This window comes from Eublepharis macularius, chromosome 5, assembly GCF_028583425.1.
Source record: "Eublepharis macularius isolate TG4126 chromosome 5, MPM_Emac_v1.0, whole genome shotgun sequence".
NCBI classification, from domain to species: Eukaryota; Metazoa; Chordata; class Lepidosauria; order Squamata; family Eublepharidae; genus Eublepharis; species Eublepharis macularius.
The window spans coordinates 104,336,283-104,458,979 of NC_072794.1; the positions used below are offsets into that span (position 1 = coordinate 104,336,283).

A 122,697-nucleotide genomic window follows, 5' to 3' on the forward strand; every position below is an offset into this window, starting at 1 on the left:
CTAAATAAAAGTGCTATGTCTTTCTGCAGCAGCAAAGTATCTCGTGACACACTGTACGAAGCAGTGAAAGAAGTCCTTCAAGGGAGTCAGGCAAAGCCACGCAAGTAAGAAGTTTGACTTTCTCTACACCAGGAAAGCTGTAGACAGAATTTAGCCTGATGCTGTTCAGAGTGTTGAGCAAAACTGCATTATGGAGAATTGCATACTGGGGGATTATTAGAAATGGGTAAGAAGGGGAAGCCTAGTACACAGCTTCTTTGGCCATGAAGGGGGATAAGAAGGAAACTGGTGGCTGCCTAAACATCCTCCCATGTTTCTAGCAGAGGGTCACTTGAGTGTCAGTGTCATTTTTACAGAAACATACAGGCCACCAATTGTTTGATCATCTTGCTGTGCTCTCTTTTGTCATTCTTGTGTGCTCTGTTCAGAGGTATTAGAAAGTATAAGTAGCGTGTGATCAGCTTCTAGCTTCTCTCTCTTGATACATTCATGTAGAGGCATGCCGTCTCTGTCAGGGAGGGCCCCTGCTCAATCTCTGTAGCCAGCAAAGTATTTCAGCTGTCTTCTGCAGGTGACAGGGAAAGGACAGCTGTGGCTCATACAGTAGGACACATGGGCAGCTGCTAGCCTGAGAATGCAAAGTTTAGAACTCAGTGAAGTGGCGGGGCATAACCTAGGAGAGAGGAGTATAAGTGATGCAGCATCACCTACAGCTTTATTTGTATTGCTGAATTAATAACAACTAGAAACTTTTTGTGGGCAATGTGAGTATTCACATTTCTTCTCTAGGAGTAATTACATTTTGGCTTCAAATAGCAGTAGAGGCTCCCTTTTCTTTAGTATGCATTACACACTGTCCCTTTTAAATGTTTTGATTTATTCCTGGCTTTTCTCAAGTATGCATCATTCGAAAGGAGTGGGAGTAGCCAGTGCCTGATAATCAAATCTTAACATTAAATAGAAAACAAAAGATTCTTGGTAATCTAATGTGGTCATCAAGTTGCAGGAGTGAGGAAAGAATTAGCATCTTGTTCATTTCCCCTTTCCCCCACAATGGGTTGTGCTGCTGATTTGTCTCAAGTTTATTGCCATGTCTGTTTTTTAGGTTCTTGGAGTCTGTGGAATTGCAGATCAGTCTGAAAAACTATGACCCGCAAAAGGACAAGCGATTTTCCGGAACTGTCAGGTTTGGCACTGTTCCTGTCTCACCCAGCCTTCAGTTTGCACCCGTCTCCCTGTTGAAAGACTTTTAAATGTAGTCTGTCCATTATGGATTATATTGACTGCTAAAGAACCAGGCAGCTGGGTGTAATGCTGGATTGCTTGGGTAGTTCAGCTCCTCCCACTGCAGTGAGTGTGGCTGAACGGACCCCTACCCTGGGTCTTAAAACATGAGGGGAGGTGTGGGGAAGCTCTTCTGCTGATCCCACCGACCAATTTTAAGAAGCCAGACTAAACGCTGGGGGATGAAGACTTGTTACGTGGCTGTGGTAAGGTCCTTCAGCTGTGGCTTTGTGTATTCTTCTCACAGTTTGCATTGCTCAGAGAGATTGTGTGCTGACCTATCCATACTATCACCTTTCCTCCCTACAGGCTCAAGTCTGCTCCACGGCCCAAGTTCTCAATCTGTGTACTAGGGGACCAGCAGCACTGTGATGAGGCCAAAGCAGTGGACATCCCTCACATGGACATAGAGGCTCTGAAGAAACTCAATAAGAACAAGAAACTGGTGAAAAAGCTGGGTAAGCAAAATTAGAGCGAGATTTTTTGAAGTATGTTCCCTGTATAGTTCATGCCTCTTTTGGGTCTAGGGAAAAATATGGCACTTTTTGCTTGGAGCTTCAGCAGAAAAAAAATGCAAAGGTTCCAGAATGTAGCATATTGTGAACTGAGTGCTGTTTTTGCCTCTGGAGGCATATTTTAGCACGCACGTGGTCTTCTGAGCAGAGCCATTTTGGTCACGGGGGACACTGTGTTAAATAAATGGTATTACAAGGGGATCAGACAGTTTGTTGGAGGTTTTAAATCGGTGGTGTTAGCCATAGTAACTAAAGGGATCTCCACACACACACACACACACACACACACAGAGGCCTCTGCATACCAGTGCTGGGAGGTAAGACAAGAGGAAGGCCTTGGCCCCCTCTGACCTGTTTGCTGGCCCTCTGGGTCGACTGACCGACTGCTGTGCAAAGCAGGATATTGGGCTGGAGAGATTATGGGTCTGATCCATCAGGCCTGTGTTTATATTTTTATGTTCATGGTCTACTTTTGAGTTTAGCTTACATTCGGATAGAAGCCATCTGAATTTGCTAGAATGCAAACTACTAATCCAAGACAGGATTCTATTGGATATGAACACCTTCATTTTGGTAGCTTTTGAAGGCATTTGCAATCTTTTTCACAAAGTTCAAGGTAAGCCTCAATCTAAGAACTGTATATTAATCTCTTTTTAAACAGCCAAGAAATATGATGCTTTCCTGGCCTCGGAATCCCTGATTAAGCAGATTCCTCGAATCCTAGGCCCAGGGCTGAACAAAGCTGGCAAGTTCCCTTCTCTTCTCACTCACAATGAAAACATGGTGGCCAAGGCTGATGAGGTCAAGTCCACTATCAAGTTTCAAATGAAAAAGGTAAAAAACCTCAAAAACACCCAACTTCTGATGGTGGGTCCCTGCACGAAAAAGGAAGAACTCGTGAGATTTCTACTGACAGGAGAGAAAGGGCAAAGTGATTTCTCCTGGTTTCCAATTCTCATTGCATCCAAGAGGGCTGCATAGCTTTTTGTTCACCCAAATCTCAAAGCTTACTGTATTCTGGAGGTCTCGGGATGCTGCTGGAAAGCAAGTGGATAGGAAAGGACTGCATCCTTACTCCATAGGATTCAAGTTAAGGAACCTATAAACAAGTCCGTTGTCTGTGAGGAACAGAGAGAGATTTGATTCCGCCTAATCCTGCCCTCAAAAGGTGGCACTGAGAAGTGTAAAGCATAGTGAGCTAGCCTATGAATTTAGCTGCCCAGATAGACTATGTCTCAGGGGCATCTCTTTCTGCCAAACAGGTAAATTTGCTTTTTTCCTAGGATTAGGGAATTGTAGGGAACTATCTGTCCAGTAGTCACATGTTAGATAGAACTGTGAACGGATATCCAAGGAGAAGTTTCAGTAGGTGTTCCTGTAACACAGCCTTAACTGGCGAGCTTCATCTTGGAAAACAGGCTGATTGATTCCTTGGAGTTCAGTTTGCCATAGCCGTTAGCTTCTGGTTATTCTGTCCTTTCAGTTAAGCTACAAATGGTGTTACTCTTAGTTCACTTACATCAGTAAAACTGATTTTTATTCTAGTAAAACTCCCCTAGTAAATGACATTCCAGCTCATCTCTGAGCAGCGTAGTCAGTTTTTTATTGATTATGCTACTCTGGATATGATGAGATAACAGATGGAATGGCTTGTCCTTTTCGGTTCCATATTTTCTCTTGCCCTTCCCTTTTCCTAGCCCCTCCTTCCCGGTCTGCTACTGTGGACATTTGCTGGGTGACCTTGGGCCAGTCATTCTCAACCTAACCTATATCACAGGTTTGCTGTTTAAGCCTCTGGGCCCCACTGGAGTGAAAAGCACGGTTTAAATGCATCTTTGTTTATACGACTTAACCAGCGGGTATTTTGCTCTGACCTTCCAGGTGCTGTGTCTGGCTGTGGCAGTTGGCCACGTGAAGCTGACTGAGGATGAATTAGTGTACAACATTCACCTGGCCATCAACTTCCTGGTATCACTGTTGAAGAAAAACTGGCAAAACGTGCGGGCCTTGTACATCAAGAGCACCATGGGGAAACCTCAGCGTCTATACTGATGAGAATATAATTGTTTTTCACTAGTTTACTCTGTGTGTGGTTTCTGGTTTAATAAATTCCTGGCCCCTGGTATTTTTGAACAGTTGTCTGTTTCTATTATGCTGAGGTCTGTCTGCATATCATTACCATTAGGTTAAAGGAGCCATATGCATGACAGTTGAAAAAACAAGTTTGGTTATCAGTCCAGAGACAAGGACTTTACAGTATAAAGATCCTTGCCAAATAAGAGTTCTTTGATTGTCAGCAGTAAAGCTAGGAGCTGAGGTTAGAAGAACTTGCAGCCAAACCATACTGAGATGCACGTAGGCTGCCCCATCAAAAAACATGGGAGAATGGGATAAATATAGAGCAGAACCACAAGTGACAAAAGGCACAGATTGGACACTTGTCAGCTTCCCTCAAGTTTTGATGGGAAATGTAGGCAGTTTGGCGGAATGTTGGACAAGTGACAGTTGAAAAGTCCATTGGACAGCAGTCAGAGAGCGAAGCTGCGAGACCAGGATGCCTACATTTCCCATCAAAACTTGAGGGAAGCAGACAAGTGTCCAATCTGTGCCTTTTGTCACTTGTGGTTCTGCTCATAGTTGCCACCCAAGAAGTGCACTGGAATTGGGAAGTGCACTGGAATTGTGGAAGGTGCACACGTTCCTCCCTGCCCATCTTTCTAGCCTTTGGAAGGATCATTCCTGGGGTTGTGCTACCTGTGTCAGATACACCATTCAGGTCCTCTCTCTCATGTCAGAGGCACTGCACTGAGGCAAGAGGGAGGGAGAGCAATGTTTTGTCTTTCCTTCTCTGCTGATACACTCTCGGCCTGCTCAAGGCTCCTGTGACCCCAGAAATAATCGTTCCGTGTGCTGGAAAGGGCTGCAGGAGCCGAGAAGCTCTCTAAAATAAATTTCACGAACTCATCAGTAGATACAAAACATCTAATGGCTGTGTGTTACAGAACAGAAAGAGGTACAGCACTAGGATTTTAATAATGGTATCCATTAAAGATCCATCTGTGAACAGGAACAAAATAAATTGAGTGAAGGGGGAACATTCTGCCCTTTTTAATCAGATTTCTACTTTTCTTTTTAAACTGGGTATCTGTTGTACCAGGTTACCAACATACTGAGAAATTGGTATCTCTGTGTGTGTGAGAGAAATGCAGAGGAGTTAGCTGTGTTAGTCTGTGGTAGCAAAATCAAAAAGAGTCCAGTAGCACCTTTAAGACTAACCAATTTTATTGTAGCATAAGCTTTCGAGAATCAAGTTCTCTTCGTCAGATGCATGGTACAGAAACTGGTGCTCTGGTGGATCTGATGCTTACCTCTTGTAGTTCATCCATTTGAATAAATCCTGTGAGGGAGCAAAAACTTCAGATCTACCACTAGAGGGAGTGTTAATTCTACTCTGGTATTTTCCTGCCAGCAGCCACAATGAACACTCTGAGGTATGTACAAGGATAATCCTTCATTTAGTCACAATTCAGGATATGATGGTGATTTTTCTGAACAAAAATTGGTAGTTGGAAGATTTATTTCATTGGAATAAATTTACTAAATTTATCTATCTGAGAGGAGTGTTCTCTGCAAGAAACATTTTTCTGATTCCATGTGTCAAGTGGAAGCGGCTTGTCAGCAGGCACTCTGAAGCATATATTTCCATCCCATGAAGTATCCATATATAACAGCTCCGATGGTTGGTTGTATTAGCATTTAGAAATAGTGTTTTGTGGGAACATGGGGCATTTCTTTGCTGTTCCTTAGATCTATTTTAAAATAGAATTTTGCTGCAACGAAAGTGCTATTAGGAAAAATACACAAACTATACACTTGAACAATCACATGTATACCATCTGGTTCACCTTTGGACCAGTTAACAATGGATACTGACAGGATGCTGGCATCCATGAAGGCCATCTGCGCATTGGCTCCTTTTCCATCCTGGCTGCTAAAATCTTGTAAGGACCACATACATAAGCCCTTGAGGACAATCATAAATCTGTCGCTAATTCAGGGCACCTTCCCTCAGCTGCCCAAAATTGACAGTTATCCACTCTACTTATCCCTAGACAAAAATGACATGACCAATCCCCCCCCCCCCCCGCCCCTTCTTGACCTTTCTGAGCAAAGTGACAGAGCAGGAGCAGACTAACTCCTGCTCTGCTTGGATCACTCTCGTCCTTTGGACTCGGATTTGGTCTGGACTCAGGCCAGGATATGGGATGGAGACTTCTGGTGGCTTTAGTTGATGTTCTCCCCCTGGATATAGACGAGGCCATGCTTCTTTGTTGTTCCTTCTGGATCTATCTGCATCCTTCAATACAGTAGACCACGCCATCTGAAGTTTTGGGAGGCAGAAGTGGATTATCAAGGGATGTGCCTTGTACTGGTTTAAATTGTTTCTCATGAAATGGACTGGTATCCAATGGCTATTGGATACCAGCTATTTCCAGAATGAGAACTATCTTGCAAGGTTCTGCAGGGCACAATCTTATCCCCCATGTTATTCAAAAGGCCTTTAGGAGAATTCATTTGTAGATACTGAATTGGATGCTATCAATATGCAGATGACACTCAGCTCACTCTTCAAATCACCGCAGGAGGCAGCAGAGATCTTGGGTTGCTGCCTGACAGCTGTTGACAAATAGATGAAACAAATTGAAACTGAACCCAGGCAAGAGAAGTAATGCTCATTGGGAAGGCAGAGATTTTGCAGGTCGTACTCCCTACTTCATCTGACCCTAGGGGTTATACTGGACTCGGTTAAGAGCGTAGGGGTTATACCAGATCCAATACTACTGCTAGGAAAGCAAGTTAAGGCAGATGCAAAAAAAGTTTTCTGCAAACTTGGTCTAGCCTGGAAGATGTCTTCCTACTTCAACACAGCCAGTCTGGCTACCTAACTCCATGCCATGGTAATATCAAGACTTGAATACTGTAATGCACTGCACATAGGGCTCCTCTCTAAGTTAACTCAGAGACTCCAGTTGGTGCAGAATGCTGCAGCTCAGTTATTATCGGGAGCTAGGAGGACCATGAATATCCCATTCTGCAGTCACTCTCAATTACTGGGCTCAATCTAAGGTATTGACTCACATACAAAGCTTTTCACGGCCTTGGTCCTTCGTATCTATGGAACTGCCGCTCCCTATGTTTCACCATGCCAGTTTTGCTCGTAGGAACAGGGCTTCTGCAGGTGCCACCCTGCACATGGGCGAAATCAATACCTGCCCATACACGTGCATTCTGTTTGGTAGTCCCTACCATAAGGAATGGCCTACTTGAAGAGGTCAGGAACGCTCCCACTCTCCTCACTTTCTGCAAACTACAAAACTGAATTGTTTCAGCATTACTTCAACTATGTATTGGCTTCCTGCTGGTTTTAAGTCTTTGCAAACTTGCATGTGTATACCCTATTACATTGTTTACTGAAATGTCTTTGAAATGTACTAACTCACACTGTGTAGTCCACCTTGAGTCTCAGTGAGAAAGGCAGACTATAAATAACATAAATAAATTTTAAAAAATACCATTATCAGTGTTGGAGAGTTGCAACCAACTTGGTGCATAATACAGTGGCTGCATCCTAATGTCTCCCCTTAAGAATTCCCCTCTTCCCTTTATACATAGCTTTACTTTGGAAATAGTTTGTATCTTGTTAAATTATTACACACAGGATTATAAATAGGCTGTTCTAAAATTAATGTGTGTAGATAAGAGAGAAAAGTATTTTTTTCGAGTAGGAGATTTACTGCCAGATAGTTCAGAATCTGTTGACAAGTTATGTTACTGGACTTGAAGCATTTGGATAGAATTCTAAAGCCATCCACAACAGGTTTATGGTCACGGCACCCTTGAGAATTGGAAATTGTCGGATAAGATGGCACACTAATAAGATCAACAGCAGAAGTGCCAGGAATTGATACAACGATGAAATCATAGCTCCTATCTGTGGGCTCCTTGTACACATGAAGCTGCACTATACTGAGACCATTGATCTATCAAGGTCGGTATTGGCTAGATTGGTGGCTGCTCTTCAGTCTCATAGAGTTCGTTCACTATTTGATCATTTTTAACTGAACATGCCAGCAATTAACATTATTATTAATATATTGAAATTGGCAGTTTCTGTATGCAAAGCAGATGCTGTACCCCTGAGCCGCTACCCTTTACCATTTAAAGTTTCATATTTCATCTTACACAAAGTTTTTCACCCTTGGGATACTGGTAGAATGAACATGACCATCTTTAGAGCTGGACGGGTGGAAGAAGAGATCTCTCTCTTTACCATTTAAAGTTTTGTATTTCATTTTATACAAGGTTTTTCACCCTTGAGATACTGGCGAATGATCATGACCTTTAGAGCTGGGTCGAGTGGAAGAAGAGATCTCTCTTACCCAGGGAAGAGGCTTTTGCTGCATTACAGTTACTGATCTAAGCACTGAAGTCTCCAGCCCAATAGTATATGAATATCTAAATTATTATTATATTATTTATTTAATATATGTCCCTGCCTTTCTGCCTTCATCAGGGCTACCAGTGTGTCTAACAAAAACATCATAAAAACAAGTCTTAAAATCAGACAAAAGCATATTACAACAAAAGAAAGCTCAAATATACATACAAAAACAAAAGCCAAAGTCTTTCCCCACTGGCAGAAGACAGCAACAGAAGGAGATAAGTGAGCTTCTCTGCGGAAAAAGTTCCACAGTTTTGGTGCCTGGACTGAGAAGGCCCTCTCCTGGGTTGCCACCTGCCTATCAAAGCAGGGCCTCAGAAGATGACCATTATCCAGTTGGATAGGTTCATAAGGGAATAGGCGGCCCTTCAGGTATGCTGTTCCCAAACCATATAGGGCTTTAAAGATCAACACCAGCACCCTAAATTGTGACAGAAACAAATTGGGCCCCTATGCAGATGGCTGAAGACTAAAGTGACTTCACTTAATATTCTGTCTATTGCATTCTGCAGCAATGGAAGTTTTCAAACACTTTTCAAGGGCAGCCCCTCGTACAGTGCATTACAGTAATCTAATCTAAATGTAACCAGGGCATGCACTAGTGGCCAGATCTTAATTGCCCAGGAAATTCTAATATGATGATAAGAAAGGGCATAGTGTTTGTGGTTTATATTGACCTAATGACTCTTGTTATACTATCAAAAAGGACATACTTTGAACCAAGCTTTCTACTGCTAACATAGTTTAAAAACTTCTTCAGTCTCTGTTATAAAAGTAAGTTCGTAGTTCTTGGTTGAAGTCCTTAAATATAGTTGGCATCTCTAGCTACCATGTTGTCAAACAGGTTAAAGTCATAAGACCATGGCTGGATCAGACTAGTTCAACATCTTTCTCCTGGCAAGTGTCTAAATGGCCCGAATGCAAGCCCACAGCCTTTTCCTACTGTTGTCATCAGCAACCAGGTACGCTATCTCTGAACATCCTAGTTCCATTTGGTTATCAAGTTAACAGCCATGAAAGGCATGTTTTCCATGAATCTGGCCTGTCCCCTTACGAAGTAGTTATCTAAACTAGTTCCCATCGCAGCATATTGTGGCAGTTAATCTGTGCATTTGTTATGCACTGTCAAAAGAAAAGCTTTTATTCATCTGTCTTGAATCCACAGTCCGTCACTTTCATTGGGGTTTTATTGAATTAAATCTCTCAGAAGATTTCTGTCTGCACTGCAATTCTTGTATAAGCAGAAATGCAAAAAACCCTCCTCACTGGCTGCTTGCCTCTTCCCACTGCAGTCCCAAATGCCCCCTGTAATGTCGCTCTTGGTGGCAGAAGCAGCGTTTCAGGGGGCATTTTAGGCAGTGGGGTGAGAAGGGAGGTCGGAAAGACATACCCCACAAGCAGATTTCTGCCTGCAGAAATGTTTCATTGGCTCCAAGCGATATTCATAGCTTCTTTGTAACAGAAATTTGGGGACATTTTAACATATGCATACTCTTAATTATTGGATAAAATATTGCACAAAAAAAAGTTTCGGTGCCCATTAGACTTTACCATCAAGGTTCTTTAAAAAATAATTGAAACTAACATTTTACTAATAGAAAGGACAGTCCAGTTGCATCTCTGAAGTTTCTGGCTTGAACGTATTTGTCAGAATGGAAATTATCCACTTCGTTGTGTGTTTGCACAAATTCAATTTGATATAGTCAAAACTGCTTGCTACTTAGCATCAAATAGTGGATCAACTGATGTGTTCCTATGTGTTTTTAATAGATTGCTTTAGGCTTCTGAAACAGAATGAAGCAAGTGTTCAGCCTGGGTTCTTTACTGTCTGTGGCTTCAGTTAAGATTGCTTCCTCGTACAAGTTGATTAAGTATCAGCATGACCTGGAACATTATTTAATCACCTTAGACTAGTTCCCTTTAAAGAAAGCTTATGCCCTTAGTATTTCTGTTAGTGCCATCTGTCATTTTACGCAGAAGGTTTCATATGATGAGGAGACTATGGAATGATCAAGGGTTGTGTTTCCCAATCTCATAACTAAGGCCGGACTAGACAAGTTGGTATTTAAAAGAGTTGACTCCAGGCTCCCAAGACCCAACTTGCATTCTCTGCAGCCACACAGCAGCTGCAGGGAATGGCTGTTTTTTAAAAAAATGAGAACTCATTTGGGCTCAGAGTGCTGTGCATGGGGAGGAAGGGCTGCGGCCCTGCCGTTGTTTTCTTCTACCAAAACCGTGCTGGAGCAGGGAGTGATTTCCCCATTTTTTGGTGCTTCACATGCTTGGAGCAGCAGAACCCAGGAAACAGCTCCCTACCAGCAATGTTTCAGGGGAAGAAAGTAGCTCTTCCCGGATTTTTGTAGCAACCCAAACAGACTGTCCTCTTTTTAAAGCAGCCATTCCCCACAGCTGCTGGGTGGCTGCAGGGAACCCAAGTTAGGACTGGGAAACCTGGATCCAACTCTTTAAAAACCCGAGTGTGTTGTTTGATTCCTCCCTGAACTGTCAAAAAAGCAGGAGTTTTCCAAGAAAAAAATGCGACTGAGGTTTCCCAAAGAAGGGCTGCTTTTGCAATGTTCCGATCATGCAATTAAACAAAATGAGTGTTCATGTCCTTGATTGTATTTTAGACCTCCTACACTTCATGTGCCTCTTGGCTTTTTGATTCCACTGTCTTTTTCTTTGTCAATACATGTGTGCTAACAGAGAGTACCCTTCGTACCTCTGATGATGTGGAATCTAGTAGTCCAGGAAAACTAATGCCATAGTAAATCTTTAAAGTACCACAAAGCCAATTTTCATCTTGTGTTTTATTATTCATATATTTATTTACTTCATTTACAGCCTACCTTTCTACTCAGTGGGGACCCAAAGGGACTTACATATTATTCTCATTTTCTCCATTTTCTTGTAACAAGCCCATGAAGTCAGTTAGGCTCTGTGTGTGTGACTGGTCCAAGGTCACTCAGTGAACTTCCGCGGCAGGGTGAGGGTTTGAACTGGAGTCTCCCAGATCCTAGTACAATATTAATCACTACATTACGTTGGTTTAATGTCAATTTTATTAAGGCTTATGCCGAACAATTAAACTTTTATGTTCCTAACTGTCAGATTGTGTCTTGAAAAAAATTGGGGGAAGCAATCAAATTATGACTCTGAAGATGAATTTTACAAACATTCTGTATATTCTTACTGGATCAAAACCAAATTTTCTGCATTTCAGTGGTGTCGGCATAAAGAGGGATGAAATGAATATGTTTGGGGATACAAAAGAGTTCCTTGGCAGTCCCATTCATTAAGGAAGACATTTCTTGCAGCTGGCCCTATATACTCTCTATGCTGGAGCAGAAGAGGAGTTTTGAAGAGCTCTGTCTTTGTGTCTGATCTGAGATGGCTGAGTATGACACTCCAAGGAGCCTGTTAAGTTCCTTTCCAATCAGTCACAATTGCTTATCTTGATGCTCAGGGCAGACATCATTGCAGCTTATGTCTGATCAAAAGCAACCAAGCTGCTTTGAGGATGGATTGCATGGTGGGGGAAGGGTATGAGTTGTGTAAGAACGGTAGTGCGTCTGGGAAAAGTGCAGGGATGAGAAATATAGATTAGAAAGCAGGACTGGCTCTAACTTTTGTTATCATCCAAAGCAAAAATGCTAAGTAGTTTCTCCCTTTTCACATTGGGTTCCTCCTCCACTATGCCCAGATAAAGTAATCCGCTCCCCTGAATGGTACCCAATCGACAAAAGTTGAACCCTCATCCTCACAGTTTTTATGAGTTTTTATGTTTCTGGGTTTTCAGTAGCGGTTTTCAGTGTTAATTATTTTAATTATTATCTGTTTTATTTTGTGATCTGCCTTGTACTGGTCTTTGAAGTGGCAACATAAAAATGTTTCAGATATATGAATATGTTTAGGATCCTGCTATAAGAAAGAGATCTACTCTGGGACTTGGCATTGCATGGGACTCAGTACACTGCAGCATGAATGCCTTGTCTTTTGAGAGTGGTGTTGTACTATAGGGTAACAGTGTGATCCTAAGCAGAGTTATTCCAGTCTAAGTTGATTTCAGTGGGCTTAGACTGGAGTAACTCTTCTTAAGATTGCTCTGTAAGTGTAGTTAGAGAGTTGCCAGGAAGCAAACAACTGGAAGCCTACATCATTTTGATATATATTCCCCGTTCACCTCATCCCTAGTGTGCAGGAGCTGGCCATGGTTCTTCAGTGGTAACACTCAGTGTTACGACTGTAACCCAATTTAAAAAACAGTGATTGACATGAGTTTTAGGTGACTGAATAAATTGGCATTAACATGCATGTAAATTAAAAAAAAAACACTTTTAAAGATGAAAGCATTCCTTGTTTTTGGAATGCAAGCACAAGTTGCACCAGGCATCTTAACAGAATAGGACTGGGAAAACATGGGTTCAAGTTTCCACATAGCCATAAAGTTTTGTGGATGACTTGGGGTCATTCACACACTCTCACCCTACTCTAAAATATGAAGGAGATAAAATTATGAAGGGGAGAACTACGTACACTTTTATTTCAGGAAAGATGGAATAAAAAGGTTATAGAGTCCCTCGTGTGTATATGTGAATGAGAGAGATGAGGGAATAAAATGCCTTTTCTAAAAACGCACCTATCATCCAGTTTTTATTAAGTTCTTGTATTTAAAAATAATTTACTTCTTAAAAACCTGCTACCAAATTAATCTTTTTAGTTGATCAAAAGTAATCTACTTGATAATCTGATGGTGAAACAGCATAGCCTACTAAGGACAAGTTTAGACGAATGTTAATGACATCATATATATATAACTTTCCTGACAATCAGACCTCTGCTATAGTGGCTTCCTTTTTAGCCACGGTGATAAAGAAACAAAATCTTCATGAGCTTAGATAGTTTAAAGTGTTAATGACGAGTTATGTCTGTGTGAATTGGGTATGTTCAAGTATATATATATATATATATATATATATATATATAGCTATGAATTTGCTGTGTGTGTGTCTGTGTGTATGTATACATGCTGGTATGGCTTCCCCATCGCTCAGATTAGTCCTGATCACTGTTACTGTGGAGGCAGCTGTAATTTAGCCATCTTGATGGTTTTTGGAAACAATTTGTTTTCCGGTGGCAACAGGACACTTCCGTCTGGGCTGCCCTGTTGGGCTGGTTTCTCGGCCTTTGCAAAATGCCTCCTTCCCCTCCTGGTTGCAGAATGGCATTCTCTTTCCGAGTTGAGATGACAGTACTCAGAAAGTCTTGTCAGGTTTTAAGCTTTGCTAACATATGGCTAAAAAGAGCTGAAGGCACGACAAGCTCGCGGTGTTTACAAGGCGGCAGGCATCCGGCTTATAAACAAGGGGTTTCTCCAGCCGCAGCAGCAAAAGTGCGTTCCACAGACTGCAAGCTTGCCAGAAGAGAGCTTGCTTTGAAGGTGGGCAGCAGGAACAGCACTGCTGATTGGTCTTTATGAACTGGCAATGTAGGGGTGGTATACAAACCTGTGCCTGTCTTTGTCCTTTTTGGACTCTCTGGCTGCCTTCATCATCATGGAAAAGTAGAGCCTTCTGCAAGGGATTTTCCTCTGTGCTCATGCTTAGACCTTTGCACACCAGCCCTGGACAAAGCTCACACACCTTTATCAAGGTAAGCCAGTCTCTTTCTATTTGATATACAAATGGAGAAAGTTAAGCACAAAGAAGAAGAAAATTAGAGCAAGCAGTGTTTTGCTATTTGAGGGCAGGTTGCTTGTATCTCTGTGTACTAATCAGCTACTACCTCCCTGTAAATCCTATTTAATGCTAATTTTTGTGTTTACATGAGTTTTCGGGAGAAAGGAATCAAATACATTTCTGTAAGAATCATAATGCAAGCAAACCTTAATTTAATTCATAGGACAACCAAGCAAGCATATGGCAAGACATGTGGAAGAATGGGTTTCTAAACAAGAAAAATAATTTTGAGTAGAGATTTGGCATGAGACAAGAAAAAAATGCTGAAGTATAAGTTTTGTCTAGAACAAAGATGATGATGACAGATAGCTCCCTTCCTAGCTTTTCTGAAGAGTGGATCCATATGGCCAGATCTAACCACTTACCCACAAAATGCCTTTTAAAGTCTACAAATGGAAGATACCACGAATGCACTCCATGCCCAGCAGCTGTAAGAGGGGGAAATTAATATAGAGCAGAACCACAAGTGACAAAAGGCACAGATTGGACACTTGTCTGCTTCCCTCAAGTTTTGATGGGAAATGTAGGCATCCTGGTCTCGCAGCTTCGCTCTCTGACTGCTGTCCAATGGACTTTTCAACTGTCATTTGTCCAACATTCCGCCAAGCTGCCTACATTTCCCATCAGAACTTGAGGGAAGCTGACAAGTGTCCAATCTGTGCCTTTTGTCACTTGTGGTTCTACTCATAGATTGACTTGATAAGCACACACTGAACACTTTTACTTGGGTACAAAATACCTGCTATGAAAGTGACTACAAGAAGCACTGGTCTTACACTTAAAGTAGAAAGAGCTTGTAGAATAGCATGGACGGTACAGCTTAAAGCCACAGGTAGCAGGTGCTGCTTTTGAATGCTCCCGCACGGGAAAAACTCCCAGAAAGCAAAGCTCATCTGAGGAGAAAGGCACCATACCAGCCTGCTCCTTGCATTGCAAGTGTTCTGTTTTACAGGGAGATTTCTACAAAGTGGTATGATCCAATCTATCACCTCAGGACTGTTCCATTTCATTTTCACCTCCTTCTGGCTACATGTCTATAGACCAGGCCAAATAATTTGGCAGTGACCATAACAACTATCAGAATTCATCCTTGTCATCGCCTTAACTGTCATTTTGTGGTTTGGGAAACTTAACATCTGAGCACCTGATATGGCTCAGAGCCCTTGGATGGAAGAGACTAAAAGAGTGACCCGATCAACCAATCCCTTCCTGCTTTCTTCCTCCAGCAAAGCTTCATGCCCTTGGCCTGGATTAGTCACTCTTTGTGGGAGGGGCTTAAGCAAGGGAGCTCCCAGTCATGTCTGTCTATTGCAGTGTTAATAAACGGGCTGTGGGAAAACATCAGTCATAAGCAGGTGCTCTCAGAAGGAAAGAATGCCTCACCAGGCATGCGCACAGGAACTGGTGCGCTTGCTGCCAAATCTGCTTCGTAGCCTCTCTCCCCTTCACCTATTTGTCAGTTAAAAGCCATATTGGGAACTTCAAAAGGAAGAATTGCCTGAAGAAGAGATGAGGCAGTAACCACTCGTGATGGTTTACGCTCCCATCTCTGGTAGGACAGCATTTAACTATAGCATGAGAGAGTCTTATAAAGATTAAAAAGTGTTTGCAGTTACCCTGGAGAATGATTCACCCAAACATGTGAAGTTGTTTCATGAAATCCTGTGGTATGTATTTTTCTGGTTTTATACAGCATAGTATCTGCAGTGTGTAATTGCTCTTATATGGCCACTCAGTGACTGCATGGCTGGTGGGGAGGGATTTTATTGAACCCCACTCTGGGTCTAGATACTAGAACTCACTGATTGGCATTTTAAGACATAAACATGAGTTTTAATGCACAAGTCACAAGCACATACACTGACAGTGTAATCCTAAACAGAGTTAATCCAATCTAAGCCCTTTGAAATCAATGATCTTAGACTGCAGTAACTCTGCTGAGGATTTCACTGTAAATCTATATGCCTAGTCACTTCATTATCACCATAATTTAGGGATGGCATGAAAATTAAGATTTTTTTTTTGTTTCTATTATGCTTTATATTTGATGAACTGTTTACTCATGCTGCAAATGGAAAATACAGAATGTTAATCATTTATTGTGAAAACAAGATAAACTTGTCTCACATACCAACCTTCCTTTCTTTCAACTTTGATATCTTATTGACTATTTTGTGTCTTTCCATTCTCTGTTTTATGTCTTTCTATTGCTATCAAGTCATTCTTCCACTTGCAGTCATCTGTTGCCATAAGAGCCCAAAGATCCTTGTCATTTTCTCCCTAGAGTTGCAGCATGTCCTCTCCTCAAGGGTTATGTGCCATGGATGGCCAGATCTTCATGACAAGCTGTTACATGCCAATAATGTAGGCAGCTGCCATAGACTCTGGTCATAGTTGTGTGTGCACAGGCTGTAATCACTTGTCTTGGATCAATCAATCAGTGCTGAATTGAATTTGTTATTTTTTAGCACTTTCACTGAAGACCACCCAGTGTAGGTGCCACTGGCAATGCTAATCAGAGGGGGGCCAGGGGGGCCATTCATCATGGGGCCCTCAAATTTAGGTACTTGTTAGTATTTTAGCAGTTATCTCATTTTTAAATTCCTTATTTTGTCATTTTTAATTTTTATTATGGCTAGGGCCCACAAAGCTGGAAGTGGCCCAGACATCTCTGGACCTCTGAGAGGGTCTGGCCACTGGAAGTTATATTTGATTGATTCAATTGGCACTTGTTAGGAAAGTTGCAAGTGGGCCAATGATATGATATGGTAAACCACATGTACCTATAATATCCCTGCACGCTCTCTTATTTTTTCTTTCAGTTCTTTTGTCAATTCCTTGCTTTACTTCACAACATAGCTGTGTACCCCAACTGAACTTTTTCCTCTGTCTTGCAATGTAGGTAGTTGGTTGGGAATTGCACAATAACACAAATTTTCTGCATGGCTTTTTGACCACAAGATCAGAAAATTAACAACAAAATTAAGAACAGTTTCTGAGTTAGGAGACAAGGAAAACCGCTGCTTAGAAAGTCATGGGGAGGAAAATCTTACTAACAATGAATGGTGCCACATTTTGGGCTCTGGGATATACTCCCCATGCACAAGTACAAGAGATAGGACAGCTATAACAGAGGAGCTGGGATAAGGGACTTTTCACAAGGCCACTTTACAGATGACATATTCTCTATTCTGATATTATTGCTTAGGAAATAGCACGTATCCTGGGCATGAAGACAAGTGTTTATTTTGCTACATGATGGTCTACATGAGGATATTTTCTACAAAGCAGTAAGATTTCTGCAGGAAATTGTTATTGATGAAGTGACCCAAATTGCAAGGCCACATGCTGCATTCACTTGCATAATGAAAAAAAACAAGATGTAAACATAATGTAAGGGTTTGGGATATTAGCTGAAAAGACTCAGGTTTAAGTTATCTCAGTTGGCAGGTGTCCTTCATTACTTTGGGCCAGTATCTGAATTATATTCAGTTTTCTACCCATACACTGAGGCTCATGGTATTAAAAATGTAAATGGTCAGGTTCTCCCATGTTGATATGAGATGTAGGGGAAGGTTGCCAATTCCAGTTTGGGAAATTCCTGGAGATTTGGGAACAGTGCCTAGAGAGGGCAGAGTTTGGAATGATAAGAAAACTCAATGGGGATTTGATCTCATAGAATCTGCCCTCTGAAGCTGCCATTTCCTCTAGGCCAGAGAAACTCATCTCTGTAGTCTGGATATCAGTTGTAATCCTAGGAGAACTCCAGGCTCTGCATAGGAGTTGATAACTGTAGACCGATGTCTAAAAGTGAAAATAACATCTATATAGAAATATATCTCTTCTCCTTGCTCTCAAACTTTACAGTTACATTTTTCTTCATTTTTGTAAAAATAGAAAAATATCAGCATATCAGTATTTTGATGAGGTTTCCAGTTCAGGCTGAACACACAGTTAAGAGTCCAGGACATGGTTTGAAAGTACAAGAAACTACAATCTTGCTGAAACTAAACAGGTCTGGAGCTGGTTGGTAACTGAAAGGTAAAGATATCCCTTGAATCCTATATATGTGACCAAGATTTCTGTAATGAAAGAAAGTCAGGAGCTCAGCTCCCCAATACTGTCATGACTTGTACAAGGACTAGATCCAAGAGCTTCTGCTTCCAGACTGGTACCAGGTAGATATATTTCCAGACCAGGTGAAGATAGATTTAACAGGCTGGAGTGGGTGGAGGGAGAGAGACTTGCTGGGAGAAATAACCCTCAATTACACCAATTTCTGTCAATCTAGAACTTTTTAACTTCTGGGAAACCACCAGGCCTGCTGTCAGTTCCTGCCAGGTAGATCCCTCTGTCCCTCTCCAGTGAACACACATTGGTTACAATAGAAAAGGCTTTATTCAGGATTTTACAGTTCAGGTCTGAACTCCATCACAGATCTTGGTAGAAGTGACAATTCAAAACAACAGGTCAATATTATACTTAAGTTTTCCTGTGTTCCAGCAATGGTTACGTTTTGGCGCGCAGGGTTACACTGGTTCTGTGAGAACCCATTATAGTTATGGCTAAGCAGTGAGTACACAATACTGAATTCCCAGCATTTGGGCAAAGTAACAAAGGCAAGCACCTGGAGTCTCCAAAGTCGTTTCTAGCTCGGAGATGCATAGTTCTGAGAAATAACATGAGGCCCATCCTGGCTGGAGGAATAACAGTGATAATATGAAAAGAACATGGCTACTGAGAGAATACAGCAGGTTAGACATTAGGCATGCAATACACTGTGGCATCAGTGACAGAATAAACAAACAAATATGGCATGGATATACACAGACATGACACCTGCTTTCCATGAGCCTTTCCAATAGATGGCCCCCTTTCTTCTTCTTTAACTCACTCTCATGCTTCCTAGATTAGAAGATAACAGTAGCAGTCAAGAGACTGCAAGGCCCACTTGTCAATGTAGTTGAAATGTGATGAATGCCATGAGTCTGTGACTCAGTTTTTTTGGAAATGCATTTGCACCCTTTCAGTTCAGCTTACCAGGGAGAGAAAGGTCACTGCAAGGACTCTGCAGCATTGGCTGCTGACTGCCTAGTCCGGCATGGAGAACAGAGTAATGCTGCTGAGGTAATGTTGCTGAGTCCATGCCAGCCAGTTTCTGTGGAGCAGGGAATGCTTAGGGGAGGATTATGAAGCACCCCACAGAGCCAGATCATGCTGCGGAAGGATGTCCTGTGGAAGCAACTTCTCCCCATCCCCTGGGAACACCTGCCAATTTTTACTGTCTCCTGTGGAGTGCAAATTCCAGGGGATATATCACATATGACAGTGGCCGGAGAGAGAAGTATTTGCTTGCTTCAGCAGAGTCGTCTTCTTCTAATGGGACTCTGTGGTTGTTAACTTATCCTGTTTGTCTTTCAGCAAACGACCATTGATAAAGCATCAGGGAGACTTGCATGGATTTACATTCTCCTTGGATTCAGGTAAAACGAGTGGAAGGATGATCCTACAGTGTGCTGGAGGAAGGAGTGGGAGAGGGGAGGGAATTGTCCTATACTTTCCAGAGCATTATCCTAATATGTTTTGCTATTGTTGCTGAACACCTGGTGATGTTAGTGACTGACAACCACTGGCCATCTGTCCAGTGTCCTGGTGTGTGTGTTCTCCTCCACACAGCAACTCTTGCTGATGGAAGAGGAAGAACTGGCTTATTTACCCCCTTCCCTCTCCTCTCAGCAACCAGCAGGGTTATTTCTCCAGTGGATCCCGAGACTGCAGGAAGTGGCTGTGAAATAGCCAAGAGGATGGAATAAAGTTTAAAACAACAGTACCCTAGGAATTTTCAATAGGGACTTGTCTGTGCATGATGTTTAGGGTGGCTCCTAGACAGCATTTTTCTTTAAAACAATACTACAAATAATATCTCTAAAAAGAGAAAAATTATGGAAAACACTGCAATATAACAGGTTAACAACAACATGATCTGGATTGTCTGTAAAGTCAAAGAGAATTCCAGATTAAATGGCAATTCATGCCATTTTTTTCTGCCTGGTGTGGGGACTTTCTGTGCCATAAGGGTTCATTTTTTCTGCTGGTTGAAGCTGTCCTGGAAACTCTCCATGAAAGGTAGAAATGGTGGTACGGGATACATGATAAACGTAATATGTGGGTTTGGCTTACCTTTCCTTCAGTTGCCTAGTCTTTCCCATGTGACCAACAGTCAGTGGGTGCCATGCACCTTTCTCAGAGGTTTGCAAATTCAGGATTATTACAGACTAGAATGAAATCCTTGATTACCAGTGAAGTCCTCACCTATTCCTAGATACCCAAGCCCTTCTAGTTGCTCTGTTTTATTAACTTTTTTTTCATATATATTTTATTAGGTTTAAAGAGGATCGTAACAGGAAGGATAGGAAAGAAGGGGGGGTAAAGGGGGGATTCAACAGAAATGCTGCTTAATCTGCCTGCAACCTTACTCCACATATCATTTGATATTACATATAGGTAATCTGTGATGATTTAAAAGGATTATAACAAAGCCTTTACATTAATAACATATTCATGTCTTTATGCTTATTTCTTAGCCAGTCATAAAATAAAGTCCAAGGCCCAGCAAAACCCTCTTCCATTTGCCCTTTCAGTATTGAGGTCAATTTGTCCATTTCTGCATTCTCCATAATCTTCCCTACTAGTTCTTCTTGGACAGGAATTATTTGACACTTCCAAAAATAAGCTAGTTAAATTCTAGCTGCCGTAACTATGTGTATTATAAAATATTTCTGATCTTTGCTAAGTTCATCCAGAATACAGTTCAGCAGAAACAACTCAGGTTTAAAAGGTATTGACACCTGTAAGACTGTCTGGACCAATGTATGTACCATTATCCAAAATTTGTGTATAGTTTGACAGTTCCACCACATGTGGTAAAATGTCCCTGTATGCGTTTCGCATTTCCAACAACTATCAGACATGTTCTTATACATTTTGGCTAATCTGTCTGATGTTAAATACCATCTATAAAACATCTTGCACAGGTTCTCTTTAAAAGTGACTGATTTAGTTATTCTAATATTCACTCTCCACAATTTACTCCATTGTGCTAAGTCGATGTTATAACCTACGTTTTGTGACTGTTTTATTAACTTTTTTGTATATAGTCAATGCGCCAGCTTTCAAGTAGTAGAAGCTCTTTTGTAAGTTCTCTTGCCAAAAGTCTTTCTTACCTTATAGGCCACTATAATTTAGCTTTGCTCTTCCTTATTCTGTTGCCTTCACGGTTAATCAATTATTGGAAAGGGCCACTCAGCATAAAGAAAAGTCAGGAACTGCGAGTCATCAAATTCTACCCTTATTAGTAGGGGCCACGGGAATACTGTGCTGATAGAAATATTCTACATTGACTTTCCAGATCACATCAGAAACTGAGATTAACAAATTTCTGGTTCCCATAGGACTTTCTACTGCCTGCACATGATTCTCCAGGAACAATGGCCGGTTCAGGAGGAAACTGTGAAGGGATGGTGAGTGGGAGAAAGCACAGCTCAGATCATACCACCAAAGTGAGTGGGGCTATGGCCATCTTACCTTTATTGATTTAATCTTAAAGGGAAGCTTCAAGTGATTTCCAGTTTAGGTCCTGATCAGGCTCAGATCAGTGTAGTTTAGGCATGGAACAACATGAGGTGCTTTCAGAATATTCTCTAGGCTGTCCCTTCCTTTTAACCCCCACCCCCACATGCTGCCTACCATGCTCTTCCCTACCAAGGTTTGTTCCTTAAATAGATATTCTGATACAATTTCCATATAAAGATATACCTATTCCCTATTATGTATATACCATCCACTAAAGCTGTCCTCCCAATGTGAGAGTGAGGGATGTCTCTGTGGTTTCTACTATCATTCCCTTTCACACCCTCACCTGAGGGGTGGGGGTTCTGTTCTCCTTTTTCAGCCCTGTGCTGTGAGACTCCAAGAGCAAACAAAGAGGGAGAGCACAGGGAGCAGAGAACTTGCCATGCACTTAGAAGACAGTGGTAACAGCAATGAAGGTTGGTGAGTGAGCTTTTGCCATTGCTTCAATATTAGCCTGCTTCACTCTCTCTTTTTCTCTGACTTTATTCATCTTACATGTTCTTTCCATCTTTCAGTCTCTTTCCATCTTTCCCCCCATTTAAACGTCGTTCTTTTTCTCCACGTGTTCAGCATGCATCTTTCCCATTCAAGTGTAACTTGTCACTTCTAGCTTGGCCCTCAGCCTCAACAAGCTCCGCTAGGTGCTGGTTTCCTCTAAGCGTGCTTTGTACATTTCTCCTTGCCCTACCTTTCTCATCACCCAGCTGTCATGGCAAACTGTTCGTCCCAGCATCTTCACTGCTTTTTATTCTCCTTTGAGTTGCCTGCTCTATCTTGCTTGGCATTTCTGAAATGAAAGTTATCTATGCTCTGAGCTTTATCCAATGTTCTGAAGTGATATTTGTTATGAACAAAAATCTCACATTTTCATGACTTTCCATTTCATGACTTTCTCCCCTTTCCTCCTAACATTTTCTTGATTGCTTTTTTAAAATTAGCAATGGGGATTTGCAATTGCAGCTTTTTTTAAAGTCACATAATGATAACTGTAGTTGTGCCTTCCAAGACAAATCATGCCACTCTTCAGGCAACCACAATATAGAGAAATTTCATACCTCAAGGACAGCAGGTTCTCCATGTTGTAGTACAGATGATATTGGGCCCATGGCCAATAGAATGCACACTGAAAATTGTAGAGTACACATAGTAACTTTGATGCTTATTAAAATTGCTACAGATCTGTTATAACCATGAGGAGCAGATGTGGCTCTATGTCATTTAACTAGACTAGTAGATCTAGGAAAATGCACCCAAGTAAGCTTTCATATAGGATAGCTTCAAGTGGGTTAGTCTGTAGTAGCAGAGCAAAATTTGATATAGTAGCATCTTAGAGACCAACACATTTCCAGGCGTTAAGGTTTTGTGAGCCAAAGATTACTTTGTCAGGATAGCCTGCTGTCATCATTTCCAGAGAAGAAATTATCCAGGACTGTGTTATTTGTAGCAGTTCTGTGGGAATGTAAAAATCCTGCAGAATTATACTGAGAATCCCCCTCCCTAAAATCCTGGTTCTTATGGCTTGATAGTGAATAGGCAGTATCTGTTCTAACAACCACCACCACCACCACCACCCTTCAGGACAACTTAATGCCCACTCAGAGTGGTTTACAAAGTATGCCATTATTATCCCCATAACAAAACACCCTGTGAGGTGGGTGGGGCTGAGAGAGCTCCTAGAAGCTGTGACTGACCCAAGGTCACCCAGCTGGCATTGAGTGGAGGAGTGGGGAATCAAACCCAGTTCTCCAGATTAGAGTCCTGCACTCTTAACCACTACACCAAACTGGCTATCAGAAGTCAACAGTGTGGCTAAATATGTTTTAACTCATGCCCATGATCAGCTGACGCAGTGTTGTAAATTATGCAAAATAGTTTTTAAAAATGCAGAATAAATTATGCAAACTAACAGAAATGAGCTGCCTTGAGTCAAGATGAAAAATGAAATATAAATATTTTAATAAATAAATTCCATGGTGTATTCTGAGTGTAGAACTAAGGTTTTCTTAGAACAGAATTTGGATTGCCTTAAACTGGAAACACTTTCATTTTTGTAGAACAAAATAGCCTTTGTTATATCCAGGAGGGATGAGGGGAAAGGCAGGTTTGGGAGATTTGTAAAAGGAGATCCTATTTACCTTCCTCTTCCTTAAACTTTGCATAGTCCCCTTCCCCCCCCTTGCCCCCCAGTCTTCTTCCACTTCCCCCATGGACTTTCTGTCTTCTAGTCTTTCAGTGTGCAAAAACTTCAGTGGGACTCACTGTAAGAATGCTAAGATGCAGACAGGAGAATTTATTTTGGCTCCCTGATTGTGTCTGCCAGTTCGATGGCTCTAGCACATTGCATAGATGCTTTACCTGAAACCTTCCACGGCTTTTTTCTGGGAAAAGAGGTGGTGGAACTCAGTGGGTTGCCCTCCGAAAAAATGGTCACATGCCTGGTGGCCCCGCTGAGCGGTGCGGAGGGCAATCTAAACTCCCCTCTGTCTGGAGATCAGGGGGCGGGGCCACCAGCCATGTGACCATTTTCAAGAGGTTCCGGAACTCCATTCCACTGCGTTCCTGCTGAAAAAAAGCCCTGCCTGGAACTTTATTATGAGTGGCAAAAAGCAAGGTGAGAGCTAGTCATTTCTTCATCCATCTGATTCTGGTTTTTGGCTATAAAGCCTTCCTGAGAGCAGTGAGAAGCAGAAGACTGTGAAAGACCAGTTTAAACTGAGTCTTTGTTGTTGTTTTTCCAGCTGGCCATGCTTTTTCAAGCCAGAAATGGATAAATCTTACAAGACTAACAAAAGTCCTTTATCACTTCCAGTATAGTTCCAGTTTGCACTCTGTTTCTGGATCAAATCTCTCTCTCTCTCTCTATTTAGATATAGAGCCCTGTGAAGATCCACCGACTATCTCAGCGATGGAGCTCTCTGTTCTGGAAAGGCTAGGCCTGCACAGGTAGGAACCTTCCAAAATATCATAATTTCCAGACCTGTTGTTTTCCTTCCCCTGATTCATCTCACTGTTCATTTCTGTTGAGTAACAATAGCTCTATAAAAAGATGGCACAGCTTCAAGACAGTAGTAAGTTAAAATGATCTTAAACTATTCTCAGCAATAGAAAAGAGCAAGAGTCCAGTAGACTAACAAAATTTGTGGTAGGGTATGAGCTTTTGTGAGTCACGATATCTTCAGGTATCTGAAGAAGTGAGCTGTGACTCATGAAAACTTGTACCCAACTACAAATTTTGTTAGTCTTATAAGTGCTACTGGACTCTTGCTCTTTTCTACAGCTACAACAGACGAACACAGCTACCCATCTTGATCTATCCTCAGCAAATCACTGTATTTATTAACACTAGCAAATGAAGCTCAAGGAATATTGTAAAATCAGAGTGAATCTTGCCATATTATTGTCAGAGGTGTTCTTTTGTATAATTAATACTGATAGTGAGATCTTGTTATCTTCCCATGTGATCAGAACTGCTCCCATATCTTTGTTTGAGGGTTCTGCAAATGGGATGCAACAGTGGTTGCCCCTGTCGTTTCTATACGGCTTCAGCCTTTGGGGTGAGCTTACCCAGGTTAGAAGCCACCGGTCCTTCACTTTGCTCTGCTGCCTGTGCCTTGTTATGTCCTACTCATCCTTGATAACTCTGTGTTCTTTTCCTTTGCAGGGTGGCTTTGACAGAGCAGGACGTGGAGGTGAGTGTTGCCGTCCTTAGGAGGCTGGGCGTGGAGTCTCTCTTTTGTACTTAGATTTGAGCTACTCCATCAAATATTCTGAGGCTTATGGAGAGCATTCTTAGGTCAACAGCTGATAATAATGGATTTCAATCTTACTGCAGACTTGGTGGCCTCGCTTTCTATCTGAGAGTTACTTATTCAGGCCTCTGAATCTTGGTGCTTACTGACGGGGAACGTCTGTCCTCAGTCAGGGGTACTGATACCAGCGGGGCAGTGAGAAGCTGACCAGAAGCTTTTGTGGCTTTCTTGTCAAAATTATGAATTCCTATAATTCTACAGAGTGTAACTAATTATTGTTCCATCACACTTTTCCCAAGTAGTTTAATATGGAAAAATACACAGCTGTTGCTTAGCTGCAACAGCTAAGCTAGCAAGGTAACTCTTTTCTTTCAGGGATATTACATTTTCCCTATAATTAAATTGCAACATATTTTGGGAAAACTCAATTCTGTCCCCAGCTAGCAAGGGCACTGGAACAGATCCAGTGACCTCCTTCTGCTAAGCCTTTCTCTTATGAACAAATGCTGCTTGTGAAAGGAATACTCAGTCGAATGACATCAACGGATCCGACTGGATGGAAGGGAGTCATTGTGATAGATCCTATCTTACTACTCCACTGAGAAAAGTTTGTTTACTAAAATAGGTATAGCCCGCCTTTCCTTTTAGCTAAAGTTTGAAGCCTTCCTCCAACCTAGGGAGATTTCTTTCAAATTAAGTGGTTCTTCCATTGGAGGAGTGCCTCTTTAGTGGGAGGACAGCTCCTTAGGTTGGAGGAAGGCCACTTGGAGGATGGTTGGATCCACCTCACTGAATCCAATCCGTTGTAACTTTCAGAGTTGTCTAGAATGTAGTTGCACAAGTGTCACAACCACATACTGGGAAGAGGTCATGACATCGCTGCTGATTAATGACAGAAGTCCTCCCTGTCCCTCCCGTGGCTATGCCTTTTTCTGACCCTAACAACAATGCTTGGTTTGCAAAATGAGACTCACACAAGAGTGGGGAATGACTAGCCCTCTAGCAGAGTCCAGGGTAGCTCCTTGTCACTTTGGTGGACAACTCCCACCCACACTCCTGGCAACCTGACTTTTTGATGACATGGTAGCTAGGCCAGCTGATGGGGTGGCAGCAACAGGTCCAGAAAGATTCAAGGACAAAATACATTGCTTTCTATCATACCTACTGTTAAAATAATTTTTAGACTTCATCAGCACACATGGACATGTTCTCCCTTCTCCCAGCCTAGTCCATTAAAAATTAGTTTGCAATTGTTTCTGGGAAGTTTTCCTCTCTAAAAACTTACACTTGGATTTTGATCACTGATTGAACAGAATCAAAAAGAGTCCGGTGGCACCTTTAAGACTAACCAACTTTATTGTAGCATAAGCTTTTGAGAATCACAGTTCTCTTCGTCAGAACTGTGATTCTTGAAAGCTTATGCTACAATAAAGTTGGTTAGTCTTAAAGGTGCTACTGGACTCTTTTTGATTTTGCTACTACAGACTAACACGGCTAACACCTCTGCATGATTGAACAGAGTTTTCCTTAGTACTACCATGTGACTGACTTGCCCCCTTCCTCTGCAGGCAGCCTTTGCCCATCTGGCTCTGGCCTTCCGCTGTGACATGTTCACACTGAGGCAGCGAGTACAGATAGAGGAACGGGCCAGAGATGCAGCCGAAGAGAACATTCAACAGGAGCTGGCAGAATGCCGGACGATGCTGCAGGTCAGTGTTGCTGTGGAGAAACAGCCCTGCTGACTCACAAGTGCCGCTCTGTCCAGCCCTCTGGGGTGCCCAGTTGTCCAACACTGCCCCAAGCCTCATCCTAGTGAAGCACTACTCTCCCAGCTCTCGGAGGGGTTTCTCTCTTGCGTCTCCTTTGGTACACTGCCACCAACTGGTCATTTGAAGATTTCCCCACCAAGAAGGCCAGTAGTACTCCTAGCTTCTCTTCCTGTGTAGCCATTTTACCCACTTCATGCCTGCATCTCCTGCTACCCAGCAACTGGTCACCATGGGAATGGCTTACCATACTTATTCGCTCACAGGGAAATAGAGAAATAGTGTTCTATTAACTGTCTCCCTTTCCCTTGCACCTTTATAAAGAGCATGTTCCAACAAGGGAGTTCTATGGGACACAAGAGAACAAGTACCAAAATTTAAAATAGTGAAGAATTTATTAAGAGTTAAATGTCCACACATACTCTTATGCACAACAGGTTAAGCAAGAGAAACAAAAGAAAGCAATTCCGCTGTCCTTTATTCTATACATGAGTATAGGGTTTGATCTTGTTCTAAGGCAGGTTCTTTAATTTAGAAAATACAGTTTGGTATAAGCTTCCCATTGTCTTGGAGTTTTTGTCTAGGCAGCTAATATTTGGTCTGTTACACATGACCATCATGCCCATCAAGACAGAGCCCAGATGTTCAAATGCTTTTCTCCAAATGAAGTTAGCTAAAATGGACCTCTCTTCATTCATGCCATGGGATTTTATCTCTTCCACCCCTTTGTGGGTCAACAAAATCCCCAGAAATATACAATCTAGTTTCTCATCTCCATTCCATGGATCTGTATCCCTTCTAGGTGTTAGAGTCCAGGTGAAGTGTGAGCTGGCCATTTCATTGTCTCCAACCATGATAGCTATTAGCATTCCCAAAAAGCTTTGATGGGATACTACTTGACCGATACTTGAGAGCATGTCCTACTCCCCAGGTGGGAAACAAGCCCCAGCAACTTAGAGTCTCCAGTAACGTGGTTTGCATGCCACGTTCCAAAGTCACAGTCCAGGATCAGGAAACATAATCCAAAAACAGTTCAAGGGTCAGGCAAAAAGGTTCCAAGAATCCACCACCAAGCAAGTCAGCCAGCTAGTGCCAGGAAGATCCAGCCTCACTGTAGCCTTATATAGGGAGTTTCCCTTACATATGAGGCTGGCTTCCTAGTCAGTCTCCTTTCTACAAGCTGAATAATCTCCAAGCTGAGTCATCTCCTTTACTCCTAAGGAGCATTGAGGCCCAGATCCGGCAGTGACTTAGTAGTCTCTCCTCATATCCTTAGCGGGGAGAAGGCCTCGGGCTGCCAAGCGTCACTGCTGCACCTGGTCCAGGCCTCCTCCCTGACCTTCCTCTTCTTTGCTCCTGGGGTCCCTTTGGGAGATGGTGGCAGGTCTAGCAGTGGGTGGGCCCATGCTAGGGCTTCCAAACTTGAGAGCCCTGCTGGTTTAGGGGCTGGGGCCAATGCTGGCTTAGGGCCCCCTTGGGAAGGGGTTTGCCTGGGTGTGTCTTGGGGGCAGGTTGACTTCCTCCTCTGATGAGGAGGACTCATCTTCTCATGTTAACTGGGGCAGTCCATGACAAAGTAGTTGACCTTCCCTCTCCTGCCTGTCATCTGCTAGAGGAGAGAAAAACCTTTAAAGCTAAAAACGAAATGTGTGGTGGTTTGTCAAGTAAAAAGAGATTTCTCCACAGATGCTATTCTTTGGGCTCTCTAGTTGTGTTCTTAAGGGAAGACAGAGCACTGTATTCTCACAGAAAAGTAAAGGAGAAGGAAAACCAGAGAACATCTGCAATGGCATTAGCCAGGATGAGTTGTAAACATTTCTCTAAGTAGCCTGGCTAGAGAGTGGGGACAATGGGGATTGCCTTTGTTTCAGGTCTGAAGAACCCTAAATGGGCACGCCAACACGAATTTCCCAACTGCGAGTTAACCCAAGAATTCCTGTCTTTGGATTTATCCCTGCAGAAGTTGGGTGAGGTCTGCCTGGACTCCAGGTGCATGGAACTGGTGGAACAGTTGAAGATTTGTGTAACTGTCCTAGCAAGAGTGATTGAGCGGGCAACAGTTACAGCAGAGAAGCTAGGAGCAGTCCATCAGGTAAGTGTTCTAGCCTAAGGCTCACGGATGTATGATAGTAGCACTAGGAATTACCTTCAAGGCTCCTCTTCTGCTCTCTGTGCCCTGTGTGAATATTGTTGTTGTGGGAGAGAATGCTTGAAGAGAACAATTGTTTATAAATCTTGCTCTCAAGTCAGAGCCAAGGGTTAAGGTGCAGGGCTTAATCAGTATCACAGCTGAGCTTCAGAACTAGCTTTCAGTGCCAGGGCTCCACTCAAGAACATATGTAGTATGAAGACATTTAGCATGACTGGCTCCAGCAGATACAGAAAGACTCCCCAGCCCTATGCAAATTGACCTTAGTTACTGCTACTCCTATCCTATAGATATATACAAGCATGGAAGTCTGAATTTACATACTTTTTACAAGCTGTTCTCCATCAAGGGCGGTATAATCACAGGGCAGGTTTACTTGACCAGGTCATATTTGCAGCAAGAAAAAGCTACTTTGAAGTTTTGTGGCTGTTTAAAAGCATCTCCATACTGTTTTTTCAAGAGTGAATGCAGTATGGCTGCTGAGACTGAGCTGTGAACCCGGATGCCACTGGTTCATATCTTGCCTTTGTTATAAATTCACTAGATAGCCTTATGCAAACCACTCTTATCTCAGTCTCAACCCCTCCCCCAATCTGCAATGTAGGAATAATAATATTGACTCTCCCTGCATGGTTGTGGTAAGGGCTATAGAGATAGTGTATAGGGAGAGCTCTGAGCACTATTATTTGCTGGGATAGCTACTAAAGATCAGACTAGGGGCCTATTAGAGTTAATGCGTTCTCACTATTTCAGCAATTGGAGGAAGTTCTGTTCTGTATGAGGCCTATTGCCATCATATGAGATAAAGTTTGAAAACCTGGGTCCCTTCCCAGAAGGGCATTCTGGGCTTTTCATGTCTCTCCTATCTTGCCCTGCTGCCTTGTTTTGCCCATCTTCCTCCTCCATCCTTGTTCCCATAGGAGGCACGCTTGAGCCGGGCCACAGAGGTGATGGTGCAGCATGTGGAGAACCTGAAAAGGCACCACCAGAGGGAGCACACAGAGCTGGAGGAAATGAAAAGGCTGATCCAACAGAACTCCCGGAACCGGCAGCTGGCAGAAAACAGGGGTGAGGGAGGCCCAGCCTTTGTGTAGAAAGCACTTGATGTGCACTCAGAGGCTGCCCTTGGGAGTGAGAATTATCTGAACAAATGTCTAGGAGCAGTTGGGTGTGGCTTATTTTGTCTATCAGGTTCTCTGTACCAAACAGACCTGTGCACATCCAAAGAGGTTGGATATATTCCTGGGGTTTTGTTTGGTAACACATCTCCGGACACTATGGCCAGTGGAAAGTAAACATTTGCATTTCAGTGGTTCATCAGTGATAAGGATCCTTTGTTTTTCAAAATAGTAAAGAGTCCAGTAGCACCTTTAAGACTAACCAACTTTATTGTAGCATAAGCTTTCGAGAACCACAGTTCTCTTCATCAGATGCATGGAGGGTATGAAGAAACTGGCCAGCAATATATAGGTGGTGAGGGGAGAGGGGAGCGGATGCAAATCATCAGTGATCTACAGCCCATCCTGGAAAACAATGCCTCTCTCTCATAAGCCCTGGATGGAAGACCTCTCCTTGCCTACAGACAGCCCCCCAAACTTAAATGACTTCTCACTAACAACCATGAACTGGCTAATAGAGTCACCAGCACAGGGACCAGACCCTGCAACAGACACAGCTGCCAACTCTGCCCACATATCTGCCCAGAAAATATAATTACAGGATCCAATGGTGTCTGTCAACTACACAATCTTTAGCTCTTATAGCTGCTCATTCTCCAATGTGATATACTCTTATGTGCCAACAATGCCCCTCTGCTCTGTACATAGGACAAACCAGTGAACCTCTGCACAAAAGAATAAATGGACACATATCTGACATCAAAAATGGCAATATCCAGAAACCAGTAGAACACTTCAATCTATCAGGTCATTCCATCAAGGACTTAAAGGTCACCATGGTTCAACAGAAACATTTCAAAAGCAAAATCCAATGGGAAGCAGCTGAATTGGAATTCATACGTAAATTTGACTCAATCAGACTTGGATTGAATAGAGATTCTGGATGGTTATCTCATTATCAGAAGTAACTGCCTTTCAGGCATTCCATTCAGATTCAGCTATGGAGGGGAGGGGTCATACCCAGCCTGGATTGTGCACTCCACCTCTTTTATGACTTTTGCAACATTTGCATTCACTCCCCCCTCACTTCACCACCTATATATCTCTGGCCAGTTTCTTCATACCCTCTATGCATCTGACGAAGAGAACTGTGGTTCTTACAATAAAGTTGGTTAGTCTTAAAGGTGCTACTGGACTTTTTACTATTTTTTGACTACAGACTAACACGGCTAACTCCTCTGGATCTTTGTTTTTCAAGAGGTAAAAAAACTCCACCCCATGACCTGGACTGTGTATTTGACAATAGTGACATTATTTGTATTTATTTATCTAAGTACTTTCACCCTGCTTTCTTTCCTTAATGGAGATCCACATTGGCTTACAGAGTACAGTTTAAATAAGCAAACCAAATCAACAAGAACCCTCGAGATCTTGTGAGGGTCCTGGATCCACTGATCCAGCTTACTTCGAGGCTTCAGTTTGCAAGCAAATGGACTAAGAGCCAAGAACCTTCAAAGAGAGAAGAAATTAACTCAGTCCAGATCTTATTTGGTTGCTGATAGCAAGATGTTTCCCACCTTTCCTCCCATGCTAGGGGAATGCCAGTGAGGTGTAGCAGTTGGGAGTGCTGGTTGTGAACTGTGTAAACCTAAGTTCAAGCCACCACTTGGCCAGGAAGCCACTTGACTGTAGGCTAGTAACTCTCTCATTCTGCCCTAATGATACGATGGCCATGAAAAGAAAATGGAGGAGGGGGAAAACCATGTATTCTGCCCTGATTTTCCCAGAGGAAGGGTGGGATAAAAATGTCATAAATATCTTTGCCAGTAAAACCTTTTACGCTGTGGTGAAGCTCAGTTCAAAATAATTGTCTGCCCCATGAAGCAAGGTCATTTAAGGGTAGCACTTTGGCTTCTTTTTACATATTACAAAGTCCTTATATTTGCTGGGAGAACAATACGAGGACTTGCTATTGCATGCACAATGGGAGTTTTGAGCCTTCCAGATACACACCATTTCTTTTCCATTGGCAACCTCAACACCCATAGTTTCTGCATTCGCAAAGTGCCCCATGGAGCCACTACTGGCTCCACTGTAAAAAAACATACTTACATGGCTACATGAAAGTTTCTCAGTAGAGTTACTAATAGCTCCATGGGGTAGTTTGAGTACACAAAACTGACAGTGGGGAGAGGTTAAAGCTGCTTTTCTCTGTATGCTGTGGTCATAAATGGGGAAGAGAAAGTATACATCTGGATTTGTTGCCCAACAAACACAAGGACTTTGTAATGTGTAGATGGATCAGTCTGGGAATGGGATGACCTGGCTTTAAGGCCCAAGAACGGGCTTTGATAAGATAACAAGGATGATTTATCTGTCAGTTTATCCATCTGTTTGAAGGTCACATATTTGCCCTTTGCTTAGAACTGCTTGCCATTGTTGTTTCACTGAAGCAAGTGGAAAAGGCAAAGAACATGTAACTTTGGCTGGTCTCCCAATATTTCCGTTACAACAAATTATGCCTTGAGAGATATCATCATTTAATTTATAAATAATTAAACTGAGGATTAGGTGAGGAGATAAATTTCTAAAATCTGGGAAGTTTCTGAGCTTAAGGGTGGAGGACAACATCCATCCTGCCAATGAGACCAATTTTATACTACCACTGATTCACACTTTAAAGCAGCAGTTGTGTTTCTTACCTATGTATTCATATTTTGATGCTTAGGCATACAGAATGTAAAGGTAGTATGCACATCTTCAAGCATTGAGGAACATGTGGCAGACATGCAATAGAATAAAAATGTGCTAGGGTCTCCTGGCATGCTTCCATTTCATGATCATTATTGCTGCATAAAATGTGAATCAACATTCAGTATCAGGGTAAGCTCAAGATGAGCATAGGCACAACTTATCTTTGAAGACCTGTAGGTGTGAGGGTCAATAAAAGATTGAGGAGACAGAAATGTTTTTCACGTGTGTCCTTAGGTAAAGTGAAATGTAGCAATTTGACCAAATATTTTTGTTTGACTAATTTAAGCATAAGAATGTTACAAATACATTGAAGCATTCCTACAGACATGAAGAAGTAACAACGAAGTAAAGTTTTTGCAGAAGTAAAAACTAAGCCTGACAAGATTGACAGTGCAGTCCTGAGCTGACATCAATGGATTTAAAAGGCTGAAACTCTGCTTAAGATAGCTCTATAATAAACCTACATAAAGACTAAATAAGTCTCTTTTTTGGCAATAGAAGTTATGAAGAGATATGCATAACTCTAAGCACTGAAGGAACATGAGGCAGACATGCACTGAAGAGCCAGAATTGGCTGGAAAATGGAAATAGGTCAGGGTATCATAACTGGTTCTGGTTCTCCGGTGCATGTCTGCCACATGTTCCTTCAGTGCTTAGAGATGTGCATACCCCCTCATAAGAGAGTCACACACATATGGGAATCTAAAGTCTAGGAGCAAATCTTATTTAGATGTTGGCTTAACTAGGTACCTACTTTTTATCTGTTTTTTTGGCACATAATGTTTGCTTAAAAGTAATGGCAAGGTACAGTCCTTTGGAATAATTATGTTTCTGAAAGGCACCACCAATATATGGGGCCTAGATAGCAAAGGGCTGTGAGCCATCTAATCCAGCCTTGGTGATTTGTGCTTTCCTTAGATGATGGTTGTGATGGTTAGCACCTGGTGGTCACCTGTTTTGTCATATATTGTGATTGCACAGCTTGAACTGCCACTGATTTTATTTGTGGTGCAGTCCTGACATGATGCTGGGGGAGAAGAGCTGGGAGGGGAAACCTCTGCGAGAAGAAGGCTCTCTGGACTGAATGCTGTCCTATGACCCACACTCTCTGGCATCACCTTTCGTTCTGTTTAAACCCAGCCACCACAATATCATTAAAAAGGGGAGACCCAAACTTTCATTAATTGGATGGTAGCTTGTAGATGTATGTTCCCTAAAGGACTTTTATTTGTGACACTACTAGTGTGGTACTTGATAGCAAGGTGATTAGAAACCTCTTTCCCATAGCTATTTTGACACAGTTGTAACAAAACAACCAAAGATGTTTTTACAGAAAGTAAGTTGTAGAAACAGTTAAAGATATAGTGTGGAATGAAAAATAAGCACAAATGTACAACTGGCTTACAACCCCCACTCCCCAGAGGTTATGCTTTTCCCCCACTGAGTGTTAACTGATTGAACCTGAGCCTAAATTAACAACATAAATGCTGAGGGGAGAAAATAAAGCTTTTCATCCAGAGAGGGCTCCTCATAGGGTTGCCAGCTTCCAGGTAGTGGCTGGAGATCTCCCGGAATTACAACTGGTCTCCAGGCCACAGAGATCAGTTCACCTGGAGAAAATGGCTACTTTTGGGGTGGACTCTATGGAATTATGCCATGCCAAGGTCCTTTCCCTCCCCAAACCCCCCTTTCTCCAGGTTTCACTCCCCAGATCTCCAGGAATCTCCCAACTTGGAGCTGGCAACCCTAGCTCCTCAGCATTACGGTTGCTTTGCAACCACTTTATCACATCTGACAGACTTCTTAACAAGTAGTAGGCTGCTCTGGTGTGAGGCCAGAGAACCTGGCCTCACACCAACGCCAGAAAATGTAGATTTTGGATGGGCCCTTTACAAATGCTTGTTTATATGTTTAACACCTTTGCAGCAGCAGTGTTGTCCCTGTTCAAATAAAGTGGCCGAAAATATCACACACATACTTTTGCACTGCGAATTCTATCAAGAAGAAAGGATACAATTAATTATCCCACTACTCTATAGATTTAAACCATTAGAGTATTACATGGATTTTAGTCCTGAAACCCTTTGGGTATATCTTTTAGAGGATAGCCAGAGAACTGTATCTTACACAGTTGCAAAATTCTGTGTGACAGCACTCAGAAAGCGGTATCATTTGACGAAGGAAACATCAATTGCTGGGAAGTGAATTAACAAAGTGAGTGAGTTTTTACTGTTAGATATATATACATATATATGATTTTATCTTTTATATATTTACTCATTTTAAGTATTTAAGAACTGTTCTTTTTATCTGTATTTTACTTGGCTGGTCTTGTGACCGTAATAAACCCCCTTTGAAATGCTTGTTTAATTTTTTAAGCAAGGTGTCTGCCCTGACCCCAAATCCTAACTAACAAGCCTAACTTACCTTACAAAGTTGAAGTTGGTTCACCCCAAATCACACAGCCCTGAACTCCAGAGACTGTCCTCTACAAGAAGACGTGCTGGTGCTGATCCAAACACTGGTTCTGGAGCTAAGACCTCCTTTTTCAGCCTTCTTCCTGAATTTTGTATTGGGAACAGCTTTTTTCTCAAAGTAGGCCTAGTCTTGGGCCTGCTCAGACTTAGAGCCTGAACCAGAGTGTTAACTTATCCATTTGAAAGCCTGATTGGGAGGCAGGCCAAATAGGAGGTTTTAGCTCTAGAATAGAGTTGCCAGCCTCCAGGTGGTGGCTGGAGATCTCCAGGCCATAGAGATCTGTTCCCCTGGAGAAAATGGAGGGTAGACTCCTCGGCATTATACCCTGCTGAGGTCCCTCCCCTCTCCCTCCACCTTCTCCAGACTCAACCCCCAAGATCTCCAGGAATTTCCCAACCTGGAGCTGGCAACCCTAATCCAGAACCAGTAGTTAGATCATCACTAGGCAGCACAAGTCTTCTTGTAGGGGACATCTTTGGAGTTCAGGTTGTGTGATTTGGAGTGATCCAAAGATTGTTTTGGGGTGCAGAGGCCAGTTGGACCAGCACCAGCACGTCCTCTTCTAGGGGACAGTATCTGGAGGTCAGGGCTGTATGATTTTGGGTGATCCAAAGGGGGGGGGAGTTCCCGCTGCAGCTGCTCCCTTTTCTGTTTATTGATTTGTTCTAGGGGCACCCTACTTTTAAGCTGTTAACTCAAACACTGGGCTTTGTAAGATGACCCAATACAGGCTCACTTAGAGGGCAGAGTCTGTTGAATATGGAGGTGTATGATATGTGCCCCTACGAACTTTATTTTGCGGTGCAAAGCTTTTCAATTTCCCCTAATATTTGTGTTTGGCTTTGCAAATAAGGAACTATGAACTGCAAATAAGGAACTGGGAACCAACTTCAGCTTCATAACTTACTTATGGTCTTATCTGGAGTTACCAAAAGCCCTATCCAAAGAAAATGTATCACTTCTCTTCTTTTTAAACTGAGATGCCTCACTCCCCCTCCCAGCTGGGGAAGTTCCAGGGGCTCTGATTGACTGAGCCGTCTCTAGAGTTTGTTTGAGGCAGAATCCCTAGGTCTGGAATGGATCAGAGCCCTGGAGTCAAGCAGAACTTTGGGCCTGGTTGCCACACCAATACACAGGGACTAGAGCATGAAGGGCATAAAGCGATGTCATCTAGCACTGGTGATTTGTCTGTTTTCTTAGATGATGGTGACCACAGATTGAAACATCCTCCAATAAGAACATTCCAGCAGGTAAGGGGCGGGGTGGGGTGTGGGATGAGCTATGTCCATTTTCTCAGTTGTTCTTTAAGATTGGTATTGTAGTCCCTAAATGTGCTCCTGCTTTACATGAAGCCATGCTAAAGTAGTAGAGGGAGCCAGTTTTGTGTAGTGGTTAAGAACGGCAGGACTCTAATCTGGAGAGCTGGGTTTGATTCCACTTGATGCCAGCTGGGTGACCTTGGGCTAGTCATGGCTCTCTGGAGTTCTCTCAGCCCCACCCACCTCACAGGGTGATTGTCGTGAGGATAATAACACCACACTTTGTAAACCGCTCTGAGTGGGTTTTAAGTTGTCCTGAAGGGCAATATATAATTTGAATGTTATTATGAGCCATTGATTTGGCTTCATCATCCAATGAGAATCGACAGCCCAAATATCATCTTGTATTATCAGATTGAAAGTCTTTAGTGCTGCCCTGATGATACTGACACAAGAGTGCATTAACCTTTCTAGCTGAAGTAAGGCCTTGAGTTAGCATCAGCATCTTGTTCTCGAGACAAAGTAGGAGCTACTCATTGGCAACAGTTTCAGGATGCCAGTGGAAAATGCAGTAGAACTGTCTTGATTTGGGTAAGGTAAGTAGTGGCCAGGGGTCTACTCAGCCCACCATCCATCCAGATTTCCAATCTAGTCCCTAGCATAGTCCCCATCTAATAAGGACCTTTCACCATTATTATGTTTCAAAGCTACTGAGACGAGCAAAGAGTCCTTTAATCCCTTCCTTGATAGCATGAACAGTTACAGAGACCTAGGCAGGGTCCTTCTCCATCTTAATACACCTCAGTGACTGTCCCTCAAGACAACAGAAATGAGCAGCTGAGGTGCATAAAGAGAATTCTGACACAGCCCCTGTTTCTAGGCAAGAAAGGTTTAAAGTGTCTTTGTTGGTGCCTCTGGGCCTACTTAAACATGATGACAAGCATGTAAACATTCCATTTGCACATGGTTCCACACAGCCAGTGCAATCTTTAAACTGGGTCACCAGCATGCAGCATGTGCTTGCACATGCACGCGTGCAAACACAGAAATGGGTGGAGCTTCTTTAGACCTTTGGTCCATCAAGGTCAGTATTGTCTACTCTGATTGGTAGCAGGCTTCCCAGGTCTCAAGGAGAGCTCTTCCCCATCATTTATTACCAGACCATATCCCTTTAACGGGAGATGCCAGGGAATGAACTGGGGACTTTCTGTGTGCCAAGCAGATGCTCTATCACTGAGCCACAGCTGCTCTTAATATTGGCACACTAGTTCAGCAGGCACCCAAGCAACAAATCCTAGATGTGCTAATGCTGGAGATGAGGGCAACGGTGATCTGTAGATGCTGGCCACATGGAATCTAACTCGGGAATCTAAATCTAACTTTTTAAAATGTGCCCAGCGTCACTTTTTAACTGAGCCCCAGAGTGAGTAAATGAAATCCTTCCTCAGCCATGAAGGTCACTGGGTGATCTGGCACTAGTCACTTTCTTTCTCAACCTAAGCTACCTCATCAGGTGGTTGTTGTGAGAACAAAATGGGGGATAGGAGGGATCAAATGTGATTGCAAGATAGAATGCCCTCATGAGGACTCTCATTTGCCCCCTAGGGATCAGTTCGTCGACGAATCAGCATTGCAGTTGTTCCCAAACAGTTGACGGTAAGGAATCCCTTCCTACTATATACGGTTTGCTGCTTGCTTGTTTGCATTACATGAAATATAGCAACCTTCCACACGCCAATTGACTCCATGTGTTTCTCACAGCCAACAGGATTGAATGCATTCACAAATTCACTCAAATCTATTGTTTTTCATGTTCAGAAAGCTATGAAGTTTTCCATTTGCTCATCAGTATGAAGTGTGTGTTATTCTAAAATGCCATTGCAATCCATGCTGAGAAATCTGACTCATTTCCAGCCTCCACTTAGTTTCCAGTCAAATACAATTCCCAGCATGCATCATTGAGGTCAACATTATAAAAATTAGGCTTTGATGATTTGGAGTTTATTGATGCTATTTATTCCTTTGAGCATTGTTTCATATTGGAGTGTACCACAATCAAGGCTGTATTTTAGCTGTGTTGGATGCAGTGTGTGTAGTTTTAATAACTCTGGGGCAAAGTACAGCCATGATGTACATAGTAATGCTATGGGGTCACTTAACCTTTACATAAGCTAGGGCCACTCTATGTCTTAATCTTGCCACAGCTGTCCATTCTTCTCATCCACGGGCCAAGAAACTGAAGAGGGTCTCTACTCCCTCTTCTTCAGGAATGAAGATTTTACACAGAGCCACAAATGCCACCAAACAGGACACAAGTTAAAATCCCTTTTGGGCAGAGTTGCACATTATGTTTTGTTTCCGCTTTCATTGAGAAACATTTTCATATGACCCCATTTATCTGATGTCATCTGACGTCATATTGTGCATGGCTTTTCATTTTCATTAAAGTTAACAATTCCTGATAACTGAAGTTACCAAAAGGCAGTAGCACCATCCACAAAGGATCACCAATCATGAATCATCCCCAGACCCTGAGATTTTAGAAGATAAGGCATTTGGCATTTTTTTTCATTGCTCAAAGTTTATCCTATGAGAGCTAACAGCTTAGTTCTATCAAATAAGACAGCTGTGGTTTTTCAGGCCGTATCAATCTCTGTAAAAACCATGAAGGCTGTGGGAAATACTGCCTTTACAGCCTGCTCATGCTGCATTCCTTCCCTGATGCATGTTCAGAAGGGAGGCATTGCTTCTCAACAGAAGCAGAAACATGACAGAAGGCGTGGCCACAGAGCTCTAGAATCCTTTTTAGACTCTTTTCCTTTTTGATCCCAATCTTCCTCTTTTTTTTTTTTTGGCAGCAGTTTCACAGTCCTGCGAGGGGGAGAAGCTCTGAGGGGGAAGCAATTCAGCCAACAGCAGGAGAGCAGGAAAGCCCAGAAAGGTAAGGGCATGCTGATGCAAGAAAATAAGGGAACAATCGCCTTTGTTCACTCATTGATTCCTCAAAATCCAGGTGACATTGTTCCCAAACGACTGTATTTCAATATTTCCCTTGGTGCTGTTCCATTATTTTTCCCAAGTGCTGACTGATGGTGATTTATTTAGTTTCAGACATTTGCAAAATCAGGGCTTTTTTTCAGTGGGAACGCAGTGGAATGGAGTTCCGGCACCTCTTGAAAATGGTCATGTGGCCGGTGGCCCCGCCCCCTGATCTCCAGACAAATGGGAACTTAGATTGCCCTCCGTGCTGAGCGGCACGGAGGGCAATCTAAACTCCCCTCTGTCTGGAGATCAGGGGGCGGGGCCACCGGCCACATGACCATTTTCACCGAGGGCGATTTAAACTTTTAAAAACTCCCCCCCCCTGTTCCAGCTGACCCAAAGTGACATCATTGTGCAGTCCTGAGGTCCACCACTGAGTTCCACCACCTCTTTTCCCAGAAAAAAAGCCCTGTGCAACATTATTTTCAGGTATGAACTGGCATGGTGCTGCTGCCACACCTGGTACAGAGGAGGGGCTGTTGGCCTGATTTTCCCTTCATTACTTTCCCTCCTCTTCTCCACTATTTCATTGGATGGCCACTCATTTTTTAACTCTCTCAATGCAGCCAAACACACAGAGCTTTGTCAGTTTCACCAGTGCCCTTTTCTTGTTTTAAGCTCAGATATTAATTTTCACTTTAGCAATGATACACATAATACTGTTCTGAAGAAAAAAATAAAAACCCTCTGGAAATCCTCATCTGCTTTCCCTCTTCTTCCTGCCGCAGCAATGACAGAAGCTGGAGAAGAGAAGAGATGGGTCAAGTTTCCTCAGCTACTACCCTTGCTTTTGGGAAGAGAGAGGAGGGCCTTCAAAAGGGCCTTAGGCAAGTCAGCTGCCATTGCTTCGCAGCAATGGGCTTTGCTTCTGCCTCTATGAGAGATCTCACTAGGTTCAGAGGCTTTTTGCTGGTGCTACCTTGCCCCTCTTGCATTGTTCTGCCCCATCTTTCATCCACTCTTATGCACCTTTCAGCTCTTTAAATGAACATGAGTGGATTAGGAAATGCGCAACTGACACTGAAAGTGGCTGGCATTGATGTAATGCTAACAGGCAAAAAATGGTTGTTTTGATTGTAGTTTGTGGTCTTCGCACACAGAGGTTTCCCCATGATTTGGGTGATGGCCACCAGCATTTTTTTCTCTGAGCTTCCCCACATCCTTGTTTTCTGTTCGTTGTCTTTCTCTGTTTCCCTGTCATTTCTCTGTGCTTTCTCAAACCACTTCTGATCCTACTTGAAAAGTACAGAGAGACAAGAAAGAAACCATGGAAGGACAATGAAGTTTGTCCCCAAGCTTCACATCACACATACGGAATCAACTTACTTGGGGCCCATGGCTAGCTGCCTTTGCTTCCTCCCACAGACAATTGCCCTGCCTCCAGGAAGACTCTACTGATAGTTACTTTATCCTGCACACAGGATCTTCCAGTTCTTCACACCAGAGTCTACATGGACCAAACAACATTGAGTTTGGCATGGACAGAAGCCACTGCACAGAGGGGTAAGAGTTATCCTGGGGAAAGCAAAAAGACTCCTTTCTTATAGGAGATGAACCCCAGAGTCAAGTTGGCAGAACCAGGCCTGCTGGTTCTTGGTTTTACACTTTGTACAGTACATTGCATTTCCTGCATCAAATATATTCAGTATGAGTAACAGCCACATGTTATTCATTTGGTCACAGCATTTGTATTACAAATGTTTTTAAAATGTCACGTCATTCACATTCTACTTTGCACTAGTAGAAGCAGATTATCACCTGCCTTCCCCTTCTCCCAACAGCCCTCTTGATCTCTAAAATGTCGGGTATTGAGGACAACAAGTCATAGAGACAGAGGTGTTGCTTGGTCGGAGAAGCTGCCTTTGATTCCTCTGAAGTACCATTTGGCATCATCAGAGACAGATTCCAACCCTAGCAATACTACAATCCATTTTCCAGGGTTCACTTAGTAATGGCCGCTGTCTATCAGCCAGGAGAGCCTGATCTCATCAGAAGCTAAGCAAGGTCAGCCTTGGTTAGTAATCGAATGGGAGATCTCCAAGGAAGACCAGGGTTGCAGAGGCAGGCAATGGCAAACCACTTCTGTTAAGTCTCTTGCCATGAAAACCCCACCAGGGGTCACTGTAAGTCAACTATGACTTGAGGGCAGGATTTCATTTATGCCCTCACCTGGATAGCCCAGGTAAGCCTGATCTCGTCAGATCTCAGAAGCTAAGCAGGGTTGGCCATGGTTAGTAATTGGATGGGAGACCTCCAATGAAGAGGCAGGCAATGGCAAACCACCTCTGTTAGCTTCTTGCCATGAAAACCCCATTGGGGTTGTTATAAGTCAGCCATGACTTGATGTCAGTCTCTACTCTACCTACTTAGTAATGAGGAATCCCTGTTGTTTTTCTTCCAAGGAAAGAATCAGAATTTCGGAAGAGAAGTACCATTGGCAAGACTGATGAAGAAGAGCCCAGTGAGGAATCAGACAGTGAGGGGCTTGATGAAGAAAATGAGGAATTGGAGCAGAATGCTCTTGTGTAAGTGAATGTTAACATCTCCTAGTAGTGCCATAATATGAACTCAGCTAAAGTAGTATGACAGTAAAAATCTTGCTGCATTTTAACAGGTATTTTAAAACTACCAGTATTATCTAAAATAAAAATATGCCCTTCTAAGCCTGTTGACTTCAATGCATTAAAAAGGGTACAATTCTGCTTAGGATGGCACTGTAATTTAATTCAGGATATGTATACTTTCCCATTTTAAATTCATTTTTGTTTTCATTTAAATATTCTTTTTATTTACTTTATGATATTAATGGGGGAATTCCACAAGAAACTCATTTCCAGATTTAGTTCTCACTGCCCATCCAATTGTATCTGTCATCCCCTTGCATCAGTTTGTGCAGAAAGGAGAAAGCATCCCTGTTTCATAAGTATTTAAATTTCTTATTTGCATAATAGGTAAAGGGAGACATTTGGCAACTCAAGTGGAAGGCACAAATAGTAATAAAGAATGAATTCTTTACACAGGTTTACCCACTCATGTATAACTACAGTGGCAGTTGGAGAAGATCTATTTTTAAAGGACACTGGAGTGTTCAGGCAAAGGGAGCTAAACTCTGTTCTTACCTGCACTCTGGCACATGAATTATTTTTCTCCCAGCCAGGCTCTAATACCAATACATGAGCCAAGCTAGGAGGAAAATGCTACAACAAACAAAGCATAGTGAGTAAAGGCTTTCTTATTCTGGGTTTTAAGAAGTTAATATTTGAATACATATTCCTATAAATTGTACAAAATACATATGCAAATATCTAATTTATATATGTTGTAGAATTCAGGATATTCTTTTGTGTAGTATACATGCAATCCTATAAGGGATACAAACACTGAAAAAGTAAAGCTTATAAATAGCGAGACTTTCTTTTGAATACATTGGGGTCGATCCCAGGCCTGATCTCCAAATTTTGAGGTAAGAGTGGACACAAGACTGATAGCTGATGAATGTCAGTAGGTGACTGTTATCTAATTTGTTTTGGCAGGTCCAAAGGATCTAAAATGGAGCTTTGCAGAGCCTGGTTCTCTATGCCCACATACTACTGGGTTTTGTTGTGGCTGTTTTTTCTGGGGATTGCTTGCCTTGTTCTGATCCGGATCATGGAGATGCAGAAGCAATATCCATTTCCATCCTCTAACACTTAGGCACAGATGGGACAGCATAACTGTGTTGAAACTTTGCACAGTAACAGATGGTTTAATGATGAGAAATTAAAATAGGGAAAAGGCGGCATTGTTGTGTGACCAGCGCTTTCCTTGGATATGATGGTCACAGACTGAGTGTGAAAGGCGCTGGAGAACCCTGAAAATGGCCAGGGACATTACTTGAATCCATGATGACTTTAGCTGTTAGTCCTCCATTCTTAGCTTCAGCAGAAGTCCAGCAAGTCCTACTCTGAGCCTTACTAAGATACAGCTTAAAATTCTGCACAGAGATGTAATCAAGATATTTATCTAGTCTTTTGGGTGTTAATATCCTCCTGTCCTTGTAAAATGGTGGGAAAATGGGCATGTGGTAGTGAACGACTTGTCTACATTGCAAATTTACTGTAGTGCTGTCTTAGCTTGTAGGATTTGTTTTCTTTTAACTGCTATTCAACCAAAAATGTATTCTATATTTAAACAATAATTCACATTATAGCATTGGTATTTATCATGTTCTTTGTCAAAAAGGATGTTCTTGAAAATGTAGCTTTGTTTTGCATTTTGAGGATAGGGATTTTGTTTATTTGCTGTCTTCATTGGTGGGACTTTAGAATGTTTCTAATCTCACAGATCACTTTGTGCAGTTTACATTACTTCTTTGCAGGGCTTTTTTTCAGGTGGAACGCGGTGGAACAGAGATCCAGCACCTCTTGAAAATGGTCACATGGCTGGTGGCCCCGCCTCCTGATCTCCAGACAGAGGGGAGTTTAGATCGCTCTCCAGAGGGCAATCTAAACTCCCCTCTGTCTGGAGATCAGAGGGCAGGGCCACTAGCCATGTGACCATTTTCACGGAGGGTTATTTAAACTTTTAAAAACTCCCCCTTTGTTCCAGCTGACCCAAAGTGACGTCATTGTGCGGTTCCGGGAACATGCGTACACTTTGTGCAAGCACATGTGGTACCAGGGGCTCCTCCAGCCAGGAGTTGCCCCCTGTGCTGGCAACCCACTGAGTTCCACCACCTCTTTTCCGAGAAAAAAAGCCCTGCTACTTTGCAGTTGCAATACAATGAATTGTGCACAGTCATACTGCCGATAGAACTATCTGCATCATTCTCTTCCACCAGCAAAGCAATTCCAGAACAAGGGTAAACATGGGAAATCACTTTCGCTACCTATGTCACTGAGGATATGATCCTATCTACACTTAAGTGAGAAGAAATCCACTAACCTCAATAGGACAATGCTGAATAAGCACACATAGGGTCAGTCTATTAAAAGACAGGGGGAGCGAGAATCTCCTTCCTGACTGACCAGACCAAACAATGAAAAATCCATTCACCAGAACATAAAGTCAAACATATGAAGCTGCCTTACACAGAGCCAAGCTAGACAAGAGTTGGGTCTGGGGAACCCAGCTCAAGTTACCTGCATCGATACAGCAGCTTTAGAGAGCAGCTGTTAAAAATAAAGGAAGACCGTAAATGGCCTCAGAATGCCTCTGTGGGGGGGAGGGGCTCCGCTCTTCCCTTGTAATGTCCCCCTTTGTCTGTGTGTTTCTCAGGTTCAAGTACTCACTCAGGCACTCGTCCTCAGGTCCCTTCAACAGAGACAAGCTGGCTCAAAGCATCAACCGTTTATTTACAAGAAGACAATTCCATCAACCAACAACTTCAGCTAACATACAAAACTGGAAACTGAAACAAGAGGTCCACTCAATAGGACCAAACTAAATCACACAGTATTAGGGGAAGAGCAGACTGTTCCATTACATATATACATACAATATATCACACCCCTCAAGCCATTTCCCTGTCTCAAAATAGGAGTCCCCCCACCCCGTTTATTCTGCTCCACATGGAGTATTTTGTGCATGTGGAGCAGTAAAAACTAGGGGGGGGGGGAGAACTCTTCCTGTGTTACTGGGACATGGGGAAATGGCTTGAGGGGGAGGGAGGAGCCCCCCCCAGGCATTCTGAGGCCGTTTGAGCTCTCTTATTTTTTAGCAGCCATTTACTTTTTAACTGCTATATGGCTGCGGAAACCTGAGAAGTCTTTAAAAACCTGTATGTCTAGCTTTGCCCACAGAGTGAGACACTCAGACTGCAGCAGCTCTCCCAGGGCACAGGCAGAAAGAAGCCTTTCCTGCCTTCCTGAGATCCTTTAAATGAAGAAATAAGGGGCTGAACTGGGACCTTCTGCAACCAAAACGTGCTGTAGCAGTCTCTTCCTTTGGATGATGAGGATGTAAAGTATTAACACAACATCCCTGCTATATCAGACCAGTGGTCCATCTAGCCCAGCATCATGTTTCACCGCAGCCAACCAGTTGCCCTGGAAGGCCAACGATCAGACCTAGAAACAGAGCCCTTTCTTGATGTTACTGTGCCTCCTTACTGCCTCTCAATGCAGAAATTCCCTTTAGCCACTATAGCTAGTAGCCACTGATGGACCCCTCCCCACGAACCCATCTGCTCCCCTTAGCCATCTATTCTAGTGGTCATCACTACATCCACTGGCAGTGGTGAACTCTACAATTTAATTATTTGTTGAGTAAACTTGTGGTAAATATCTGGAGAAGTGAGCTGTGGCTCACGAAAGCTGATACCCTACTACAAATTTTGTTGGTCTTATAGGTGATGTTGGACTCTTGCTCTTTTCTACTGCTACAGACAGACTAACACAGCTACCCACCTTGATCTATCTTGTTGAGCAAAGAAGTTATTTTTTTTCTGTCCTGAACTTATGGCCCATCAACTTCAGTGAGTGCCCCCAAGTTCTAGCATTATGAGAAAAAGCTCTCTCTATGCCCTTTCTCTGTTACGTGCATAATTTTATAAACCTCTATCATGTTCACATTAACCCCTTAAGACATCTTTTTTTCCTAACTGAAAAGCACCAGACTATTTAGTTTATTAAGTTCTCATCATTTATAAATAAACTTACTGATGGCTGAAAGTCAAAATTGGGGCAGAATTTATTAATCAGGTAGGGTGGGCAACGAGATGCAGTCCTATGAAGTTGTTCCATGTGTTATGTTCCTTCAGGAAAGAATGTTTGGAGAGGTGAGAAATCCCTTACAGAGTCACTGACATTCCTGCAAATACTACACACCTTACAACTGCAGGGGGGTGGGTAGGAGATCTTGCTGCTCAGTGTGTTCAAATACATAACTGTGTTAACATTATACCCTCCCCCATAATTATTATAAAAGTAATGAAACCATGTTTTGTATACAGAGGGAGGTTTTTCACCGCACCCTGAATGGGTTATGCCTTGGTTCAACAAAAGCCATGTGTCTGTTTGGAAAACAAAGTCAACAGATGCAAGGTCTTTTACAGGAAAAATATCTAGTACAACCAGATAAAAGGGAGCTGGAGTAGCTAGCATGTACTTGCAGACAAAAGGTATATGATGTGCTAAGAGACCAAGTTTTGTATAGTAAGCCACAAACCAGTCTAGAAGAGGAAAGATGGGCCTTCAAATTCCCACTGGGCTGACTGGATGACCTTGAGCTAGTCTCAGCCTAAATTACCCAAGAGGATTGTTGTAAGGATAAACTGGAGGAAGGAACAGCCTTACTCTAACCTGAACCCCATGGAGGAAGAGTGAGATAAAAATGTGACAGAGAATTTGGCATTTCAGAGACTTTTAAGTGTGGGAAGTAGGGGACTGTGCCAGCCCCTTAGGATAACTACTAAACCAAATGGCAGACTATATGCACAGCTGACAGGATCACTGCAGTGAGAACAACCCACCAAAATGGGAACTGAATAGTAGATCCTTTAAGCTAGTTGGTACCCTTTGTGGTACCTTCCCTCCCCCTTCCTGTTTAGCACAATGTTGCTTGAAATCCTAAACTGAGTTACCCTTCTAAGCCCATTGACTTCAATCAACTTAAATGGGTATAACTCTGCTTAAGATTGCGCTGCTAACCAGCTATAAGGGAAGCTGCCAGCCAAATGCAGCCTTCAATCAAGACAGAGACTTAAGAGATAAGAGGGAATGAGGTACTTAAAAGGGGTATTTCTAGCAAGCAACTGGAGATTGGAGCCAGCAGCTGACATGAAGGGAAACCAAAACACGGTGACATCATCTCTTTGTTTTAACTGATGTATTCATGTTGCACAGTACCTTCTACTTTTACCATTATACACGATAGTAAAGTGGTTGGGTTGCAAATCAGCACTGCATCCCACTCCTGCCATGAGCTCAGCAGGTGGCCTTGGGTAAGCCACTCTGCTCAGCCCCAGCTCCCCAGCTGTACTGTGGGAATAATAACATACTGACTGTTCACTGCTCTAAGTGGGGCACTAATCTATCTAGAAGAATTGTATATAAGTGCAGTTGTTGTTATTGTTGTTATAATCTTTTCCAAACTATTCATGATTTCACATATCTTTATTCTAGGCTGGATGTATTCTGCAGTCTCAATGCCCAATCATAGAAATTGCACACAAACACACAATTCAGCATCCTAAGAATATCAGATTCCTTTTTTTAGAAATAAAAAAGCAAGTTTCTAGACTATAAAATGATAAAACCTGTCTTGAAAATGTATTGGAAGCAATATTTGGTGAGATCTCAGAAGCCAGAGGTTGGAAATGAGCAAGCAGGATTTCCTAGGACAGAGCTTCAAAGCCTCTATAGCTCTTTGCTCCCCTTCTGACTAGCAGAAGCAAGAGATATTATGAAAAATACTGTGCCACATTTTGTATTTTAACGCCTGAAGCGCCTTCTTTCAGCATTCTGTTGGCGCAAGATTCTTCCCAGCCTGAATCTGACCGCGGCTTCCAGCAAGAGAAACTGGAAAAAGAAAGAGTCTTGTAATGGACTTCAGGTTGCTTAACGTACCGCGTTTCAAAGAGCCCGGCTAGGAAGCCCCGCCCCCGGCGATGGAGCCTGCCGTCTCCCACGCAGCGCCCGCGGTGCCGCCGCGCTCTCTCCTCCGCCCCGCCGAGCCTAGGGGACGATGAGTGCTGCAGAGTTGCATTTGCCTAGCCAGAAGCGCCGCGGCGCTCGGCCAGGAGCCCCCCTGAGAAGTAGTCACTCGCTCCGCGCCGAGAGAAGGGAGCCGCGGCAGCGGAAGAAGCAGCGCACAGAAGCTGGGGCTGAGCAGGGGCGCTTCGGTCGCCTGTAGCGGCGCGCTCTGGAGCTCCAGAGACGGAAATATCGCGCCGCTTCTCGGTCACGCAAGACGAGGCGGCATCGAGCGGAACGCGCCGCGGGGGGCTCGGGCGCCTCCGATTCCGAGTCGGGACAACAGCAGGACTCCACGTAAGTGATCGTGTGCGAACATGCGCCGAAGCCTGCCGGCATCACCGCCCGGAGAACAGCCGGTGCTCAGCGCCGGCGTGCAGGGGCAGAGAGTGCCACTGAGCACGTACAGAAGGCATTCCTCCCCCGCCCCTCGACCTACCCTCGCCGCAGGAGAGATCTTGCTGGCAGACTTGCGAGCGACCGCTTTTCTCCGTCAACTGTACTGACTCGAGGCAGGGAATTGTTCCGGCAAACAGCAGCCAGCTTTCCAGCCCTCTCGCCGGGGCCGGGAGATGGGCCATAGAGCGGCCTTCCAAAGTAGTAAAAGCTGGCCAGAGTGAGCCAAATGTTCCGGAGACGAGGCGCGAGGGAGCTTGGCTGCTTGCGGCTGGCAGCAAGGACCCAACCGCACACGAGCCTCCACCGGGGGCTCTCCTCTTAGGGATGGAGTTCGGGCGCGCGCTGGGTATGCGGCGCAGCGGCCGCCCGGCTTCCCAGGCTTGCGGGACTCGGCTGCGCGGCGGATTGGGGTGGCGATATAGCTCGGGCCAGCCCTATTGGTCAGCCCGCGGAGCTTGCCATGTGCTCAGGGTCTGTGGGGAGGGCTTTTAAGCGAGCTCAGACGGCTTGGCAGTTTGGGGGAAGTGCCGGAGCGGTACGCGCCCAGTCCCGAACGCTGTCTTTACTGTGACCCGCGGGGAGCGAGTGCCTCTGGGGAAGTGCAAAGTGGTGTTTTTCTCATCATTACTGCTTTGGGAGGAGGGGAGACTTTCAGCGCAACGCGGCTTCCAAATGGGCCTCTATCCAAGCACTTCACTTTCCACAAATTGGCTTTTGCTTACAGCCGATAGACTTGCCAATGTTTTGTTTCCGGGCAGAGCTTCTGTAACTTTAAGCGGAAGGGGGGAGGGGGGAGAGGGTCAGGCACCTTCTCACTGCATCTCCGTCTTTGAAAAAAATGCGGCAGCCCAGTTTCTGCCTGTCATTCACTTGCTAAAGACTCGATTTTTATTTATTCATTAAAATATTTGTTAGCTGCCTTTCTGCTATGCAGGAACTCAAAGTGGCTTACAACAATCACAGATAAAAACAACGCAGTTTAGGACTGCCAGTAATATAAAAACAGAGTTATTTAAGTCTTTGGAAGACTGATAGTGAAGGGGCCTTGCACTCTTTCCAGGGGATGCTGTTCCATAGTCAGGCCCCTGAAAAGGCCCTTTCTCATGTACCCACCAAGTGAACTTATTTAGCTGATGGAAAATAGTAAAAAGTCCACTAGCACCTTTAAGACTAACCAACTTTATTGAGGTATAATCTTTTGAGAACCACAGCTCTCTTTGTCAGATGTGGTCAGAAGAGCCTCTCCCTGTGACCTTTCCAGGCAGGAACAGGGGAGAAGATGGTCTTTTAGGTACCATGTAGGGCTTTAAAATTAAAAACCAACACTTTAAATTGTGTTCAGAAGCAGATTGGTAGCCAGTGTAATTGCTGTAATATTGGGGTTACATGATCCTGATAGCAGGCTCCAACCAGCAGTCTAGCCTCAGCATTCAATGCTCGCTGCAGTTCCCGAACACACTTCCAGGGTAGCCCCAAGTATAGCATATTGCAGTAGTCCAGTCTAGATTTAACTAAGTCATGGATCACTGTGGCTAGATCTGACTGAGCCAGAAATGGGCGCAGCTGGTGCACCAGCCAAAGCTGGGCAAAAGTACTCCAAACTACTTGCAGCCACTTGGTTTTCCAAGGTGAACAAACTGCAGCTTGGGAGTGTGTTAAGCACTCCCAAGTTGCAAAGCTGACTCTTCAAGGGAAGTACAACCCCATCCAAGACAGGAAAGATCTAACATCACTGATAAGCCTTTCTACTAACCTAGAGAACCTCTATTCTGTCAGAATTCAGTTGCAGCTTATTCACCTTCATCCAGCTCCAAGCATCAAGAGCATCCTTAGGATTAGGTGAGGAAAAAAGGTAGGGCTGGGTATCATCTGCATATTGGTGACACTGCAGCCCAAACCTTCTGATGACCTCTCACAGTGGTGTCATATAGATATTAAATAGAGTGGGGGATAAGAGTGTGGGACTCTAATCTGGAGAGCCGTGTTTGATTCCCCACTTCCTCCACTTGAAGCCAGCTGGGTGGCCTTGGACTAGTCACAGTTCTCTGGAGCTCTCTCAGCCCCACCCACCTCACAGGGTGTTTTGTTGTGGGGATAATAAACCGCTCTGAGTGGGCATTAAGTTGTCCTGAAGGGCGGTATATAAATTGAATGTTATTGTTATTATAAGACTGAACTTTGCAAAACCCCGCAGGCCAACAGCCAAGGAGGAGAGCAGGAATCCACCAGCACAAACTTCTGAGACCAGTTTTCCAGATAGGACTTGAACTATGGACCTTAAACCACAGTAACACAGTGCCCCTTAATCCCAGAGCTGAGAGCCAACTCAAAGGATACCATAGTCGATGGCATAGAAGGCCACTGAGATGCCCAGCAGGACTAATGGGCACACACACCCTGTCTTTCTTGGTAACGGTCATCAGCCAAGGCGACCAAAGCAGTCTCTGTTTCAACTACTGGCCTGAAGCCAGATTGAAATGGGTCCAGAAAATCAGTCTCTTCCAAGACCACTGGAGCTGGGAAGTGCCCACTCACTTTAGCACCTTGCCCAAACATGGAAAATTGGAGACTGGCTGGAAATTCTCCAACATTGTAGGGCTTAGGATGGTTTTTTTTCCCCTGCACACATCTAATTACAAAAGTCGTATCAACAGCCTTGTGGCTAACTTTCTTTTCTGTTGGAAAAGGTTGCCTATGCTTTGAAAAAACCTTCCTGCTATGAGTAAAGAGGCAGCTCCTGTATCTCCCGTCCTGGACTTGGTCTCCACTGTTCCTATCACTTCCTCCATATAGTTCTGGCAGGACTCTGGTTTTGCTTTATAGTAGCCATTTTATCTGTTAAGACAATCAGGGCAGATCTGAGTTTATGGAGATGATGAAGCCACACATACCACCTGCACTTTTTATGCAGCAGGAGGCTTGAGTTGTACTTTGCCCTGCAGCCTTGATAACCTTGCACCTGGGCTAAGGAAGCTGGCACTTCCTGATAGTCATATATACCTTCCTCCTAGGTTGAGGCATGTTGTGCGATTAAATACTTTGCTGTGTTTAACTGCTGAAGCGCAATAAGGCCTGTCTTCATAGATTGTTTTTTAGCGCCTTATTAATAGCCCCAGGAAGTGAGGCCCCTTGCTGAAGAAAGGAAATGTGGTCCAGCATTTGTCCTCTTTGCAGAAGATGATGGGGGAGGGTTATGGCAAGACTGGCAAAGACTATGACTGAACTGGAATGAGATTTTTACTTCTACTCAGTTGTATAAGGCATTTTGCAAGCCCTACTCCAGAGTAAGCAGAAGAGCAGCTTCCTGGAGGGTGCTGATAAAGTACAGTTCTGCAATATTAATGCATTGTGCACACTGGATGTGCTTCTGGCTCTTGCTTTATAATTCAGCTGGATCTCTTTCTTTGTGGCAGCCAGGTGGCTCACTGTTTGATGCAAAAGATGTATGGAAAAGTCAAAGGAGACGGCTGTAGGGCTCTTTTCAGGGCTGGCTCTAGCGCACGTAATGTGCCTTCTGGTAACTGGCTTTTCTGGCAGTGGCAGCCAGTTAAACACACACACTCGCTAGTCATCTGGGAATGGAGTGTGTCTGTGGTGTCCTTGATGCTGCCAGCTGTAATGCAAACCAAAATGCCTGCAGCCCGTTTCCTAGGCGCCACATATCACACAAGCATTTTTATTAGGAAAAGGGCAGAGTGAGCATGCTAGTCAGCATTCTCTCATAACATTGGCACTGAACCTTCTCAGCTGCCTGCTTCTGCCTGCTAGACTGAGAACCTGGCCCCCAAAGAGTCTGACAGTTTGGATCCTGAGCCAAATCCCCCCAGAATTCTTCTGTATCCAGGCATTCAGTATTCTGATGTGTGTTTATTTTTTTCCAAATTGAGCTGCAGTTTGTTCTTAAAAGGAATTTTGCCTCTTCTGTGCAGAACTAGAGAATTTAGGAAGACCTGGTCTCTAGCTGTGGCAGATTCTTCATCATGTGTTGAAAGAGGCAGGAGAGAGTGTGAGACCCATTGCCACCAAACTCGGTTCCACAGGAACTGGACTTGCTGCAGCTCAGTGTTTCAGTGATCTACTGAGGAGGAAGGGGAATTGCTTGGGGGAAACATGGTAAAGTTTAGTAAGTTTTCTCTTCCTTTCTGCTAGCGCTGCTTAGAATGTGACTGCGTAAGTGTCTTTCCTGTCTGTGGGAGCTCTAGTGAAAATACAACTTCCTCTCCTGTGCATTACTACATTATTTTGCATTCTTGTGTAACTAGTGTGCAAAGGCATTTTTTTTTTGCTACTTACATCTAATTTTCTCTTCTGCACCAATACTTTGTCCTTGACAATAGGCTTATTCTCCCTCCCTGCTTTTTCCCTTACTTTCCTTCCATTACCTGTGGGCGGGGGACACACAGAATGCTGAAAGCTTTTACAAGATCTCACATTAAGGCTAAAATACACTTGGGGAAAACTTCTATTGATTCCAAGAAAAAGCCCTGATTAAGGCTTGCTCGGGGCCAGGGCTAGCTTCCTGCATCAGCACTGCATTGTCATTTGACTCTTCAGAACGATCTGTGCCTCAGCACCCATATTTCTTACTGCATAACATAGGCAGAATGCAGGAGACGCTACTGGTGTCATTGGGTCAAACCTATTTTTTAATCATAATCCTATATTTACTCAAAAGGAAGGTGCCCCTGAATGTTAGACGGCCCCCCTAAAAATGTTATACACGGTTTTTTTTTTTTTTTACTGGGCAGAACTGTAACTTATATGTGAATGTAAGATGACCTGCTCTTTTTTTTTACGGTGTACCTTGAAAAAGACTTAGCTTTGAATTGGAATAAATACTGTAGTTATTCTTGGTATTGTAAACCACCTGACAGTGGGTTTGCAGCATTTCCTCTGACTGTGGCAAAAGGGTGGGCAGCAGTGTGGAGACCCAAACTAGCTTAGCATCTGAACCTATTCTTGACCTATTCTGGTTGAACCCGAGGGGAAGGGCATTTGCGTAGATGTCTGTGGTCAGTGTTGGCAGTGGTTTACTCCATGGGGATCTACTGCTTTATGGGTAGGTTTCCCAACCTTCAAGTGGTAGTTGGAGGTCTGGAACTACAACTGATCTCCAGGTGACAGACATCAGTTCCCATGGAGAAAATGCCTATCTTGTAAGGTGGATTCTGTGGCATTATACCCAGTTGAGGTCCCTCCCTTCCCCAAACCCCGCCCTCCCCCAGGGTCCACCTCCCACATCTTCAGAAATTTCCCAACCCAGAACTGGTAACCATACTTTAGGGGAACCAATGCAGTAATCAGAGTGTGGAGATCCTTTCAAAGCAAAGATCTTTGCTTTGAACAATATGAAGGGACATTTTATCATCTATGTTGGGCATATAACAAAGTAAAGAAGTATTGGAAACAAATACATTTGATTATTTAGAAGATTCTAAAGACATGTTCAGATGAAACCAGAGGCCTTTTTGTTGTGTTTAATTGATAAACAATTGGAAGGTACACATGGCACACTGTTTTTGTATATGATAACAGCAGCAAGAATTTTATATGCTCAAAAATGGAAAACTGTAATATTACCTACAGTAGAAGAGTAACTGGAGAAAATGATGGACTATGCCAAGATGGCTGAACTAATGTTGTTGATCAGGGAAAAGAATTTAGGTAAATATCTAATTATATGGAAGCCCTTTATAGACTTTTTGCATGAAACAGAACATGATGAACTGATGAATTGTGCTTTTGAAGATTAAGGAGAGGAAAGGAATGTGTAGATGGAAAGAAGAAATATTTACTAATGGTAATGTTAGACTCGATGTATAATACGTATTGTTGATAGACCTCTTCAAATGGAAAATTGGTATATACCTCCACTATATATATGGCTCTTTTCTTTTTTCTTTCTATTCTATGGATGTTTTATAACTATTTTAAAAACTCTAATAAAAGGTTATATTAAAACAGGAAGATCTTTGCTATTCCCAACTCTGAGAAAGCATTCCTTTCTGCGCTTGGGTTAGTCTCCAGATGTGTTGTGTACTCTTCTGTAATGCCTTCTTCTTCCAAGCAGCAAGGGGTATCGCATGCCTCTATTTCCCCTCATCTTAAATGAGAAATAAATGTAGTTTCTTGCACATTTGTCGTGCAATAAACTGATAACGTGGAAAGTCTTGAAAGAATGGCATCCTTCTGTGTGGCCTCTGTCACCTATGGATTAATGATTTCCCAACAGTCCAGTTAGCTGATTTCCATTTTAACTGCTCCTAGTGCCTAAAGGTTTGTTCCAGTAAGGAAGTAATTCTTGTTTACTCCATTATAAGAGAGGTGTTTTGACATCTTTTAAGAGGATCAGACTGGGAACATTTCTTGCAGGACAACCTGATATATGGGAGTGATTCATGGAGATGTTGTCAGTATAGAGGACTGATGGTAAATCCTCATGCCTGTACTTGTTACATTAACCAACCAAGTAAAGAGCAAGTGTTATACCGAGAGATACTGCAAAACCTTGATAAAGTTGCTTTTCCTTCTGACAAGTAACTTTCAGGATGGGAGGGAGGTGTGGGGGAAAGAAAAATGTTTCTTCCTCTGTCCATGTCTGTGAGTGGAGAATCCTATGATTCAAAGTACTTCACAACAAAATCATTTTGCAATACAGTCCCAGAACACATTTGGAGTCTATAGATGGGGCTCCTGATAACAGAGACTTGAGCAGCCTGGTAAACTAGTTCAGAGACTAGGGTGGAAGATCCTGGTTCGGATGAATAATCATAATGGTGGAGCTAATCTGAAACTAAGGTTTAGACAGGATGATGAGTAGAGAAATGGTAGCTTGGGTCATGGGGGAAAAAACTGTTTTCAGTTTATTGCTCTTACACCAGCATTTTGAATGTCCTTAGCAAAGGTCTTTGAAATCATTTCTCCCATTAGCCATTCTGTGCTAAACTTTCTGGATGCACTCCATCAGTGTTCCTCGCCCCCCCCCCTCTTTAATGGATAGGATTGAGCTTCAGAAGAGTAATTAGAGCTTTAACAAATAATTATAGACACCCAGTTGCGAGAACCTTTGACCTAGTTTCACCAGGAGTTTCATTAGGAGTGGTCATTGTAATGGTGGAATGCTAAGACAATATGTTAATAACTTTGATCTGCATACAGACTAGTGTTCTGCATGTAAAAGGATTTCTACATGTGTAGTGTGTGTGTGTGTGTGACTTTCTCCACTCCTGCTTCCTCCAGCAGCCCAAAGTGCTTCCCTAGATCCTGTTCTATCCTCCAGGAACAGGAGTCCAGAGGGCATTTCAGTCTGCCACAAGAGGGGAGAGATGAGAAAGTCACACTTTGTGAGCAGAAATGCTAGTCTGTATCCGAATTATTAAATGTAATCTTTCAAAAAGATTGTACCAAACAGGCTTGGGGAAAATTGCAGCAAAGCAGGGGAAACACAATCAGTAGACAAACAGCAGATGACGTTATGTGGATGTTTTTAAAAAAATGCTCCAGTTTGGATGCTATACCAGTGCAAAACTTCCCTGTGGAAGCACCCCCTTCTGTTAAAAGGCGCTGTCCTGTGTTTCACTGCAGAGATAGCTGCACGTTTGGGTACAGACATGTCTAAGCAGTGTGGAAGTGTAAGCTTTGCTGAAGTATTTAACAAGGATAACAGTCTTTGGGGTGTTTTGTTTTGTCTCACTAAAGGAGCAAGTCAGAGCAAACAAAATTGTATTTGTTGGTGTTCCAATTGTAGTAGGTGAGCTTTCAAATTGCAGTTGTGACAAAATACAATACTCTTTAAGTCTCAAGTGGAGGGAAGTCCTTGTGGTAATCCTCCTAGATTCATAGGGAATCTCTTGAACAGTGCTGCTTGCTAAACCTGGTTTGTTCTGTTGGTTCCTTCCACACCCCTCTAATTTACCAGTGAAATGTACTCAGAATGTCTCTTGCTGTGCATGACACCTACAATAAAGATTATCAGAATAGCTAACCATACATGGAGGGATTAGTGTCTCCTGACAATGCCTATCAAGTATTCACTTCATGAAGACAGACTTCCTACTCTGGCTGATGCTGTCACAAGCTAGCCTGTCTCAAATGAACCTTCATACTTAGCTATTTTTTTTTTAAAACATGTTAGAGATCTTGTTTTTTAGTCTTGTGGGAAAGCTTTGACTACAGCAGACTTGACACAGATATTCCTCTAGTATGTTTAGTGAAGCAGTTTTCAGTGTTGTATTTTCAAATGTTTTCCCTAAATGGTACACATCCTTCATATTTTATATCTGTTTACCTTAGATTGTATGGGTGGGTAGAGCCAGAAGAGGAAGTGGGTGGGAAGGCAGGTGTGAGGTAACAGTCCTTCCTTTTTGCTAGAGGGAACAGCTGTTTGACGTGTGGAACTTGTAAGAGCAGTTTCTGTGATAAGTTAGCAAGTTGCACAAACAAGTTAACCCCACTGCAAGGTGTATTAGCAGGTAATGCTGAAAGAGGAAATGTGAGTGAAATGCACTTTCTGTGTGCGTGTGTGTTTCTGACGTAATGTGGGAAGAGGCACCTTACACATCTCTGTGGGGACATGCATGTGATTCTGATGAGTAGAAAGCTTACGCTTTGGAAAAGACTGGGGAATTCCCCCTTCATATTGCAAAAAGGGGTAATGTGACTATATTGGACTTTGTCATGACATGAGATTCTGGTTGAGAGGGTATGGGGCCACTCTCGAACTCAGGGCAGCTTTGGAGACATGCCTGACATTGCAGCGAGTAGGGCATACCTGAGCAATATTTTCCATCCCAGAGTCCTTTCAGAGCTCAGCTACTGATTCCACGCATGAAAATGCTTCTGAAGCTTGGAACTTAACAGTCAGGGCGGGTAAAGTTTTTTGCCGTTGTTAATTAAAAGACTTGATAATATTATATCACATGTAGTGAGTGTGTGATGTAGCTGCTGCTTTTTGAAATATGATATTCAGAGACATTTCTAAGTAACCAAACAGGTGATTATGGCTGTATTTACATTAGCTCTCTGCAACCAGTTTTCTAAGAAAGATTGCAGGATCTTTCCCCGAACAACATATAGCATGTATACGCAGAATTAAATCCCATTGAGGTTCACTGGGACTTACTGTCTAGTAAGTGTGCATAGGAATTCAGCCTAAAAGAGCAATCCTAAGCAGGTCTGCTGAGGAGAAAGTCCCGTTTTATTCAGTGGGGCTCGCTACCAGGAAAGTCTTCTTAGATTGCAACTTTAGTTATCTCTCTTGTTAGGGCTGGGTAATTGGAGCAGGCGGCAGGTTAAAAGGATGGATAATTTATGTCTTTGAATTCTAGGTATCATAGGCTTTGGCATATCTTAATTATGGAGAGGATAACACACCAGCTTAAAACAACAGAGCTGCAGGCTGACCAAAGCAGATAATGTGTTTTATGGAATGGCATGCCTTCATGTTTCATGTGGAAGGCACTTGATAGGTAATTTTATTTGTTTGTTTTTTTAATCCATTCATCCTGTTCATGTTGAGTTCCCTGAAATGGCTTTGGCCCTGTTCTCAAGTTACAGTGAACACATGCACAATCTGTCTACATAGTTTCAGGTAGGTAGTCATGTACAGTTATGCTTCCCAGTTGCCTGTCGGTGATGGGCAGTCTCGCGGAGGTTTACCCTGTTGCCTGCTGATTGCTGCAAGCTTTCCCGGAGAATGCTCACCACCAGCAGGCAACCCAGAAAAGCACACACCAGGCATGCTCCTGGTGGGGCGTGATGATATCAAAATGATGTTGTTGCACCAGCCACAGGTGTGCTCACGTGTTTTGCTGAGGCCAATTTTGGACCCAAATGGTCCAGATGGGAGTGTGCATGCAAAAACACACACAGAGAGAAGGCACGAGGTAAAGGCCAGCCCCCCTCCCCCTGCTGTGAGGTTATAGGAACCTGGCAACTCTATGCACAGTTTACACTTGATTTTTCTTAATATGTGGGTTGAGTAATTCTCATGTTACATTCAATGGATATACAGCTGAATGTGTGATTGAAACCATACATTTATCCAGGTACTGGATCCCCGGTTTTATTTGTGTCCCCCCCCACCCCGGTTACAAATTTTTATTTAAGCAATAAACAGTAAACATAAAAGATAAGAAAAAACACAACAATCTTAAAAAAAACACTAACAGTACATATAAACATGAAATAACAAACAGGAGAAACAACTAATGATAATAAAAAGAAAATACAATTTAGAAAGATAAATGAGAAAGAAAAAAACCTGAACTACAAGTTGAGTTCCAATTTTCTGCATGACAAATATTTATCATTTTCAAAGTCTTGGTTAATATATGTTAAACATAAGAGCTCTCTTTTTTCTATTGTTCATGATTCTTAATCCATAAATCCAGATATCAAATCATTGATATCTATTTAATGTAAAAAGTCTATAAACTGTTTCCATTCAGCCAAAAGTGTAGATAATGTCTTTTCTCTGATCAGTGAAGTAAGTTTTGCCATTGACGCAAACTCCATTTCATTTGTAAAGTGAACGTGTGTTGGCTGTGTCATGCAAACAGATGTATGTACGTACAGGCAGAATCTGTGTGTTCACTGTAACGTGAACAGGGCTTTCGTGTCAATCATTTCCTTTTTAATTGTATAGAATTTTTGCCTCTTTTATAGTTTCATTTATATGCAAAAATCTCATTCAATAAAAAATAAACTAAAAAAGAGCCAATCCAATATTTTTTACAAAAGAAAAGACTGGATGCTTTATAACAAAGTAAAAGGTTATGTGAAGATGTACTGTCATGAAAATGTTAAAAAACTAAATATTTATATCCCTGCTTATTTCCATAGACTAACAACTAACAAGCAACAAAAAGTTGCAAGGGCATAGCAAAATAAAAGCCACGCACAAATTAAAAATGCAGCCAAACCTGCCAAAATGATTTGCCCTCCATGAAATACCCTCTGAGATAAAACTGTTTTATACACTTTCCTAAATGCAGCAAATGAAAAAACCTGTACCCTCACTGTTGTCATATAGAAATCCCCACAGAGGGCACCAGAAGGAAAAAGCAGTCTGAAGAATACAGTTTATTTTCTCTGAACAGATTATTTCAGGTTGGAAGAGGGAAATGCAGGCTCTTGATTTCCAAAGCCTCATGAAACTGACCAGGAAAGTGATCAAGAGGCTGTGGTGGATAGATCCAGGAAAACCCTTGACTAGAGGCTCCCTTTATGTTTTCCTCACATCTTTCCTGGGTCTGCTCTGATTGGCTGTAACTCTCCAAGGTCTCAGGCAGGGGTCATTCACATCTCCATCCTTTTGAGATGCTGGGGGTTGAAACTAGGACCTTGTGCATGCAAAGCAGATGCTGTACCATCAAGCTGCAACCCACTTCATAAGGATCAAGAGACTGGAGCAACCTCTTTACAAGAAAAGACAAGACGTGTATGGCTTTTCATTTCAAAGAAATGACAGCTAAGGGGGGGCCTTGAGAGAAGGTTATAAAATTATGCATGGCTTATGGCCACTTGTTTAGTTGGTTCTAAAAAGGGGGGTAGGCATCTCTTTACCCAGGGTGTGAAACAGGGTGCTGAAATAGATGGACTGGTAGTCTGATCTAATCTGGCTGTTTTTATGTTGTTATAGTAATATTTATTTATCTGGAATGAAGCAGAATGGATGTTAGCATAGAAAATTGGAAGAACAGTAAAACAAACCTTTTATATAGTCTTCGGAGATGGAATTAGACTGAGATCAGGGCCCCCTTTATGTTAAACAGCTTTTAGGAAAGGTCAACAGCCTTGTTTCTTTTCCCAGAGGAGACCAGCAATCTCATATGCAGTTTTCTACCATTCAAGGTCTAGAAAAACAGCTGCCAGATTTTTAGAGTGGAAAGGAGATTTTCCTGTAGGCCGTTTGTATAACGAAGTCTGGAGTGCATAGAAGCTGTTGAACTCCTTCCTTACCCACTTCATGCTAGATGACTGATCTACAGAAGATTTGAGATTACACAAGACCGAGGTGTCCTTTGACTTTCCTAACTGATATTATGAAATGCGAGAGTCCTAGACAACCGCCTTCCATTAGACTTTCACAAAAGGAGACAGGAATGACTTCAGCAAACAGGAAAAGAGTTTAAGCAATAAACATGCAACAAATGCTTGAATTTCAGATGAGGTGTCTGTAGATCTGTAACTGCATTCCATTTAACATTCTGTTATAATGCAACATTTTAATTCAGAGGAGGGTTAATGTGTTTAGCCACTCTTGGGTGAATACAGCTGGACTGAACAGCTCAAACTCGTGGGAAAGTGACATGTTAACACCCAACAATTTTTAAGCTACTTCCCTTGTTTCCTGAGTAACATATTAAGTTACGTAGTCATCTGTACTAATTCCCCCCAGCTTCGTTAAGAGTTTCATGCACTTCCTCCAGTTATTCTCTGAAAGAGTTTAACAGTGCTGAGATTTTTTCCCTGTGCCTAGAGCTTATACTTCTTCCCTGTTTTCTAAATTATCTTTGCAAAGCCAGCACTCACCCTGTACATAAATATCTTTCTTACAGTAACCTATGAGACCATAGCTATTTCTGCAAGGATGTGGTAAAGAGGTTTAGCGGAAGACCTTACCTTTCACATACTGGGAGGGTGAGCTGGTGGATGTTGCAGTTTCTGGTAGTGAAGTTTTTTTTAATGTGCTTTACATGTCTTTAGGCCTACATTGGATAGAGGAAATTGTGCATCATTGGCTCTAGCCGGCTTTTCTTTTAATGTTATCGTGGTAACATTATCATGCCTGTATTTTTTCTGGGCCAGGGGAAATACATAGAGGAAAAAGTTATGCACCTTTATCCCTTGCTGTGCTTCTCTAATAAAACTATTAGCATTCACCCCACATATTTGCAAATACATCTATTTAAAAAAAAAGTTGGGCGCTCAGTCACTGATTTCCTTTTGTAACATTTGGTTCAGCCCTGAGACTGATTAATTAATCAAGATGGATAATTGTTCATTTTGCTACTTGAATTTTTCCAAGTGCTTGACCTTCTGGGGCTTCCAGTAAATCTGCTGGGTTTTTTAGGGCTCAAAAACGCAGTGCAAATCAGGTGGCTAAACTATAAACCAGGAAGTAACCTGTTGAAATATTGCCATTAGCTCAGTTCATGTTTCCAAAATGCATATGCTATATATATGGTGGGGAGCAGGGTCGTGACTGCTGGGCCAGGCCATCATGTTCGCAGCTGAACGACTGCAGTATATGAGTGTAGGTTTTGTAGGTGCTGCCTCAGTACTGATCAGGCATATGAGGCCAATGTATGGAGTTGCCGTGAGTCAACTGTGATTTGACAACACTTTGCACACACGTGTGTAGGGGCTCGCTGCAGAGGTTGGCCTTCATACATAGAGTGGGGCTAGTGGGCACAGTCTCCTCCTCCTTGAGTGCTAACCCTCACAGGTCAACATGCACAATATTTTACGTTGTTGGGAACGTATAGTTTGGCGTTCTTCATCAAGGCCAGATCAAGACAGTTAGTGCTGAGCCTCCCATTCCGAAAGAGTATGTAATGGATTCTTCTAGTACTGTGTCTGTTCAGAATGCAAATAAGGAAATAGCATACTCCACCTTGTAAATAAGAAAGTCTCCTATTAGAATTTTTAAAAAGTCATAGAAAAGGGTTTCCCAATATACTTTTTAAAAAATATTGCAGGGAGGAGTTTTTTTTAATATGGAAGGAATGAGTATGCCTACAGTTCCTACCTTATTATGAAATAGTAGTTTTTATCACATGTTCTTTCAATGCTTTTTCCTGTTCATGCAGATGAGCTCAAAGGACCCAGGAAGAAACTTAGATCACCTTTGACAAAGCCACTCGTGTATCTCTAGAGAAGGCTGCCTCCTACTTTAAGAGTCACTGTCATACCGAAGGCTGTGCAAGTCTTGAGTGCAACTGTTATCCTTGGTGAGCCTATGTATAAGAGTTCAGGTGGGCACAAACAAAGCAATGACTGCTCTCTTGTTCTTTTCTGTCTCTAAGGGCCAGCCAGCTATACCTGGAGGCCAAGGGCGCCATCTTGCTGTCTGGCAGCTCCAAGTTCCTGATCTCCCAGAAATACAGGAGATGTTGTGGGCTTATCCATTACTTCCCTCTTTCTTTTCCAGGCTTCTTTCTTACCCCTGAGGATGAATCAGCAGGATGGAGGGCAGAACAATCTGGCCCATTCCTTCTTTGAAACTTTTCTCCGTGCCAAGCAGAACAAAGAGGTTCTGGACAGCTTTGGGGTTCTGTGCAAACATCTGGGCCTGGAGCATACAGGGCAACTCCAGTTCTACCACAAGCTCAAGTCTTGCCTCAACTACTGGAATGCCAAGGCCCTGTGGGTCAAGCTAGACAAGAAAGCCAGTCACAGAGATTATGATCAGGGGATGGCGTGTGCCAGCACCAAGGTAAGGTGGCAGAGGATGGCTGCTGTGCTCCAGCCTTTGGGATGTGTCCAACATCATCAAATGCCAGGGATTGTGGCATCTCATGGGCAATTGCTGCATGGGAACTAGATGGCTTCCCTCAAGGGCAAGCTTCTGGTTCAGGGATATTGCATATTTTTGACACATCACACCACAATATATTGTTGCTGGGAAAATGTGATTCTTTGCTCAACTTGTGGAGCTGTTGTAATTGGAAGTGCTGTCTCAAAGGCCATTGTCACCAACAATGAATGAGATCCATCTCCCCGAGAGCTGGTAGTGGGACAACAGGATTTGAATCCCCATTCTGCGACAGAAGCTCGGTGGGTGACCTTGGACCTGCCACAGTTTCTCAGCCTAAAACCTCACAGGGTTGTTGCTGGGAGGATAGAGTGGAGAAGGGGAGAATAATGTGGTACCCCAAATTAGTTCTAAATAAAGCCAGCTATGTTGCAGCCCAGGGACTCCAGGAGGAGCTGAAACTGACTATGCTCAAGGCTAAGTGTGCAAAAACTGTCAGCTTCTTGAGACTTTGCCATTAGCCTTAGGGCAGATGAATGCAAGGCAAGGGGGGAAACAACCAGCGAGGGGCGCTGTTCTCCTCTTGCACCTGCCTATATTTTCCTGCATATGCCCCACTAAGCATGACCCCTCCCCAGCCATGCTTGGTTCCCATTTTGGGGTCTATTCAGGTGGGGGAAATGATTTCGATATTGGCAGGGAAGAGAAGAGTTGATCACCCCATTTCTCCCACCAGTTTTTCCCTGCAGCTGCTGTGTTACCATAATAAGGGGAGCTCTGCATTTGCTTTATGATCAGAAGCTAAACTCTCTGTAGTGGTTCTGACATGGGCTACCTGCTTACTGCACTTTATTTATTTATTTATTTATTGTCCTCACTGAGACTCAGGGCAGATTACATAGTGTGAGATTAGTACAATCAGTATCAAGGACATTTCTATACAGTATCAAGGACATTTCCACACAATGTCAAGGACATTTCCATAAACAATGTCATAGGGTAAATAAATACAAGTTTACAAAGACATAGCATTAGCAAGGATCCAATACAGAGTTGAAGAAATGCTGAAACAGAACATAATCAATTCTAGGACTGACATTAAACAATATGAAGCACAGGTAGTACTTAGAAGTACATATTTAAAGCAGCAGATAATATGTAAGGCAATATAGTGATGAAGTCTATGGTCCCTAACTCATTAGCGAAACATCTGAGACCCCATCCCTACAATATAGCCCTCCCATTTGAATAAAAAGCCTTTTTGAATAGTTCGCTTTTGCATCGTTTGCAGAAAGCCAGGGGAGTAGGGGCTTTCCTGACTTCCTCAGGCAGGCCATTCTACAGTGTAGGGTCCACCGCAGAAAAAGCCTGTGTATGGGCTGCTGTTGATTTTGCCCATGTGCAGGGTGGCACCTGCAGGAGACCCTGTTCAGATGAGTGAAGCTGCCATGGAGAAACATAGGTATGCCGGACCAAAGCTGTGAAGAGCTTTGTATGTAATTACCAATACCTTGAACTGAGCACAGTAACTGATAGGTAACCAATGGAGTGACTGTAGGATGGGAGTGATGTTCAAGCTCCTGCTCTCCTTATAATAGTCAAGCCGCAGCATTTTGCACCAATTGGAGTCTCCTAGTTAACTTAGATAGGAAACCTATGTATAGTGCATTGCAGTAGTAAAGTTTTGATGTTACCATAGCATGGATCCAGGTGGCCAGGTCGGCTGTGTCAAGGTAAGAAGCCATCTTCCAGTGAGGTTGTAGAAAGCATTTTTGTGGCTGCCTTAACTTGTTTTTCTAGTAGTAGCGCTGGATCCAGTATAACCCCTAGGCTCTTAACCGAGTCTGCAAGGGTCAGATGAACACCAAAAGTGGGGACCTTTAAGATCTCTGCCTTCCCAACAAGCATCACTACTGTCTTGTCTGGGTTCAGTTTCAGTTTGTTCTTATTCAGCCATTTCACCACAGCTGTCAGGCAGCAATCTAAAATTTCTACTGCATCCTGTGGGGACCTGGATTGCGAGATATAGAGTTGGGTCGTCTGCATATTGATGATATCAAACTCCTAGCTGCAAATGAGTTCTCCTAAAGGTTTTACATAGTGGTTGAATAACATGGGAGATAAGATTGCACCCTGCGGAACCCCGCAAGATAGTTCCCATTCTGGAGATAGCTGATCTCCAACGGCAACTCTTTGAGTCCGTTCCATGAGAAACGATTTAAACCAGTACAGGGCACAAATGTTGATGTCCACTTCTGTTTCTAAATGCTTCAACAGGATGGCATGGTCTACTGTGTCAGAGGCAGCAGATAGATCCAGGAGGAGCAATAAGGAGTCATGGCCTTTGTCTATATTCAGACGGAGATCATCCTCTAACACTACTAGTGCTGTCTCTGTCCCATGCCCTGTTCTGAATCCAGACTGGAAAGGGTCTAGAGCACTAGAGTTTTCCAAGAAGATCTGGAGTTGGTCAGCTACTGCTCTCTCAATCACTTGCCCAGAAAGGGTGGATTAGAGACTGGGCGATAATTGGCCATATCAGTTTTGTCTAGGGATGGTTTTTTAATTAGTGGACGGATAACCGCCTGTTTGAGTGGCTGGGGGAAGGTGCCCTGAGTTAGTGATTGATTTACAATAGACCTCAGTGGTTTACTTATGTGATCTTTATTTGATTTTAACAGCCAAGATGGGCAAGAATCAAGCACACAAGTAGTGGCTTTCATAGATGTCAGGATCCTGTTAAGATGTGTCATTGTAATTAGTTCAAGGCAGTCCAAATGTAGGCCAGATGGTGTATTAAGCATTTGTTCCATCTCATTTGCCTAGCAGCTAGCATCTAGATCAGAGCATATTTGTGCTATTTTATCAGCAAAAAACTTAGCAAAGGCCTCGCAGCTAATTGTCTGTTCTTGAGACTGAAAGGGTTCAGATTTAGGAAGGTGTCTGGATAAACTGGGATGAATCGCTACAATAAAATTGGTTAGTCTTAAAGGTGCTACTGGACTCTTTTTGATTTTGCTACTACAGACTAACATGGCTAACTCCTCTGGATCTATTATTTAAAATGTCCTTGTTCCCAACAAAGGGAAATAATATTCACCTCCAGGGAGGCTCCTGGACCCCCTCCTGGTCTCTGAAAAGCCATACTATGGCTGCTGTTTGGATTAATACCATGCAGACCTGCTAAAACTTAAGTTATCCCCAGTGTTATTGTTCATTGTCTGCCAGCACCAATGTCTACTTTTTTGTGGCACCCCTTCCCCTGCCAAAAGATCACCCTGTGCCAACTTCTTTCAGTGCCTGATAATTGGGGCCGGCCCCTGTGGTCTCCGCTCAGCTATTGAGTTGGCCTTCCTTGGAGCCCATGTGGTGGTAGTAGAGAAGAGAGATGCCTTTTCCCGGAACAATGTGCTACACCTCTGGCCTTTCACCATCCATGACTTGCGAGCGCTGGGGGCCAAGAAATTCTATGGGCACTTCTGCACGGGCTCCTTGGATCACATCAGTAAGTACAACAGAAAAGACTGGCTGGGATGGAGCTGATCTGTATTAGTCTGCAGTACCATGGAAATGCTATGGGTAGAGAATTGGCAATGATGGAGACAAGATGATAGAGGAATAATTGGCTAATTGCAAAAAAAGTTCGTTGTAAGGTCAGCAAAAAAAAAAGTCAGTGTGTTTTGAGGGCCAGCAGCTCTTCAACAGAACATTTGAATACAAATACTATGTGCCACAACAACAAATGTCTCAAGAGCACCTCGTGGATGTTAAGATGATACCTAAGTTGTATGTTGCTTTGAGTAGTCTTTGAACAGACAAAACCTTATACAAATATTTTAAATCAACAAATTCAAAGGGGAGGACAGCTTGTGGAACGAGCTGCCTGTTAGCCAATGTTGGGTGCTAAAGCTGGATTTGCTGTGTCTGTACACCATTCTCATAAGACTGTAGTTCTGTTTTTGTTTCTAGCCATGTTGAGTTTCCTTACTGGCCAAGAGTGGGTTTGAGGGGGGGGGGCTTAAAATCCTCTTGGTTAAAGCCGTAAGAACCCAGGGTTTCTAATACCAGAACTTTGACAGGGAGGTCAAGACTTGGGCTTCTTTCTGAAATGGGGAAGAGGCTGGCTCAACTGGCTGAAGGGTGGGGTTGGACACTGAAGAAGACTGACGTGGCCACTGATGGTTTCTAGCAGACCAGGTCTGATTTTTTTCTTTCTTTCTGCAGGTATCCGTCAACTGCAGCTGATCTTGCTGAAAGTAGCCTTAATCTTGGGAGTTCAGATTCATAACAACGTGCATTTTAAGGGACTAATTCCACCGGCAGCAAAGTCAGATGGACAGGGTGAGGAGTTCAAGAGATGAGGTCCCCTGTATCTTCGAAGGCTACGCATCAAATCTAGGCCCCTCGTTCATCACCTGTGTGCCCACCTGTGAGGTGTGAGCAGATTTTCCTTTAAAAAACACAGAGAACCACTAGTTTTAAGGGATTCTTTTCTTCTTGCTGAGAGTGGAGTACTTTCCCTAAGTAAAAGCCCAACTCGGTGCCTTGTTGGGAGGTAGCGTATTTTACTGTTGTTGAGTCTGAAGTGCAAAAAATTAATATGCCTTTTTACACTTATGCCTAAAGAGACTATATCTTTTGGACTCAAAACAATCCCCAAAATTAGACCTGGCCTGAAGTTAATATGTTGAGGCAAAATAAACTGTTTGTACAACTCAGTTTGAGAAGATAATTTAGGAAGATTGTAAATCCAGCAGTTCATGGAAGAGTTTCTTTTCCATTTCCCCCCAGATCTTCAATTTTTCTTTATGTTGCCATCAAACCATAACTAGAAAGAAAACAGGGTTTCACCCCACCACATACACAATCACCACCATGTAAGTTCCTGTTCTCACATTATTGCTCTCATAGAGTGAGTTTGTCATGCTATCTCTTCATGAATGTCTTGTTTTCATTCATGGCCTGTGGCTCCTCCTTGCAAGCAAAATTCCATTTCCACAGCTGAGTGTAAGTTTTGAATTTCATATCGGGTGCCAGGACAGGATTGGGCTGCTGCATGGCTTTCAGAGAAGAATGGAGAGATGTCGTTGCTGCCTTTATAAACAGGCATACCCAAGGAGGGTAAGGTGGGATTGACAGTGAGGAAACTGATCCCCCTCCCTTATTCTTGCAGTTGGTGGCTGGAGGGCTTTGCTGCATCCCTGCTCCTCTCCCCTGAGCCAGTATGAATTCGATGTCCTCATCTCTGCAGGTGGAGGCAGGTTTGTGCCAGAAGGTGAGCGGTCATGTAAGGGCTGTAGAAAAGACAGGCTTCTTCTGTGGTGCTCAGAGTCTGTAAGAGAGCTTTCTTAGCAGGGTAATGGGGCAGAGTTTGGGGAACATTAATTTTATTGGTTTATTGGTAGTTTTTCAATGCAACATAAGAAATCTCCACATTTCTTAACAGCATCTTGTTAGAGCTGCAGCTACTATTCTTAATTCCGGCCTTGAAGAAGCGAGCACTCCTGCTGAGAGAGGGAAGCTGTGCTTCTGGATCTGTTATTTGGGGCAGATGGTCCCCTTTTTTCTGGACAGAGAACTACTGACAGCCAAAGCAGACATAGAGCTACTAGCTAGACAGGACAGCTTTGTCAACTTGTAGTAGTTTAGGTTTTGGAGTCTGACCAGGATTATTGACCAGGGGAAAATGGGCTTGTGGTGTTGCAGATTTATGTAATTGGAGACATCCTTCTAAAATGTCCACTTCTGCATATTGTGAGTCAGAGTTCAGAAAAACATACTATTACTTCTGGTTGGGGATGATTGTAGCATTATTTGGGATCTAATTGCTGAATAAATGAAGAAAATAAATTGAAATTGCCTGAGTGTGTTCTTAAATGAATAAACAATTTAAAAATTATAAATCACTTTGAATGTTGCAAACAGAAAATCAATCCATAGATTAAACAATCATTATTTCATGATACAGGGTTTGAGGTTAAACCATTATTTTAACACACAGAACTGCAGATTTGCTTTTCAGTGTCTTTCCTCAGGCTCTCTCAATTAACTGAATTAAAGATGTCCAAATAATTCGTAGCAGCATATGTGAACAAGAGCAGTTTCCTTGTTTGACTTTAGCTAACTTTCTTGCTTACAGTCTGTAGCAAGACCAGTTATGTGTATGAGCCCAGCCATGGATTTGAGTAACTTTGTTCATAAAACATCTGAAAGGCATCTAGCTGTGGGGCAGGAGAGGAAATGAAAAGCAAAAGGGGAAAGAGAAAGTTTTCTGCAGACAGTTTGGCACCAGGGAGCTAGGGTCTGCGGTTGCATTGTTTACTGGAGCCTGCCCAGACCATTGAGAAAACTGGTCTGTCTGTGATTGCAGCGTTTGTGTCCCTCACCTCTGATTTTTCCAATCCTGCGCACAATCCCACTGTTCCCCAAACATGAGACACAATTCATGTTGTGATTCTTGTGATCCTTTGGTGCTGCTAGCCCCACGCGGCTTGTTGGAATTAAACCGTAAAAAGAAATGATGATTGCATCCTTAGGCTCTGAGCTTTCTCACCCTGCCCCCTTAGAAAATTTCATATTTTACATACCATTTCCCTTGAGAACTGGTAACTGGCTTCTACCCTTGCAGAGATTTAGTAGGTATCTGAACTGGCGTTTGCTGATGAGCCTCTGAAGATACAGTGACAATCTAGTTTGGTTACTTCTAAGGGTATCCATATTGCAGATGAGGAAACTTCCCCCATTATGGGTATCTCCTCCATATGTTTTGTCTGTTTTCTCTCATCCCTACCCAACTCCCTTCATCTACTCCGTCGGCGAGCTAATGGGAAGGTCTCTCTGCTTTTCCCTAGGTTTTAAGCGGAAAGAGACCCGTGGGAAACTTGCTATTGGCATCACTACCAATTTTGTTAATCATCACAGCAGGGCTGAGGTGGAGGTGGCTGAGATCAGTGGAGTGGCTCGTATCTACAACCAGCAGTTCTTCCAAAACCTCTATAACAAAACAGGTCAGAGCCTGGAGCTCCCCATCTGCAATTAGCAGTGTCCTGCCTGGTTCGTAATTCTGTGCCTTGGATTGGATTGGGAGAAAGCAAGGAGGCCTGGTCACACAGAGAGTGTTGTTTGTCCAGTCTGTGTTGATTCTTACTAGACATGGGCACGAACAGAAATACGAACGAAAAAAAGCCACGAACATTGGGTTCAGCTGTTCGTGAATGAGCCGTTCATGAGACCCCATTCTGAACGAACAAGTGGCCGTTGCAAAGCCTTGTTCTTTCATTCGTCAGCTGTTCTTCAAGCCAGACAGTATGGCACCTTTCAATCAGTTCCCCTGCAACGGAGCCCGGCGGCACTGGCTCTGCCCGCTGTCAGAGGGATGAGGGGAGTCCCCTCATCCTTATGACAGCAGGCAGAATGAAGCCCCACGGTGGCGGCTCTGCCCGTTGTCAGAACGAGGGGAGTCCCCTCATCCCTCTTGACAGCAGGCAGAATGAAGCCCTGTGGCACCGGCTCTGCCCGCTGTCAGAGGGACAAGGGCACTCCCCTCGTCCCTCTGACAGCAGGCGGAATGAAGCCCCGCAGCGCCGGGAGGAGTCCCCTCGTCCCTCTGACAAGGGCCACAAATACCGAACATGTTCATTAAGGGGACATGTTCACTTCTGTTCATTGTTCGTCGTTCATGGATGGCAACGAACAATGAACAGGGTGTTTGGATCCCCACCCCCCCCACCCCCGTTCGTGCCCACGTCTAAACTCTTACCTCTTTGGTGATTTCTTAGAAAAGTAAGACCAGTTGTGCAAACTAGTTTATTCAGAGTATTTTGTACAGCTCAAGTTTTCTCAACATACAATTTAGGTTACCTTCGGGATATGGGTATTTTTACATACATACATACATGTCCATAGCTTTATTTTTGTCTTTGAACTATACTAGGTATTGACTTGGAAAACATTGTCTATTATAAAGATGACACTCACTACTTCGTCATGACAGCCAAGAAGCAGAGCCTGCTAAAGAAAGGAGTCATCTTAAAAGTATGTAAGGGACTGCATACTCTAATAAGGACCATATGGGAAGGGACAGAGATTAAAAAGCCACTTTCTGAATTTTCGTGCTTTTAAAGTTGATGCAGTTACTTTGGGGATTTGCTTTGTTCCTTGCAGCTATCTGAGAAAATCTACATAGCCCATTGCATGCCTGCCAGTGATTTGTCCTTGTGTCTGATTGGTAAATATTAAGATAGCTTGACATGCAGAACCCTTCCTGGTTATGGGAGTTCCTAATATCTCCCGACTCAAAAAGGTTAAGATGACCAGTTGCATTAGGATTTTGAGTGCTCCATATCTCAAAATATTCAAGGAGGGTTACACTTCCAGCTGCCTGTACACATACATTCTCTCCTTGAATAACTCAGTTTTGCATTGTTTGTGGAAAGCCAGGAGTGGGAGCTTTTTTGACCTCTTTAGGTAGGCTGTTCCATAAGGTGGAGGCCACCATAGAGAATGCATGTGTACTGGCAGCTGGAAGTGTAACCCTCCTTGAATATTTTGGGTACGGAGCATTCAAAGTCCTAATGTAATTGGTCATCTTAACCTTTTTGAGGGGAGGTATCAGGAACTCCCATAACCAGCAAGCGTTCTGCATGTCAGGCTATCTAAAATGCTGTACTGTATGGAAATAGTCTCAGAGGGATGCATCAGTAGAGGGAGAGGTCCATAGATTTCACTGCTATGTGCTACTGTGTGCTATGTGTTGCTTTGGGTATGATCCTACCAGGTAGTTCTGTGTTGTTTAATGTGTCAGTCTTAGAATTGCTTAAGTTTCAGCATTTCTTCAACTCTGTATTAGGTTTATTTGCATTCACTGACAATATTACATTGTTTATTGAAATATCCTTAAAATTGATTGTACTAACTCATACCTTGAGTCTCAGCAAGAAAGATGAACTATAAATAACATAATAAATAAAATAAATAACAAATGTAGCTCAAGGAGATTGAAATATGACGGGAGGCATGTGGGTATTTCCAGGACAAGCTGGACGTGGAGAGCCTGCTGTCTCCAGAGAACGTGAACCAGGAAGCTCTTCTAGCGTATGCCCAGGAAGCTGCCAGTTTTTCTACCAATTACCAGCTGCCCAACTTAGAGTTTGCTCTGAACCATCACAGCAAGCCAGATGTTGACATGTTTGACTTCACCTGCATGAACCGCTCTGAGAACGCAGCACTAGTGCGAGACTGCCGTGGGACCAAGCTGCTCATTGGGCTGGTGGGGGACTGCCTGGTGGAGGTAAGTCCCCCTTCAGTGAGACGGTCCTCGTGGAAGGGTGCATCTCTGCTGTCATTTGGAATTTACACTCATTTCCGTTTCAAGGGCCAATTTATGAGTTCATAAAGATCACATGGTGCAGCTCTCCTGGGCCATTACTTTCGGAATGGGTGGTGCACTACTGAATGCCCCCCCCCACATTAACGGTTCCTGGCAGGTGGGAAAGGTAGGCTACCATGCTTTTCCTTGTGGTAGCTTTCATCATACAGTTTTGTGCATATTTGTGTTTTACGTGGAAGAGCATGTGAACTCCAACCTGCAGTCTGCAGTGATACAATCCCAGGGAGCCAGCACCATGGGATTTTTCTGACAGTGTACTTTGGTATAAATTCCCATTGACTTCTGTGAGATGTGCACAGGTAATGTTATGCAAAATTGCAAGCTCTGTAGATAATGCTGTACCAGCTGGAATGTTCTCTTCCCTCTCACCGCTGGGTCTTAAGCATGCAATCAGGGGAACTGCATGATGAAGTCTCTGAAGGATGGAGGGAACCTAGGCCCAGGAAGCATCCTGAGTACTAGCGTGCTTCAGTCCGGGCAATCTCAGTATCTTGCACGGTTAAGTGTTGGATGGCCACGGGTCAGATGAACAAGCCTTCCATGATTGCCTCTGTTTTTTTGCAGGTAGTCTCTGCCAGAGGCATCTTTCTTCAACAGGCTTCTGGGTTTCTTTCTTCAACAGGCCTCCGGGTTTAGCATTTGCTGCCACTTGCTGGGCAGACATCTCTCCTTCTGAATTTGGTGAAGCTGGGGGAGAGTGTACACTGCTTGAGAATCTCATGCTTTTGTCTGTCTGTCTAGCCTGGAGGCCCTTCCAGCAGCTAGGGATCCTGTTGTGTCTGATCTGGCATTTAATCCTTTGTACTCAAGCTCTCCCGACAGATGAGTCAACTCATCTGGTAGAGCTCAGCTTGCCAGTTGACACCTGGAATGGATGGAGGGTGGGTGAGGGGACCTCTTGTAAAGCAAGAATTTTCTGCCCGTGAGTTGGCTGTGAAATAACCATAACAGTCAGGTTCATTCTAGAACTGCAATTTCCTACAACATCCATACAGTTTGTACCTTTTAGACCTTTTTGTTAAAGGCTCACAAAACTTCTCTTGTTCTTTCTGTCTTTGTGTGTGTGTGTTCTCCAGCCGTTCTGGCCATTGGGTACCGGTGTAGGCAGAGGGTTCCTGGCAGCCTTTGATGCTGCCTGGATGGTAAAGAGATGGGCTTCGGGGACACCCCCTCTGGACGTACTGGCTGAGAGGTGAGCACTCTTAAAATGGAATAGTCTATGACTGCAATAATTGGGAAGAGGAGCATTTTTTTTTGGCAGAAGTTCTATGTTACTTGTTCAGTGTTAGGCAACAGATATAAATATCAGGAATGGCTTTTTGTGGAGTTGGTAACTGGTTCGTCAGCCAGTGTTACCTATCCAGGGACTCAGAAAAAGGACTAGGTCTGTTCTACTCATGGCTCCAGAAGCTTATTCCTTCAAAACATCAAGCATGGACTGTACCATTGAACTATTAGTGTCCGGACAGCAAGTCTGTGCTCCACATTGTCTTGTCTACACAGCCTACAGTGATTCTTCCTGTTATTTATTATATCCCTTCCTCAAGTGAGTTCAGGGTGATCCACTGTCCAATAATCCCTTTTTGACATTACAACAGCCTTATAAGGAAGTTTTCACTGAGAGATAGCAACTTTACAGGTCTACCTTCCTGACTGGGGGTTTGGATCCAAGTCTCCCTAGTCTACATTCAGTGTTCCATCCACTTCACTACCATTGTTCTTTAAAAAAATCAGTACTACTAGCCTCTTACGTTCCTTGCCTAGCCAACCAAAGGGCCCACTCTGAGTTTAAGGCTTTGAAATACTGCAGGAATTCTGTTGCTGCATGAGGGACCAGAATAAATAAAGTGGAGAATTTCCAGCAGCTCCTTTGGGATCAGTGGTTGTCCCTGCTGGAGCTCCACAATTGTGCACTGCATTTGGGTCTCAAGCCAGCTCCAACTGCCAACTATTTTTTACATTTATTTTTATTTTAAAAATGTATATCCTGCTTTTCTGCCCTCATAAGGGCCACCAAGGGCTAACAAATTAAAACACATATACTAAAATCCCATTATAAAACCATTAAAATCAACCAAAACACATCATTAAAACAAAACCAGAGTTTAAAAAAAACACACAAAGACATAAAAAACAAAAATTAAAAGGTTTAAAACAATTAGAACATTGGGAATGAAGGAGGGATCTCTGAGGGACACCAAATGAAACAAAAAAGTCTTCACCCACTGGTGGAAGACAGCAACAAAAGGGGACAGACAAATCTTCCTGGTGAGAGAGTTCCAGAAGTATTGTGTCATGGCCAAGAAGGCCCCCTTCCAGGTTGCCTCTCATCTAATCTCAGAAAGCGGGGGTATCTGAAGCAGGGCCTCCAAAGATGACCACAGTGGTCGAGTGGATTCGTAAAGGAGTAGGTGGTCTACACAAAAATTACATAAGAATTCCCAGCAAGAGCCAGGAGATCACCAGAGCAGTGTGTAACAGTAACAGTGCCTGGAGGCACTGCAAAAGAAAATGCAGGAGAACTTAATGATTCTCCTTCGGTCACAGAGGCAGGAAAGAAGGGTGAAGAGGATGGGATGGTGCTTATTATTTTGCCTGAAGGTATTTAAATACTGAGACATTCAGAGTCACAATATGCCTTGCTGCTGAGAAGCTTAAGAGAGAACATTCCTGTTTAATTTCTACTCAGAGAAAGCGTGTATCAGCGGCTGTCACAGACTTCTCCAGACAACACCAACAAGAACATCAGCCAGTACAGCATTGATCCCACCACACGATACCCAAACATCAACCTTCAAGCTATCAAAGCTTCTCAGGTAACTTTCCTGGGTAGCTAGTGATGGAGGAGCAACTTATGTTCCCTGTGAGTTTTCTGACTCTTCTCTTAACTTTTTTTCCACTACAAAATCTCAGCCTTTTCACTGTTTTAAAATTGGACGCATGCCTGTTTTGCATGCCTCTGAGCCTTGTTCCAAAAGATACTAGGAATTTGCAAGGAGACTAGCTGGCTCTGATGGGACCTGGAGAATAGTGCCCCTTTCTGCTGCTCTGGCATTAAGGCTGTGGAATGGGGCTGTGGAACGGGGCTGTGGAACGGGGGCAGTGGGGATGGTACATTGTCCAAACGGAGAAGATGAGGGGCTGAGGAATTGTCCCTGCAGCTCCATGACTAGAGGATTCAGCTTCTGGATCCAAACTGTGATCAGTGAGAGCAGTAAGACCATGCATATTCTTTCAGGTTCGCCACCTGTATGCAACAGGAGCAATTGAAGTGGACCACAAGAAGAGGAGCAGTTGGGTTAGCCCAGAGGCAATCTGCACAGGCAAGTCTGAATGGCTCCGCTCCCCTGGCTACCAGCTCCATGGATTCGCCTGCCACAAACCTGCCACTTGCTCTTGCTTGCCAGTCTTAGACACGATGGTGCCTGCATTCCTGAACACACATACAGACTCTTTGCTGCTTGCAGATATTCCTGCTCTTTCTATTTCTTCTGCTATCTTCCCTGCTATTCTTTATCTAAGATGTTGCTTTGCACCTGAGCAGCATATCTGTTGGGTGTAGAGAAAGGGGACAAGTCTTGTGATTCCAATGCTCCCCTACAGGTAGGACTCCGTGCATGGATTCTTTTAAAACTCTCAGACAAAGGAAGTTGAATCATATGACCGATATGCATAGGCTCGTTAAGTTAATTTGCATATGTATTTCTTGCTGATTCTGCTTTTGATAATCATGGGGCAAAAGACTTATTTTATAAAACAAGTGAGTGTTGAGAATCTCTAGACACAGAATACTCCATTCAGAAATCACACAGCCCTACCAATAGTCATAGATTTGGGACTCAAGGAACTATCAAGTCCGGCACCTGCCTTGGAGTAGGATACAACCACCAGCACCATCCCAGACTGATGCTTGCAGGATTTTCTTGGCAGTCTTTATAAAAAAAGATTCAGTGTTAACATTAGCTACTTCCAGGTTCTCTGATATAGCAGAGAATAGAATACATAGCAAAGTTAAGAAGAACTGGAATTTCACATTTAAAACCACGTGAATTCTTGGATGAATGATCTCCAACAACTTGTTTATGCTGTTCCTCCTCCTTCCCCCAAATATGTTCTGTAGTTTAAATTGTGAGTTCTTCAGATGTATCACAGAGTCTTGTGTCCTAAAAATGATAGCCTCTGTGAGCAAAATCCTCTGCTGCATAGCACCTGTTTTTGTGACAGTGACAGCTTGCGTCTACTGTGGCATTCTGTTGTACAGCTGCCGATTTCTTCATGACTCTTGAACTGTTTCCCCATCTTCCTGAATAAGCATTTATGTTTGCATGTATGTAGAGTGTCTTCGCCCCTGCAGCCTCTGTCAATTGCAGTTCTCTCTTGCTGCTTCTCCATGTTTTCCTATTTGTCTGTTTCCCACTTCCCAGTCTGTTCCATTGGCTGTCTTGTCTTTCTGATGGAATGTTCTGCAAGTCTTCTTGTGGTTAGGAAGGAGGTGTGAGAGGGTGAGAAGGAGAAAAGGGAGAGAGAATAAGAGAGGGGATGCATGTATATTGAGATGATGTTAACTGCTCCTCACTGCTGCTAATTTTGCTTAGAAAGGAAGCCGGAGGATCTCTCCCTATGAGAAACCCTTATCGGAAGGAATGATACAATTTATATGAAAAAATGAGCAACGAGATCTGTGCCACCTATTGTGATTGCTGTTTCATGCTAGGCTCGTCCTTCATTGCATGGGTTTTGATTTTAAGAAGGTGCACCTCAACTGTTCCTCCAGCTGCAGTGCTACTTGCTTTGTATACTACGGAAATCTTGTAAGACGAGACATCCTGGGAATTGGGTGTAGTGGCTCTTTAGGCCAGTCTGCAGTTCCCAACATGTTCAATATGCTGAGGTCTGTGTGTTCCTTCTCTCTCTTCTCCGTAATTCCCCCATCCTCACTCCAGACTCTAACAGAGCCTATGAAGAACTCCTTAGTTGGTGTCAAACTAACACAGCAAGTTACCCTGACATTAAGGTGGTGGACTTCACACACTCCTGGAAGAGTGGCCTGGCCCTCTGTGCCCTCATTCATCACTTTCGACCTGATCTTCTGTGAGTGTCCATTGCGGGGAAAACTGGACGGGGGTGTTGATGGCCTGCCAGAGGAGAGTGGTGGACTGGAATGGGATTCTGTTCAAATATTTTCTTCTGTGACATCCTGAAACTCAGACAGAAGTTGCAATTTAATTTAATTTATTATATTTATATTCCGCCCTCCCCGCTTTCGCAGGCTCAGGGCAGATAACAAATACAAACATCATTAAAAACATTTAAAACATTAAATAATACATTTAAAAACATTTAAAAACATTCAATATTACAATTCATGCTGCATAGTGGTTCATACATGCCTCTGTGTTCGCATAGGGGCGATGGTTTAACCCCCCCTCCATGGGGGGGGCACCGCCCGGCGTCAACCATATGCCTGGCGGAATAGCTCTGTCTTACAGGCCCGGCGAAATGCAAGCAAATCTTGCCGGGCCCTTATCTTGCAAGACAGAGCATTCCACCAGGTCGGGGCCAGGACCGAAAAGGCCCTGGCCCTGCTCGACGCCAGGCGGGCCTCCCTAGGGCCAGGGACACTTAAAAGATGTTTTCCACCAGAGCGGAGAGTTCTCCGGGGCTCATATGGTGAGAGACGGTCCCTCAGATACATCGGTCCCAGTCCGCGTAGGGCTTTGTAGGTTAACACCAAAACCTTGAACCTGATTTGGTACTCCACTGGTAGCCAATGCAGCTGGCGTAGCACAGATGTAATATGCTCCCACACCGGTGCTCCAGCAATGACCCGCGCTGCTGCATTCTGTACCAGCTGTAACCGCCGGATCAGGCCCATGGGAAGCCCAGCGTAGAGCGCGTTACAGTAATCCAACCTAGAGGTGACCATTGCTTGGACCACTGTAGTCAAGTCACGGGGAGACAAATAAGGGGCAAGCTGCCTGGCCTGCCAAAGATAATAAAAGGAAGACCTGGCAACTGCAGTGATCTGGTCCTCCATCTTCAGGGAGGAATCCAGAATCACCCCCAGGCTCCTAACTCTCGGGGCCAGTGTAAGTGCTGCCCCATCAAGTGTAGGAAGCCGGGGTCCCAAAGCCATCTCCCCACAACCCGCATACAGGACCTCCGTCTTCGTGGGATTCAAGTAGCCAGCTGTACCACTAGTCCAAAGCAAAATCCAAAACCAAACACACTATATTATCTTTTATTAAGGCTAACTAAAATAATGCAAAATGGTGTGTAAGCTTTTGAGTTCTCCAGAACTCTTAATCAGGTTGGATGTTAATAATAAGAAAAGGGGAGTGGGGGAGCTGAGTGTGTTGTGGTTGGGTCACCTTGAGACCAAGGCTGCATGTCTTCAGCTAACAATTGTTGATGCTCTTGTTCTCCAAACAATGGTCTGATTTTTGAAAGCAATCATCACTTGCTTTGCTTTCTAGCTCCAGTAAAGTTCTGAGCTTACAGTGGATCCTAGTTAAAAAAAAAGTTTCTCTAAGTGTCATTCCCATCAGTCACCCTAACTTATAATTTCCGTCTCTAGAGACTTCAACTTGCTGAACCAGAATGATCCTATTGGGAACAACCAGATGGCTCTAGATGTGGCAGAGCAAGAGCTAGGAATCCCTCCAGTCCTCTCCAGTAGCGAAATGGCTTCAATGTCTGAGCCTGACAGACTTGGTTTGATCACTTACCTGAGCCAGTTTTATGATGCCTTCAAGACCTCTCCAGGTAGTGACTCTCAAGAGATCCAGTTGTGTGTGCTGCCATATATGCTGCCATATCTTGGAACTTATATTGAGCCTTGGCTTCCTTTTCACCGTGTTGCAGTTGGAGTGGGTGGTATGGGAAGGGACCAGTTCAGGAAGGATAGCTTAGAAGACATGTCCTGAATTGTACCTTTGAGGAATTCATGCTAGCATGAACGGAATGTTGGAAAAAAATTCTTGAGTAGTATCATTGATACCAGGGGCCAGTTTTAAGCTGCTATCTCATGTGCAGAAGGGGGGGGGGGGGGAAGCACAATTTCTGACTATTGGTGAACTAGCTAGAAAAATCATGCTGTAAAATGCCTCAAATCAAAGCAAAAGGTGGTAGGTTTTTCAGCTTGAACCTTTGAAATAAGCTAGGGTAAACATCTAAAAATATATATATTAAAACCAGTTTGTCTCGTGATCATTCTTTGCTTCTGATGCAGATTGAGAAGGACGCATACAACACTCTAGGAACTAAGAATGACTAGACCGTATACTTGTGAACACAAATAGGAGGTGGGATGAGAACTGCTCCATGCCTCAGATGTTTTTTGTGCAGCTTACCCCATGGGTTGCTATCATTGTACACACCCATTTAATGTTCTTGATGGCAAACTGATGAGAACATGGAGATTCTACATACATTGATGGCAGTTCAGATGGTAAAGGACTTTCTGCAATAAAGCCATGGTATGCAGCTCTTGCCCACTTTCTTATTGTGCATATTGCAATTGCCCCTCAGCTCCAAGGAGGGAAAGATCTGTAACCAGTAGTTGCCTCAGTTTCCAAATATGCAGCAAACAAAAACATCCAACTATTCTTAAAGGTTTAACAGCACCTGTCTTTTAGCTACTAACACTAGAGAAGATTCTGTACAGGAATCAATGTTCTTTGCTCAAAGGGCTTATAGAGAACACCAGAGGAACAATATGGAGAAGAAAGGTCAGGGATGGACTAGTGGCCTGTTGGCATGGAGTATGGGACAACCAAATGGCAGCAGGGAGGCAAACCACTTCAACCTTCATTCCTGTGGAAATTTTTTATCAGTTACCATTATTATCTCCTGTGGTAATGGAGGAATTGCCACTGTCATGTTTCTTTTCTATAAGGAGATTGTGTGGAAGGTTGTACATATTTCTCAAGTTAGCCTCTGACATAGAAAAGACTGTGTTCTTTTGCAGAACTGGAAGAGAAAGCTGCAAAGCCTCTGTCACCACGTGGCACCAGGGGAGCCATCCTCTTCCTCAGCAAGATCCAGAAAAGTCTGTCTCTCTCACGTAAACGAAACCTGGTGAGTCCCTCTGCTCATGGACCATTGCTAGTTGCTGAAAAGCCATGGCCCAGCGTTTTCAGCAGTTGTGCCTTCTGTAGGGGTCAGCAGACCCTTGGCCTCTGATCTTTTCCCAGACGATGCTAATCCGATAACCGCAGCAGGCAAGGAATATGAGTGGGGGTGTCGGATTCTGTAAACTACACACTCTGGTATTTTGCCTTACTGCTGATCCAAAGACATAACATTTCATTGTAGGAAAGCAATATGCTGGAGTCAGAAACCAAGAGGACGAAGCAAGAGGCTGGGGTGAGTTCTCCTTTCTCTGATTGTCATCTTGTGTTAAGAAAGATTTTGGACAAGATCAGTCCCTTCTTTTGGCTAGATGTTGAGGTTCTTGGGAGGATGGATCATGAATTGGAGGTGGAGGAGGAGAACCTCTGGTGTTTATCTGCCTCCCTTTGTTCTGATATAGGGCTGGTTCATATATGATCCTATTCCCTTATGGAAGGTGCTGGCCTTATAGGAATTGACATGAGGTTCATCAGTAAGAAGTTCCGACATATGACATGCTGGGAAGCTACAGCCATTTGCAACCTTGGTTTGTGCAGAGAGAAACTTCAGCAGTGTAGCAGTCAGATAATTTTATTTATTTATTTTCAATTTCTATTCCACCCTCCCTACACCAGCAGGCTCAGGGCGGATTACATTTCACAAATTAAAAACAACAATAAATATAATATAAATATTTAAAAACATAAGCAGCACAGAAATAGTTTGACTCAGTCCAACACCCAAACCGTCATTGAAAAATACATTAAAAAGAAGATTTTTTGGGGTGTGGATGTTCTCATAGGGAGGGCCCCGTTCTATTCAATTTGGCTGGTGGGGGCTCTGCCCAGCATCAACCATAGGCCTGGCAGAACAGCTGTCTTACAGGCCTGGCGGAAGGATAACAGATCTTGCTGGGTCCTGGTCTCATAAGACAGAGCGTTCCACCAGGTTGGAGCCAGGACTGAAAAGGCCCTGGTTCTAATCGATGCTAGGCGGGCCTCCCTGGGGCCAGGGACCATTAATAGCAGGTTTTCTCCAGATCGAAGTGTTCTCTGGGGCACATATGGGGAGAGGCAGTCCCGAAGATACGCAGGTCCCAGTCCACATAGGGCTTTATAGGTTAATACCAAAACCTTGAATATAGTTACATATAGCTTGTCTGCATATGAATTCTATAATCTAGTAATTGTGAAGGATACTTTAGAGCAAGCAACCAATGTATAAAAGGTTGGATGCTACTTGTGAAGTCTGACCACTTTCATATACGCATGGGGACTGCCATGATCATTCTTCCTGAGCACAGGATGCAGGATACTGGCTCTCGAGCGTATACTGAGCTCAGGTGCAATAGCTGTTAGGCCAGGTCTATGTGCAAGAGGCTGGTGGAATGGGACAATTACTGACAATTTTATAGCTCTCATCTGATGCAATTACATGCTGGCAGGGAGACTGAAAACTCACTTTCTCCAGAAGCTCAAACATTCCTTTTCTCTTCTGGATCCTTGAGTCACTGGCTAGCTGAAGCAGCACTTTCTTAAGGGTATGGCTGCTTTTCCTGGTAGAGGTTACTGGAATTTCATCTGTGGTGATGCCTTGTATACTTCCGTGGCTCAATGTGAAGTGAACTGATAGCCATATATGTCAAAGAAAGGGAGACATGAGGGCTATTCATGGTATCCCTGAACCGCTTCTAAGGTTCTGACCTGGTCTTTTGACAGAGTCCCCCCCCCTCTCCTGGGCGAAGCAGTGATGCCTGCTACATCTGTGGAGAACATGTGTATATCCTAGAGCGATTCAGTGCTGAGGGGCGTTTCTTCCATCGTGGCTGTTTCAAGTGCCACCACTGTAAGACAACACTGCGGCTGGGGGACTATGTCTTCAACGAGGATGATGGTAAGCAGATAGAGGTGGTTAGTGTCTGGTGTTAGGAGCACCTGTCAAACTGGATGCTGTGGCTGGGGAGGTTGGGAACCTGTCAGCCTTGATGCTGTGGCTGAGGGTGAGAAACTGAGGAATTGTTTGTTCTGCTTAATCTCTTTCCCTGGGAGAGCTGCTTTCCCTGAGAATCTCTGGCCTTGAGAAACACATGAATCCACATAAATAACATAGCTTATCTTTCTGCTTGTCTGGTTCTCTCGCTGGGTTAGCTAGGAGAAAGGGGGGAGGGGTTGAAGTCTATCTGCTTGATACTTGTATGTAATCACCATTCCTGTCAAGAACTTCATAGAGGTATGAAATGGCAATTTATCAATAAAGACCTTATTATATTCAAAAAGAGTCCAGTAGCACCTTTAAGACTAACCAATTTTATTGTAGCATAAGCTTTCGAGAATCGCTACAATAAAATTGGTTAGTCTTAAAGGTGCTACTGGACTCTTTTTGATTTTGCTACTACAGACTAACACGGCTAACTCCGTGAAGTGGCTTATTGAGAATATGCATGGCATCCTGACAGTTAGACCTGAGAATATTTACCAGATAAAACTGGATAGCTTAGTCATCAGTGCAGACAAGTTCTCTTTTATTTTACTAGTGACTTTTCTTTGAACTATGCCTCCAGCTTGCTGCAAGCAGAATTCTAGCTTCTGTCCCCCCAGCACCAATTCTGTTTGTGTAGACAGAATAAAAGAGCTTGTGGAATCAGCTCTGGTTCTGGCATAATTGCCGGCTGTTTCTCTCCACCTGATTATAGCAATCTTGTTTCATCCTTAGGTAATTTCTACTGCATGCTGCACAGTGCTGTCCCCACAAATATGGCTGTATCTGACAGGAGAGTTGCTTTGAAAGCAGCATGTAAGGTGAGTGAGATTGTTGCCCTTTTGGAATTAGCAGCTTCTTGAAAAGGCCACTCCTATCCAGCTAGTAATTAACCTGGTATGTCAGTCCAAAAGGCCACAGTACTTCCCAACCATCCAGTCACACAAATGGAGGGTTTGGTGCTTGCAGCATGCTTGCTTGGAAAATGAACTGTTTTGTGTTTGACTCCCCTAGGATTCCACTCAGTACTACATTCCTTCAGACAAAGGCATTATGGACTTGGCTGCTGAAAAGACCAAAACAGAAACCGACACACGAATCCTGGATGAGAACCTCTCTTCCTTCACGGATCATCTGCCAGCACAGCACCCTGCAGAACTTAAAATATTACCTCAGGAAGATGCCAACCTATTCCCATCCAGAGACAATGGAGGTGCCAATACCATAAACTTATCACAGTTTCCACCTCACCTGCACTTTGTTGTGAGGGATGATGAACTGGAAAGTCCTGTTTCTGAGGCCCACTTAATTCCACAGCTTGTGGAGAAAGAAACACAGGAGGGTAAGGCCCATCATAAGAAAACTAAACATGGCCTAATAAACTGGACTTATAGCCTATCCCAAGAAGAGGCACTTGAGAGCCTAGACAGAGGAATGCAAGGAGCTGGAGTAGAGCCTGCAGATCCCAGAGAAGTGACCAAACAAGAAAATGAGGAAAGTGAAGATACCCAGTGGAGAAGGAAGATTCGCTTGTCATCCCAGGAAAAGCTTGAATTGTCCAGACTGAGTCCAATTTCAGCCTCGTTTAATTTTCCAGATATGAACCAGGCTTGCATAGAGGACTCCAGCTTCAGCAAGGACTCAGGTGGTTATTTTTAAGTACAGTCAGCCTTTTTTCAAGGGCTCATGACAGATAAGAAAAAAGGGTGGGTGCATGAATGGAAATCAGGAAAACAGAAAAAAATGGTCCTGAAAATGCTCTTTCACTGAGCTCCTAATTATTGCCTTAATTTGCTCATCCATCTCTTCAATTCCTGGCTTGACAACCTCTCCCCAGACACTATTTGCATGTGGCATGTTGGTTGTGGTTGTGGTGAATGTTACAGCTACAAACGGGAAGTGTGAGGCATTGTCTTCTGCTTCCTTTCCTGCTTACTCTACTCAGCTAGGATTTTTCCATTAGGTCATCCCAGATTCTGTTGTGGAACATTCATCTTTTGCCTGTTGCTGCCTAAATAGAAACACTTCTGCTTTGACTTGCTCCTTGCATGTCAGACTTACTCCATTGTGGTCCACAGAGAAGCTGCTCCTTTCTGCAGTATTATGAAGCAGTTGTCCTTTAAGACTAGATCAGGAATTTGCATGTGTGTGTGAGAGAGAGACATGCATCTCCAAGTTGCTTAGCCAAAATAACTTAGATGCCTTTTTCAAATGTCTCCTATTTTGTACTAGCTGACCTATTTTGTACTAACCACCTCATGTTCCATTTTTGCCTTCCACATTAAGCTCTGTCCTCTCTGAATATTTGTTCTATTTTCCTTATACTGCAAGCCCTCGAAACAGGGACTGCAGTCTGTACAACTAGCATTTTATTTGTGCCTCCATCCCATGACAACTACCACTGAGATGCTCACAATTCACAGTAGTAGCCTGTGTTCTGGGTCTCTGCTGAAAGTAGGGCTGTTGGTTGAGTGGTGCACAAGTGACTCTACCCTCACTGCCTATAGATCCTTTGAAATCCTCTGTATACAAATCATTGTAAAGGTAAATACCTCTCTTCAGTTACAACAGTGCCTCTTACTTGTATAGATTCTCTGGAAATTGAAAGTGACAGTGAAGAGGAACAAGTGGATGATGAAGAGGAGGAGACCCAAGATCTTTTTGCAAATATGGTGAGTATACAGTCCTGAGGTTCTGTTCCATCAGTGCAGGGGTCACACAACTCAAACCATTTTTGTGGCCCCTTTGACAAACAAGTGGATTGCATCACTACATCAACCACAGAAAAATATTTTCTTTGCATTTTTGTCCAGTGGTCTCAATCTCTATTCACCTCCCTTTTCTATCAGTACTCTACAGCACGCTCTCCTCACTGCCATAGATGTCTCTGAACCTAATAATCCTCCTCCTATTTGTTTCTCCACTCAATAACACATACATTCGCTTGTCTCTTTCTTCACCGTAGTCCTTCTTAACTTACTTGCATTTCTTTTTCCCTGTCCACACATCTCTAAGCAGACTCATGTGAAGGCACAAATTGTTTCTCTCTCTGCACCCTGGAGCATATATGCTGCCTCTTCCAAGCATCCTTGCAGGCCACTCTTTCCCAATCTCAAAGGGCATCAGCAAAACTGGCAGCAAATATAGTTGTGTGCCTCAAACAGAAAAGGCAATGCAGGAATTCACTGTATCCGACACTTCATTTGATGGGCTTTGATGATCCTGAAGATGTTCCCACAACTGTGGGTGGGGGGCACAAATAATGGGTCTCTGGAATTTCCCCAAGCTAAAAATCAGCAGGAAGTGAGCTGGCAAGTAACCCATGGGTCTATTGAATATCAAGGGACATCTGTTTGCTGTCACATGATTAAAGCCCTATAAACAACCAACTCTGTTGTGGATGCTGACAATGCTCCTCTTTATACCAGAAGTTCTGACTGGATAGTGAGTCAGTCCCTCAGGACTTTTTTATAGTTGATAATAATAATAATAAGCAGGCCAGTCCTAGGCCTCTGCCCTTAGTTACTCTTGTTTCTTTACCATTCTTTTCCTAAAGCTAATTCATTGTCTTAAGTACTTGGAGGGGCGGGGTTGGGGGGAGAATTATCTGTTATATAGAGACTAGGCCCCAGCTGATTATAGCTAGGAAACTGGCAATGTCTAGGATTGCTCCTGGAAAGCAAAACTATCCTTTAAAGCTACTGCTTTAAAGCCATCTGCCATTCAGTCTTTTCTTCCAGATGGTGGATTTGTGGGCATTTCCATCCTTCTCTTTTGATTCCTATTCATGTGTTGTGCTTCTAGTGTCCCTTGAGTGTGACTGAAGAAGAAAAATACCCAACCTGGAAAAAAACATTGATGCGACGAGCCAAAGAGGCTGAAATGAAAAGATTTTGCAAAGCCCAGGTAATACATGTTCGCTACAGTTAGAAGAGTGCTGTTACTTTGACCAAATCATCCCAGCAAAGTCTGAGGAGCACAAGCTAGAAAAGGACGCTCAGACTTCAAGAAGCGATAACTTCACATGCTAGGCCAAGAAGCTATCAAGTATATCCAGAGATTTTCAGGGCTGTAGAGGCAGTGCCATACTTTATGTGGTAAACATATTTGCTGTGTATTACCCAGTGTCACACCAGATTTTCTGCAACAGATACATGAAGCATAGACTACATATGTGGGATTCTGGCCCAAGCAGAATTCTGTCATAAATTGATGTTTAAAGATGCACATGCGTGCTTGTTATCTACACTTTTCGTATTTGTTTTGTAAAGCAAGGATGTGTCCTATATCCTAGTAAGCCTCACATGTGTGACATTGAGTTGTTGTAGGTACAGTGGCCTTCGTAATAAGAAGGTAGTTTAAAAACACATAAGGTTGCTCAACTCCGGGCTGGAGATCTCCCAGAATTACAACTGATCTTCAGCCTACTGAGATCAATTCCCCTGGAGAAAATGGCTCCTTTGAAAGGAGGAGTCCATGGCATTTTACCCTGCTGAGGTCCTCCCCTCTCCAAATCCCACCCTCCACAGGCTTCACTCCAAAAACATCCACAAATTTTCCAACCTGGAGCTGGCAGCCCTACACTGCTTATGCTATAAAACACCACTGTAAAATGTCTACAATTTTCTCCGAAATCACCTAGTTTTAGTATCCACTTCTTCCCTCCCGCTTTGGTGCTCTGGAAGAAAATTTTTGTGTTACCTAATGTTCTTGTTGTTATCAGTCATTCCTATCCTTCAAGAGATTATGGAATTTGTAGCTTTTTCTGGCTTCTGGATTGAATTGAAATTGAAAATGATAGCTGGGAAGTATGGGATTGTAATTTTCAGGACAGGAAGATGAGGTTGTAGTTTTTTCTATATCCCAATTCAATTCTGCTGGTAGAGAAAAAACAACAAATCCCACAGTACCTACAAAGGTTATATCTAAAGATCCTGCAGCTTAACATTTAATGAACCCTTTGCACCACCTGTTACCCTATTTGTCTTCTGAAAGTAAAGGGGTGGGTAGTTCAGGAAAAGGTTACAGGCAAGGAGATTAGGCTATTAATGGAGGAAGCTCCATTTTGAGCAAAACTTGGATTCAAACACATCTATCTGGGTCTACCTTGAACTGGGATGAGGCTTTTCAAATTGGGGACATTTATATTGCAAGCTTTGATGTTTGAATTTTATCACCTTCATTACCACTTAGTTAGCTTTTATTTTTCTTTTTGTAGTTTCCAGACTGTCTATTGTTAATGAATATAATTCCAACCGATAGACTTGTAGCTGCATATAATTACACTGTACACACAGATGAAAGTCAAGTGCAAGATCCTTGTGTTAGCGGTGTGTTTTGTACTTAGTCTTATGCTGACATTTCTGCTGTTGTAAACAATGAAATTAAATTCTAGACTGTTGTAATTGTTTATCAATAATGTATTTCAGCTATAAAATGTATATCAGCAATATTCAAGATATAAAACAATTCCAGCGTTCCCAGCTTGTCGGCCATTAAAGCCTCTGCACTCGTCCTGGCTCCAGGAGCACCCTTGGATCTGCTCTGTCAGCTGCTACTGACAAGAGCGACCACAGAGGGTTAATCCCCAGCTATCCGGCACCCTCCAGGTGTCCGTTTGGGTTGCAAAAATCCCCCGGACGAGGCAGTTCAGTTCACCTCTGGAGAGGAGCTCCAAGGTTCAGCTGCTTCACCACGATGCTGCAGGACCAGAAGTCCTTCCATTTTTAATAACATCCTAATGAAAATAATTGGCTGACCTCTAAACAAGGGCATTCTTGGCTGCATGGAATATTCAGCCACAGTCACTTTTTGTCATAGATAGTCTGTTGCCTATCATCCCTAGTCTGGAAACATCCCTTAATCTTTTTTGTCCTAATCCATGCAAGGAAACAAGCCGAAGCTTGGGTGTTTGTTCCTCTTCCTTACTGTTCACAATCCTTTCTTGTTTGACCACTTTTGTCTCTTGGGCATTGCAGTCAATCCAGAGGCGGCTTGAAGAGATCGAAGTGACTTTCCGAGAGCTGGAAAAGCAGGGAATAAAACTGGAGCGATCCCTTCGGAATGATGGAGGTAAGTGCCCGAGCCTCTTCCAACAGGGATGGAATGGATGCTGCAGCATATGGAAGGTCTGTGTACCACCAAAAGCTCCTGGATCTTAAGACCGTGGACCCAAAAGCCACAGCTTCTTGCCTCCTTTATCCTCCAGGAACAGAGTCAGAATTAAAGAAACTTTGGATGAACCAGTTGCTTTCCCTGATCCAAAAGAAGAACAGTCTGATGTCTGAGGAATCCGACCTTATGATTGCGTAAGATGCTCTGCTTTTGGCACATGCTTTGGCAGCTTCTACATGCTGGTCCAGTGCCACTTTCCTCATATTGCTGATTACCTGAAAAACTCTAGGCTACAATGGAAGAGCCCATACAGTGGCTTCTCCCCACTCCAGCATTAACTCCCAGGAAAACTTAGTGTGTGCTAGTGACAGCATAGCCTCCTCCCGTACCAATAGCCTAGAGATGTTAGAAAGAGCAGCACTGTTGCAGCTCCTCCATCATCAGAGGAATATGAGAACTCAACTTTGGTTCTATCTGGGTCATAGATTCATAATGATGTAGTTTTCTGCCCAGTCCCAGATAGGGTGACCTCTTAAGACGCTATACATGAACAAAGATAGTCTATCAAGCAGAGGGGGAGTTCAGACTTCTGTGACTATCTTAGCCATTTTAACAAGTCATTTTTAACCCCATTCCTTTTTTAGCATGGCTTTAAAAAACTCTTTCGAATGGTCTAGGTCATTATCTTTCAGTTGCATGCCTTAGAACAGAAACTCCATGGCAGTCAATGAATACATAATTCACACTGGGCAAACCATACAGTCAGGGTCCACACCATAGCTAGAGATATCCCACAGGTAATGTCCTGAGAATTAGTTAAGCCTCTGTTAATTGCCCAACTGTCTGTGTCACAGTACATGCAGGCAGTCTCCCTAGGGAGCCATGGGGCGGGGGGGGGGGACGTTTAATTCATTACTACTCTCCATCTCCACCCCATCTCATGTAGCCCTAACATTATACAGATTTGGGTACAGATTAAGTTCAGAGATGCAGCCAGCAGCACAGGGAGACTGAATACGGAAACGTCTCTCTGTGTGACAATCTTTCTCACGCATGCATGTGCACATGCACTCACATGCACAGAATATCTCATCCATATCATGAGTTTTTCATGTAGGGATGACTAATTTTTCACTATTTTAACCCACAGGGTACAAGAACTGAAGCTAGAAGAACAGCAGAGTCAGCTGGATCAAGAACTGCGGTATTACTACAACATGGAAGGTAGGAGGGGGGGCATATTGGGTCCCCAGGTTGTACAAAAACTCACACACGCAATGATTGGGAGATACGAAGATACTTTCATTGGGGTTGGACCCTGAGTACCATCAGTGACGGGACTGCACATCTTCGCAATGTTTAAATTCCTCCCATTAGTCCCTTCTCACGTAAAAAAAGGTAAAGGTGCAAGCACTGAGTCATTACTGACCCATGGGGAGATGTCGCATCACGACGTTTTCTTGGAAGACTTTTTACGGGGTGGTTTGCCATTGCCATCCCCAGTCATCTACACTTTACCCCCAGAAAACTGGGTACTCATTTTACCGACCTCAGAAGGATGGAAGGCTGAGTCAACCTTGAGCCGGCTTCTGCCAGGTTCAAACTCAGGTCGTGAGCAGAGCTTGGGCTGCAGTACTGCAGCTTACCACTCTGCACCACCATCAGTGACGGGACTGCACATCTTTGCAATGTTTAAATTCCTCCCATTAGTCCCTTCTCACATGTGCAGATTAATAATCATGCAGGTCAGAAGGCTGCAGTGGAAAGGGGGCAAAATCACCCCTTCCTGCCTCTTCTGTGGGCCCAGCATCATTGACAGAAGAGGGAGAAGAGAGCAGTTCTGCCACCTGTGCCACTGCTGTGCCCCTGCTCCTTCTCTGAGGGGAGGGAAATGCAACAAAGAGCTGCATTCCTATCACTGGCATTAGTTAGGATCTGCTTGTACATTTGAGAAAGGAAAACAGGAGTGCAAAAACTAAAGATGGTTTGAGGTCAGTGATACTAGGGGTAGCAGAACATTTAAAGCAGACCAGCTGAACTCATTGCCCACCAGTTGTGCACAGCAGCCTGCTGTGGGCTCCAAACTCCAGCCTGGCTATATCTGCCAGAGTAGGGGATTGGGTATATATATGTACAGAGACAATACTTCTGAAGAACAAAACATACTTTCTTTGCCTTGTCCAATATTGCCATAATACTTTCAATCATCATCTTAGAAGAGGCATCTGAGGAATGCCTTGAGACAGCTACCAGCCAGAGTCTCCATAAGGTTTTAAATAAAAAAGGTTTACATTTTTTTAAAAAAATCTGCTGCTCAGAGGCATCTTTTTCGTTAGTCAAGAACTTAATAAAATCAACTAATTAACAATTGCCTAGAAAGGCCTGGAGAGTCTGTTAATGACATAGAACTGTGGATGTTGTAAAAATCAGTCACCCATATATGCCTGGTATATCAGATAGGCCTCAGAAAGATAATGTTTTGCCTACCTGAAACTATTTTTCATTTGTCTTCCTTCCTTAGCATTCCCATAGCACTTTCAGTATGTTAAGTGGTTCTCAACTACCATAGGGAGAATAGCTTGCCAATAGCTACTTAGTGAGTTTATGCCTGAGATTTGAACCTGCAACTTCCAAAATCAAAGCTCACTCTCTGAGCAATATACCAGCTGCCAGGGCAGCTGTGTCAAAGCCTGGCTGCAGACTGAAGTTCAGAGATGTCTGCAAGTAACTTGTGAGGGTTGAGATCTGGTGTCCTCTGCAGGGGGCAAAATGTACAAGCAGGAAAAGCAACTTATTTGCAGTTTCAAAGTCTAAGCCTAATATCTTCTTTAGCAACACTGAAGGGCCTAAACTATGAAAATGCAAAGTCCATTTCATACGCCATTGTGTGAGTAGAGTCAAAAACGGACTTTACAAATCCTCAGTTATGTTCAGTTTGAACTTGTAGTTCCTGAGTCCATGAATGAACACCAGCGAGCATTGGTACAGCATATCTATTTATTGTATTTATTTTTTAATAAATTATATCCCTTTTTTGCCCAGTCAGGGCTACCAAAGATGTGCACATACATACACATAGCAACTTTGAATAGAAAACCTGTGAAAAGTTCTATTACTGGAAAATCAGTGAGGTCAGCCTGCCCACTAGACATCCCTAATCAATCAGTTAGGGTGCCAGTCCGTGCCGGGCATGGAGGCACCAAACCAGCTCTCCTATGGTATCACAGGATCAGCTGCAGCAGCCCTGAGCATTTCCACATTGTGTGCCTGGATGATAGGCATTTAGGACCTTCCCCCATTGCTTGTTTTGAGAGTGATGGTTGTGTGGCACATGGCAAGTGGTAACCCAGGGCCCCATTTCATTGTACCCATATACTTGGTGGCCAGGGCCTTCCCGTTATGGATCCAGGAGTGGTAGCAGTATGGTGTACAGCAGCCCTTGGAACAGCTGCGCCACACCAATGCCTGGGCAGCAAGCAGGACCTCCCCATTGCCAGGCCTGCTGATGGTGGTAGAAGTGGCAACCTGCAGCCCCCACCCCAGTGAGGGCAGACTGAGTGGGGACAGCTTCCCTGCAGTGTATGGGAAGTCCTTCACCAAGGGCACCAAAAGTCCATGGGCCAGCCCTGAGCAGTATATCCCGCATCCCTCAAGATAACAGATGAATTACTCTACCTTTTTTGGTTCTCATGCTCAGTATTTGACAAGTTAGATCTCATTTGCCCATGTGGACTTGAGTTTTAAATCTAAATGCAAAGAGTGCCTATTATTTTGAAAAATTTCTTCTGTCCCTTGATGTGTTCTGTAGTTTGGATGAAGTGTGTAGATTTTTCCTTTGGAAACAAGCTGTCCATTCTTCTCTCATTTGCCCCCCCCCCCCCTAGAATATAGTCAAACTCTAAACAGTCTTCCTTCCTGTAATTCATGCTGGTGATTCAAGCTCAGAGCAGCAAATGGTTTTGTTTCTAATGCAGAGTCATTGAAAATCCCAGAGGACCGGCTGGCAGAAAAAAAGATCCTCTCCCAGTTGCTGGAGGTTGTGAATCAGCGAAGTGCCCTGATCGATTTCCAGGATAATAAACGCCTCAGTGAGCTTTGTGAGGAAATACCAAAGTTGTAGAACATGTAGAAAGTTTAAGGGCTACCAAGACTGAAACCTACTGACCCTGCAGGCTACAGGCCACTTTAGAATGGGGAAGTGAGCCCAGCAGCATCTTGCCCAGGTGTATGCTACTCGAAGCAACACTCAAATCCAAGCAGAGGTGGACAACCCTGTGCAGTAAATGGAACTGTGGCACTTTCTGCCAGTGCAGACGTTGCATTCAATAACCACACTTCAGGTAACTTCAGGAGGGTCCCCTCTGGAAGAGGACTCAAGCGCCAGAGCTGGAGCTGCAGCAGGAGATACCACCACCACCCCCGCCCTGCTCGTCACCACCGTGAGTTAGTGCTTGGTGACTCCTCCCAGAAGAGAAGAAGCCTAACCTTGCTCCACCTACTCACAATAGATACTACCGTAGTACATTCTGGGGTATTCTTTGATAATAAGGAGTACTTTATATTATTTGTTTTTAAGATTGTATAATGAAGCATTTGGAGGATGAAACAACCAGTCATATCCTATGCCCTTGGAAAAGGTAGCATGGACCTTTTGGTGCAAGTACTCAATATATCTTCCAACTGTGCCTTTTTGTCTTTTTTCAAGCCTCTGCTAAAAGGGACAAGAGGGAGATTCCTTCTGCCCCTATTTGGAAAGGGTATGCCTTGCATTCCAGCAGAGTGGGAGATGGAGAAATTACAGTATAAAAAACAAAATAATAAGCACTGCTATGGAGGAATTAGCTAGAGGAGCAGTAGATCATGGAGTTAAAACAGCCCCATGACCTGCATCGCTATTAATCTGAGTAGGTCCCGCAACTCTGAGAATCAACTTTCCAGGGGGCAGGAGGGAAACACGGGAATGATCCATGTTCACATTCTCCCTCCCACCCACCCCCACTCTATTAAAGAAACACACATAGAGAGGAGATGCACAGCATTAAAAATGGTCACCACCACTGTATTAGATCCACTGTATTACCATCCTGGATCATTACCCTCCCGACCCATATGGGTCAGGGGGCTGTATTATTGGGGGAGGGGGGCACCATCCTACATCTTACATTACCACCGCTGGTATTTGAGGGGGAAGTGGGAAATTCACTCCCTTCCCCCTTTTCAGTGCAGCCGCCACCCCACAGGTCTATTAGTCTACATAGCTCTTACAGTCCCCAGAATCAACTGCAGAGAACATAGGAAAGATCCATGATCCTTGGCCCCCCTGGATTACAGGATCCAACCCAATACCCAGTTCAAGCCTATGTCCTTTTCAAAAGCATAACTGCAGCGGATGCAGTAATTCTGCAGCACAGAATGGAACAACATTAAGTACTCTGAAATGTTCCTGCAAGAGAAGTGAAGCATCAAGAGAAGATTTGTAAACTTTGCTCCAAGGTATTTTGGAAAGCTAAATGCACTTCATAGGCTGCTTAACTTCTACTTCAGAAATAGCCTCTGGGCCTTTCTTCCACCATGGCTATCCATAAGATACACAGAATGCTGAGAGCTAGTCATGCTTAGACTACCACAACTGTACAATTACAATCTGGTTTTGGGCAAGCCAATCATCTCTCAGCCTCAGCCCATCCCTCTATAAAATGGGAACCATAGTGACGTGCATCACAAAAGCACTGGAAAAATAAGACAAATGTACATTAAAGGGTTACATAAATGATGATTAATTTCAAGAACTAATTTTCATTGATAAAAGCTACCTCCTATGTTAATCTTGTGTTGCCAGATCCAAAAGCAGCCCACAATCTGTGATTTCTGAAATGACATCTTTATAGCAAGAGTCCTCAGCCTATGGGCACTTACAGAATTTTGACACAGGATGGTGGGTGCAACAACCAAACAGTCATTGGAGGAGGCACAGCCACCACAAAATGTCAGGGTGTGTGAGGTTATATGTAACTCGAATAGTAAGTTCAATATTTCAGGCAAAAGCTGTTTAACAGGATGCCTTTTCAAAACTTTCTTGAATACATGCAGCTTACCTTCGGTAATGCAGTGAAGATCTTTGTGCTGTGGTGGCATCTGCTGTCAGAGCCACTTAAAAAAAAAATCTGTACAGTCAATAGATTTGCAATCAGAAGCTCTGGCAGCCTCACCAAGTTTCTAAAACCACTCTGCAAGTGCCAGAAAAGGTGTTGGTGGGAGCCGTGGTGCCTAGAGGCACCACACTGAGGACCCCTGTTTTATAGCATCACAAGATTCTACATTCCTGTTAAAAGACGGAACATCTGGCAGCAACCCCATAGCTATACGAAGAACTACACCTATTGCCAGGAGGACACCCAGAGATGGAAACAAGATCGGATTAGTTTTTTAAAAAACCCTGCAAATCGGAGGCTAGTGCTAAAACCTTGCTAGTCGCTCAAGCCCATCCATTCCTGGCACCGACATAGCACAAGATTTCTAAAACTCAGAAAGGGGTGGGGGGTGGGGAGTTATGAACACAGTATATCCTCGCAGATGTTTTGTGCCACCTTTTGCATTTCTAATGCAGCTGTGTGTGAATCAGTCTTGTTTCAGGCTGCTCAAGCAACACTGCTGGATTATGATAAAACACTGGTTTCTTAAAACTGCTACAATTGAGTCAGGTCTAGACATGCTTTTCAAAATTCCCTTCTGGAGAGCATAACAGGCATTGACATACTAGTTCCCATCCAATAATTTCTCCAACCAACCAAAGTGAATTTCCCTAAAATACAGCTATAAAACCTTTACAGCATCAAATGCTAAATTACTGCCACACATACACCCCTAGTCATTAAAACCTTGGCAGCGGAGAGGACCTCACTGGGTTTCTCCTCCCACAAGGGTCTCTTGGTCCCTATGGAGGCTCTGCCAAGAAGATCAGCCAGAGTTTAATTTGTCATGGAGTGACTGGAGCCCCACTCGCATTTGCTCCTCAGTCCCCTGTAGGATCTTCACCTCAATGGTGTGGAAGAGATAGAGTACAGCCGAGATGAGCAACACCACCACTGCCAACAGGCCAAGCAGAGAGAAGGAGAACTTGGGGAATGGCTGCATGGTTCTACCGAACATGGAAGTCAGGCCCATGGTTCCTTGCATGAGCAGCAGAAGCAGGGCCAGTACAGCCATACGCCCACAGGAGTACCGCTGGCGCTCTGCAGAAAGCAGTCCCACCCTCACCTCCATCCGGGCTTCGTTCAAGATGTCTACCAGCATAGGCTCTAGAAAAAGAAGACAGAGCTCAGTTACAATATGCACTAGTGTTAGGCCGTTTCTACTCATCCTTAAAGGGATGGCTCACTCACCGAACACTGGCAGCTTTTCTCCTTCATTCCACACGTCTCCAAGCGGTAGCAGGCTGTTTGGCTTCCGTTTTTTTTTTTTAATTTTTATTGGAATTAGAAATATTTTGTCATTTATAACAATCAAAATACTCTAATATTCCAGTTCTAACCCCCTCCCTTTCCCCCCGCCCGTTTGTTGACTTCCAACAGTTTTCCAACCCTTTGTCTATTCTTCCCCTACTCATTTCAACTTATTTTATCAATTAAACATATACTTTCACACTCTTCTAAGCTAATCTATTATAACACAGTGCTAAGTCAGTTTCCCTTCACTTATCAACTAACTAATATATTCCTGGCATATTATTCAATAGTAATAATACTGGTAATATTCTCAATATCCTGTACTCTAACTTATTCATTCTAATGTCATCAATATGGGACAAACAATTTATCCCTCCCTATACATAACTTGAGTACTCATAAGTGATGAATACATTAATAAGTCAACCAATTTAACTTATACTCTATATGTTACTCTTTACTTCCTCTTATATCTCTTATCTTTATAACATAAAGTCAATCAATTTGACTCATATTCTACACATTTCTAAATATAACTATAAACACAATATACATTCAACATAAGTCAATCAATTTGACCTGTTCTGCACATTTCTAAATATTGCTATAACCAAAAATACCTTCAGCATAAGTCAATCAATTTAACCTATATTCTATATGCTACTTCTCATTCCCTCCCTTCTTGTATTCATGAATTTTAATTCTGTTAATTCTCAATTACACCCCTATCTGCCAGCAACATAATTAATTAATTAATTTCTATTCTTATATATCACATAATAACTATTACTCAATACTGTATAGAATAATCAAATAGAATAATTTGCTTAGTAATTCTTTAACTCTCCTCCCCCCGGTATAGTCACTTCTCTCTTCTTTTGTTTTTCTTCAATAATTTTCAAACTGCCACAGTTCTCCTCCCGCCTCCCATTTTTTCACCAAATATTGTTTCAGCTTCTCCCAATCTGTGTTAAACTGTCCTGGATCAAGGTCTCTTAGTTTTCTTGTCAGTTTATCCATCTCTGCCATGTACAGCAATTTGTAAATCCAGTCCTCGATAGTTGGCACTTCTTGTACTTTCCACTTTTGCGCATATGGCTTCCGTTTTTTTGGCGCCTTTTATAAGAACACAATATCCCACACTTTCCTGTGTCCCCAAAAAGGCGGCGAAAAAACAGAAGCCAAACAGCTTGCTACCATTTTGAAATCGGAGACATGTGGAATGAAGGAGAAAAGCTGCCAGCATTCGTTGAGTGGGCCGTCCGTTTAAGGACGTGTGGAAATAGACTTAATCAAAACAACATTAATCATATGCATCCAGGGTGACATCACATTCTCAGGCCACAGCTTCTGATCTGACCCACAGCAATCTAGACTTCCTTAGATTATCATAGCACAAAGGAGCTACGTACCTACACCAATGTCCTCCTCTCTGAGAGATCTAACAGAATGAAAAATAAGCCTTGAGGGAGGTACTTGATCAACACCTGGATAGATGCAAGGAAGATACAGCCTCTAAAGACATGCAGGCAAGCACTGAACCAGCTTCCACCATTCACTCTTCTTGTGCCAGATCAAGGAAACTTGGGCACTCACCAACGATAGGATGATTCAGGGCTTTGTCTGGTTCTCTTTTCTCCACCGACAGTATGGCAACCACAGCTTCATGGTCTGAGTAAGGGATACCCTTGCCAGGAACTGTTCCAGTGGTAGTCACATGACTGTTGCATCTTATTTTGTACTGAGATGAACCCTGCAGGAAGAGAAATCCAGCAAATTGGATAGTTATCAATTATTTGTTACGGGTGTAAAATTCTGTAACTAAATTGTGATCTACAAGTGAAGAGAGAGAGGCAGGGAAGAGTCAGGCTGCCTTCAACAAAAGCCCCTGCTGAAAAATAGCAGCAGTTGGAAGGGTCTCCCAGGAATAGCTGTTTTGTACTCAGAATGACACTATCTGTTTATCTGGCCACCTATTTTACAATTACAGCCACTTCCTTGATCACCTACCTTGTTATTTTACCAAATAGACATTTCCTCCAATATTGTTTCTTGTAACAGAAAATTAGATAGTCCCATGCTTTAATAATGCAGTAAAACAGGGCTACCCTCAGGCCTTTGCGTTTGGAAGATTTCCCTTTGCGTTTGGAAGAAAGGATGAAGAAAAATATGACTATACACATTTTTTAAAAAAGAACACAGCCCTCTCCACACACTAATGGCCTGACAAAGACTGAGCATGCTCACTGCTTCTAGGAGGCATGGAAGACACAAGATTGTTCAACATCAATTAAAGGGGAGGGCAGGGTGGGAGAAGGAGAGAGAAACTAATCTTGACAATCCTCTAGCAGGATATTAGTCCAGTAGTACCTTAGAGACCAACAAGATTTTCAGACTTTAAGCTTTCGAGAGTCAGAGCTCCCTTCTTCAGACACAAGTAGAAATGGCGATCCCTGAGCCTGTATATCCCAGCCAAAGGTAGCTGCAGTGTTACAAGGGAGGGCATTAGAATGTAAAGGTATAATGCAGCTTGATTAGAGCAGAAATTAGCATCTGTCATGTGATAAGAATCCTAAATCTCTGTACAGCCCTGGCCGGGGGGGGGGGAGGTTCCATTGCTCTGAATTTGTGAATAAACTCCATTTCAGCAATCTGACATTGTAATCTCCCTTTGAAGTTTCTCTGAGGACAGCCACTTGTAGGTCAGCAATGAAAATGTCTTGGAAGGTTAAAATGTTCTCCCATGGTTTTTGGAATGTTGTGATTCCTGTTGTGTCTGAAGAAGGGAGCTCTGACTTTCAAAAAGCTTACATTCTGAAAACTTTGTTGGCCTCTAAGGTGCCACAGGACTACTATCCTGCTGTTCTACTACAGATTAACACAGCTACCCACCTAAACTAACAATCCTCTAGTTGTTTACTGGGGAGGGAGATCTGACTAGAAGGGATCTTTTCCATTTATCCCTTTCTCTGTGATTCTTTACAGCTTTTCCACTTGGTTTCATATAAACTTAAAATGCTTGCCATTTAAAAAACCATGTTTTACAGCTTTAAACATGCCGCATCGTCTTTGCAAGAAGGTTTTATCCATGTGGAGATTATTGTCAAGCTCCTCATTCCCAAGGCTAAGCAAAAAGGCCCCCCCCCCCGCATTTTACTATGGGACATTGCCTTTTGCCATCTTTGCTGCCTTGTTCTGAATTCTACCCCAGTATTAACTAGTTAGAAAGAATGAATGGGCCCACACACCAAGACTTGAGAGGGGCCAAGAAAGAAAAAGAGCACAGACCTTCTGTACCCCTTCTTTCTTCTGTTCTGCTCCTGTCCCTTTGACACCTAGATTGCTGTTTTCAGGGAACTTTCTTCTGTTGACACTTCGCTCTTACCTACCTTTGGCTAACCTTTGTGAGAGCAAGATACGCTCTCTCCTCTCTCTCCATCCTAGCACAGGCAGTTAGAATGCTACCTCTACCCTTCCCTAACCTGCTCAGAGTTCTGCTATAGTAAAGCACTTCTGTTCCAATTCTAAAAAAAACAAGCCTTGTGTGAACTTAATTCCCAAAGCAGCATCACAGTCCTGGTGTGCAAAGCAAGCCCATAAGCTATCAGAACATACAACCCCACAAACATCCACACTCAAGCTAAGGAACTCACATACCTTCTCCAGGAAGGACTGGATTAGTCAGGCAGCTCCCCCATTTAACAAGCCATTTAGTCTGACCACAGTTCTTGGTCAGAGAACTGTCCATATTCTCAGAAATTAGAAATATAGAAAGCATCTCAGTGGCCAGAGCTGATCTAAATCAAAATGCAGTGGAACAGTTCTTGTACAGCAATGCTTGCAGCTCTGTACATTTCAGCGCTAAAGCCACAAAGCCTTTCCAGCTTGGAAAGCTGTTTCTCTGAAAGCAGCTGTCAGAGAACATTTCCAATCCAAGCAAATTAGCTCCATCTGTTGCCAAAGGATAGGTTGCTTGTTTATCATGTGCTTGGCCAGACAAGACATTGTTTTGGACACTCACATATTAAAAAAGCAATAGAAGCCGTTTTGGTTCAGTATCCTAGCGGAGAGACATGGCTGCTGCCCAGTCATTTCTTGAGCTCTGTGTGCTGCCTTGGCCCCCGTCTGTTTTCTGTGCCTCCAAATCTTGCACATACCTTATAAAGAATGTAGTCAATACGAATTCCCTGAGGATAAAACTGCATTTCCTTCTGGTTGGTGAAACAGTTGGCAGGCAGCAAAGTAGAGCCATCCTCACAGCCCTGCAAGGAAGACCAGAGTCTGAATTCTCTTCTGGTTTAATCAGAGCACCTGCGGCAGCCTGGCTTGCAGCAGAAGTCAGAAAGCTGGACCAGGCTGAAGTTTTAGGAAGGGAATGAGATTCTGTCCTGCAGATAAAGCAAGGCATGCTAACCAAGGTAAGGGTGCCTATGTGGATTTCTTAGCCATAGAAAGTGGTTTTGTTTTTAGGCCCCAAGCACCACTTTTTGTACAGTGAAGAAGGTGAAAAATTTCTTATGCTGACTCAAGAAGTGAAATAAAGGCCACCCTTTCTTTCCTGGACATTTCATAGCTTATACACAAACACTCACCTCAACCTTCTCTGCAGCAGTGAAGGAGTCCTGCAGACCTGCCCAGCCTCGCAACAGCCTAATGCCAACATCTTCTGGATGCATATTCAGATCCCCACCAAGCAGCACAATGTCAGCCCCTTTGGAAGTATGCCTGGGAAGACAGAGCAGTCTCAGACCAGCAGGAAAGAAAACCCTCCGCCCTTCCTGAGATTGTTTCTGCTGGATGGGATGCAGACCTCGTGAGACTTGAATTCTTCCATCCATCAATGGCAGTAACCGTGTCCATTCCATTCCCCATCCCTCCCTCACTGGAAAGGCTTGCTTTTAGATAAATGCTGAGCTTCTTACAAGCTAGAACTGGACACCCAATTCTGTAGTGGTTACAGTATTATACCAGCAGGATTTGAGTCCAGTGGCAACTTAGAAACCAACAAGATTTTCAGGGTATAAGATTTTGAGAGTCAAAGTAACCTCCTTTGGAAACAGGGCAGAGCGGAGATCCATGAACATTTATATCCACATGATCAAGATATGCAAAACCCAGCTTTGAATCCCTGCTCTACCCTGGAAGCTTGCTGGGTGAGTTTGGGCCATCATTCTCTCTCAGCCTAACCTACCGCACAGGGTTGTTGTGAGGGTTAAACGGAGGAGAAGAGAACGATGTAAGCTGCTTTGGGTCCCCATTGCAAGGAAAAGCAGGTATAAATAGTGTAAATAAAAAAGACAGAAATAGAAGTCTGGACCACTGCCAAGACTGGTCTTAGGCTACAAGGAACACTGAATGGATAACTGCATTTCACAGTGTCCACTGCACCCCAAATCTCATAATAATTTGGGAGTGGGGGGAGACCTCAATTCTTCCTCTTTTACTCACTGTATAAACTGGCCAAGTTCCCAGGCCTGGACTACTCGATGAGGCAGGTAAGCATCTTTCTCCCGACAATACTCTGCATGAAGCTTAGGAAGAAAAAGTGAACAACATTACAATGATACAATAATCCCAAGTACTTCTGAGATCAGAGCTAGAAGATCAAGGTAGAATTGATTTTTTTCCTGAGAAGGCATCTTCAAGGAACTTGCAAAAGCTTTGGGTTATTCATGTGCTCCCCCTGCTGGCATGTTTGTTGTGAAACAAAGCTTGCAAATTTCAAGCCAGGCCAGTACAACTTGAAGGGGTTACATGCAGTCCAATAGGAAAACGCTAACATTTGGTAATCCAATCTAGCAATTTAAAAAAATGTAAAGTATATTCCCATCACATCCAATACTTCTCACATGTAAGCTTCTCTTCAATGCATCTCATGTTGAGCAACCAATTAATTCCGGGGCTGGAAAGGTCATTTATATTTAACAAATTAAAATAAAATTACTCACATGTGTCACATAGACATTGAAGACTATATCCTGGATCTTTAGTTCCACAAGCCCCACAGACTTGCCACAAAACCAGTCCCCATGCTGGAGCTGCAAAGAGGTGATGTAGGAGACGGCATGAGACATGCAGCAGTGAGACTGGTCCCAAAGAGCGTTATCATTGCAAAGAATGCTCCTTGCTACCAAAGCATTATCCACTCACCATGTATGGATAGCCATTCACGGAATACTGGTATAGAAAGGTGTCCAAGATCTGGTGTTTGGAGAAGATGCAGAGCCCACTGCCAATCACCCCACTAAGAAAGACAGACAGACCCCACAGTCACTACCATGATCTCTTGCTGTTCCACCATTCAGTGCATACTATTTCAAGTGATCACCTGGGCCTTCCATGCATGCACTGTTGCATATTGAACTACTGTTAATACTTAATGCCAATTACAAAAACAACTCACAGTGAAACTTTTAAAACTTTAAAGAATCAAGCAAGGGGGGCCTGCAAGGACTTGTGGGGGCATCTCATTTTCCCTTCCCCCCCACAATTCTTTCCTTTCACCAAAAGCCTCCACAGCCTCTACCATTTTCCTGCTTCCTTCTCTCCTTCCCACCCACCAGACAACCTTATCTTGATCTCCCCCACCCCCACCCCGCTTTCTCTCCAGGAAAAACGTAAGGTCCAGTTGCATAATGGGGAACCCACAAGGATTTGTGGGCGAACACTTCATTTCCCCCCTTCTCCCACATTATTTCCTCTTTCCTGCTTCCTTGCAACCCCATATAATCACCTTTCCTTGCTTCCTTCTCACCCAGCAACCAAGCTACCTTTTATCTGCCCGTTATCTTTAGATATATATTATTAAATATTTTACCAAGTAATATTATAAAAGTACACAGCGGACTTTTAAAATATATGGTAACGGCAGCGAGAATAGGTATATACAACAAAATGGAAGGCAGAATCTTGTCCAGATGTGACTGAATGGATGGACAAATTATATATATATGTGTCGATGGCTAAATTAACTTCTTATATACATAATAGACCAATTCTAGAATTTCAGAAAAAATGGAAAGCTTTCTTCATCTATGTAGCTGAAAATTAAGTGGAATTATTAGTATAATATACCAATTGTTAACTTTGTAACCAAAAAGCAGAATTGTTGAATATAATGTTGAAAATAACATACTAAATATAATATGTTGAATATAATGTATTTTAATATTAATAAGGAGGAGGATGGAAAGGAGAAATATCTTGTAGCTTTAATATTCTGTTATATACTTTGTTACTGATCTTTTGTGCACTATTTATTGTAATTCTGTTTTAAATAAAATATATATCTTTTTAAAAAGATATATTTATTTACTTCATTTATATCCCACATTTCTCCACAATGGCAACTGAAAAGAGATTACATCATTTTCCTCTCTTCCATTTTATCCCCACAACAACCCTGTGATAGGTTAGGCTGAGAGTGCATGACTGCCCTAAGGTCACCCAGTGAGCTTCCATGGCAGAGTGGGAATTCAAACTTGGGTTTCCTAGTCAAACTCTAACCACTACACAACACAGACTTTTGTAGGGTGGCTGCTGTTGAACAGTGGCAAGCAGCCAGGGCTGGGTTAGTCATGTAAGTCAGGTGGTAGCAAGTTGCCCAGTTATTGCTGGCAGGCCTGGCCCCAATGAGTCGTCTCTCAAACGCCAAAACAGCCCTGGAAAGGGCTCTGCACCCTCCCTCCACCTTTTGCTGACAGAAACCAAGGCTTGAAGGCTGGCAATACTGTTGTGGTTGCCTAGCAATGGCTACTGAGGGCATTTGTTTCTTAAAGCTACAGGTGCTGTTTCCATTATTTTGGGAAGTTATACTCCCCCTCCAACGCATTTTTTTCCAGATTTCAGATTTTCTGCAAACCTGGAGCATTTTTCAGGTTGGTAGAAAGAGCTGTCCTGTCTTATTCATGGCTCTAATCTCTAGATTTAGGTATCCATATATTTGGTCATGTTGAGAATGATATATTGATGATGATGACAATATATATTCCATATATTTCTGGTTTCACCAACCAGAAAGATCACTTCTATGACCAATATGCCCAAATATGCAAGGTATCAAGAGCAGTGGTGATACCAAGCTGTGTCATATGCTACTATTTCTCCTTTATGAAATACGAGCTATACCTTAACCATTCCTCCTGTTGCCTGTTTCATCAGAGGTCCAGCTAGAGAGGAGAGAACAGGGCTAGAAGGGAGAGCAGCAACTGAGCTGTCCTCTTTCAGTCTGACCTGAGCACATGTTTACTTCTGCCCACGAGGCACCTGCACTTTCAGTAACTAGCAGTGCAATCCTAAACAGAGTTACACTCTTCTAAGTTCAGTGAAGTCAATAGGTTCAGAAAGATGTAACTCTGTCAACAGGTTCAGAAAGGTGTAAATTCCTAGTATATACAGGGGAAGTGACACAGCCTTTGGCCATTCAAAATCAACCTGGAAAGCAAGGCTTACTAAATGCATGTAGAACGAGAGCAAAGGCTGGTCAATCTGCCACACAGACAAGGCACAAGCATAACATGCAAGTTATAAGTGCAATTGCTAAAAGACCCTGTTTTAGGACACCATCTTATAATAAGGAAAAACTTGAACGCCTCCAAAAAGCTAAGGTGCCCTTTGATCTAATTGGTTTACAAGCTCTCAAAAAAAAACTGAAAAAGAAGTGTAGTTTCTTCCCCCATGGATAAAGGGACTCTCCAAGCCCCTATACAACCATGTCTGTCTTGTCTCAGCAAGAAAGGCAGACTAGAAATGAAATATTTTTTTTAATACCAGTTTGCCGATCTGCAAAGCCAAGCCTATTGCAAGTGTTCTCATCAGCTAGCACTATCTACACTCATTTTACCTTTTGAAATAGTGCGAAGAAGGGTAGCAGGAAGACAGTTTCTTTTTCAGCTCCCAATAGTCTCTCTCACTCCATACCTGGAAAAGCAGAAAGGCTGAGTCCACAGTGCTCTTGAATAAACGAACAAGAGTGGCAAACGAATCTGGAGGTCAGGCCTACCTTTAACTGTCTCCCCAATAACTGCCCCTTGGAGCAGGGGTGTGGCTCAGTAGTAGAGCATCTAGTTGTAAGCACACGGTCGGTCCCCAGCAGTCCAAAGGATCAGGCACAAATGATGTGGACAACCTGAGACCTTAGGAGAGCTGATGCCAGTCTGAGTACACAGTGCTGACTCTGATATTTTCTGATTCAGAGTAAGGCAGCTTCGTATGTTCCATGCACAGTGCTTTAAAATGTTATAGCAGTTCTGCAAGGTAAGCTACCACCACTTTACAATACAGCTGGCTAGTGATTTGCCCCACTAATTTCATTGCTGAGCTGAGATACGAACACCCGGACTCAAGCCTAACAATATCCCCAGAGCAGATTTGTTCCTACTAAGTCCTCACCTCCTGTAAGAGTGCCAGGTCAAATCCCTCCTGGCTAAGGACGTCGCCGATCAGTGCAATGCGCTCTTGCCGTAATTTGCTCAAGTATCGAAGTGCCCTAGAAGAGAAAGGAACAGAAATGCTGTGGGTTGGCAGTGAAGCTTGATCTGGACAGGGTTTACTCTCCCACTGAAGCAGCAGGGGCGCAGTCTAGGCACATGCCTGGATGCTTTGCTGTCTTTGGAGAGGTACACAGTGGACCAGGCATGCCTTTTTCCACCTTAGGCTGGTTTCCTGGCTGCACCTGTTCCTAAACAGAAAGTTGATTTGCATAGTCACACCAGCCTTGGGAATATCAAGAGCATACTATAGCAATGTGTTTTACATAGGCTGTCCATGAAGATGGTTCAGAAGCATCAATCCAGGACAGGACAGAGCAGCTAGAGTTATTACTGGGAGCATCACAAAGAACAGACACTTTTTCTGTCACAGCTGCACTTGCTTCCAGTTTGCTTCCAAGCTCAGTTTGGGGGACTGGTTTTGAGCCCTAAATGGTTTGGGCCCGTAGAATATGAAGAGTTCCTTCCTCTCATATCAACCTGACCAGGCCCTAAGATCAATGAATGAGGCCTTCCTAGGGGCCTTCCCAGAGGCCTTCTCTGAGGTAAAACTACTAAAGACTTCTGGGAGAAATTTTACAGTAGCTGCCCCCAAGATATGGAACTCTCCCCATCAGGAGTTGAGGCTGGTTCTGTTTCTATGAGCCCTCTGGAAAAAGCTGAAGACATCTCTGTTCCAGAAATCCAATGGAATGACCAATTGATGGCTGTTTGACAATACCATGCCCAATTTTTATTTTTATATTTATATTTCAATTTATATACTGCCCATCCTCAGGGACTCTGGGCGGTGAACAAGTTAAAATCAATAAAAACAAGAAAACAATACTAAAATCAACATACAAAACAATAATGAAATAAATTAACCAAGTGCAATGGTGGGGAGAACCCCACCCCCACCCCAAAGGTGGGAGGCTGACATGGCACCGCCCCCTTTAACCACCGAACGCCTGGCGGAACAGCTCTGTCTTACAGGCCCGGTGGAACGATATTATGTCCCGCTGGGCCCGGGTCTCCACTGACAGAGTGTTCCACCAGGCTGGGGCCAGGACTGAAAAGGCCCTGGCCCTGGTTGAAGCGAGGCAGGCTTCCTTAGGGCTGGGGACTACCAGCCCTTTGTTATGCCCTTTGGATAGTTTTATGTTCCTTTTCACTGCTTTATCTGTATATCTAATTCTGAACATATGCAGATCAAAAAAGTCCACAAGGAGGAAACTATCTAATAATAGGGGAGAAGTTTGCAGGAAAATTGGAGGGGGCGGGGTGAATGGATTACAGCCCCTTCCAAAGAGCTGAACAGACATCACAACTTGAAGGGAAAAAACAAGATCTCCTGACGCCACTGGCAAGGGTGGGCTGGCTAGTATCCCCATTAAACTTTGCCAAAATGTTAACAGGAGCAGGAAGTTAAGGGAGAGGCATTTTCCCTCCTCTATGAATTCCTCACAAGTCTCCTGCCTGTGTTGGGAGCCACCTTGGGGACCCTAAACGGCCAAAAACCAGCACGGCAACTAGCTAGCTAATGGAAACAGAATGATGCCGCAGCTTCCATCTGAGATCACGTCTTCTTGTGACCCCCCCTCTTCAGTCTTTGCAGGTCTGAAATGGCTACAGGCACTCTGAGAGCACAAGTTTGCCTGATCTGGAAGCCAAATGAAGCCATCACATTTAGGATTAAGAGAAGCAAAATTATTTGGACCACTTTGGAGAAGTCAGGGAACACTCTGGGTTACAATCCCAAAGTACCAAGGAACTGCAGCTCCAAGGCTTAGCTACCGGAGGTACAACTTCATTATTTCCACTCTGTAAATGTGAATCCTCACAGAGAAGCGAAATGCATTGCCCATATTACCAAATAAGAAGCAGAATCCAGAAGTCTAAGGGGACAGAATATCCCCACACAGACCATGCTTTCACCCAGAACAAAGCTAACCCTCATAACTACATCAACCAAAAACACAGGTAGTAAAACTCACCAGCAATTGAGGTCAAAGACCCGGAGCTGGAGCAAAGGATCCTTATCCATCACTGTAGGGACCGAACAGCGTTAAGGGATTTCAATGGGGCACTGCTGGTTGCAAATGCTGATGTTCTTCCTCTAGCTCGCTGATAAATAAGGTGGTGTCAGACTTTGCCTTCTCCCCTCTGCCAAGAGAAAGATTATGACTGCAATATCGCAACAAAGATCTGTGTGCTGGCAGCTGTATGCAAGGAAGGAGAGAGGGAGGAGGTGGCGCTGTCCAGTGTCACTAGTTCAACCAGGAACACGTGCTCTTGTGTACGTCCAAGGCCCACAGGTGCCTCACTTCGCTAAATCTCTCAAGCAGCAGCACAGGGAGAGGTGCAAGGCTAAGACCCACAGCTTAGCAGGGTTATATAGCCTTAAAGGGACATCATCAGGTCAAAGTAGGCCTGCCTCTCTTCATACAAGCTAAAATTTCTCAATGCCACTGTCACCCCAATGTATATCACTTAATGATCAGAGCAAGTCCATGCAGAGTTAAGGAAAGACAGTAACTACTATGATTAAGACCTAATTTGTTATAATTATCACAGGGTCCTTACAACAACAACCCCCCAACACACACAGGGGTTCCCTAGATTTACCCACTTATCTTTAAACCCATTTCATATATTTCCCAGCCAGATTCTAAAGCATTTATACAAAGCCATTCCAAACTACTGAGGACATACAATTATAGTCTTTGGCTCAGCACTCTGCAGCCTCTTCACATGAACTTCCCAGAGGAAAGTGCTCTTCAGTAGATGGGTGCATGACACCCAATCTGAAAAGATAAGTGACTTCTTGAATTTCTTGCAGGGATCTGCTTTCAGCCACAGTGGAGCATATGCAACAGAATCTTAGGTAACCAAACTCCCATCTAATCTAATCTAACCTGACCTAATTTAGCCCTCATTTCCAAGAGCTTGCAATACCTTAATATTTTTATTGGTTTCCACAGCACTGAAGACAAGGGATTGCATGCTTTATTGATAAAGATTAGACACTCAGCATGACTTGTTCAAGAACTCAGACTACACATCTACCACATGATGGCCACTGGGTCATTCAACCATAAGGCAGCCTTATGGGAGCTCAATTCAGAAGTGCAGGAAGAGAACTCTGAATTGAAGCAGGGGCCCATTTTGGATTGGGGCTGCAGTGTGAGGACAGAGGCTCCTGCCTTTCTCCTGCACCAATTTCTCAACCTGAACCACCTGGGGCACCCATTATTTGTCCCATCCAGGAAGATGCATTTGCACTGTATCTATGCATGTGCAGCCCATCCCCCAAATGGGGTAACTAATGGCCTGGGCTGTTTGGGGTGAAGAAAATGGCACCAGGGATGGGGTGGGTGGGAGGCAGGAGCCCCTCTCACTGCCATACTCCAGATCTGACTTGGGACCCTGCAGTGCCTCTTAATTAAGTTCTTATAGGGAGCCTGCACCTCTCAAGAGACAAGAGTCCTTGTGGCCATCATGTGGTACATGGAATGTATAGATGGTTAAGAAGCATATGATGCAGCAGGAAACTGTTCCTCAAAATCTTTCCCTTAATGCCTTTATTGCCCAGTTCTCTCCGGCTCCTTTAATAGGATTTTCTGAAATTTTTCCTGTTATGGGGAATTAATAACAGTAAGAAGTAAATAATAATAATAACAACAACAACAACAACACTCGCTTTATATACCATGCTTCAGGATGACTTAACACCCACTCAGAGCAGTTTACAAATTATGTCATTATTATCCCTACAACAACAAACACCATGTGAGGTGGGTGGGGCTGAGAGAGCTCCTAGAAGCTGTGACTGACTCAAGGTCACCCAGCTGGCTTCAAATAGAGGAGTGAGGAATCAAACCCGGCTCTCCAGATTAGAGTCCCGCGCTCTTAACCACTACACCAAACTGTCTGTTCAATACAAGTATCTTGTCTGTTTTAAACCCTGCATACATTTCAAAAACAATATGCAGGCTCAGTAAGAAGTGACAACCACCTGTTGAACATATGATCATTTCTGCATGTCCCTCAAGTGTGCACCTGCTCCTCATCCATTCCTTACTGCTTTTTGGTTGGTATTCCGCTTCCTGTGAAAATCAGCACTTCATTAAAGAAACACTTGCCTCCCTGTAAGTGTCTTCATTTTGTTTGGGCAAAATCTAGTTAAGTACAACAGGAGTCCAGAGGCATCTTAATGACTATCAAAATGTATTCCTTCATAAGATGTATACATCTCAGATGTATGCATTTCATGGAATGAGCTCTGACTCTTTTTGTTATTCATCATCAGTGTGCCACTGGACTCCTGTTTTATTTTACTGCTACAGACTAACACAGCTACCCATCTGGAATTATCATTTCTAGTTAAGTGTGTCAGCCAGCCAACCAACCTCATTTTCTTAGGAAGTGTAAGTGTATTTGAACTGTGCATATTTAGATGGCAATGTTAACAGTGCTAATCACCTGTTCTCCCCCAGGAGTGATCAGTTACATGTCTCAACACTCTCCATGTAAGTAATGCGCAAATTTATTAAAAAGGACACACTCAAGGCTACGCAAGGGAGAATAGTATGCTTTTGTTCTAAAATGAACAGGTATCATTTGAGAATTGCCTTTCAGCAGCTTCCTATACTGTCAATAACCAGAATATACTGCTTAAGTTACTGTGCTTCTATTTAATCTAATCACCAAATCATATCTGTATCTGCTGTTACTTCTCTTCACACTTTATAAACAAAAGGGGAAATCTGATAAAATTTCATCAGTGAATCAGTGGCTGAACAAAATGTGCAGCTTTCTTTAGGAGAGGCTTTCGTTAGGAGAAGCTCTCACATCATATCAGAAAAATGATGGGTTTTGAAAATCCTTCAGATTTTCTTCTAACATGGGATCCTTTGATCTTAAAACATCTGCTAGCAAATCTCAGCATTTTCATTTTTCATTTATATGTCTGACCTCTTTCTTAATCTATAATGAAGAAGCTCATCACATCGCAACATAGAAAAATGATGCCAGAAAAATAAACATTAAGTATATTGTGTTGTTTATTGAATGTCCCAGCCACTAATCATATTGATCAAGATGGGTAGCCGTGTGAGGCTGTCTGTAGCAGTGGAAAAGAGCAAGAGTCCGGTAGCACCTATAACTTGAGCTGTGACTCGCGAAAGCTCATGCCCTATGACAAATTTTGTTAGTCTTACAAGTGCTACTGGATTCTTGCTCTTTTCCACTACTAATTGTATTGATTTACACTGTGTAATCCACCTCTCCTGTCTCAGTGAGAAAGGTGGACTATAAATAATGTAGATAAATACATAAGTTACCATTGGTTATTTTTATTAAGAAATATTTATACTGCCTCCCAGTCAAAAAATTCTGACTAAATTACAAAGTATAATGTAGGCATGCAACAAAGCAAATCAACATCAAATTGCACAGTGTTTTTATACATGGAAATTCATAATTATTTTAAAAGGAAACATATCTGCTACAGACCAACCTGCTATTAAGAACTATCCAGGACATCCTTCAATAAACAGTTTATGGCTGCAAGCAGAGTTCATAAGGAGTAAGCTCCACTGAAGAAGCATGCAACTGTGAAAGCACGCATATGCACAGGTGGAGGAGGAGGGGAGGATTATCAATGGATGAAAGGCTTAGAAGTCATTATTCTAGCTAAACCATACGGAATAGGTGATGGAAAACCAGTGGGGCAAGGCTTGCTTCTATTCCAACTCAGATAATGTCAATCATGATTTCCAAGTCCAATTGAAAGAGGTGGGGTTTAGATAAATCACGATTAACTTGTTCCACTGGTTTCAACGGGGTACAGTGCAATCATAAGTATGAGATCGTGGTGTTACTTGTTAGTCATGACGAGAAGTTGATCTGGATTGGAATGCTTAGCCAGGGGTGTATCAGAAAAAAATGTGTTCTAATGCAGATACTGTATGTATATAAGCCACATCGCGCCAACTATGTACACACACACACACACATATACCGTTCGCATCATACTAACAAAGCGTGGCAACGTCAAATAAAACTTTCATTACTCCCTTGAGCTGTGTTAACCGCACACTCTCTCTCATCCAAGGCAGACCCTCCTCAGCTTCGCATTTTAAAAGCACTTTAACATTATTTGCCCCACGGGAAAGAGCCATAATTAAAACTTGTTTCCCGGCCTTCAAACCCAGTCGATCTTAAAAGGCACAACAAGCATTTCCTCTGTATCGATCCATAGCTTCAGATCTCGGATTGTTTATAAGGAACATCGCGGACCCGGACAAACACAGAGGAAAGTCTACTAAAGCAGGAAGCACCGATCTGTACCACGTGCGACAAGGGGCATGAAGAAGAAGACACAGAAAATTCCACAGGGCCGTTGCATACCTAGCAGAAGGCAAGAGATACAGGCGAACCGACCCGCTCTCAATCCTCAATCCCTCTCCCCGTTCTTATTTGCGCGAATATCCCCAGCGAGACTAGCGACCACTCCCGCAAGCCAGCAGGCAGAGCCTAGCTGTGAGGCGCGCGAAGCACTCCGGAGTTTGTAGTCTTTCGCACAGGCAGTAACCTGAGCCTAACCACGTTTCTCTTCCCAAGAGAACTACAAATCCCCTACGGTGGCGCTATTGGATCAAAAAGGACAGAGTTGAAACTCAAAAAGGGGGGAGTTAAAAGTGAACGACAAGTTCCGAAATGCTTTGCGAACCGCGGTGTTTCTTATTAAACTTATTAACTGCTAAGTGCGCCTTGAGAGAGGTAACTGATATCCCTGAATCCTTGGGGAGAAGCAAATAGTCAAAAATAATATGCAGGTCACAGGAAAATGGGCAAGATAAAAACTTGCATGTGTTAGGCGACTTCGAAAACCTGGCCCATTTTGCAACATAAGACCTGGTGTATGGTTTATGGGCAGAAAGTAGAGCCTCTGCTACCCGTGAAGCCACATTCTCTAAGGAGTTTCTAGCCAAGCAGTCAGATGTAGGGAAGCTCTACTGTGGTGTAGAATAGGGATCCCATTTCCCTTCTGGGGGTGGCGGATCCCCTGCTTTCACCCTCTGCTCCCACCTCCAGTTACCTGGCCAGCAGGAGAGGAAGGTACAGGAACGGTGTAAATGGCAATCAGGGAGATCTGTCGTCCATTACCATAATCAAACTGCTTCTTTGTTGACAGACAAGGATGGAGTGCCTCCTTGTTTGTTGATATAAAATTTCTTGTGGTATTGTCCGTAGCCACCAGCACCGTCTTTCTTTCCAGGAGAACTGCAAAAGGAATCAATGCAAACCTCACTGTCCTTAGATTTAGAGATTTATGTGAAGCTTTCTTTCTGCATAAGACCACAAATCACTGGCATGTAGTCCTTGACAGCGAGCTTCCCATCTGTATAAGGAAGTATCTGTAAAGAACTGAATGTTATGGGTTAAAGGTCCTGGAGGAAAATCAAAAAGAGTCCAGTAGCACCTTTAAGACTAACCAATTTTATTGTAGCATAAGCTTTCGAGAATCAAGTTCTCTTATCATCCTCTGAAGAGAGCTCCAATTCCACTAGCCTTTCTGCAGGAGGAGTATGTGGAAGAGTGGAAAAAACCAAGCCAGCCACCTTGTCATACCTGCGTCTCTTAAAAGGTCTGCATCTCTTACGACCAGAGGGAATTTTGGCTTGCATGCTTTAGTTTCTTTTTGGCTTCCTTCATGGGCAGTTCCAAAGACACAGATAGGACTGAACCTGATTTCAGCTCCGAAGTGGGGGCCAGATCCGATGGGGGAATGGGTGGTGCTGAAGAGGAGGAAATTGGTATGTAAGTCCTCTGTTTCCTAGCACTTTGGAGGCTGTTCAGGAGTCCCCAAAGCCTTCTTGTAAAGGGCTGCCTTAAGTCTAGCCATCCATTCCTTGTGAGCCTTTGCAGTGAATTGCTTGCAGACTCTGCAGGTCATAACATTATGTTGTTCTCCCAGGCAAATAAGGCATAAATTGAGCTCATCTGAGGTAGCCATTTTCATGCCACATTTGCTGCATTTCTTAAAGAATGTCATTGTACTGAAACAATTTTCTTACTTATTCGACAACTTTTCTTCACAGAAACAAAAATGTGCTCAGAAAAACCAATCCTGAGGTGATTTTTCTGGAGGAGAAAGCAAACACGTCTAACCTTCACACTGGCAAAGAACTGAGGGAGCCCCCCCCCTTGGTCCTGTGTCATTTTGAGCGGGAAGGACCATCTTGTGCTGAGGGGAGGGGGGAGCATGCAGCACACTTAAGAAAGTTCTAGAAAATCTTGTCAGACTGAACCTTCTCGGTTGGCCTGTGCAGTCTGATGTATGCTTGCACAGAAGACACGAAGATGAATAGTAATAATTCTTTCCCAGTGCTTCACTGAAACCACCATGGGTGGAAACACTGTCCTGATATCCTTTAATTCCTCAACTTATTTGGGCACCTATTTATCTTTTCAGAGGATTTTTCATACTTCTTTCTCCGTAGGTTGGGCTTTCCCACACACTTGACTTATTCCTGATTTTCTTCACAACCCACCCAAAAGCACTGGAATCAGTTTGGGTCTGGTTCTTCCAAACATCTGCCCTCCCTCTGCATTTTAACAATTGTGCAGTTGATTTATTTTGTTTTGCAGATGCCTTAAATAAATAGGATTTTCAAGGGAGGTTGCTGTCGTCATTGGTGATATAACAAAGAAAGAAAGTGATTTCTGACATGTAGACTGCAATCAAGTGTTCAGATTAGGGATACACTGTTCTTCATTAATCAATTAAAATAACTGATTATAAGACTTGATCGATTAAACAATTCAATTGATTACTGTAAACACAAGTACTTGCATGCATTAATACAAGCTATGCTCATAGTGATAATGAGATGAGATTACTCTAACACACTCCAGACTAATCGGGACTTCAAAAAACATTCTGCAACTAATTAAAAATGTAGCAACCAGAATGACTGGCATGGGCCCTAGGGAACATCTAATTCCAGCTTTGCAGAATTTTCACAGGCTTCTAATCGTTTTCAGGCTCAATTGAAACATTCAAAGCCATAACCTTTTAACCATTAACACCCTAAATAATCAGGGCTCAGGATGTCATGGGCTGCTTTCTCCTACCTGATACTAGGTTTTTTTTTTATTTTTTTAAAACCAAACAAACAAACAAAAACAATGTACAGAAGTAAAATAGAACAACAACAAAGTCTTAGTGAACTATATACAATAAACATCATGCCAAAATAGTTAAAACAAAGACAACTAGCATTTTTTTTTCAATTATTTGATAGTCGTTGCTTCAAATCTGAGTAATAAAAAGTAAATGCTTAGGTGGAGAGTGATTTGTATTGGAAATGAATTCAATGAATGGTAACCATTTTGCAATAAAATCAGTTTCTTTCAAATAGTGTTCACTCTGGTATAATTCGTCATGTATTTTTTCTTGTATATAGTGGTCCCATATTTTTTCTAACCATTTTTCTGCTGTGGGAACCGTCTTTGATTTCCAATGTAAAGCTAGCAAGTTCTTAGCTACAACCAAAAGGTTGCTAATTAGATCTTTTCTTATTTGTGGAATTTCGAAAGTATCCCATACATTCAAGAATATGATCTTTGGATCAAGGGGGATTTTGTAGCCCGTTATTTCTTTTATATAACATAACATATCATTCCAAAAAGGTTCTATTCGGGGGCATTCCCACCAACAATGTTTAAACGTTCCTATATTTCCACACTCTTTCCAGCAGAGCGGAGGATTTGTTTTAGTTATTAGTGAGAGTTTTCTTGGTGTTATGTGCCATCTGTGAATGATTTTGTAATTTTGGATTTGGGAGGTAACTGTCTTAGGTTTTAGAATGTTTGCAATCCATATTTCTCTCCATTGTTCAGGTGTTAGCTCTATGTTGCAATCTAAGTGCCAATTTGTTTGGCATTTTAGAGTTTTAATTTGGTTGAGAGATAAAAGGATGTTGTATAGTTTAGAAATTAATCCCTTTTGTTTGAGTGATTTGGTATCAAGTAGGAGTTCAAAATCGGTTGCATTCTTTTTAAGTAATTCTTGTATTTTTATTTGTTGTAGCATGTTTGAGAGTTGAAAATAGGTAAACCAGTGAATCTTGTGTTTTATTTTTTGTTCTAATTCTATTTTGTTTATGATTCCCTTTTTTGTTGTTATATCTATTATGCGGATCATATTTGCTTGGAGCCATATATTTTTAAAGGCTTTAGTTTGCCCTGGAGGGAACCAATGCTGTTCTATAAAAGAAGAGAATCTTGAGAATTGTGGTATAAGTTTGAATCTTGTACGATCCCAGGTATTGATTATTGATTCTAGAAAAGGGTTATTTATTTTGTGGGGTCGATCTTTTTTTGTGTTCCAAAACATATTTTGTATATTGCAATGTTTAAGTTCTGACTCCAAGATTGTGATCCAGTCAGTCTTATTTGCTGTAATTAAAATTTGTAATGTATTGAATAGTCTGGTGGCTGTCTGATAGAGTTCTAGATCAGGGTATTTAAAGCCTCCTTGCTGTTTTCTTAGCTTAAGAGTTTTAAAGGCTATTCTTGGATGTTTCTTCCCCCATAAGAATTGGTTTAATAATTGTTGCCATGATTTAATTTTCTTTTGTGGAATTGTTAACGGTATTGCCCTCAGAAAAAAGAGTAATTTTGGAAGTACAAATGACTTAATTAGGTGGTATCGTTCTAACCATGAGGGTGTAATCCTTCCCCATTTATGTAGATCTGCTTTAATTTGGTTGATTGTTTTGATGTGGTTTAGTTCCATCAATTGGTTAAGGTTATTAGGGATGGTTATGCCTAAATATGACATTTGCTTATGGTTCCAGTGGTACTGACTAGATTGTTTGATATGTGTAACAGTGTTTGCGTGGAGAAATATTGGAAAGAGCTGTGACTTGGATTGATTGACTGTAAGGCCCGAAATTGAGCCGAATTCCAGTAGTTTATTTTGGAGTGGGTATAGAGAATCTATGGGATTTGTAATATATACAACCATGTCATCGGCAAAAAGGCTTAATTTATATTGATTGTTCTCTATGTTAATTCCTTGTATTTTGGGGTCTTCCCTAATAGCTATAGCCAACGGTTCGATAGCCAACGCAAATAAGATTGGTGAGAGAGGACACCCTTGTCTCGTGCCTCTTTGGATTAATATTTTGTGGGATAGATGATTGTTAATTGTTATTTGGGCAGTTGCTTGTGAGTATATAGCATTTATTATTTTGAGGAATGTCTCTCCAAATCCCATGCAGTGTAAAACTTGTTTTAAGTACGATATTTCTAAAGAATCAAACGCTTTCTCTATGTCCAAAGATAGAAATATTGATTCTAATTGTTTTTTTTGACTGTGTGAAATTAAGTTGAGTGTCTTATAGATGTTATTAGTTAAATCTCTGTTTGGAATGAAACCTGATTGATCTTGGTGTATGTAATGTGTAATAAATGAATTCAACCTTTTAGTTAGTATAGCTGTAAAAATTTTATAATCTTGATTTAGTAATGAAATAGGTCTGTAAGAAGTTGTTTTAGTTGAGTCTTTACCTGGTTTAGGGATTACTATGATCGTTGCAGTGAGCCATGATAGAGGTATTTGTCCGGTATTTAAAACTGTGTTGCAAGCATGCATTAGTGGAGTAGCAATTAGTGTGGCAAACTTTTTATAAAATTCTGATGGGTAGCCATCAGGTCCTGGAGTTTTGTTATTTTTGAGTGATTTAATAACATCAAGTATTTCTTGATGTGTGATGGGGCTGTTTAAGAGTAAACGGTGTTCGTCATCCAATTGTTTTAAATTCTTGAGTGATTTTAAGAAATGTGTAATTTTCTCTTCATTTGGTATTTTAGATGAATAAAGTTGTTTATAATAATTGACAAAAGTATCAAGAATTTCTTTTGTTTTGAATTGTAGTTTCCCATTTTTATCATATATCTGTTTAATGATATTGGATGATTTTTTTTTCTTTTATTTTATATGATAGTAACCTCAATGATTTCGGATTGTTATACCAGTAGTTTTGCTTAACATATTGGAGATTTTTCAAAATTTTGTTTGTTTCTAAGGTTTCTAATAATTTACGCTGAATCAATAACTTTTTATATGTCTGTTTGTTACCAGTTTTTTTGTGCTTCAGTTCTAGTGCTTTGATGTTTTCTATTAATTCATGTTTCATGACATTTCTCTTCTTATTTAGTTGTGATGATAAAGAAATGATATGGCCCCTAGTAACTGCTTTAATTGTATCCCACATGATGCATGAATTAACATCATCTGTTGTGTTTTCTTTTATAGCCAGCTCAATGTTATTGCTAATTTCTTTGATAGCATTTTGGTTGTTAATGAGTAATTTATTGAATGACCAATGCCTTTGTTTCAATGTGTCTTGGGTGGCCATCAGTGTACAACTAGTCCAGGCATGGTCTGATATGGTGATATTACCTATTTCAGAGGAAAGTAGCCTATTTATTGCTGTATTGGAAATTAGAATGTAATCTATTCTAGTATAGATGTTATATTTAGATGAATAGTATGTGAAATCCTTTTCTATACCATGTAAATGTCTCCATACATCTGTTAGAAAGTTATCGTCTAGAAGCTTTGCTAGCTTAGTATTTGAAGTTTCTTTTTTACATTTTTTGTTTTTAGGTTTGGATCTGTCTAATTTTGGGTTTACTATGTAGTTCAGGTCTCCTCCCAAGATCAGTTCACCTTCCTGAAAAGAAGTCAATTTGTTTAAACTGTCTTCCAAGAACGCAATTTGATTTGAATTTGGGGCGTAAATTGAAGCTAGGGTGTAAGTTTGTAATCCTATTTTGCCCTTTACAAAAATGAATCTCCCTTTGGGATCACTTAACGTGCTTTGATGTTGAAAAGAAATGGTTCTAGAGATTAGGATAGCTACTCCCCTTGCCTTAGAAGTGCCTTTTGCATGGTATTGAAGGTGTATCCAGCTTGCTTTTAGATTTTGACTATTTATGGGGTGGAGATGTGTTTCTTGAAGAAAGATTATGTCTGACCTTGTTTTAGCTAAGTTTGCCAAAATGCGTTTTCTTTTAATGGGGTTACCTAGACCACGAACATTAAAAGAGGTGATTTTAATATTTGATGACATATTGAATCTAATGAATTGTTCAGATGAATTCCCCCCTCTTTTTAAAATGTATTTTAATTAATTATTTGGTAATAGCACTATCTCAAGGTAGATTGATAAAATCGAGAATAAGGGTTTAATTAATTGATGATGTGGTATTTCTCCCCCCAATCAATTTTCTTCCAATTATGGCAATTAATTTATAGGTGGTAGTTTTGTACTGTTTGGTAGGATTTAATTTATAGAAGAACTTGCTAGCTTTATATGAAGGATCTTTAGTAGCTAAGATGAATTGTGGATACTTAGTATTAAAGGTTTTAATAGATTAGTAAATTCCTGTTCACTTGAAAAGTTTTATTTTGACTTGTTAAGCTTGGTGTATATACTTTCCCTTCTAACCTTGTCTGAAGAGATCACAGATTGCTGCAGTAGTGACTATATCAATAGGATCTATAAATAATCTTTAGAGTGTTCTTTGGTACAGGTATCAAGTAAATTTAAACAAGTAAAAGTTAAATGATTTTCTGTGTTTATAACTTATGGAGATTTTTATTAACTTGAACAATGAATTCAGCTTTATATAACTTAGCAATTACCCTTGAACGTTTCTAAGCTTTGCCTCTTTCTCTTTTCTCTCTTTTATTTATTTTAAGACAAAAATAGGCCAAAATAAAATAAGAGAAATGATTCTATTAGTGAAGTGTTTTATTCACACTTCAAATAGTTATTGAAAATAAATTGTTTGATTTCCTTTCCACTGACCTCTTACCCTTTTCTTTCCCTCTTTTTTGCAGTGTTGTAGTTTCACACTAAGTAGTTTGAATGTAATATAGAAGGATTTATTTGATTTTCCCTAGCTGTCCACTCCTTTTCTCTAACTCCTTACTCTGTTCTATTTTCTTATATCCTTTGTTTAGATAAATCAACTTATTTCGTTTAATTTTCCCCCTTTCCCCCCTCCTTTCCCCCCTCTCTTTTCCTTTCTATTCCCTCCTCCTCCCTAACCCACCCAACTTTGCCCTTTAAGTCTGAATTAGCAATACAAATGAGCTTTAGAAATTTCTCCCCCTCCCTTGATGTTTCCCTTTCCCCTTTCCCTAGTTATCTTATCTTTCCCTCCCACAGAACTCTTGGTTGATTAGCTCTAAGATCACAATAATGGGAGATCTATTTCAAATCCTTTCCCTCCCACAAATCCCCTGGCCAGTAGTTACAAACTGCACAAAAATAATAGATTTGTTCCCCAAAGCCCTTTTAGCTAGTGTGTTCTATTCACACACTAGTTTGGTATATACCAAAACTTACCGGGCTTAACTAAAAAAGGAGTTACATTGAAAGGACCGAACTCCCCCCTCCCTTTCTTACCCCGTTTTGAATCTTCAATAAAGAGTATTATGATAACGCTTCCCTTAAATTTTAGCATTGTGGCTAAGTGTCTAAATCAATTGTCTCTTACAGAAATTTTACTTCCCTTCTGAGGGGATGAAGATGTTGACTGAGAAAATTTTCTTTTTTGACTTGGTTTGCTTGTTTCCATCGGTTCTTCTAAGTTCAGTTCATTTAACATTGATGCTGCAGAGTCGTAGTCCGAAGCAATAAGACGATGTCCTTTGTGATAGACCAGTAGTTTCGTGTAATTCCACCATTTGTATTGTACTTTCGCTCTCCTCAAAGTCTCGGTTGTGGGTTTAAGTTCTTTTCTCTTTAAGAGAACTTCATTAGGCAGGTCACTGTATACTTGTATCTGGGTGTTATTGAATAATAGAAAGCCTTTGGATCTTGCTTCATTGATTATTTTCTTCCTGATGTTAGTATCTGGTACTTCAATAATGATATCTCTCGGCATATTTCTTTTTTTCTGCTGGCTTAAAGATCCGATGCGATAAGCTTTTGTTATGAGTTGGTTTGTGCCTTCCTTAATGCCCAGCAGCTTGGATAGCCAAGGTGTTAATGTTCTGATTATATTTTCATTTTCTATAAGGGACTCTTCAATCCCACGGAGCTTGAGATTTCTGTAACGAGCTGACACTTCCAGGTGAAGAATTCTTTCCTCCTGCTGTTCTAGTTTATTATATATTTCTCTTACGTCTCTTTGAGACATGATACTAAGTTCCATAGCACTTTCAGCAGTTTGATTTGTCTTTTGAAGTTCTAATTTGATTTCTGTTAATTGTGTAGATAGCGGTTGGATGAGCAGCGTCATTTGCTTGAGCAGGTTTTCTTCAAATTTTGCAAACTGTGCCTTGAGGGAGTGGTTATTAGTTTTTGCTGCTGCATTTGTTTCTACAAGTTTCCTGTCGGCCATTTTGGATAGCTCGGCCTTGCTGCGTTCCTGAGGCATAGTTTGAGTTGTGCTGTAAAAGAGCTGCTGCAAATTTCTTGCTGATTTTGGATAGATCTTCTTTTCCCTCTGCGTCTGCTTTCTCAAATATATAATGCAGGGTAAGCGATATCAGCTGTTTTCCGGGGTTTACAGGGAGGAAGGAGACAGAGATCTTTCAATGTGCGTCCATACCCGAAGGCTCCGACGCCACGCCCCCCCCTACCTGATACTAGTTGGAGGCTCTCCTGTGTGTGTTCCCACTGACTTGAGGTATGGTGAGCTATAGCATATGGCATGGCCTTCACACTGGCACCAGTTATGATGCTCCCTCCCCAAGGAAATTGACCCTGCCCCTCCCTCATTGTCTTCAAGTGTCAGGCCAAGGCAGAGTAATGTTCTGCAGGGCTTCATGTATGATTTGTATTCTGACAATAGTTGCTCACTTTGCCACAGATTATGGTTAATTTGATTTTATTGACATACTTAGTTTTGTTTTCTGTGTTTTGGGTTATTTTTGCTGATTTAAATCTCTTATTGTGGTTTATAGGTGACAAGCTGCCATAGATAATTGTGTTTTTTTCCCCAAAAGCCAGGCTACAAACATTTTAATAAAGTAAAAAATAAGAAGCCGTACAGGCAGGCAGCATCCCTCTCACACACACATACCAGGGGGGAATATTACCTGTTGTGAACTCTTGTACATCATCTAAAAACAAAGCACGCCTTTCCTCCCTTCATAAACTGTTTTGCATTTTCATGAACATTTATGCAGATCAAGTAAAACCATTTATGGATAGCCAAAATTCTTTAATTGATACACTACTTAGCTTTGACATGTCACTAAAGAGAAAGCACGAGATTGGTGCTGAGCAAGGGGGTGGTAAGCCATGGTCTTCCCATATGTTCATGCGATCAGGGAAACAAATGATCATGCATATATATCCATACCACTGTCAAAGTGGCCACTGTGGTAGTTTATCTGTTCTCCACAAATTGTGAGTTAGTAACTTGATCCACAGACCAGTCTTGGTCATTTTTTTGGCTCCAGCTCTTTGGAATGGCCTTCCCCAAAAGCTCAGAAAGGTGGCCATGTTGGCCCATTTCAAGAAGTTGTGCAAGGTTGCTCTATTTAAAAAGGTTTTGGAGAAGAGGACCATTTTCTCATGAGCTGTAAGTAGTTTTATCTGACTGTTACGTGTATA

At 42.8% G+C, this 122,697-nt stretch overlaps 4 protein-coding genes across 4 annotated transcripts in view; 3 read left to right on the top strand and 1 right to left on the bottom strand.

Moving 5' to 3' along the window:
* The window catches only part of RPL10A (ribosomal protein L10a), a 6,799-nt gene extending 2,875 nt beyond the window's left edge, over positions 1-3,924 (top strand). Inside the window, exons 2-6 of the mRNA XM_054980712.1 lie at positions 30-104; positions 1,106-1,186; positions 1,594-1,742; positions 2,461-2,633; positions 3,681-3,924. Of these exons, the coding sequence (XP_054836687.1) occupies positions 30-104; positions 1,106-1,186; positions 1,594-1,742; positions 2,461-2,633; positions 3,681-3,851 (649 nt within the window). The 3' untranslated portion in view covers positions 3,852-3,924. The remainder of the gene's footprint in view (positions 1-29; positions 105-1,105; positions 1,187-1,593; positions 1,743-2,460; positions 2,634-3,680) is intronic.
* A 14,083-nt stretch (positions 3,925-18,007) lies between these two features.
* Positions 18,008-44,128, top strand: LOC129330381 (inositol 1,4,5-triphosphate receptor associated 1-like). The gene is made up of 15 exons (XM_054980409.1): positions 18,008-18,080; positions 19,461-19,522; positions 21,491-21,598; positions 21,991-22,087; positions 24,539-24,614; positions 25,333-25,360; positions 26,989-27,129; positions 29,147-29,278; positions 30,256-30,403; positions 36,886-36,935; positions 38,550-38,600; positions 39,803-39,885; positions 41,352-41,489; positions 42,389-42,511; positions 43,520-44,128. Exons 2-15 carry the CDS (start codon positions 19,496-19,498, stop codon positions 43,677-43,679), a joined length of 1,362 nt encoding a protein of 453 aa, XP_054836384.1. The 5' UTR covers positions 18,008-18,080; positions 19,461-19,495; the 3' UTR covers positions 43,680-44,128.
* Positions 44,129-48,588: 4,460 nt separating this feature from the next.
* MICAL1 (microtubule associated monooxygenase, calponin and LIM domain containing 1) lies at positions 48,589-93,812 on the top strand. Its single transcript, XM_054979730.1, has 25 exons — positions 48,589-48,955; positions 62,872-63,012; positions 63,213-63,497; positions 66,834-67,041; positions 67,761-67,877; positions 68,710-68,811; positions 70,388-70,543; positions 71,470-71,570; positions 72,568-72,825; positions 74,001-74,116; positions 75,614-75,740; positions 76,163-76,247; positions 77,868-78,015; positions 79,502-79,689; positions 80,894-81,003; positions 81,241-81,291; positions 82,755-82,929; positions 83,749-83,834; positions 84,028-84,658; positions 85,603-85,685; positions 86,818-86,919; positions 88,992-89,085; positions 89,222-89,321; positions 90,278-90,351; positions 93,102-93,812. The coding sequence occupies exons 3-25, from the start codon at positions 63,234-63,236 to the stop codon at positions 93,245-93,247; spliced, it is 3,522 nt and encodes a 1,173-aa protein (XP_054835705.1). The 5' UTR covers positions 48,589-48,955; positions 62,872-63,012; positions 63,213-63,233; the 3' UTR covers positions 93,248-93,812.
* Positions 93,813-93,912: 100 nt separating this feature from the next.
* SMPD2 (sphingomyelin phosphodiesterase 2) lies at positions 93,913-112,544 on the bottom strand. The gene is made up of 11 exons (XM_054979731.1): positions 112,454-112,544; positions 108,037-108,205; positions 105,963-106,059; positions 105,415-105,491; positions 102,723-102,816; positions 102,521-102,610; positions 102,021-102,103; positions 101,165-101,297; positions 100,730-100,834; positions 98,169-98,325; positions 93,913-96,425 (listed from the first exon to the last, which is right to left on the bottom strand). Exons 2-11 carry the CDS (start codon positions 108,084-108,086, stop codon positions 96,085-96,087), a joined length of 1,227 nt encoding a protein of 408 aa, XP_054835706.1. The 5' UTR covers positions 108,087-108,205; positions 112,454-112,544; the 3' UTR covers positions 93,913-96,084.
* Positions 112,545-122,697: the final 10,153 nt, after the last annotated feature.

Excerpts from the sequence above, each read along its gene's own strand:
- LOC129330381 (XM_054980409.1), top strand. The coding sequence starts at position 19,496 with ATGGATTTACATTCTCCTTGGATTCAG. Across the intron at positions 24,615-25,332 it reads GAAAGGCTAGGCCTGCACAG|GGTGGCTTTGACAGAGCAGG; the intron begins GTAGGAACCTTC and ends TTTCCTTTGCAG. Across the intron at positions 42,512-43,519 it reads TTGGAGCAGAATGCTCTTGT|GTCCAAAGGATCTAAAATGG; the intron begins GTAAGTGAATGT and ends TTGTTTTGGCAG.
- MICAL1 (XM_054979730.1), top strand. The coding sequence starts at position 63,234 with ATGAATCAGCAGGATGGAGGGCAGAACAATCTGGCCCATTCCTTCTTT. Across the intron at positions 70,544-71,469 it reads AAACCTCTATAACAAAACAG|GTATTGACTTGGAAAACATT; the intron begins GTCAGAGCCTGG and ends GAACTATACTAG. Across the intron at positions 89,086-89,221 it reads ATCCCTTCGGAATGATGGAG|GAACAGAGTCAGAATTAAAG; the intron begins GTAAGTGCCCGA and ends TTTATCCTCCAG.
- SMPD2 (XM_054979731.1), bottom strand. The coding sequence starts at position 108,086 with ATGGATAAGGATCCTTTGCTCCAGCTCCGGGTCTTTGACCTCAATTGC. Across the intron at positions 106,060-108,036 it reads GTCTTTGACCTCAATTGCTG|GGCACTTCGATACTTGAGCA; the intron begins GTGAGTTTTACT and ends TTTCTCTTCTAG. Across the intron at positions 102,611-102,722 it reads TGAATGGCTATCCATACATG|CTCCAGCATGGGGACTGGTT; the intron begins GTGAGTGGATAA and ends ACCTCTTTGCAG.